At 38.5% G+C, this 122,862-nt stretch overlaps 3 protein-coding genes, 2 long non-coding RNA genes and 1 pseudogene across 7 annotated transcripts; 3 read left to right on the top strand and 3 right to left on the bottom strand.

Annotated features, from left to right (window-relative positions):
• Positions 1 to 7,400: 7,400 nt before the first annotated feature.
• Positions 7,401 to 8,663, bottom strand: LOC143887152 (uncharacterized). The gene is made up of 2 exons (XR_013254084.1): positions 8,068 to 8,663; positions 7,401 to 7,813 (listed from the first exon to the last, which is right to left on the bottom strand). It is a non-coding gene; the product is annotated as an uncharacterized LOC143887152 (long non-coding RNA).
• Positions 8,664 to 32,000: 23,337 nt separating this feature from the next.
• Positions 32,001 to 32,791, top strand: LOC143887151 (triose phosphate/phosphate translocator, non-green plastid, chloroplastic pseudogene; annotated as a pseudogene).
• Positions 32,792 to 53,564: 20,773 nt separating this feature from the next.
• Positions 53,565 to 84,603, bottom strand: LOC143887150 (magnesium transporter MRS2-I-like). 3 transcript variants are annotated; one of them, XR_013254082.1, is made up of 12 exons: positions 84,209 to 84,603; positions 84,081 to 84,110; positions 72,629 to 72,779; positions 72,302 to 72,423; positions 70,907 to 70,981; positions 58,500 to 58,733; positions 58,373 to 58,417; positions 57,569 to 57,613; positions 57,416 to 57,445; positions 54,370 to 54,489; positions 54,006 to 54,264; positions 53,565 to 53,902 (listed from the first exon to the last, which is right to left on the bottom strand). XR_013254082.1 is itself a non-coding variant. In XM_077391255.1 (11 exons), the coding sequence occupies exons 1-11, from the start codon at positions 84,431 to 84,433 to the stop codon at positions 54,178 to 54,180; spliced, it is 1,164 nt and encodes a 387-aa protein (XP_077247370.1). In that variant the 5' UTR covers positions 84,434 to 84,603; the 3' UTR covers positions 53,565 to 54,177. The 3 variants fall into 3 exon arrangements, 1 of the variants encoding a protein (XP_077247370.1); XR_013254083.1 differs by having other exon boundaries at positions 53,565 to 53,985; positions 54,094 to 54,264; XM_077391255.1 differs by having other exon boundaries at positions 53,565 to 54,264.
• A 7,315-nt stretch (positions 84,604 to 91,918) lies between these two features.
• LOC143888689 (protein FAR1-RELATED SEQUENCE 5-like) lies at positions 91,919 to 93,138 on the top strand. Its single transcript, XM_077393119.1, has 2 exons — positions 91,919 to 92,958; positions 93,123 to 93,138. Exons 1-2 carry the CDS (start codon positions 91,919 to 91,921, stop codon positions 93,136 to 93,138), a joined length of 1,056 nt encoding a protein of 351 aa, XP_077249234.1.
• Positions 93,139 to 93,233: 95 nt separating this feature from the next.
• On the top strand, positions 93,234 to 94,419 carry LOC143887149 (protein FAR1-RELATED SEQUENCE 5-like). The gene is made up of 2 exons (XM_077391253.1): positions 93,234 to 94,252; positions 94,344 to 94,419. The coding sequence occupies exons 1-2, from the start codon at positions 93,260 to 93,262 to the stop codon at positions 94,410 to 94,412; spliced, it is 1,062 nt and encodes a 353-aa protein (XP_077247368.1). The 5' UTR covers positions 93,234 to 93,259; the 3' UTR covers positions 94,413 to 94,419.
• A 2,223-nt stretch (positions 94,420 to 96,642) lies between these two features.
• LOC143887148 (uncharacterized) lies at positions 96,643 to 98,541 on the bottom strand. Its single transcript, XR_013254081.1, has 3 exons — positions 98,388 to 98,541; positions 97,062 to 97,225; positions 96,643 to 96,980 (listed from the first exon to the last, which is right to left on the bottom strand). It is a non-coding gene; the product is annotated as an uncharacterized LOC143887148 (long non-coding RNA).
• Between the last annotated feature and the right edge of the window lie 24,321 nt (positions 98,542 to 122,862).

Here is a 122,862-nt window from a genome sequence, read left to right as displayed (position 1 = left end):
ACAATCAATACGTCATTGGCACTAGGTGGGTGTATAGAAATAAACTTGATGAACATGGAAATATCTCAAGGAACAAAGCAAGACTTGTGGCTCATGGCTACAACTAAGAAGAAGGCATCGATTATGATGAAACCTTTGCTTCGATTGCTAGACTTGAAGCTATTAGAATGCTCCTTGCCTTTGCATGTCATAAAGGTTTTAAACTATATCAAATGGATGCTAAAAGTGCATTTTTTGAATGGTTATATAATGAAAGAAGTGTATGTTGAACAACCCCTGGTTTTGAAAACTTCAAATTTCCGGATCATGTTTACAAATTGGATAAAGCACTATATGGTTTAAAGCAAGCTCCTAGAGCTTGGTATGAAAGACTGACATCCTTTTTGTTAAACAATGGTTTTGAAACTGGAAAAGTTGATAAAACCAAGTTTATCAAAAGAAAGAAAAATGATATCTTGATAGTGCAAATTTATGTTGATGATACTATTTTTGGTGCTACAAATGAAAGCATGTGTGATGAATTTTCTCAATGTAAGAAAAATGAATTTGAAATGAGTATGATGGGTGAGCTCAAGTTCTTTCTTGGTCTTCAAATGCATCAATTGACTAATGGCATCTTCATTAACCAAGAAAAATATACTCATGAGCTTTTGAAAAGATTTGGCATGGACACATCACCTGTGAAGCCTACTCCTATGAGCACATCTTCAAAACTATCAAAAGAAGATAGCAGTTCCAAGGTGGATCAAAAGAAATATAGAGGTATGATTGGTAGTCTTTTATATTTAACTGCTAGTAGACCTGATATTAGTGTTTGCTTATGTGCACATTTTCAATCGGACCCAAGAGAGTCCCATTTATTTGCTGTTAAAAGAATTTTCAAATATTTGAGAGGTACTCCCTCTTTTGGTCTATGGTATGGTAAATATGACTCATTTGACTTAGAAGGCTACTCTGACGCCAACTTTGCCGGTTGTCGAGTAGATAGGAAAAGCACAAGTGGAACATGTCAGTTTCTTTGGAGATCACTTATCTCCTAGTTTAGTAAGAAACAAAACTTTGTTGCTCTATCTACTACTGAGGCCGAGTATATTGCGGCCGGTGCTTGTTGTGCTCAAATTCTTTGGATGAAAAATACTCTATTGGATTTTGGTCTGAACATGAATTGTGTACCTATTCATTGTGATAACACTAGTGCTATAAATCTCACCAAAAATCCCATTCAACATTCAAGAACCAAGCACATTGAGATTAGATATCATTTCTTAAGAGATCACTCTAAAAAAGGAGACATTTCAATTGAGTACATTCATACAAATGATCAATTAGCGGATATTTTCATAAAACCTCTTAATGAAGACCGTTTCTGTGATATCCGCAGTGGCTTAAATATTTGGAGTATGTCTCATGTATTAGAACTTGATAATTATCATTGAAATCAAATTGTTTGATACGTGGACAAGTCTCCTTGGCTGTTATGTGTGACAATTGTATGCTTTTTATGATTCACTAGCTTCACACACCTTTGGTTTGCATGGTGCATTCAAAATGTACAAGTATTCACTCAAAATTGGACGGTATAGATCAAATCTGCATAGTTTGATATTTCTGGGTGGACGGAAGCCCGCCGTCTCCCGGACGTCTGGGAGAAAGCACTGAAGTGCGGACGTTTGGGTTAAAAACCCATTTTCACTCTCATTTTCTATCTTTTTACTTTTTCTTCTCTCATTCCTCTTTTACTTCGTCCAAATCCATCCTTCTTCTGGCACCGATTCGTCCGGATTTTTTGCTTCATCCGGCGGACTTTTCTCTATGTCTCTTGCTATATATTTGTTGCATGATGCCTAAATCTCGCACCGCTCAAGGCGAAGGTTCCTCACGAGGGAGAAACAAGGAAAAACGTGTTCGCAACCAAACTCGATCACCTTCTCCTCCTCCGCCGCCAAGCTTACGAACGATTCTCTCTCGTTAGCGACTTCACTTCCCTCGGATGGTAAAGTATTCTCTCTTACAGTCCGTGGTGCATATATCCTACTTTCGTTTATGAATTTTATACAAATCTTAAGATTTCGCTTGAAATCTTGACTCTCACAACCAAAGTACGTCGTAAAAAGGTAACGCTTACCCTTGAGAAATTTGCAAGCGTACTTGAACTTTCCAATGATGGTGCTCAAATCTATTTTTGGCCAAATGACGACATTGATTCCATCGGTATCCCATCTCTCACAGTGTTCTCAGGCATTTGTAAAGCCTATGATCCATCCATTCAAGTCAAGACCCATGACCTTTCTGAGACCGCCCGTATCTATAATTTGATTATTTACAATAATAACACCCCTCGGGCTGGGTGTAAGGATGAGGTGCGCTCTTTCTCGGCATTTCTTACATTTGCTCTCCTTACCAATACCCTGTTAGGCTCGCCTATGTCATTTTTTGACATATGGCAAAGGTCCATACCAAAGCACATACTCATCTTCCCTATGGTCTGCTTCTAAACCGCCTGTTTCAATTTCTTGACATTCCTCTTGAGAATGTAAAGTCCTCTCCTGCCACCATAGACATTGACAAAACTACACTTTGTAGGATGTGCATTCCTCAATTTTTAGAGAACATTTCTGCGCATGGTGTTTCTGATGTTCTAGAGGACAGTGCAGATGAGGCGGACACTCCTGTTGCTCCCGCACCTTCTCAGCCATTCTCACACATTGGTGGTCCTGTTCCTCCTACTTTCACCGGCACAGCTCGCGACTTCGATATCCGCTACCCTAGTCTGCAGGGCTCCTTCGTTCATCACTATGATAGGCTCCAGCACTCTGTGGAGCGATTTCATTTGGAGAACAAGGCACAATATGATGCCATTACTGTCTCTATCGCGGACCTGTCACTGGATGTGACACATCTTCATGAGGAGTTCACTGTGTTCGAGGAACGCTTTCGTGTCGCGTCGCCGTCTTCACCACCACCAGAGGACTAGGACTTGGAGTCCTTTTTGCATGCCTGCTTAATGTTTTTCATTTTCATATTTCTGGCATGTATTATTCAGGTTTCACATGCTACTTTTACACTTTCCACACTGCACTTGATACTATTCTTGGGGCTTTACAGCTCAGTATTTTGGTTGCTATGGGTTTGTTGGATACCATAGCTTGAACTTGATCTGATGGTTGATATGCTCTGACATAGAGCTATCTTATGGTTTCTTCTTTTGTGGATGACTTACATTATATTTGGATGTTTACTGTGTGGATACCATGGATCTATTAGATGCTTATTTGGATGCACACTTAATTTGAACGCTTTTATCATTGCTAGTTTCACTATGAATTAAATGTGTTGCATAAATAATTCTTACATTAAAACTATGCATGGATGATCAGTACGTGTTCTGCGTAAATGTATAAACCATATTTTGTATTTCACTGTTTATTCGATGTTCCATTTTTGCTTATGTCAAAGGGGGAGAAGATATTGGTTGATTGCTTACACTTACATATTAAATAGAAGTCTCCCAAAAATTACTTACCTAACTGTTGCTAATATTCAGGGGGAGCTTCTCTTGAGGGGGAGAAAATACTTCATGCAATTTGTCTAGCTCTCACATCGCAATCAATCTGGGTTGTTGCCATCAATCAAAAGGGGGAGATTGTAAGCCGAATGGCTATCAATCACTCATGTTTTGATTGAACCCAAACCCATATTGATTGATTATGGCAAGTTACTTGTATATGAGTTGAACATGTTCTATCACAAGAATGCAAGCAAGACATCGAAGCAAGATATCGTGGTTATTTCAAGTAATCTATGGAACGACAGTGAACACAAATTGAAGATCCAAGACTGATTGATTGAAGCCAAAAAGAAGATTGAAGAATCAAGCAACCCAAAGAGTAGCCGCTCTCATGAAAGATTACGTTGTATGCTCTCTCTTGGTTGATTGTGTTTTGGCAATTAGGGAGTCCAAAAAATAACATTAGACATCTATAGGAATCACACTCCCTTTAGTCATTTCAAGTCCGTAGTAAATTTCTTCAGAAATCACAAGTTAAAGTATCCAGAGGAATTACGGACATCCGTTTGCACCTCAGAAAAATAACCGAGGAAAATGCGGTCGTCCGGAAAACTGGCGGACGTTGGTCTGAACTTTAAATTTTCAAATCTGGATAACAGAGGGATTTACGGACGTCCGGGATATTGGCGGACATCCGTCTGCACTTAAAATTTTCAAAGTAAATAACTGAGAAAACGGTGGCCGTCCGGGATATGGCGGACGTCCGTGGACGAACTTTGGCGCGCATCTAGAATTCAAACGGCCATATTTTGCGGACGTCCGGCACTTCGTCCGTGACGCATTTGAAAGCCAAAAATTAGAGTTTCCTTTGTGACTCTCTATTTAAACCCTTTTTGGAAAATCCTAAAATAACAACTCTTGTAATAAAAAATCCCTAGCTAACATCTTCCAAAGAAAACAACTTTCACCTACTCTAATATTCTACTTGAATGTGAGATTCCTTTTTATTGATTTGTCTAGTGTGCCATTACATTTAATCCTCCAAGAGAGATCTTTTTAGGGTTGTTGTTGTTGAGTGACAAGCAAGAGTGTTTATTGAGCTTCTACATTTGTATATGGATATTGAAGAGGCTTGAGAGCTTTTACTTCTTTCATCTACCATTATAAAGAGAAAGGGTTGTTACCCTTGGTGAGTTTAAAGACTCGGTGAGTTTAAAGACTCGGATTAGTAAGGAGCCTCGAAGGCGGGCGTTGTGTGGTCTTCGGATAGTGGACAACCATAGGTGCAATCTCAAGAAGAGTGGAGTAGGTCTCTTTTGTGGACCGAACCATAATAAATCTCCGTGTACTTGTGATGTGCCTTCTATTCCCTTTCTCATTGCCTTATTGCAATCACATTGGTAATATTCTAACCCCTTTACACTTGCCTAAATAATAGTTTTATAAATCATAAAGGAAAGAGTTTTAAAACTAGGGTTTGCTAAACTACAATTTTTATAAACCTAATTCACCCCCCTCTTAGGTTGCCTAGCTCATTTTCATGCTCCTTTATTTACGGCATTGATTGTTTGTTTCTCTACCTTTGCTTTTATTTTTAAATTTAGGATGATCTTCTTTTTCTTGCAATACAAGTTTTAGGTGTGTAATTTATTTTTATTTAATTTCTTTCTTTTAGGCTTCATGTTTTGGTTGTATTTTTATTTATTTCATTTTGGCTTTATTTTTATTTTTTATTTTATTTCCTAATTTGAGGTTTATTTTTACGTTTTTAATCTCTTTCTATTTTGGGCTTTAAGTTTTGGCTGTATTTTTATTAATTTTATTTTTGCTTTACATTTATATTGTTAATTCCTTCCTAATTTGGGCTTTATTTTTTAATTGTAAATTTCTTTCTATTTTGGGCTTTAAGATTTGGCTTTATTTTTATTGATTTCATTTTGGCTTATTTTTATTACTAATTTCTTCCTAATTTGGCTGTTATTTTTATGTTTCTGATTTCTTTCTATTTTGCCCACACCTATTTGCCGCTGCTACTATGGTAGTAGCAGGAATTTTTCTTGTCGCTCGACTTCTGCCTCTTTTCACAGTTATACCTTACATAATGAATCTCATTTCTTTGATCCTCAGGAACAGAAAAAGATTGCAATCAGTTTGATAATGATCAAGTGACATTCCTTTTTCGGCCCGAACGAAGGAATCCGTTAGATATGATGCAAAATGGATCTTGTTCTATCGTTGATTTGTATACTTGGTGGAATCTGGCATATCTTAACTAAAACCTTTGCATGGGCTCGCCGAGCATTTGTCTGGTCTGGAGAGGCTTACTTGTCTTATAGTTTAGAATTTCAATAGCTAAATGATGGTGTGCAATATCGGTCAGCCATAGACCCCCTGTTACAGGATCTAATCCTCCACGAAAAGTAAGAAATTCCGCGTATTTTGACCAATTCAAGGTGAAAATGGGTTTATTTTAGTTTGGCTTTATATTTATTGTTAATTGTCAATTTCTTCCTAAGTTGAGCAGTACCTTCTACTCAATTGTGTAATACTGATATAAACAAATATATCTTCCTTATGATTGTTTCTTCTTTCTTTCCTTTCTTTTAAAAAAATAAGTTATAAAGCCTTTTTTGGGCATGCAACTAGTATATAATAAAACTACAAGGAAAAGCATAAGGTGGAACAACCTCATCCTATCCAGTAAGCCACACTCGAGAAGTTTGATAGTATTTATCATACTTGGAGAAAGAAATAGTAAGTTAGACCTTTTGGTATTGGCATGAAATGCGAACAAGAATTTCTCTTTTTTTAATGATTAAATGGGAACGAGAAATGCAAGGATGTTATGTGAAGTGATAATAAAAACAATTTGAAAGTTCCCATTTGTGCAAGCTTCCCAAAGACCAAAAATTAGACCCAGATACATATGCACTTAATTACAGCCAACGAGCAAAAATTATAGCCAAGAAGGAGGTGTGTGCGATAAAAATTTTGACATTGAAATTTCAGAAAAACTTTTTTGCTTAGAAAAAAGCAGAATTGCCACTAGGGTCATTTTCTGATAATAACTTCATCAAGTAAATAGGTTTTGTGACTTTCCCTTTGATTTTAACAATACATTTAACACTATGAAAACATGAACAAACATGGAAATCATCAGACCAAACATGAAAGAGAAAAAGATAGGCCAAGTATTTCAGAGTTCAAAGCAAATGACAAGATTCTTGATTCCGATTTCAAGAAATTAATAAAAAAAATCATATTTGAAAACAGTTCTCGTGACTATATAAAGATCGATCAGAATTCAATGTTCCATGCCATCACCTTGGCATATGTTGAACATCCCACCCAAAATAGGGAAAATGATTGAGGTGTTTGATTAGCTTGTTGCAAAATATAAAAGCCCATGCTATGTATGATGCGTAAAAAAATCACATGAAAAATAATATATAATCGAACATGCAATCATGCATGAATTCAAGACCCGCTTTTGACAGCAAGGCGACAGCACCAGATATACGACTAATTTCAGAATCATCCAACTGTCCATGAGTGTAAAATAGTGGCCTCAGCCCTATGAAAACACATCAAAATTTTGGGTCTAAATGGTGGGACACGGCCTATGCATGGTTTAGTGGTGATGGTGGCCCCCATACCATCGAAACATGAGATGAAAAAAATAGCTACAATTGGATGATAGTCAATTGTGCATAGTGGCAATAGAGGACCATTACCTCATAACTCATTTTTCATAAAGTAGAAACCTTAAAAGCGAATGAGGCCATGAACAACTTGCTTTCATGGCTCATCCACTAACTTTAATTAATTCATGTGTTTCAGATAGAAGAAAAAATCCGCTTCATACATAGGCTAAGTGATCAAACAGTTAATGAAACACCAATCAAAGGCTTGATCATAGAGGAAAAGCAAGGTTACCTGAAGGTGCTTCAGGAAATGCGGGTTGATGTAACCTGAAAACAAAGGGAAACCAAGTGAAATGAATAACAAATAAATATACTACTTGTGAATAAATCCGATCATCAAGCTATGATAAATCTGTCGTCGTATTAAAATTACTTACCAAGAAGGACGGCCAAGCGATTACTCCACCTAAAGCTTCCCCAATCTCAGTGTAGAGATCCGTTTGTCTAATCAGAGGCTCTTTTGGCTCCAATGCAACCGTGATCTGAACCTCAGTGAATGACTGCCTAATGCAACCCCCTCGACTACATGTGTCGGATCGACGCTCAATCGAATACCACGGGCCACTTCAACCCCCTCATTTTAAATGCTCATTAAGGTAACCTTAGAAAAATCCAAATGATCATAAATTAAGAAAAGACAATTATTTATTAAGTCACAAACCAATACATGATTTATACTAAAATAAAACGACATTAATACCAAATCGCCATGGATATCTCTGTGGCTGCCTGAGGAGGTCGCATGTGATCGTGACTGAGTAGGATTGTCGGGTGGCTATCATACAACAAGATAGATACATATAAAGGTAATAGTGAACTAAAAGAACTATGTAACGGAAGAAATTAAAGTCACACATTGCTATTTTCGACACCTTGGAAATGTGCTAAGAGTGCCGTCAATTGGCGATCCATATGGGCCTGATTTTGTAACATTTGGGCCTTCTTCTCTCTCAAACTTCCCACCTCATTTGTGAGTTGCTCGTTGGCCCTTTGAAGTGATACAGCCCTCTCCTGCGACATCCCACCGCTGCGCGTAGAGCCAAATAGAGTAGTAGGGGTAGGTCCGGCACCCATCATGCGCACCCTGCCACGTCTCTCCTCGCCAAGGCTGTCATTTGGAGCAACCGTGGGGCTGATATCGGGATGCTGAGACTCAATCTCCTTTATCTGATCCTAAATAAACCAATATGAGAAACAATACAAATCTTTTTTACAGTTCTATAACATAAAAAAAATAAAATATCAATGTTATGAAACGTACTATAATATCTCTGCAAACATCATCATAAGGCTTCTCGTCTTTGGTGCTGTGAAGACGAATGAAAAGTTGGACTCGACTTATAGTATTACCACTATTCTATCTAGTCTGTTCTCAAATGAACAATATCATTGCTAGCTTGTCATAATCAAAAGAAAAGTAAATTAAAAAAATTCAACCACGACCCCACGTCCTCCTCCCAATATACTGGGATGGCCTTTGATCCACCGATGTGCTTGATGATTTCTTTAGAGCGATGGAGTTTCTCAAATTGAAAATATAGGAGACTTGAGAGAATATAATAGTATAATCAATAAGTACATGTTCCTTCCTAACCACACTAAAAATACAGAAGAAAAAAAAAACTGATTTAAAAAAATTAGAAAATTCCAATATACAGTGGGGAATATCAGTGAGTAAGAACTCAGGCATACATGTGAAAAACATTTAAACATATTGCAGAAACTAAAACATAGACCACTCATATGTAGATACTATTCATAAATAGGAATTAGAACTCAGACGAATATGTGAAAAACATCATATAGATTGTAGAAAATATATTAGTGACCATTCATAAATAGTGATCAGGGAAAACGAAGAACATGAAACTATAAACAAAGATCAATCTAGACATTAGAAAGACGAAAAAGATTGCCAAAAAAATCCTCAAGGGTTTAGGCAATAATACTCAAAATATTAGCACTAAGCTTTCACGAAATAGGCAGATTTATACTAGTATGTGCATGAAAAATATCACGAAAATAGGAGAAAGCTAGGGTTTCGGCCATGGTCGATGAGAAATATCAAGAACAAGAAATACATCACGGAATAGGAGAAAGCCGGTTCGCTTGTATTGAGAGACAGAGAGGAGAGAGACATTTTTTTGGCTGAAACCCTAGCTTTCTCGCAATGGATTCGATAGACAGTGATAGAGAAAAGGAGAAACAAATGGGGATTTTGCAGAGAAGACATGAGAGAGAGAGAGAGAGAGAGAGAGAGAGAGAGAGATTACCTTGTGATGGTGGAAATATCATCGAAGCTTTCAGCGGGTTAAAAGAATCACAAAATTAGGAAAAACCAGCACCGTATGGAAAGGATAGTCGCAAAATCAGTTGAAAACTCACCGGAATCGTCAAAAAAGTAGTTGGAGAGGGTGAGGGTTTCTGCAGTGCGCGCAGAAGAAAGAAAGTCTGTAGACGAGGGAAGAAACGGTTTTGCCCTAATAACTTATTTAACATACACCGACATTAGTAAAAGAATGCTGGTGATTATTACCTTTAAGGGCATTCGCACAAACGTCGGTGCTTTTCATCACTTGAAAAAAATCACTTATCGACGCTTTTTAATAAATCGTCGCTATTGTATTTATTTAGCGACACTCAATGAATATCGGTATAGACATACGGCGTATTTTTTAGTATTTTTTTGGGCGGGACAAGTTAGTGGCTTGGGAATATCACTCCACCGTCGTTCTACTTTAGAAACGTTGGTGTATATGTGAAAGTAGCAATGTTTTTTTTGAATGCCAGTAATGGAATGTCAGTGAAGGCCCGTTTTCTTGTAGTGTCCCTTAGTCAAGCCTTCCTTGGGAACGGGCTTCGACACCTTGTTAAGCCATTTGATTGGTGTGCCGAAGAGGTCCTTGGCTCCTTTCCTTGACTGTCATGGCATTGCTCTAAATTCACTGTATGCTAACACTCAAGAACATGTTTATGTTCCATTTCATTCAATAAGAACGATGCCATTAATTACTTCCTCTAACTTCATTGTATCATTACCATATAATGAAGTTGTCACCAGGTTCTCACACGAATCCGGAAGCGGAGTAAGTAGCAAAATGGTCATGTCTTCTTTCTTCATCTTTTCTTCAACCTTGTGGAGCTGATTCACAAGCCCATTGAACAAGATAACGTGCTCTAGAAGATCTCTAGCTTCATGCATCTTAAGTTGTACAATTGCCGCTTCAGATACAATTGATTGGCCAAGCTTTTTGACATGTAAATCTTTTCCAATTTCTCTCATAACTTAGGTACTACTTGTTCTTCCATAATGTTAAACATTGTGTTATCTACTAGACATATCAGAATTGTGCCGTCCAGCTGCTACTTAATGCCTTCTCACTTGATGTTTGTCATCTTGTCTGGCTTCCCATCCATTCCTTTCAATGTCTTAGCTGGAACTTGTTGAATAAGGATGTGTTAGATTGTATGCCCTAAAGCCAATTCTTGTTGTATTGAAACTTTCATTTAATAAAGATTCATTATTTCATGACATCTATTGGGCACTTATTACAGTGTACGATGTGCTTCTTGACACATGCTTGTCCTTAGGTAGCATCATAGGATAGGTCATGCATATAAAGATTATCTGGTGGGGAGATATGACCTTTCGCTTCTTTGCAAACCTATAACATTCCTAGTTGGGGTTGAGATTGGACATCTCGTACCTGTGCGTAACCAGCATTGAACCTGCCTCCATAGATACATTGGGGTGGACTATCTCAGGCACTAGGGTAGTTGACTCTAAGCAGGTGGAATGGGGGCGGTGATTGGATCACTCATTGAATGGATCATTCTACAAATTAGCCCGTGGACAAGGATTTGGATAAGGTTATTCTGTCAGACAGGACCCTTAGATATGTCCTAAAACCTGAGGGGTCGTTTTGATTTGTGGTCGCACCATGTGGCTTTGGTCGATCTAACCGTAGTCTCCAGTTTGGATTTCTTGAGCGTAGTATTGGGTCATCGGGAAAACCCATGGGATCAATAGTGATGCCTAACAAGGAATCCTCCACCTCTTTAGCAGAGGAATATCATTTACAGTTTCGACCTCAGCTAAGCCCTTTGAATAAAGGTTGACCAGCTATTTCGATAAAGTTTTTATTAAAAGGTTTCTTGAAAAGTAATGGTTGTTTTTAAAAGATGTTTGCAAATGCATTTGCGGGCTCGAACTGATAGATTGAAAGGTATACCATTGAGTGGGCCTAGGGGTAATTGATGTCCACCTCCCGTAGGACTCAACTCAGTAAATGTAATATTGGAACGTAGATATTGGATGCGATTAGGGTAATTTGATCTAATGGTCTTTTATAGGATAATGTCTTGGTGGGGGCCGTTGTGGGACCTTCTCGATCTCCACATTATGGAGATCTCCATGTGACTCTCGATGTCGCTGCTCTCTCAATATGGAACATGGTGATACCACTGGATTTGGGGTTAAAGGACCCAAAATCAAGTCGTACCAACGATTTCCCATCATAGATCAAAGATCTGATGGGGAATAAAGAATAGAGTCGCCATCTAGGATTAAGGCCTAGAACCCAATATGAAACTCTGTGCTAATTAAGGCATATCAACGTCTCAAAGTGAAGGGTCCGTGCCTGGTTATGAATAGGGAAGGTGTTAGGCACCCCACTTTCCCGATGAACTTGGTCTCTAATGCCAATCTTATTAGTTTAGGGAATTCTGGGTGAAAAAGGGTAAAATGGGAACAAGATAAGAACTATCTAATAGCAAGCAATGCTTAGAAAGCAGTAACCGAACACATGCTGATAAAGTGAATGCAAAGTAAACATACAATTAAGGAAAAGCTAATGCTAAGGAAACAATAATCAATCACGTGCTCAGAAGTAAACACACAAGCAAACATATCACTAAGCAGGATGATGCTAAGGAAACAGAAACCAATCACATTATCTGAAGTAAACACACAAATAGCATACAACTAAGCAAGAGACTATACTAAGCAGTAAACAATCAGAGTAGAAAAGTAAACATATAAGCATCTTGTAAGCACACAGGCAATCAATGAATCACAAGATATAGAAACTAAAGGAACTTAGGAAATCGGCGAGGTGTTAAAGAAACAAAAGAAAGAGAAAAAACATGATCCCGAAGGAACAATAGGCTCAGGAGGGTGTCATCGTCGCCTATTGTCTATAGGGCTGAATGAGTGGTGAGACTCATCACGCCATCACCCAAAACCGGCAAAACACACGGCTAAATGCGGAAAACCACTAGAAAACGGGGGAAATCGCAAGAAAACGCAGGAAACCACGAATGCGAGTAACCATGGGAAACGCGAGAAATCACAAAGAAACATGTGAAACTGCAGGAAAACCCGATGAAATTCGGAAATCGTGGGCTTCAGTGACCTGACGGTCACCATCCTTGCCCTTTTATATTTTTGTGTTTTTTAGTTTTTATGTTTTGTGTTTTTTATTTTTTTTATCCCTTTTGTTTGAAAAGGGGTTTTTGGCTCAGGAGGTTGATGTCCATTGTCGCCTAAACCCAACGGTTTTAGAAAACATTTTTTGTTGTTTTTGCGTTTTTAGTGTTTTATGAATTTTTTCTTTTTTATCCCTTTTTGTTTGAAAAGAGGTTTTTGGCTTAGGAGGTTTTCGTCCTACGTCACCTAAACCGAAAGAAGTGTTCCCAAAATCGATGGAATCCCGAAACTCAAAAAGGATCCTGACGAACGTGAAGAGAGTGATCTTGAAAGTGAAGGAAGTATTCATGGAACCACTAAACCCTGCAAGAAGTGATGATCTTGAGGAAGAGGGAACCCCTAAACCCCATAAGAAGTCCTAAGATAGGAAAAGAGACATGAAGGGCGAGGCGTGGCCCAAGAAACATTCCGTCATCGCCTTGACCCGACAGAGAATTCTCGAAAACCGATGTGAGTGTTAAACACCAATGACAACTCCAAACTCTAAAAAAACTCTCGCAAACAAGGAGAAGCTCAGAAACGCGATCCGGACGTCGTCACAATACCCGAGGGAGAAAAGGAGAAAAGGAGAAAAGGGGCTCTGAGTAGCCTCATCATAGCCCTTTACCTCCTCTTCCTAGGAAACCAAGCTTGAAATCAAAACTTCAATGAAATTAAATCCGAAAATCAAGCTCCTCCCTTAGGTTGTTTTGACACATGGCGAGAATTGAAAAATCATGGAGGAAATGAAACTAAACACTCGACTACAGATTTGCAATGTCTGAATAAACACATCAAGAAGCATGGGATGAAATCAAGACTAGAGCCAAGATCTAAACAACATAAGGGGGATAACTCAACTCAATCATTAAGTTGAGTGCAAATGGAGGATTTCACTACGAGGGCTACTCTTTTCAGAATAGACCAAGTCCAGTTTGATGACGCAGGCCAGAGCCCACATGGGATGGCTAAGATCAAAATGATCTCAACCAAGAGGAAAGGATAGTTCCGGGAATCCTCAACCGGAGGCAACGAACGTCACTTAATGTTGCTAATCGCGGAAGTCACTCGACGCGACCAAGCCATAAGCTTGATTCGTAGGAGGAATCACTCTACTCCAAAGCAAGGAAAGTTGCATAGAATATTTTTACAGCAATCAAAAGTCCCTTTCCCTCCATTCTCATTCATGCTTATAGAGATTACAGCAAAAGACTTGTAGTCCAAGACTCCATAAATGGATAGACACATTTCCTAGACACACACAAGTTACTAGTTAGTCAAAGCACTCTTTCAAGGCAATTAAAACAAACCACAACTTACTAAGAAAACTATAACTTTCCAAAAACTAAATATTAAAGACCAAAGACTAGTATTAAAGACCAAGACCAAAGACTAGTATTAAAGACAAAGGCCAAAATAATAAATGTGGCTGCATGTGACTTTATGCTCCTGCATCATTCTCCTTTGCTGGAGAAAAACTCGACATCGAGTTTGAAGTCAAGTCCTGCCAAAGTTGCTCATCCATCTTCTTTAATTCTTCAACTGAGACCCACGCATCCTCCGTGCTTAGTTTTCCCTTCCAATGAACTAAATATTGAGTATAAGTCCCACGGCGAGTAGTTATGGAACGTGTATCCAAAACATCAATTGTTTCACGTGAAGGATTCACAGGTGTAGCAGAAAAATCATCAAATTCCAGTGAAGTTCTGTCCAAATCACCATGATATGAATATAAATCACCCACATTAGAAACAGGACTGATTGATAACCCGTCTGGCAGCTCTATACGATAAGCATTTGGTCCCAATTTCTTGAGTATTCGACACGGCCCAAACTTCCTTTGCTTAAGCTTGTTATAAGTTCCAGCAGGAAATCTTTCTTTCCGAAGATAAACCATGACAAGATCACCTTCTTGAAACTCCTTATTTCTCCTATGAACAGTAGCACTTGATTTATAGAGTTGAGAAGAATGTTTTAAGTGCTCAGGAACCTGGTTGTGAATAGCTTTAATGTGGGCAGCAAATTCTTCAGCATCCATGCTCACTCGAGACTGATTTGGCAATGGCAATAAATCCAATACTTGATGAGGATTTCTACCATAAGTAACTTCAAATGGAGACTTCTTAGTAGATCGGTGAAGAGAACTGTTATAGGCAAATTCAGCTTGAGGGATGACAAATTCCCATCTCTTTGGATTCTCACCAACCAAACTTCGCAACAAATTACCAAGTTTTGGCCATCAGTTTGTGGATGGTAGGCACTAGAAAATTGCAATCGAGTTCCCAAAAGCTTCCAAAGTGTTCTCCAAAAATGACTCATAAACCGCACATCACGATCAGAAGTAATGGACCTTGGAACTCCATGTAAACGAACCACTTCACGGAAGAATAAAGTAGTTGTATGAGAGGCATCCATGGAGTGCTTGCATGGTATAAAGTGTGCCATCTTTGAGAATCGATCAACAATAACAAAAATGCAATCATTCCCATGCTGTGTCTTTGGTAAACCAAGGACAAAATCCATAGATATATCTTCCTAAGGTGCTTCTGGAGTAGGAAGAGGCTGATATAAACCTGTATGTTGAGAACTTCCCTTGGCTTTTTGACAAACAAAACACCTTTCCACAAACCGAGCAACATCACGCTTCAAGGTAGGCCAAAAGTAACGCTCCTTTACAAGTGCTTCTGTCTTATCCCTCCCAAAATGTCCACTGAGTCCACTACCATGCAACTCATTAATGACAAACAACCTTAGTGAACCTTCTGGTAGGCACAACTGGTTCCCTTTAGAAAGATAGCCATTAATGATCATGAAATCACTGTTGTTCCCTTCATTCAACCCCTGTAAAACTTTAGAAAAGAATGGATCTGCAACATAATGTTTTGGTAAGAGATCAAGCCCAACAATCTCATAAGATAAAGTGACCAATAAAGTGTGCTTTCGGCTCAGTGCATCAGCAACCTTGTTAGAAGAACCAGCTTTATGATTTAAAACAAAACTGAACCTTTGAAAGTAGGATACCCAGCCCGGGTGATGAGAATTCAGCTTCTTTTGTGCATTAAGAAACTGCAATGCTTCATGGTCAGAATAAAGAAAAAACTCCACTCCAATGAGGTAATGTTCCCAATGCTTCAAAGCTTGCACCACCGCATACAACTCCTTGTCATAAGTTGAATATTTTAGCTTGGCATCACTTAGGTTCTCACTAAAATAAGCAATCGGCCTTCTATCTTGCATTAGGACGGCACCTATGCCCACATTAGAAGCATCACATTCCACTTGAAATGTTTTTTTGAAATCTGGTAAGGCTAACACTGGAGCTTTAACAAGCTTTGATTTGAGAAGTTGGAAACTCTTTTCCGCTTCATCAGTCCAATGGAACTCCTTTCTTTTCAAAACATCCATCATGGGAGCGATAATAGTGCTGAAATTTTTGATGAACCAACGATAAAATGAAGCTAGGCCATGAAAGCTTCGCACATTAGTAAGACTTTTAGGTGTAGGCCAATCAAGAATTACTTGAACTTTCTCTTCATCCATTTGAATTCCTCCAGCAGTCACAACATAGCCTAAAAACACAATTTTGTCAACCATAAAACAACACTTTTTAAGGTTAATATACAGCTGGTTCTCATGAAGGACTTGAAACACATTCGCCAAGTGCTCTAAGTGTTGAATTTTGTCCTCACTGTACATCAAGATGTCGTCAAAATAGACAACAACAAATTTGCCCATAAACTTCTTCAAGACTTGTGTCATAAGCCTCATGAAAGTACTTGGGGCATTGGACAACCCAAATGGCATAACAAGCCATTCATAGAGGCCTTCTTTTGTTTTAAAGGCTGTTTTCCACTCTTCACCCATTCGGACCCGAATTTGATGGTAGCCACTACGTAGGTCAATTTTAGAAAAAACATTTGCACCGGCAACCATATCAAACATATCATCAAGGCGAGGGATTGGAAACCTATACTTCACAGTTATTTTATTCACTGCCCTACTGTCAATGCACATCCTCCAAGTTCTGTCTTTCTTAGGAGTTAAGAGAGACGGAACTGCACAAGGACTAAGTGACTCTCTAATAAGTCCCTTGTTAACCAATTCCTCAACTTCTCTTTGTAATTCAGCATGTTCTTTAGGAGACATTCTATAATAAGGCAAGTTAGGAAGTGTAGCACCTGGAATGAGGTCAATGTGGTGTTGAATATGACGGAGTGGAGGCAAACTAGCCGGTAGTTCTTCAGGAGCCAAGCCTTTAAACCTGTCCATCAACTTTGAAACTTCTTCTGGAATCACTTTAACATCGTCTTGGCTCTCCCTACAGCCACAAAAGCATAAGCAACATCTTCTTTCATAAAAGCATGCTCAAAATCTTTATAAGACAGCAAGCTTACTTTATTTTCAGATTGCACAGTGGTAGGAATATCTTTCAACGGATTCAACATATACTTTACTCCATGCTTAACAAGAGAGTAGGTGTTCTTCCTTCCATCATGTTGAGCATTCCGATCAAATTGCCACGGCCTCCCAAGAAGTAGATGACAAGCATCCATAGGAAGAACATCAAAGTAGATCTCATCTTCATACTTTCCGATTGAAAACTTGATTCTGCACCTTTGTGATATCATAATTTCACCTCCCTTCTTGAACCATGACACTTTGTACGGCTTGGGGTTACGTTCACATTTGAGCTTCAACCTATCAATCATAGTCTTTGACGCCATGTTTTCATAACTTCCGGAATCAATCATCAAAATACATTTCTTCCCATAAGACAAGCAATAAGTTCGAAAAATATTATGCTTTAGCCACTGGTCATCTTCTTGAACCGTCATCACCCGACAAATTACAAGACTTTCAGCATCACAATCTGGTTCACAATACTCCTCTTCTACTTCTCCATCGGGTTCCTCATCATAAATTGGTTCTTTCTCCTCTTCCAGAAATCCCTCTTCGGCAAGGTTCACTTCAGCCCTCTTCGTTGGACATTCATAAGATCGATGACCCAGTTCTCCACATCTAAAACATTTGTTTGAGGAAGAGACACCCTTACCACGATCCTTGTTTCCTCCCCCATCACGTGGGTTTGGACGTTCAAAAGTAGGTGCAGAATTCCTCTTTCCTTGCGCAACCGTCTTTTCTTTTAAAACTTTAGAATTTTCACCTCTTCTAAAGGAGCTCCACTTACTCTTATCTTCTGCTTTGAGTGCCATTTGATATACCTCTTCAAGAGATTGAATAGAGTGCAACATTAGTTCACCATGAAGACTAAATTTCAAACCACTTCTATAACGAGCAACAAGTTGGTCATCACTTTCATTCAAATTGATTCGACTCATTAACTTGTAGAACTGCTCTGTATAATGGGCTACCGATTGATCATTAAGCTGATGCAATTGATGAAACTTACTGTAAAGTGTTTGAAGGTAGTCCAGCGGAAGAAACTTCTCATCTAATTTCAATTTCATTTCTGCCCATGACCTAATCCTTGGAACACCTCGTCGATCTCAATTTCGTTGGTATTGTTGCCACCAAACAAGAGCATGTCCCTTCAATTTTGTAGCCATGAATTGCACCTTCCTCTCACCTGAGAGATCCTTCCACTCAAAGAATACTTCCAAAGAGGCGATCCAATCACAATACTCATCCGGATTGAGTTTTCCTTCAAAATTAGAAACATTAACTAGAAACATTAACTTGAATGCTTCTATCCGATCCTTCAAGAGCTCTAGCCAGGCGTTCCATATTCCATCGATCATTTTGTGGGGTTGCTGAAGTTTCAACGGAACTAGATGAGTCACCATCTTCATTCATTTTCATCCTTTCACGACCAAATGATGCACTCCTCCTACTTCGGGGAGAAGAGGGTGCCGGCGCTCTTTCTAAAAATCCATTCACCATTTGTCGAAGCTCTTGATTAGATTGATGGAGTTCGGCAAGTTCAGATCGCACATCATCATCATAAATTTCAGTAATAGGTCGTCTACGGGCTCGTCGTCCACGCCGCATTTTATAAGCTTGAAAAATGAAGGAAATTCGGATTTGCAGTCCCCTCCGTCGGCCTTTAGTAAAACGCTAATATCTCCTTGTAGAAAACTCCGATTTACGATCCGTTTGTTGCGTTGGAAAGTAGACTCGACGAAATTTCCGTTGGTATATGGCTTGCTTAGATCGGACACCGATAACCCCTTCAAAAATAGCGCGAAACAGACCCCAACTTTCTAGACTGCAAAATTCTGGATTGTGAACAAAGTGCGCTACAGGTTCTTGTAGCTTTGATACCACTTTGACGCAGGCCGGAGCCCACGTGAGATGGCTAAGATCAAAATGATCTCAACCAAGAGGAAAGGATAGTTCCGGGAATCCTCAACCAGAGGCAACGGATGCCACTCAACGTTGCTAATCGCGGAAGTCACTCGACGCGACCAAACCACAAGCTTGATTCGTAGGAGGAATCACTCTACTCCAAAGCAAGGAAAGTTGCATAGAATATTTTTACAGCAATCAAAAGTCCCTTTCCCTCCATTCTCATTCATGCTTACAGATATTGCAGCAAAAGACTTCTACTTGTAGTCCAAGACTCCATAAATGCATAGACACATTTCCTAGACCCACATAAGTTACTAGCTAGTCAAAGCACCCTTTCAAGGCAATTAAAACAAACCACAACTTACTAAGAAAACTACAACTTTCCAAAAACTAAATATTAAAGACCAAAGACTAGTATTAAAGACCAAGACCAAAGACTAGTATTAAAGACAAAGGCCAAAATAATAAATGTGGTTGCATGTGACTTTATGCTCCTGCATCATTTGACTTCTATACCTTTCTCACCTGCTTATTAGAATAAAGGAGACAGAACGCCGTGGTGAAATACTAAAGCCTAATGGTGCCAATGTCAGTAACCGCTAACCAATGTTTGCACAACAAAGTTTCAATAGTGGCTACTGTAAGCCCAATGGTTCCCACCTTGGCATTCCCATCTTCTTTTGATGATTCTAATACACAAGTGATTTTATATCCCTAATGTGTTTGTATGTCTAAGTTGTAGATCATGATTGTATTAAGACAAGATTGCTTGGATTAAGGCCAAGAAGCTCTCATTGGACCACAATACGAAGGCCAAAGACATCGGAGATCCAAGACGCATAAAGACTTGAAGCATCGCAATTGAAGATCGAAGTCGTTTTAGAATGTAAAGATCCAATCCTAGTTTAGGTGTTTAGAGGCATAAATAAAGTAATCTCACCTACCCTAAATGCTTAAGTGATTGTCCTTGTGGTGTTCCAACACTTTGGAACCCTCATAAACAATCCCAACTTGGTGTAGAGTTGGAAATTGAATAAGAAACAGAATTGAAAAACCAGCAGCATATAGGCTTCTCAGAACTCCGAGAATATTCTCGGAGCTCCGAGCTCGGAACTCCGAGATATTCCTCGGACCTACGAGATTTGGTCCAGTAACATTTTTCTTACCTTCTATTTCAATTCTTGGAACACCGAGAAAATCTCTCGGAACTCCGAGACCCCTATTACGGGAAGAAATTATAGCCGTTGGGGAATTTGCCAGATTTACCACTATGCCCCTCAAACGGTCATATTGGGTTTTTCTATATAAATGGGTATTCTAAACTTCCCAATCATCAATCCTAACACTCTAAAAACCTATTGAAATATCCTAAGAGTGAATCAAGCTTGTTTATGCCTCTCATCCTCTAGAATTAGGATTTGGATCATAGGCTCAAATTTGTACATCTTCTACAAACCTTGTAAACCCTTGTGAGGGATTTTTTGTTTGTTTCTTTCTTTATCAAGACGATTGTATTCGGGCGAGTGTTCGGAGAAGCGGAGCCCACTCTCCATGGTGAGGATTGCCACCAAGGTTAAAGGCAATTGGAATTGTAATCGGCACCGATCTTCTCCGAAGTTAAGAAGATCAAATAGTGAAGCCATCAACGGGTTTGGTTGGTGGAGTGGAGTAGGCCTCGCGTTGGAGGACCGAACCACTTTAAATCTCGGGTGCACTCTCTCTTATCTCTTGCTTTACATTTGCATTGCACTTAGGATTTAACTTGTGTGCTTAATTTTCATTTTTGATCTCTTTATCTTCAAATTTGGGTTAGAGTTTTCAAAAGATTAAAACTTGTTAGGAACCTAAATTTTCCCTCCTCATTCTTGCCGTTAGAATAAGTAATCGGGCCTACCCTTGGAATTTCAGCTACACCAATAAAACATGATCCTTTTCCCTTTTATCACTGAATGCGAAACAGTCACTACAAAGTTAGTTCCAAAGGAGGAAAACAGCAAAGTGATATTATTATCGAAACATGGTAATGTGAATATCAGTCGTCTGAAAGGAGAAAGAGTGGCATTAATATCATCAGATAAGGATATTAGCATGCATATTACCCTATTTTGATAATTACATTTCTCTCATTTTGTCTCTCACCGGAAGAAAAATTACTTCAATTGCTTCGAGGACATCCTTGGAAGGGGCGACTTGAACTGAAGAATGACTTCCATTTTACATATGATTTCACAGCACATGGAAAACAACTCAAAATATAGGACACTAAACCTTGGCCACGAAATGAGAAAAGGGAAGCTAGCTTTATAAGACCACTTCAAATTGTTGTTAAAAAGCTAGTCAAGTTGTGGCCAAAAATATAAAAAGAAGGGTACTGATATGGCACCATAATCTCTAATACATGCACAAACTTGATTCGTCTGCCACTGTCCATCAAAATCACCATGGATTTTTACAAACACTGACCTATATTAGAATTTGATCCATCCCTCAAAGGGAAATATCTTCAACATGTATCATGATAATGGCAAATAAACATAGAATGAGTGAACTGGACCCAAGAAGCATAAAAAATAAACCAAAGACAAATGGATTTACTGATTTCAATGCAGAAACAAAGCCACAGGAAATTAATCAAACACCTTGAGAAGAAATTCAGGCTTCAAATATTATGGGGAGCTGCATTAATTGGAAAGTAAATGGAACTTATCTTCCCAATTAATTGAAAAATCACCCTAGCAAGACAAAATCCATGGCAACCCAAGGGCATCATCAACAGACAAGTCAGAAACCCAGAAAAAATAGAACTAGAACTGTAGGATTGTTATTTCTTCATCTAAAGGAAATTGAAAATTAATATTAATTTGATAAACAACGTGGTGCTAAGGAAGATGAAGAGTAAATAACACATCAAAGACCAAATCCATACACAATCACTAACAGAGAATAAGGAAAATGGATTAAAAAAAATAAGTGGAAGAAGCATTACCTTCTTCGCTGATCTAACTCCTCTTTTGATTGAAGAAATGTCTAACATAATAGCTCTAATCGTGAGATATCACTAGATCTTTCAAATGGAGTATTCGGAATTTCTTTAAGCGGTGTCCAAATGGAAGACGAGAGTGCTCTTTCCCTAAGCTCTGATCTCCATCTGCTTTGTCTTTCTCTTCTCTTGATTTTTCTCCCCCCTCCAAATGCCCTAAGTCATGATATATAGAGAAAAAGGAGGGTGCTGATATCAACATCCTCATGCTTTGGTCACCACACCCCCAACTGCTTCTTACCCATGAATTGTCTTTAAAAAAACAGTCCTATTCCGCTAATTCACTCCCCTTCTGCTTAAAAATTGATGTCAGCACCACTGTTTTGTTAATTGCACTGATTCAACTTGTCTTTGCTTTTTTGACGAATTGGTCGATTGGTACTTACCCTCCTTTGCCTCGATAATGTACCCTCCCTGTTTGCAAACCATCATTACTTCTCCTTGCTTGATAACCCCGCAAACTCAACTTGTCTTTTCCTCGGGATCTTGTCAATTTTCTCTGAACATTATTTGCATGGGTGTTCCCAAATTAGCAACAACCCCTCGGGAACTTTGTACTTTTTAACGGATATAGTGCACTGCTGAAAATCTAAGCTCTCTTCGCATTTGGGTTTGATTCCCCAGGAGTTTTCTAGGATTCGGATTGCTTCAAGGCATGGGTTTTCGGGAACTCTTTTCGATTTCGGGGATTTAATCAATTTCAGGATTTTTTATTTGATTTTGAGAGTTTAAGGCTAGGTCAAAATGGGGTGTCTACAGCCGCTTACCTAATACGATCATAGCTGGACTACATTGCATGAGATCACAGTGGGACCAATTGTGGGGCCTTGTAGGATCAGCCATTGGATCCCTGCATCGATCCCACTCACAAATCCCTAGATGCTTATGGATTGTTGGATAATCCGGGTTCTGGATTCAATCTTATGTGTAATAAGGATTGGATCCACTGTATGTGATACAAGGAGGAAACACACCATACATAGGGTGTGTACACTTTACTTAGAAGAGAGATATATCATATTATGATGTGTACGAGTCTTAATTGACATGTGCTCAATTATAACTCAAATCCTATTGGATTAGAGTTATGAGAGATCCTATTGGTTGGTTTGATCTCATTTCTTGCTAGTAGAAATTTGGAAAAGGAGAGGAGAGTTTGAATTTGAGAAGGTTACTAAATTGTGGGAATCTTATATGTTGGAAACTCTTCTACGAAGAAAAATTATTTTACATTATATGTTGTTTTGGAAACAGTTGAAATAAAGTTTTGTTTTAAAAGACTCAATAGGACTCCTAAGAGGAAACAAATTCTCTTATGGGAATTCTATTAAAGGATGGGATGAATGTTCATTTTACACACTACAAACTCTTTGGAAACTTTTGGAAAAAACGTCCAAGCCTTCCCTCTTCTCAAATTTGTTTTCCCTTTCTCTCTTCTTCCCTTTCTAGTTTAAACTTGAAGCCTTGAGGATTTTGTGTTTGGTATTGGATCCCAAAGTTTCATTTCTTCTTCCTCCTTGATCCATGAGACAAAGATGATCCACTACTTCAATTTCCGGAGAAGCTCGGGTTTGAGAAATGTCATGCACCTAGCAGGGAGGAGATCAGGCAGTGATTATCATCTCCGATAATCTGTGGTAAAGTTCTCTCTAGTTGTGACTTTCAATTCATCACCAATATGAATCTAGAAACTAGGATCTTGGTTCGGTTGGTGAGAAAGATTTTTATTTATTTTTCACGCAATCAAGCTTCTGTCGCGCATTCGGATTCCACCACCGACTTTCACGATGTCCTTCACCTTCAACTGCAATAGGGTGAATTGCACTTTCCGCCAAACCTATCGATGTTGAATTGGGTAAAACTCAACTTTATCGTCATCTCGGATTACCCTCGATGCGAAGCTCCGCCTTGAGCGCAAATTTCTCGAACAGTCTTTTTACTCTCCTACTGTCATCTTAACAACAATCTAATCACAACACCCATGATCACTCCACCCGGCCTCAACAATCATTCCAACCTTAGCTCTGATGCCAATTGTTGAGAAAATCTGCTCTACAAATCCAATCAAGCTGTGCACAAATAAATGTAAAAGTATAAGTAAACACAAATCACAAGATGAACACTGAGATTTTACGTGGTTTGGTCAAGATGCCTACGTCAACGGACGAGAACATGATCTTTCGCTATGAGAAAACAAGATACAATGATTACAACATGACTAACCTGCAAATCCATAAACCACAACCCTTTTCCTTTTCCTCTCAACCAAGACCATACACAAGAGAGACACAAGAAGAAACCAAGAGAAACCCCGAGATGAAAAACTATCTCTCTCTCTCTCTCTCTCTCCTCATGCCCCAGGAGAAAACACTCTCTTGCGTATGCAGCCATCCACCCCCGTTTTCTATCACTGAAAAACAAAAGAGTTTTATATGCCAGGTTTCCCAAAAACAAAACCATAAATGACTATCTTTTATTCCTACAAAATAACAACTCCTAGATAACCTAAGTATACCATGCAATTAAAACATTGGGGAAGAAGGCAATTTCCCAACATGTATGGAGAAAAGAATAACATCAACGATTAAAAGGCAAACAAAACTATAAAAACATGTATGGATATGAAACTATATAGATTCTAGGATAGAAAACAAATATATTATTAATCTAATTAGTTTATAACAAAGATAAGATTGTTCTAAAACTATATAGATTCTAAGATAGAAAATGAAGAAACACAAATCTAAACACTTACCTCTCTTTGCCATCGATCAAGCTCTTGATCGTATATCTGCGGTTGGATCTTCCACTATCTCTCTGCCGATCAGATCTTCTTATAGGATTTGATGACCTAGAATAGGTGGATGGTAGTGGGGACCAATTCCCTATTTATAAATAAGACTTAAATCTAGCTTAAGTAAACCACCTCATCTTTATGTGATTAGGAAACACTAAACCATTTATATCAAATTAATTAATCAAGATGCACCGACTATCTAATTAACCTTATAATCATAAACTGATTATTGGTATCTTTGATAATTTCACTTTTATTCATCTTCTTCAATCTACACCATTAATCAGTCCATAATATATAACCTAAGATTACGTTGTCTCTCTCTCTCTCTCTCTCTCTTTCTCGGACAGTTAGAAAATAAATTTTAATGAAGATGTGGATGGCAAAAAAAAGCTATCGGAAATATCATCTATATATGTTGTAGGTTTTTACCCATGTATTATGCTTGTCCCATGTCTTCTTCTGTAATTTGGTTTTTCTTCCATTGAATATTATTTCCATAGAACGTTTTACTGTAATGACCCAGATTTGGGGCAAATTTTTAGACATAATTTTTTTTCCCAAATCCCAAAATCCGAATCGCTACCCCATAAAGGGAAACAAACTGACACACTACAAGAGGAATAAGATAACTCACCATATTAATTCCATAATACTAAAAAATTCTAAGACTACAATTGTTGAAAATAAAAGAATCACATACTATTACGGGAAGTGAAGGAATCATCTTTCCCAATACTAACTCAAACTCTACGAAGACTCTTCTCCACCCATGATGTTTGTTTATGTGTATTTCTGCGCGACAGAAGCTCCATCGCCATCACCTAGAGGACCTGTGGGTGGTAACTGAGTCAGCAACAAGCTAAACAAGATCCCCTAGTGGCTCGCATAATAAGAGCCACTAAATGAGGTTTGCATTATAAAATCATTTCTTATGATTAAAGGGTTAGTATAGGCACAACAACTATTCATTAAAATAAAGGTGGAAATAGAACTGGAAGTAGAAATATAAATAGAAACTGAAAGTGCAAAGATGAATGCATGCAAAAGAAGAATGCATGCGACCAAGGTTTTAAATTACGGTTTCGGGGTATATTTCGGTCCCCACCGAAACCGAAATTTCAGCCGAAATATTGAAATTTAGGTCGAAATTTGGTTAAAAGCCTCGAAATTTCGAAAATTTGGGCCAAAATTTCGGTAATTTCAGCCGAAATTTGGTAAAGGAATAAAAAAATAATATTTTTCCTTAAATTTCAGTGAAATTACCGAAATTTCTAAAAATTTCGACCGAAATAATGTACGTTTCGACGATTTCGGATTTCGGTCGTTTCGATTTCGATCTCGACGATTTCGGATTTCGGTCGATTTCGGATTTCAAACAAAATTTAAAACCTTGCATGAGACTACCCCATGACCATACGGCATTTCAAACTCCCTTTCATTCATTTTCTTTTTCCTTCAATCCTCATTTCATGGCATTTATATGCCGGTCGTTGATCTTGACCATCTAGGGCCCCACCCATATTTGGGTGCAGCCTAGGTAGGGTTTTCTCGATCATCCTGTCTAACAGGTCCACCTGAATGCATTGCCAACCTAATGGCGTACGCTCTCCTCAGGGTGGCTTTTGGCATCTCACTCAAGGTTGGCTCTATGCCTCCCTCTTACAATTTACAATGATATGCATGCATGAATTTATACCCACCTCTCCCCTCTCTGTCATGAGGGATTTTTCCTTTTTACTTTCACCTGCATGATTAGTACTTCACATTGCCACCACATTATCTCAACAATTTATCAAAATAGAACTTGCTATTAATTTAACCGTTCAAAAGAAACAAGTCGGATGCAAAGTGACTAATCATACGAGATAAGATTATAATCGCAAAACCATTTTTGAAGCCATTATGGTACAAGTCACTACACTTGCCTTGGTGTTTTTGAACGCTGAAAAAGATGAAAATCTCTGAGTATGAAGCACTAGGGATCAACCTGAAATAATTATATAACCATGGTGTTACTAAGCTACCTAAATGCCGTTGTCCCATCTAAGTTATTTGGAAAAGTTATTTCCTACAAGTTTCTATTCTACACACACCAAACGCATATTTCCTGGTTGATTACAAACACCTTCTCACACTATCCAAGACAACTGCCAGATCTGATTTAAAAAGAAAATCACAGTCGTGACTTTATCTACGTCTAAAAAGTTAGTTTTTTTTTCCAAGAAAACAACTTGGCCATTCCAATTATGTTACACTCATGGACTGATTTTTATAAAACAATTGTTTAGTGACTGAATTTTCAAATGTATGCGCTGATTTTTCTACAAAGATACTTTACATATCATCAAAATTACATATAAAGGGCTGCTTTCCAAAAAATGTATTCATTGGTGATCAAAAGATTACATTCATGGGCTATTTTGGTATAAAATCCTAGCTTACAATGCACTCTTTTCACATACAAATGGATTTCGCAAGAAAATATCACCATAGTTCATATAGTTCACATGCATAATGTTGTTTTTATGAAAAAAAATTAGTCTTTTGTATATAAATCACAATATAACCAAATTTGATTTGAAAAATAGATTTTTGCCATGAAAAACATCACACGTATATGCTGATTTTGTGAAAATAAGCCATCTAGGGCCAATAGATTACATACATATTCTTGTTTTGATAGATACAACTATCTCGCAATTTGGTAACATGCACATGATGAAATCTTGGAAATACAGTCCTTAAAACATGCATATTACACACATACAAGATCTGATTTAAAAAATATATTTCCTAGGTTGTAGAACTCATACATATATAAATTTTTAAGAAAAACAATCACTTATGGCCTATAAATCCTACACAAAAATCTGATTTTTTTACAAAAATACTCCTTTAAGAACTAATAATCACACATATGGATAGTTTTACACAAAAGAAACATCATACATACATATTCCATAACATGACCACACTTAGTTTTTGCAAAACACACTGATGCAGCCCACACCCATGAGGTTGACAAGTTTGAAGCCCAGATGAACCATCCTATTGGTTAACACTTGTGAATGAAGTTTTTGATCATAGAAATGTCCCGGAAGAGCGTCGTGTTGGCATCATTGCCATGCGATTCCGAGGCAAGGCCATAGCTTGATGGAGACGTGAGAAGCAAACCCACCACTCCTCCGGTAAGGATCCTATCACTCGATGGAGAAAGATGGAGGACAAGATCTGCAAGTACTTCCTTCCCAAAGGTTATAAGAGGGATTTGTACCAACGGTACCAAAATTTGAGGCAAGGTACGCGATCGGTGGAACAATACACCAATGAATTCAATGAGTTGGTAATTCACAACAATATTCAAGATCCGGAGGAGATGCTCATGAACAAGTATTTGGGAGGCCTTCAACTTCATATCCAAGATACCCTTGATGTTCTTGACATCTGGGATTTGGGAGATGCACACCAAAGAGCTCTCAAGGTGGAGCATTCGCGCTCTCGAAAGCAACAAGCCACATCCTTCACAAATCGAGCAGTTCAAGGTTCGGTTGGCACCACCAAAGCTGGAAACACAAGTGCACACACCAATAGCATCAACAAAGCCTCTGCCCCGCCCAAGGGTTCTAATCAACCCCCTCCTACCGGTCAAAGCTCTACAACCGGTATGCGTTGTTATTCATGTGGTGAGATAGGACATCGTGCTAGCAATTGTCGGAAGCGACAACCGGGTAAAGCATTACTTGTGGAAAATGAATCTGATGATCCGGGTGAGGAAGAAACTGATATTGACCCAAAGGATGATGAGAGTAACTTGGAGGATGAGCAAGTGCTTAATGCCGATACCGGTGAGTTCCTTATGATGCGGAAAATTTTTCTAACTCCAAAACAAGAAGTTGGAAATCGTTGGTTGTGCAACAACATTTTCCACTCGGCATGCACCGTTTCTGGAAAGGTATGTCGATTAATCATTGATTCCGGATGTTGTGAAAATGTAATTTCTGAGACGGCGGCAAGCAAGCTGAAATTGGAGTTGAAAGAACATCCAACCCCTTACAAGATGTCTTGGTTAAAGCGAGGTATGGAGGTAACCGTTTCCAAACGTTGTCTTGTGAATCTTTCTATTGCTTCCATCTACTTTGACAAGATATGGTGTGATGTTATACCTATGGATTGTAGTCATATCATCCTTGGCCGTCCATGGCAATTTGAGAAGAAAACAATCCATGACGGGTATCGCAACATTTACTCTTTTGACTATGGAGGAAAGAAGATTACTTTAGCACCTAGTAAAGAACCAATTCAAACTCCTTTGGTTGAAAACTCCCCATCCTCTAATTTTCTTGTGATGAAAGATATAAAGAGTGCTATGGAAGGGGTTAATGTTATATACATCTTACTTAACAAGTCCGATATTGAAGATGTGGTTGCACCAATCATTCCGAACCAAGTCAAGCCTCTTTTGGAAGAATTTAAAGATATATTTCCATTAGACCTTCCCTCTGGCCTTCCCCCCATGAGAGACATTCAGCACCAAATTGACTTGCTGCCTGGTGCATCTTTACCCAACCTAGCTCACTATCGAATGAGTCCAGTGGAGCATGAAGAACTACAACGGCAAATCATGGAACTATTGAACAAAGGTTTCATAAGGGAGAGCCTCAGCCCATGTGCCATTCCAGCCTTTTGGTGCCGAAGAAAAATGGCACTTGGAGAATGTGTGTTGATAGTAGAGCCATCAACAAAATCACCATCAAATACCGCTTTCCGATCCCTCGTCTTGATGATCTCTTGGACCAACTTTCCGGTGCCACCATCTTCTCAAAGTTAGACTTAAAGAGTGGATATCATCAAATCCGAATCAAGCCCGGAGATGAATGGAAGACGGCGTTCAAGACCAAAGATGGACTATTTGAGTGGCTAGTCATGCCATTTGGATTGTCTAATGCACCTTCCACCTTCATGAGGTTCATGACACAGGTTCTAAATCCGTATCTTGGACGTTTTGTGGTTGTTTATTTTGATGATATTTTGATTTTTAGTAAGACTACTAATGAGCACTTGCAGCACCTTTAAGATGTGTTACGCTTGCTAAGGCAAGCACGCTTATTTGCAGCCCCTGAAAAGTGTTACTTCATGGTGCCACAAATCCTATTCCTTGGATTTAACATTTCAAGAGAAGGGATTTCAGTTGATGATGCCAAGATCAAGGTGATCCAAGAATGGCCAACCCCAATAAACGTGCATGAAGTTCGAAGTTTCCATGGCCTAGCTTCCTTCTACCGACGATTCATTGCACACTTCAGTTCTATTGCTGCCCCACTCACTTCTTGTATGAAGAAAGGTGTTTTTGAGTGGACCATTGAAGTCCAAAGAAGCTTTGAACAACTCAAGGAAAAGTTATGTACAGCCCTGGTCCTTGCGCTTCCCAACTTCGATCTCATTTTTGAGGTTCATTGTGATGCATCCGGAACCGGCATAGGAGGAGTTCTAAGTCAAGGAGGACGTCCCATTGCATTCTTCAGTGAGAAGTTGAATGGTGCTAAACTCAAATATAGTACCTATGATTTGGAGTTTTATGCCTTGTTTCGCACACTTGAGCATTGGAGGCAATACCTAATCCATAGAGAATTTATTTTGTACACTGACCATGAAGCATTGAAGTACATTTCAGGTCAACAAAAGCTAAATTCTCGGCGTGCAAAATTGGCGGAATATCTTCAAGATTTCACCTTCAACATCAAGCACAAGGCGGGTGTACAAAATCAGGTTGCCGATGCTCTTAGCCGAAAGAAAATCTTGCTCAATACCATGCGCACTATTGTGCTCGGCTTTGACTCATTCCAACAGCTATACATGGAGGATGAATACTTCTCCAAACTCATATCATATGCTCAAGATGAGAAGCTTGCTGATTTCACCTTATGTGATGGTTTTCTCTTCAAAGGAAATCGCTTATGTGTACCGGATTGCTCTCTTCGGCAAAAGGTGATTGGTGAGATACATAATGAAGGTCATTTCGGTCGTGACAAAACTCTCCAGCTTGTTTCAGCAAAGTACTTTTGGCCACATCAGAAACGGAATGTACATCGTTATGTTATGAGATGCCGAAATTGCCAAATTGGTAAGGGACAAACTACAAATGCCGGTCTCTATTTGCCTTTGCCTATACCACATGTACCATGGGAGGATATATCCATGGATTTTGTCCTTGGATTGCCACGGACACACCGAGGAATGGATTCCATATTTGTGGTTGTTGATAGATTTTCCAAAATGGCACATTTCATACCTTGCCGAAAGACTATGGATGCCTCACGCATTGCTAGCTTATTTTTCAAAGAAATCTTCAGAATGCATGGAGTACCAAATACCATCACTTCAGACCGAGACACGAAGTTCCTTAGTCACTTTTGGCGTCAATTATGGAAGAGTATTGGGACTACACTGCAGTATAGCACTGTGTTCCACCCTCAAACTGATGGGCAAACCGAAGTTGTAAACCGATCATTGGGAAATTTGTTGAGAAACTTGATTGATGACAATCCCCGCTCTTGGGAAGACCGCCTATCACTTGGAGAATTTGCTTACAACAGTTCGATGAACCGTTCTACAGGTTGCAGCCCTTTCTTGGTTATCTATGGGCGACAACCCAAGTCAGCACTAGATCTTGCACCTATTCCATTTGCTGAAAAGCCCATTGCCCAAGTTGAAGATTTTGTATCTCAAATGAAGCTTATACATGAAGATGTTCATCGTAAGCTGGAAAGTAAATCTAAGACCTATAAAAAGGCTGTTGATAAGAGGCGTCGTGAAGTCATATTTGAACCCGAAGATTTTGTTTGGACTTACTTGCCACTAGAACGTCACCCCGTTGGAAGCTACAACAAGCTTAGTGATAGAAAGCTTGGTCCACTTCAAAGCCCTAAGCAAGATTTACAGAAAACTAGTTCTTTGTCTTTTGAAAACCCTAACCCTAAGTCTTTGAAGCATTTTCTTCATAGAAGCTCTAAATCTTTGTCCAATGATTCGTCATTGAGCCTACCTTTGCTCAGAGAGTCCGAATCAGAGTCTCTCTCTCTCTCTCTCTCTCTCTCTCTCTCTCTCTCTCTCTCTCTCTCTCTCTCTCTCTTTCTCTCTCTCTATCTCTCTCTCTCTCTCTGTCCTTTGCGAAAATGCAGAGCGGCGCATTTGCTCTCGCTCCTTCGAACTCTCTCCTAAAAGCTCGAAAGCCTCCAAATCGGAACTCTAACCCTAGATTCAACCCAATCTCTCACACCAATCCATGGAATTTTCACTTCTTCATGCTCTAGATCCTCATCTTCGTCTGTTTTTCCCGGCAAGATTTCAGTTCCTTCTCTCCTTTCCGATCGAAGTTTGAACAATTTTAGGGTTAGGGCAACCTCGGTGCCGGAAAGCTCTGATGAGAGCTCCGCTACATCGAGTGACTTTACTCAGACGTTGATTCTTGGATCTCTGTTCATACTTTGTTTGTTGTTAGGACAGTGCTGGTTCTTTTTATGTGGACGACAAATTTGTACAAGAGGCCCAAACTTACTACTTCACAGCTTTTAGCAATCCTACCTCTGGCTATTGTGCACATTGGGAAACCTTTTCACTAATATGAGTCTTGGAAAAGTTGTTGTTTCCTTCACGCATACAAAATGGAGCCCTTTTTCTCAGTTGTCCTCTCTGCAATGTTTCTTGGGGAGTTTCCCACTCTCTGAGTTGTTTCTTCCCTTGTGCCAATTGTTGGTGGAGTGGCATTGGCATCACTTACGGAGGCCTCTTTTAATTAGGCTGGATTCTGGAGTGCAATGGCTTCAAATGTGACTAACCAGTCTCGTAATCTTTATATATGGAAGGCTTCAAGATCACTCCAACATACCTTCAGTCGGCTGGCCTCAATGTAAATGAGGTATATACGAGGTATCTCTTGGCTGGGCTTTGTTTTCATGCTTATTAGCAAACGTATGGGCATGAATAGCAGTCTCCCATTGCCGTCCTGGAAAGTAGTTTTGCCTCAAATACTCTTGTACTTCATCCTGGAGGATTTTGTGTTTTATTGGGGGCATAGGATTTTACACACAAAATGGTTGTACAAACATGTCCACAGTGTTCATCACGAATATGCTGCCTCATTTGGACTAACTTCTAAATATGCTTATCCTGCTGAGATATTATTCCCGGGCTTTACTACGATTGTTGGTCCTGCTATTACTGGGCCTCATCTGTTGACTCTATGGTTATGGATGGTATTAAGAGTCTTAGAGACAGTAGAGGCACATTGTGGGTACCATTTCCCTTGGAGCCTGTCGAACTTGTTTCCTTTATATGGAGGTGTTGATTTTCACGACTATCATCACCGGGTGCTTTACACCAAATCTGGATCGTTTGAACAATGAAGTAGAGTTACAGACTCTCTCCAAAGGGTTTTCAATCAATGTCACCAGATCTGGTGATATCTTGGTGTTGAACGGAATTCCGGTCATCTTTCTAGACATGTATTAAGGAGAATTGCTCGTCGTTCATGGCCTTCGCCAGATGCTAACAACACAGGTATATCTAAACCAGTCTGATGATTCTTTCTCTGGTATTCATGGATATGACAAGGACAAGTTCTCGGATTATGCTGAATTAGGACATTAATTGTCTTGATCTCTCCTAAATATTTATGAGTGGTAGCATTATTTTGGTTGATTCCTTTCATGTGAAAAGGTGATTTCTACCCTATTCCGAAATTATTTTGTATATTCTCACAGAATAGTCCTTCTTTAGTAAATATTGTGGTAAATCAAGAACTCCTTTTTTCCTATGAGCTATGCCTGTGAGGAGTTCACAAATAAAATGTTATTTAGTTGATTGATTATCTTTGATATGAGCGTGTAATGTTTCATCTTGAAGTATTTTTGCTAGATCATTATTCAAGATGATATAACACAGTCATACATGTTATATCACTTCTTTAACTGATATTTCATGGCAATCATATACTGAAAATGGCTGCTTGCTAGTGTTGAGATTATCTGATTAAGAAATGCCCTCAATTAAATTCATTTGATTTGGATGAGTATAAAGAATTAAGCTTATGTCAATTTTTAGTTATGGGTATAGCTCTCATAGCATGTATACATACATTTAAAAAAAAAGAATATCTTCTAACTCAGGAAATATTTTGAACGTATTGAATTGCGAGATCATGTTTATATTGTTTTGTGAGTTGAAGCTACATACATGTATCTGTTCTTTATTTTAGTTTGAATGTGCATAGTATTAATAGTATTGGAGTTTGGGATTCTTTCCTAAAATTATTGGAATATGCTATGAAAAGAATGCTTGTGTGACACTCATTAATGCAGTTTAACTAAACCTCAGAAAGGCTTAAATCTGACTGGAGATAGAAATTTTCCATTTAACTGACATATTGCAGAGAATTTTCAATATTTACCAAACCTTTTTCATACTAAGTTTTTCATACTAAGTTTATGCGAGTCCATCTGAATTCTTCGAGTTTGTTTTCTAATTGCAAGGGCGATGAAGGCGTTAGCCCAAGCCCATCTTTAGAGAGACTTACCTAGTCGTGGTAGTATTCCCTTCTTTCTTCTTTTCTCTCTATAGACTTGCATAGTCTTTAGAAACCCTTAGAATTTGTCTTTTCATTGCAAGGGCAATGAAAGAGACAACTTGAGCCCACCCTTTAAGGAGACAAGCTATGTCTAAGCAGATGGCCAATACCCTTGAGGGAGACAAGCTATGTCTCAATAGAAAGTCATATTCTTTAAGAGACAGGCTTTGTCTCATTAGTGAGTCGCACGTAGGAGTCTTGCTTAGCCTCATCATTAGAAACCCATTCATTGAAAGGGCGATGAAAGAGTCATCTAGAGCCCTCTTTTAGGAGACAAGTTGTGTCTCAGAAAAATCAAACCTCTTTTAGGAGACAAGCTGTGTCTCAGAAAAATCAAACCCCTTTTGGAGACAGGCTTTGTCTCATTGGCCTTACTTATCCTTTTAGGAGACATGTCATGTCTCATTAGAGCCCTTCTCAGAGTCATTAGCATAGGAGTCTGTCCTTTGGTGTTAGGAGTCAGTCTTTCAGTTTCAGGAGTCAGTCTTATCATCATAGGGGTTAGGATTCTATCCAACCTCTCATCAAATCATGTGTTTTTCTATCCGCTCATGTAAGGTATAGGATGTTGTCCAACCCTTGCAGAGTAGTGTTTCTGTTTTTTTTCCCGCAAAGCATAGGATGCTGTCCAACCTTTGCGGGATATCAGGAGTCTGTCCTCCCCTTATGATGATAGGATTTTGTCCTCTTGTGTTAAAAACAACAAAAAACATTTCAAAAACACTTGAACATTCAAAAAACATCGGAAAAACCAAAAATCTCAAAAATCTTGAGTCCTTAGGAGAGTAGTTAGGAATTCTATTCTGAACTACGTTGGCTTGATCCCTTTTCAACAGGGTACGTAGTGCACCTTGGGATCCACATCCCAAGTCCAGCCAAACCTTTAAAAATAAACATTTCAAACTTTCAAAAAAATATAAAATTCTTCAAAACCTTTTCAAAAAGATCTTCCTCTAGAGTTAGGAGTCTGTCTTAGCTGTTTGGGATGTTTTAGAGTTAGGAGTCTGTCCTGATTTGTATTGATATGGTGTGTCCTGTCGTGTGAGTGTTCCGAGAGTTAGGAGGCCTCGAGTCGATCAGTTAGACATTTAGTCGAATTGATGGCTAGACTAGGAAGCATATAGTCGGCCCATGGTTTTCATTAGGTTGCACAGCCTAGTTACATAGGATGTAGGGCCCACCTGCATTAGTTTAAGGCTAACCAACTTGCATTAGTTAGGGCATATAGAGAGTCCTAAAAATTACAATTCACTTGAATTTAAGCAATCATACAAAAAAACTTTAAAAATCAGTCGAGTCTAGAGGATCGAGTCTAGGATAGCGGTTCTAGATGGTTAGGCATCGTAGTTTAGAATAGGTCATCGAACTACATTGACTCCGATTCTTCCCGAGGCCGGGATACGTAGAGCAGGTGGGATGGATGGCCATCTTGGTCCGAGTCAAGTCGCATTAGAGTTTTAGGATTCATCTTGTCCGGTCATATATAGAGTTGATTTGTGTCGTATGTTTTGCTGTGTTTTCTTACTTTCATGTACAGATCCTGTACCTTTAGCTGTAGCATGCATGTGTTTGCACACCAGAACTCAGACACCAATTAGGTATGACACTCATGACCTAGCTATTCTTAGGCGACACTTCTTTCATTTATTTTGTGTGTTTATTATTCATCTCCGAGACATGCATGATTAGATAGACGCCTTCTCGGAAATATTCGTTCTCATTTCATATGACTTTCGCCCAAAACTCTTCAAAATCAATAAGTAAATGGCATAAGAGACCAGGTGTTTGCACTTGGGCGGATGAGGTGCTCTTCGGACCTTCCAAATTCGTAACCAGGCACGAACCTTATTTTATATCTCTGGTTATCCGTTGCAACAGAGCATAGTATGGGATCCTTGGCCCACTTCCTTGGATGACGACTCTTCTTTGTTTAAGGTACACCTCGAATCTGGGCTAGTCCCCGAATCGAGAAGTATCTCACCTTTTATTGCCACTCATGCTGTGAGGGGCACTTCTTTCGAGAGTTCCTTGGTAGAGCTCTCCATTCACGTGGATGATCCTGAGACTCTTCGCGTGGGGGCTCGTCCCCCGCCTCTCTCGGATCGGGGTCCACACCCCCCTTCTTCTAGAGCGAGTTTTTGAGTCATTTGTCCTTATTAGAGTCTTTGACTCATTGGTTCTTTTGGTGGAGTTATTAGAGAGTCTTTGACTCATTCATCCTTTTTAGTGGTATTATCAGAGAGTCTTTGACTCACTCGTCTTTTAGTTAGTGTTATTAGAGAGTCTTTGACTCATTTCGTCCTTTATGTGGTATTATTAAACAGTCTTTGACTCATTCGTCCTCTTAGTAGTGTTACTAGATAGTCTTGGACTTATTTGTTCACCTCCTTAGTGTTGTTGACGCTCTTCTTTATTGGAGACTAGCATAGCCTTATTAGAGTTTTGTTTGCTTGGGATCTTAGATCGTTTTTAGTGTTCTTGGGATATAAGCTTGCCTGGTTTAGGGGTTTCCCCTATTAGCCCTAGGGTTTGGCCTTAGGATTTTGCTTTGTGTATTCTTTTAGGTCTTTGACCAAAAGGGTGAAAATATTTTTAAAATAAAAAAAACATTGGAAATCATTTGAAAACTCAAAAAGACTAAAAATTTAAAACATCAAATATATTTTGAAAGCATCAAAAGCATTAAATCATTTGAAAAGTGTTGTGTTTTAGTGGCAGTTGTGAGAGTTCGATTTTGAACTACGTTGGCTTGATCCTCTCCCATGTGGTACGTAGTACAGCTTGAGATCTTTATCCTAAGTCCAGCCAAACTTTGTAAATAGACATTGTAAATCTTTCAAAAATCATTCAAACATACTTTAAAAGCCTTATTTTTTTCAAAAGATCTTCCTCTAGAGTTAGGACTTTGTTCTAGGTAGAGAGTTTTTTTTTAAGAGTTAAGGATTTGTCCTTGATGTATTGTTTGTTTGTTGTGTGCTTGTTTTAGAGTTAGGGGTTTGTCCTAAAGTTATAGGAGCGCCTCCGTCTGGTCAGTTGGCGATCCACATCGCCTACTGATGACTAGAATAGGATGCGTTAGTCCGCCCTTTGTTTTTCTTAGGAAATACAGCCTAATTATACATAGATTGTAGGAACCACCTGCATTAGCTTAGGGCTAACCTGCATTTAGTTAGGGCATATAGGGTGTCCTAAAATCCACAATCCATTAGAATTTAAATAATCCCACAAGAAGCTTTAATAACTACTCTGGTCTTTTAGATCCAGTCTAGGATAGAGGTCTAAATGTCTTAGGCATCATAGTTTAGAATAAGTGAGAAGAACTACGTGACTATGATTCTTGGGGAGGCGGGGATACGTAGGCTTCTTTGGATGAACATCAGACCATCCAAGGAGTCGGGTTTAATAATTAGAGTCTTAGGATTTGTTGTGTTGCGTCGTGTTTGGTATCGAGTCATATTGTATGTTTTGTTATGTTTTCTTACTTTCATGTACGGACCTTATACCTTTAGCTGTAGTATGCATGTGCTTGTCCACCAGAACTTAGACACTAGTTAGGTATGTCACTCATAACCTAGCTGTGATTAGGCGGCACTTCTTCAATTTATTTGGTACATGTTTATTATTTTATCCCCGGGTTATGCAAATTTAGGTAGACGTCCACTCGGGGATATTTGTTCCCATTTCACTTGATTCTCGCCCAAAACTCTTCGAGGTTAATAATAAATGGCATAAGAGACCAAGTGCTTGCACTCGAACGAATTAGGGGTGCTCTTTGAACCTTCTTCATTCGTAATCAGGCATGAGCCCATATATATTTCTAGTTATCCCTTGAACAGAGGATTTATTTTTGGGGTTCCATAGCCTATCCATGGATGGCACTCTGAGTTTATTTTAGGTACGTCTTGGTTTCGAACCTTGGCTCCGGATCAAGACGTATCTCATTCATTTATCGCCACTCGTGCTATGCTATGAGGGTGTCATCTGTTTCAAGAGTTCCTTGGTAGAGCTCTCCTTCATGTGGAGATCGAGAGGATGTAGGGACTCGTTTCCTCCTCCTCGGATCGGGGTCCACAATATTTTCATTATTATGGAATCAGTTGTTGAACTTGAACTGTTTTAAGAGGGTATTATTTTTTTATCAAATCTGGCCAAATTCAGGACTGGCTGTGCGGGAATTTTTGAAGCACAAAACTATCCATATTTGGGACTATTTGTGTGACCTATTTGGAGCACAAAACTGTCCATATTTGAGACTATCTGGGTGCCCTATTTTAGAGCACAAAACTATCCAAATTTGGGACAGTTTATGTGCCCTGTTTTCGAGCACAAAACTGTCCAGATTTGGGACAGTTTGTGTGCCCTATTTCCGACCACACAATTGTCCAGATTTGGGACTGTTTGTGTGCCCTAATTTTGAGCACAAATCCGTCCAAATTTGGTAATGATTGATGTGTGTTATTTTCGTATACCACATAATCAGTTAAGAGAACAGTTTTGAATGTATTCTTGTAAGAAAAATGACCAATTTAAGTAATTGTTTTCATATTACTATCACATACGAAAATAATAAATATAAATATACATATAATCATTGGATGACAAAAGCACATGTCACATAATATCCAATGTCGAGATTTTTATGCAACAATCTATAAATCAAATGTATTTAGGCCATCTACATACACTTATTTGCCATGTTATTAACAATACTACATGATAGAATCATTACTCAATTTCGAAAAAATTAGTTTATCTTCTAAATATTTCATCTTCATTTACAAAAGAAAAATAAAAGAAATAAGAAACATAAAACATATAAAACCAACACTTAGTGAAACCGAATAGCGAAACCAACATATAGAAAATAGAAAATAATGGCTGGAAAAGAATAAAAACGAATAAGAGCAAATCATACCTGAGAAATTATAAAGAAAATCGTAGCATCTTTGTCCAAGTTCTGGGTCCTTAAGTGATATCAAGTGTGAGGCTACTTTATTTTACCACTGTACCAAGTAAGCAATTCCAGCCAAATTACAATGGTATTCCTTAAAAAACGAATGTTCTGGTGAATACAAATACAACTGGTACAACTTCTAAATTGTTTTGTTGACGCAATTTAATGAAGATGGTTGCAAGATAATAGACTTTAATTAAAAGAAATATCAACAAAAAAACATGATCTGTGAGGCAATGATCCACGTCTTTTTTGATACCAGAATGAAAAGAAATATCAAGCTATAGAAACTAAACTTTCAAATAACATTTTCATTATTGATATCTATAATCAACTGCAAGTGGTGCATATGTGCAAGATCTTGGACATTTCATTTTGGTGGCTCCCATTGAAAATAAGCATAGGCCAAATAATTACACATGTTGGACAATCCTTATTCTCCTTATTCTACAGTGGACAATATATGGTGTATTCTTGACAATTTAAACAATCAGAAAGAGATAGGTTTCTTGGCTGCAAACCATCTTGGAAAACCACAGTTTATAGATAATATGCCATTATATGGTGCATTACTATCTAAGAAGTGAAGAGTAACTTACTACAAAATCGGTCTTGCCCAAGTAAGCTTGCTTCCCTAGAAAATAATCACCGACAAATTACAACCCCCAAAATTTTTGAGGTTGAGATCAAAATTTTGACCTCATGATTGTGACTGTTATAAAACTAAATAAGTTAAATAAAGAAAGGAAAAATTAAATTACTTGAGAGTGAATTCATTAGGAGTTCTGTAATCATTGATGGATTTCTTTGTTGTGGGGGTGACGATGACAAAAGATTGAAGGTGGTGTCAAGGTTGTATCCATATCTTAACACCTGACCATGGAAGTCCAACTCCTTGCTCGGATCAAGAGTTTGAACACATCTCCCCTCTAAGGCGTATTTCTTTAGCTTTTCAAAAACATGAGCTGCATCATACTAATAAGGGATTCAGTGATAAATCAACTCCTAAATATCTTAAATCGACCCCCCATGTGTCTTTCTCTCTCCTCTTTCTCTCTCTAACCCAGAGGAGAGAGAAAGACACATCGGTAGTCGATTTTAGATATATGGGGGTCGATTTATCACTCCCCTTTTGTTAATTAGTAACAGCCAAGGTTTTAAATTTCGACCGAAATCCGAAATTTCGGGTTTCGGTTGAGAGCGAAATCGAAATTGCCTACCCTCTAAATGGTACTTTATTTTGATCGAAATTTTGAACTTTCGTTAGAAATTTCACCTATCCCGAAATTTCCTACGAAATTTAAGGGATTTCACCCAAAAATCTCGTTTCTTCATGATTATTTAATATTCTCCCGAAATTTTAGCCGAAATTACCGAAATTTAGCTGAAATTACCGAAATTTTGGTCGAAATTCTTTGCTCTATAAAATAGGCATTAGAAAGATCTCGTTAGATTTCGCCGAAATTTTGGCTGAAATTTTGGTTTCGGTGAGGACCGAAACGCATTCCAAAACCAAAATTTAAAACCTTAGTAATAGCATATGAAAACGTCAGGATATAATGTGGAATTGAATGGAAACTAATGGGGAATTATAAAAATGGAAACATATGAATTTAATGGAAAACGGCAAAGAAAGAGGTTCCTTTTTTATAGAATAATATCGTATCATATAGTTGTGCCAAAGAAGTGAGAATATTATGCATATATGGAGATACGCGTGATTTCTTCTAATTAGAAGGGTAGCTCCTAAATTAGTAGGTTATCTCCTAATTAGTAGGTGTTTGTGATAAAAAGTAACCGCAAGTGCACGGATCGTGTAAATACAGATCGAACTCAGGGAAGAGAAATCTAGTTGTCAATCCTATTCTTGTACCGATTAGAATACTAGCTATGATATAATGTTGCCTGGCAAAATCTTAGGATTTCCGTGGACTTGACCTCGGAGCCAACACTATATATAAGCGTATATTCTATTCAATCTAAGAATCGAATTCAACTAAGATCTTTTTGATTTAAAATCCTAATTTAGGCAAAGTGTACCAAATTTTAAGAGAATTGATTAATTATCTAAAATCTAAAGTCTAATTAGAAAAGCTAAACTAAACTAATTTGCAAAAGAAAATTGATTAGAAAGGGATTTGATTCATATTGGAAAACTACTTGGGGCAAGAATCCACCATGGGTTGTGGGTTAGATTGTTGATTAAATTGAAAATATTGCTTTGGCTTGTTATATAACAAATAAACATGGTCTATGGAGGATAAGATGCAAAGATGTCATTCTCCATGAGAGTTCATCGATTATATAATCAAGTTGTATCTTATATATATATATATATATATATATATATATATATATATATATATATATATATATATATAATTTACCCATCAACAATCAATCATACGAAAGGGAAAAGCCGATGGCATGATTGATTGGGACCTAGCAAATATATAACATATATATATATACTTACGTACAACGTACGTTATATTTGCAAAAAAAAAATAGTTTTTAATCAATATCCTTCCCCTTTCACCATGGGTTCATCTAAATCCCAAGCAAGGGAGTTTAGTTACTCATGGAGAAAGGAAAAGACACTAAAAAGATAATACAAACCATGGCCATAAAAGTAAAAAGACGAAAAAAATAACTCCATTCCTTCTTAATATAATCAAAAGTACATCACTTTTAAACTTGAAATAAACAAATAAGATAAAAGGAACTTAGTCTTTTATCCTTCGAACAAGGGTTGAATCTTTGATCGCCTTCCTTCTATGCCTTGGTGTCGCCATGGATTGAAGGTTGAACGGTCGAATGAACCTTGATTGATAGAGGGAAAAAGTAATGTAAAAGAGATAGAATATGTAAGAGAGGAGGGAGAGTCTCTAGAGACAAAGGGAGAGAGAGCCCTAAGATAGTGATGAACCAATGTATATAAAGGAGATGGCTACTCATAATGGTATGAAAAAGGCTGCTCATATAACATCCTTGTCCAAATTAAACTTACCAAATCGGAAGAGAGAAAGTCACATCGTATGATGAATCTTGCTAAACATGGCCTTGCCGCTACATATAAGAAGTCCACCCATTTTAGTGACATGCTTTTCTTATTGTTGTATCTTCCCAAAAGAAAATCAACTTCACCTCCGTCTTGTATTATGAGAGAGAGAGAGGGTTACCAATATCATATGAAAATCTAAAAATAGGTGACCAACTCATTAAAGTGGAAGAAAGAAAGGTTTCCAAAGTAGATGGCTATATATAAAAGCAAGAATCCACATGAGCTTGCATGCCTTACATGGCTACTGACTTCCCAAAAAAAATGCTTTCCAATTAAAATACACAAACCTCTTGTATTCTTCGACGTGTGTTTTATTGCTAATTTTTCCAAGTGGGTCCCACGTACTTGCATATATTATCAACAAAGTAAATTAGAAATTATTGCTTTTCTCCAAACTAAAACGTGGGAAAAATTGCTGGACGTTTTTGGCAATTGCTAAAATCAATGGTGTTCGGTTCTTCTTAGGAGTGAATTGCCAAAACAGTGTAAGAGGAATAGCCCAATTAAAGTAACTTGCTTTTATAAGATGAGAAAGAGAGAAAAAAAATATCCCTACCAAAATTATCCAAACCCTTGATCCAAAGCAAAGTCAGCCCCATATGCCTCTTTCCTCTTTTCTAATATTTGCACAATATGCCGTAGCACTAGTGGGCCCAAAATGACCGAATCCCAAAATATGAGGGAGTTTATGCAATACGGAATGATCCAACTGTTCATTTTAGTGGGTCCCACTTGTATAAATAAGGAAATGATATATTCAGCCCTTTTGCTTTTCTTTCCAATGCCACACTTAGCAGTGGTTTCTAAATAAGAATAACATGCTATTTATAAAAGGCCTTACCTTTTTGGATAATCGGTTAATGCATGGCAATTTGCATGGCTTTCCAATAAAAATACGTAACATCATCCCCAAAAGAAAACTACTGTTTTGGATTCTTGATCTCACTTGTTCAAAGAATAGCAAGTGGCTACTTTAGTGTGCATGTATTTGCAATACATGCAATGGAAAATGCTAATGCATACATGCTGCACATGTCATCCTTCCCATCTATAATCAACCGACCATCCTTATAGGTTGTGTGTAAAACCAAAGTAAAATGGGTGGGGCCCTCATTTGTTGTACACAAGTGGATCCCACCACTAATCGAAACCTATAGGAAATTAATTAATATTGATGGACCCCATTCAATTGAGCCGAAACTGTATTTTGGGCTGATCCAAATCATCCAATTTGCTGCAAAATAATCCGTTTCCTCTAACCCATTCATACAAACTGAGCCTAGCCGTCCATTTAATACCCCATTGCAAATTGGTCTGTCCCTTCTAATCCACTCTCACAAGCTAATCTGAACCAACCCTCTTGTGGTCTTATTGCAATTTGATTTTGCCCATTGAATCAATTCCATGGAATAATCCAATCCATTCAACTTAATGAGCTACAAGTTGATGCAAACCACTCATTTGATGGGCTACAAACATAAATTAATAGAGCCCCTAACCCATTGTCGTATGATAATCTAAACCGTTCATATGATGGGGCCATGATGGTGATCAAGTGAGCCCTCTAAATCATGTACATAGCTGATCCGAGCCATCCACTTTATAACACACACAATTGGCCCATTGGTGTGAACATCTAAGAGAGGTAAATGTGTGAATAGCGATTTTCTTTGAAATTTCATCTCTTTAGCTCCATTTTCTGTGAAAATCCATAAATGTCCATGAAACACCAAAAACAACACAAATATTAGTAGCACCGCTTTAAATGAGAAAAATGCATGATTTTCCTACCTATAATTCACACATAAATGTGCTCATCAGTAGGGTATTCTTGGTTATCCTCTAAACCGATTAGTATTCCAAACATAAATTATGAGGCAAATTCCATTTAGCTGGTGAAAATTCAATTTCGTATTGGGGGCCAAACCCAAAATAATAAGGGAAAAATAATTGCATTAAATTCATTTTTGTACAAGTAGGAAACCCAAATTAAAATGCAAAATCATTTTCGTGGAGGAAAAACTTTTCTAGAGAAAACTTGTCTTGGAAAAAGAAAAGAAAAGTAGGGCAACGGAAGAGGGAAAATGAAATATAGCAAAAAATGAAATACAGCAGAAAATGAAATACAAGTAGGGCAACCCAAGAGGGGGGGTAAATTGGTCAATTTAAAATTTTTGTCCTAATTAAGTATATTGTTAAAACTAATTTTAACAATTAGTAATTATAAGTTTAATTTGGATGTTTAAAACATTACAAGTTTAAATCTAACCCTTGTTAATTAAGCATAAACATAAAGAGGGATAGAAGTTACCAATCACCAAATGTAGAGGGCAACAAGAGAAGAAGAGGCACACCATAAGGAATATAAGATTTATAGTGGTTTGGTCTATCAACAAGACCTACTCCACTCTTTCAAGTTTGTCTCCTTGGGTACTCCACTAATAGTGAGATTCCACACCTCGAATCTCTGAGCCGTACAAACCCTTCTCCATCTCCGAGGGAACAAACCCTCTTTGCACAATGCTTCCAAGGGGACACACGCTCTTTGCTCCGGATTCACCTTTCTTACCGGGCCGAATCGAAGACCCTCAATACAATCAGCTTCTCCTTTCTAAAGGGCTGAAGCGCAAAACCCCTCCTCACACTCTTGATTCTCCTTTCTTATCGGGCCGAATCAAAGACCCTCTTTTACAATGAAGAACTAAAAAGAAAAACTCTCAAAGCCTCTTGATAGGCTGATTTTACAATGATTGAAGCTCACAAAAACTCTCCAAGAAAATAAGCAAGTGAAGCCCTATGGAGATCCTCTTGATAAATGCAAATGCACAAATTAAAGCATAGAAGAGGAAAACTAAAAACCTTTGATATGAAAGTTTAAGGCTCAAATAGATTTGAAATGATTTGCCAAAATGTTGTTTAGTTGGTCATGGATAGGGTATAAATAGTCCATACAAAGATATGACCATTTGGGGGCAAAACTGTAAATAACGGGCTTAGAAAAATCTATCCGTTTGAGCCTCAACGGCCACTTTTCGATACCGGCATGGTCGACAGAGGTGTTGCGGTCGCCCGCCCTATCTGGCGCTCTCTTTTTTATTTTGAAATTTCTTACCGCCGCAGTCGACCGAGCCTATCGTGGTCACCCGCCGAGAGCTTTCTGGACTTTTTATTTTTGTCCAGATCCCTATCAGCAGTCGTTGGCCCGCTAAATTTCGGTAGGTCCTGGATTTTCAACCACCTTACTGCGGTCGCCCGGGAGACCCCTGTCGACCGGCCCTATTTGATAATTCAATTTTAAATATAAAAATTTTAGGGACTTGGGCCATGGTCTTTGGGCTTTTGTCCAAGGTTTTCAAAGATATTTTTGGGAGTGTAGATGGTTTCCAGGGATGTTAAATTTGTTTATGAAAACCATTTTGAAAACCTTTGAAAGTGCAAATACATTTAAAACAAGAGGACTCCATTACAATCTAAAAAGTATATAACCTTGAGTCTTCTTGGATTGCTTGGCTCCTCAGCACTTTCTTAGACATCTTCAACTTGAGAGTGAACTCTTCGACTTTCTTTGAGTCATGTGACTTCCTCCATTCTTGAACATGTTGAGTGGTCAATGAGGTGGTCACCAATGCTGGTTCATCTCCAAGCTTCTATTGGCACTTGCAAGGCGTGCTTGTGGGATCTTTGACATGAGCTCCTAACTTGAACATCTTCCAAGGATGATGTCTTCATTGTGTGTACAAGCTCTTTGGTTCATTTGCATGTTGATCCGCAAGCCATGTGTTGTGTAATGGCAATATGACATGTAAAGTTCCTGTCTAAAGCACAACACTACAAAACAACACATTAGTCCATAAAGACTAATTAATTTGAGTTTGCTAGCATCAAAACAAGAAGGTAAAGGTGAATGATTGAACCCATGGGAACCCTTGGGCTTACAGACAAAATATGCTTAGCATATAATATATATATATATATATTATTATTATTATTATTATATACACACACACATATATACACACACACATCAAATGACTACTTTTGATGTTGATTGTGTGCATACAAGATGATCTGTTCTAATACTAGCTATGTATGCATTTTCATGAAAAAAAATGACCAGTTTTGGTGGTTAGGATGCATAAATTTCCATGTATACAAAGTAATCAATTTTTAATACTAATTTATGTGTGTATGTGTTATCAGTTCATATACGTATGTATGTAAATCTCGAATAATGGATGAATTTATGTAGGTATATAGTAGGTGTATAAATCTGAGATTTCAAAACAAAATATGTACATATACGATATGTATCTAAATCTGGGTTTCTAAATCAGTATACATACCTCTATAATATGTATATAAATCCAAAATTTTAAATCAGCATACATGCGTATATATTATGTGTATATTTTAAGTCCCAAAACGGGACTGCACTGCGTTGTAAACTTGTGGGTATTTTGGGTCCCATCACGGGACAAGATTAAGATTTGTTGTGTGCATATGTGTTTTTACCTCCTCCCAAAAATGGGATAGCACTTGAGTCGTTTGGTGTGATCTTAACACCTAAATTTGAACAGTAGTTAGGTGTTCTAAGTGTGTATTTATTTCCCCCAAAACAGCGCAGCCCTAGTAATTATGTGTCTGTACAGCAACCGATGTCTTTTGTGTGTGTTTGGTACCCTAAAACAAGGCAGCACCTAGTGTCTCTGTGGGTGTTATTTTGTGCCCCCAAAATGGGGCTGCTTTATGTAAGAAAGTGTGAATGTTTAAAGAACTTAAACCTAAATAAATTGACATTGTTACACTCTATTACTTGGCTTTAGGACTATTGCACTCCACCTTCTAGCAGAGGGCGGTTCTTTCTACCCAATTCATAAGATTAGAGACAGGTGACAGTTAAACCTAAACTTTGTTAGCAGTCTCATATGTCATGCATATTTCACACAGTTTATTTACTTTTCTTGTCACTCTTATTCTTATTATCTAATTTATCCTCTTGAATTTTATTCCCGTTTATTCCATACGATCGTTCTATTCACTAGACTATGTTACCGCTTCACTCTTTTATTGATCCCTATACTTGTTTGGGTAGTTGAATGACTCTGTTAGATCGTTGTATCTAATGTTGCTATATATATCTCAAGTTTCGTGACACTAGATGACACAGGATGTAATGGGAAGCAAGATGACCAAGAGCTGAGTCAACGGAATGGCTTTGTAGTTTCGGCAGGAGGCCCGCCTTAGTCTTATTATTCATGCTAATCTCTCTTGCTAAATTCTTTAATAGTGTTGGAGTTCTTAATTATAACTAGTGTACACAGATTAAAGTTTGATTGATTTTAATCAATGGCATTTAAGTTATTTTATACTTTCTAGCTTTAAAAAAATTGTTTGGTATATTTCAATTTGGACTTATATCGCTTCTTTTGTGGGAGTGATTCGGATTTTTGGATTTGAAAAAAAAAATGTTCACAAGTCCGGGTCGTTAGACTTCGGACTTATTATTTATAGTAATTGTGAATCTGACAGTCTGAAAGGCTCCAATCGAAGATCAATGGTTGAAGATCTAAACCATTGATCTTCGATCGGGGGATCTACGACCAAGATTTAGATAAAATTATTAACTTTCCCGATCCTTGGTGAGGCCGGGTGTTACATCTATATATGATGTAGGTTTACCAATGCATTATGCTTGTCCCATCTCTTTCTTCTGTACTTTCATTTTTTTTCCATGGAATATTATTTCCATAGAATGTTTTACACTTCATGCATACCATGAGTCGGCTACTATTTTACACCTCATGTTTTAACGTGCTCTTTACACCTCATGTTCTGTCTTTTTAAAGAACAAAAAAAAATAAAAAAACAAAACCTGTTCTTTCTTTCTTTTTTTTCTTACATGGGTGGTTTGATCTGATGAAATACCCCAAAAGAAGGGATTTTGTCATGGATCCACAAATGGGTTTTGATTATCTGAGACGTGCGTACGTGGGTTTTGCTTGATTTGGACAAAGGATTTGTGGATTGATCTGAGAGAGGCAAGTTTCGAAGAAATAGTATGGACCGAGGAGGTTTTTTATGTAAAACGATGGGCACAAGTCTTATGTCTTAACGTGCGCCGTCACCTAACGTGCGCCGTGGGTTACTCCGCCTGCAATCTGAACACGGAATCGGATTTGGACGATGCCATGTGTTATGGGTTGGGTATGGGAATTGGGATTAAAATGTGACCCTGGCGCATGTTAGCGGTATGGATGTTGTATAAACAGCGTGAGAAAGAACAAAGTTCCGCTAATAAAAATCATGTTAGAACTTAGAAGTGAAAAGAATATGTTCAAATGGGGGTGAAAAGGAAAGAAAACAAAATAAGAGAGAACGGATGGTGTTGATCTTAAAATGATTGGACACTTCAGTGATAAATCGACTCCCAAATATCTTAAATCGACTCCCCATGTGTCTTTCTCTCTCCTCTAGGTTAGAGAGAGAAAGACAGATGGAGAGTCAATTTAAGATATTAGGGAGTCGATTTATCACTCCCCTTTATTGAAATGTGTCCAAATATGTGAATGCCCCTATGAGATTTGGACAAGTGTCCATGTAAGTGTCCATATTGTTTTGAGGATATTGGTGAGACACACTAATGGGATTTGTAAATTCACTTCTCATTTCCATAGTTATAAAATATATTGAATGTGTGTCCACATGAATTATGTGCAAATGTTTTTTTTAAAGTGCTGAACTTGAATCCCTTTGGGCCTGGATGTTGTGGATTAAGAAGTTTGATAAGTGATATGAAAGAAATGATGCTTTAAGGCGCATTACTAATTTTAAGGCGCACTTATAATGTCGCTTTCCTTGAGATAATATTCGACCCCACTACTTGTATAATTAATGTACGTCCGGAATCCGGATCAACACCTTTGCATTTTAGGGCAAGTCGGTGAGATATTGGTTTTTTCTGCAAAAAAATAGGTAACCAGAGAGAAAGGAATGAAATGGGTCAAAAAGAGAGTTTATAAATCTATAGAGAGGGAGAAAAAGGCTTTAGAAATACCAAAATATGATTCTCGTAATGGAATCTCGGATTCATTCACAAATAGCATATCTCTGGTCTATTCATAGAAATTCTAGTGTCTTTTCTAGTTGAAAAGTATCATTTCGAAGCGTCAGATCGTAATCGATCGGCTCTTTAGTGATGGTTGGCTTGTGTAAAACCCGATCTGTCGCGTAAAGGTTATTTGACAATTAGATCGTAATCGATCACCAACATGTGGCCTAAATCGCACCCGATCAACATTTTATCGTTGGTATGTGACGAGTCGTGATTTGGCAAACCCAGACCTCACCTGATCGAGCATCGACCATTACCACATGATCCTACACTTTATATCACACCGAATCAAGAACTAGCCATTAGAGAACACCCGAGTGCGATCATGCGGTCTAGATCGCACCGGCTCGGGATCAATCATCATCTGTTCTCTCCAATCAAACAAGCACATGATCAACACCTCATATTCAGTCTAGAAAATTCGAGCACTCCAATAGGTCTTTGTGAGGATGTGAAGTTCAATGTAGAGTCTTGGTTGAGAAGCAAGGGATGGGTTGCGGGTTTTGAGTTAATCCAGTGTAATTCTAATAGCTCTGTTTATTTTTCTCATAGTAGAAGATTGTGTGATTGCTCGTGGACATAGACATCTTGGCAAAGCCACGTAAATCTCGATATTCATCTTGTAGTTTGCTTCTTGTTTTTATTTGTCATTTATTTGCGCATGATTGGAACGGATTTGGCCTGCGAATTTTCTCAACTCTAACTTATAAATGTTTACTTTAGCTATTAAACATCTTATAAATGAATTCTTTATAGATATTAAGTAACTTATAAATGTTTCTATGAAAACAATAAGGGATTTGCTAAGGAGTTTTCGCAGAAAGACATTTGGCAGTTGCTTGTTGCATGACAGCTGCCACACAGGCTCACTTTTCAGCAGATTCTGTCTCATTCATTTGATTCATATGAAGCGGATGCTCTCTCATACAAGAGCTAACCCCGAAATGCCTTCCTGCCAGAGTCCCTATATAGGAAATCCCAAATAATAAGTACCTTATTGATGTAAAATTCTTTGTAACTATTAGAGACATATTTTAAGTGAATATAGTCATAAAAGTGGTTATTTTTTGCACGAATAACGTTAGCACATTTTGAGTACGTATTGTAAACGCATTATAGCCACCGCAAAGGCATTTCCAGGCAATTTGGATACGTGGATTTTGTAGTCCAGAATTGTAAAATCATAGAACTTACATGCACCTGTATTTCGTAAGCTAAAACCTGAATTTTACAATCCCGAAAATGTACAATACAAGTTTTAGCTTATAAATCCAGATTTTTAGCTTATAAAATCCAAGTTTCATCTTGTAGAATCCTGGACTTTACAATCCTAGATTATAAAATCCTGGTATCCAAATGGACTGTCTGAGTACTTGTCGATGTTGGGGTTGAGTATGTATGTAGATACTAATTAAAATGACGATTAGGAGTTAAAAGCAAAGGAATTTAAGTCATAACGGGGCTGTTGGCCAAGAGATAGAAATACTTGGATAAGCTATTCGTGGTACTGACTATCGTAATCCATTTTGAGTATTTCATATTTAATTGGGACTCACTGTACTTTCTGAAAAATATTAGACTTCACTCGCGCACACACACCATATAAAAGGCATCATCGCCATTGTAAAGGCATGTTATGGAGGCTGGTGTTATGTATATAAATGCTAATTAAAATAATCTTAACTCAGATTAGGGCTTCCTAATAAAGCCTATAAATCATCATTTTATGGCTAAACAAACCCTAAACGTTTTGTTTAAGCCCAAGAGAAAGAAATTGGAGAAAGAGAAGGAGAAGAGCAAGGAGATCACGAATTCGGAGTCGAAACTGCGAATCAAGGTAAGATCTATGAACTATGAAAATTTTGGATAGTTAGAAATCCTAAAACAAGGGTTTGAAAAGAGAAAAGAAATAAGAACTTTGATTAATATGAATTAAAAATAAGAATCTTTGGGTTGATCTTGAGTTTTTCTTGGAATCGATGTTGATTTACGATTCCAAAGAACTCAAAATCAATATATATGAATTGAACCCCAAACGAAAGAGTTATGGCCGTTTTAGTGCAAAAAGGGGAAAAATCGCGTTATGGAGAAATTTGGGTGCGCGCGTGGGGCGGACGTCCGGAAAATGGCGGACGTCCGTGAGTACCACGTTTGGCGAGAGTAGATCTTCGGACGTCCGTATTCCCGGACGTCCGTAATTATCGGACGACCGGCGCGGCACGGCAATTTTTCCAAAACTTCGAAAATTCATAACTTATTCGTTTCTCTTCCGTTTTTTACGCTCTGGTACTCTACGGGCATGCCGAAAATGTCATCTTTCTGTTAAAAATAGTTTCAATAAGTTTTGAAAACTTTTCAAGAATGTTATCACCAAATTACAAGAAATAGCTATAGAATGGGTTACCTTTTTGGACCCTTATTTGTTACTTATGTTCTGTTCAGATCAAGATATTGTATCATAGTCCGAATTAAGAAAGGAATCGAACTTATTTGAGGTACGTAATAACGTACTACTTTGGGTATTATAAACCCTTCTCATTTGAATCAGTATTGACTTTGGAAAACCTGTATTGATACTTTGAAGTTCTGAATTAGCTTTGAGTCCATCATGCTATTTTGTTTCACCTACTGTTACTCTTCTGAACCTTTAAAATAACTGTTCTGAAATACTGCTATGAGCACCTGTTCTGAACTCTGAACCTGTGAACTATTAGTTTGAACTTTGAATATTCTGAACCATTTGAATATGACCTTGAACATTTTCAACACTTCTGTGGAGGCTTGAATACATATGGGGGTAAAATATTTGGCAACTCTGAACCCACCGTGGGGGTAGTACACTAGAACTTCTGGCTCGTCAGTGGGATAAAACGCTAGCCCTTTCAACTTGTATCTGAACTTCAGGAACTGATTCCGAACACTGTGGACTGTCAGTGTATTAGCAATAACATCTCTTATGAACCATGCCAATGACTCTGAAGTGTATTTGAACTCTGAACCTTCTGTACATTAACTCTGAAATTTTCGACTTTGATCCGAACTAAGATTTGGAATTTAGAACCATATTTGACATTCACTTATAATTGTTTACATCTAATGAATCAGTTAAGACCTTTGAACTCAGTTTTGACTTTGACTATCTGACCCTATTGAATCCTGACATGTTAGATTGTGGTTAGAATAGTGCTTTATTACGTACTGAGCTTTTCAGCTGACTATGGTTATATATTATTTTTAGGTTTTGATCCTCGTGAAGTTAACGGGGAGCAGGACGCTTAGTTCTGGAATTTGAGTTTGGCTCAGAGACTAGTTTAGTTATTTCAGTTATTAGGAAGTGAGTACTTGAATAGTATGTAAAGACTTTATTAATTCATTTTGCTTTGATCAAGGGAGAGCTGAGATTGATCTTACTCTAATGGGTCCGCATTAATCATTACTTTGATATTTTAGTTATGAAATGCCAGGTTATTTTCTGTTATTGCTTTGTAGCCTTGTACATTTGTGAGATTCGTCTTGCAGGTATATGGCGCTGTCATGTCCTACGCCGAGAGTGGGGTTTGGGGCGTGACAATAACAATGATTAGGAGTTAAAAACAAAGGAGTTTAAGTAGTACTGGGACTGTTCGTCGAGAGATAAAAATACTTGGATGAGCTATTCCTGAGAGTGACTATCCTACTTAAATAAGTAATCTGATTCTGCACTGTTAAACAAGTTTGTTCTGGTAATATTTTATCAGATAACTAAGGTCAACGTGATCAAAGGATAAATAAAATAAACCTCGGCTTACTAGTCCCACACTAAAATTGTGATACATGGATGCAACATAAGTATAATAATAATAGATAAATGGAGATAATCTATTCAACCTTTTTAATTAGGGACAACCCACTTTAGGGAAAAAGAGTAATCATAAATAAATTAGAGAGGGCTGTCCCAAGTAAAAAAAGGGGCGAATATATCATTAAACCCTTCCATACATTTGAATTTAACCACTAACAGTGCTCTACGGGCAGTTTTCACAATACAGTCACAGGATATACCGAGTAGCTGAATTACAAATGTTACAGATATAGGAGAATCAAGCGTTCAATCTGACCTGACTTTGAGTATTGACATTGAATAGGACAGAAAGAATCACGAATCCGCATCGACAAAATAAGACTTTTTTTTATGGACAAAAAAAATAAGAATGATAGTATAGCAACATAGAAACATTCCACTTCATAGAAATGTTGGAATTCGGCACCTGAAATCGAATAAATTTTGGTTGTCGGCCATCGAACCACGGTGTGCTCAATGGCTTGAAGCAATGACTGCCTAACCTGTTCTCCAATCAGAAATGTCCAAAAAGCAAGAGAGAAAGGAGATGAAATCTTACAGGAGCCGGGAAGAAGCCAGAAATTGTCTGAAAAAATATGGGATTACCATGGTGAGAAGCTACTTTTGCGCCAACTCCAAATGATGGCAAGGAAATAAGGAAAAAGGCGTTATTGGCCTGAATAGCTTCTCTAACCTTGATATGGAGTCTCAGCATCCTTATTTATCTCGTGTATGCGGAGTCGATTTTCTAACTCAAAGTATGTAACCGTATTGGATATCAAGAGCCGACAAGACCCTTGTAGCGGGCATAAGAAATGATTAACACGTAAATGGAAGCGCAAATTAATCCAGTGATGATAACCACCTGCTCAACAATAAACCAGAAAAATGCTATGATAATATTCGAAAAAAAAACACGTGCTTGATCAAATGTAGATAGACTAACTAGACAAAGAAGATATGTACGTACCCATTTGAACACGTATGCATGGTCATTATTCCAACTATATGGGATGTTCATGCCCATTATCGAAGTAACCATACCATAAATAGCGAGGCAAATAGTTCCAGTAGTCAGGAAGAGGTCTAACTGCCACAAATAGAAGAAACAGAATCATGAACATATATAAGAATGTTAGAATATGGAAGCTAGGGTAGAGAAATGAAGAAGAAGAGGAGTGAAGGATGGAGAGTCTACACTGGGAGCTCCTCATTGATATGTTGTATATATAGGCCCATATAGGGCAAGTGATGTATAATGACAACAATACCCTCTAACATACAACTAATGACTAAACTGCCCTAATACATGTTATTCAACACTCCACCTCAAGCTGGAGTGTATATACTATTGAACTCCAGCTTGCTACATAGGAGACTACAACAACCAACTACAAATAAAAAAAGTACAACAAGCTTATACACAGATCTAGCTTGGTATAACACTCCTCAAGCTGGTATGATGAATACATAATGAAAAGCATAATAAAAAATAGTAACGGCCATAGTTAATAGCATCGAGATCAACGGCCATCAAAAGAAGCAGCTCCCCTGAAGTAGCACAACAATGAGAGCGATCAAACAGGGCATCTCCCTGAATGAGAGCACATCGAACATATCAGCATATCACAAGCAATGGAGGTGCCATGGCAGGAACAGTAGGGTCCAACGAGCAAAAAAAAGGGCACACCAAAGGTGCGCACAACGAATATCGGCAAAGCAGCACAACGCCAAGAGAAGATAACCACTGATTGGGAAACCATCGTCGAAGGTGAAACCGTCGCCTGGAGAGAAGAATGGAAAAGAGGATCACTAACCAACGATGGAGAAACCATCGTCTGGTGACAAGGTCAACGGGATGAACATCGTCGCCTGAAGATAAAAAGAAGATAGGAAGAGGATAACCAACCAAGGATGGGAAAACCATCGTGTGGTGACAAGGTCGACAGCACAAACATTGTCGCCTGAAAATATGAAGAAAAGAAAGGAGAAGATAACCAACCAATGATGGGGACACCATCGTCTAGAGCCAAGGTCGACTACATGAACATCGTCGCCTGAAAATAGAGCCGACCAACGATGGGGATGCCATCGTCTGGAAAAGAGAGGTCGACGTAAAAAGATCATCGCCTGTAAGAGCCAACCAACGATGGGAATGAAAACCATCGCCCGGAAAAGAGAGGATAAAACATAAAGCAGAAAAGAGAGGATAAGGCATAAAGCCGGACAAGACTAAGAGAAGATATGAAATAGAAGACACATGACGAAGGAGATGAAGAACATAATCACCAACAATACTCCCCCTCGGGAAAGACTACATGAGCCTGGATATAACAAGGCAAGGAGGACAATATCAAGACAACACGAAGAGATAAAGAAACACTTCCACAAGAAGACGATACTAAGACAACACTCCCCCAAAGAAAAGACAACAAAGATGACAACACTCCCTCAAGAAAAGATAACTAAGAAGATAAAATCAAGAAAAAAAAGTAACTCTCCCCCTAAAGAAAAGACACAAAGAACTACATGAGAACACTCCCCCTCAAGTTGAAGGTCTAATACCTTCAACTTGCAACGAAACGAAGACAACTAAGGCACCATACCTCTCTCGGACATTCCATCTAACACTTGGTGTGCGCCTTGAAGAAGAAGACAAAGGAACGAAGACAAATTAGGCACTGCACCTCTCTTAGTCATTTTATCAAACACTTTGTGTGCACCTTTGAAGAACAACATAAAAGACATAAGAAGACATAGAAGACAACATTTGACAATGTAAAGGAAGAGATGACATCAACACAAAAGACATACAAAACAATAGAAAGAAATAAATGACAATACTAGACAACACTCCCCCTTAAGTTGAAGCCAAAGGCCTTCAACTTAAAGCAAAAAGATGTCCAAGGGACCAAATCTCGTTTGGACATTTCACCGAACACTTGGTGGGCACCTTGAAGAACAACACAAAATACATAAAAGACAATGAATCTAGAGGAGAAAGGACAAAGATTAGGATGAAGAGGGTGGGGTAAGAGACACAAAACATGAAAGAAATGAAGGATTTAAAACATAAAGAGGGGTGAAAGAAACTAGAAAGAACCCAACAAGGATATGCACTAAGAAAAGAATGAGATTTTGAGATGAAGAACCAAAAATAAAGGAAAGACATATTTTCGAGAGATTTGGGGGAGAGATTTTAGGATATTTCTTTTTTTTCTTTGTGATTTACGACAACTCAAAAAACAAGAAAAATGAAAAAAGAGAGATATGTATGTGTGTGTGTGTGTGTGTGTGTGAGAGAGAGAGAGAGAGAGAGAGAGAGAGAGAGAGAGAGAGAGAGAGAGAGAGAGAGAGAGAGAGAGTTGCGAGAAAGAGAGAGAATACAGAGAGAGATTAGGGAGATTTGAGGAAAGATCTTCGGAAAAAAAAAAGAGGAAACAACACCTTGCGCATAAAGACAAAGAGAGATACAAAAGAGAGAGAGAGAGAGAGAGAGAGAGAGATGACATGATGAAGTAGGATACTCTTCTTTCCTTCCATCCTAAAGGATCTTTGCTCTGACTCCATGTTAGAATATGAAAGCTAGGGTAGAGAGAGGAAGAAGAAGAGGAGTGAAGGATGGAGAGTCACCACTAGGGAGCTCCCCATGGATATGTTGTATATATAGGCCCATATAGGGCAAGTGATGTACAATGACAACAAAACCCTCTAACACAAAACTAATGACTAAACCACCCTAATACATGTTATTCAACAAAGAAGAATCTGAGTTTCATCTTTAACAAATTTGCCATTAAGAAAAAAAATGTGGAATCTAGTATGAAATTCCAAAGTCTGCCCTTGGCTGAGAAGTGAAATAAATTCGGTATAATAAGTGAGACAACAAAAAAAATAAAGTTTTTTCAACTGTGAATTCCAATTAGCAAATTACAAAAAACAGTAAAATTAATGATAAAACTGCTGCCTATCATCGAATGCATAGGTCCATTAATTATCAGGTCCTTTAACATCACCTGAATCAGTTGATTTCGATGATTGTCAAGCTGCAATGAAAAGCAAAGGAGCCAATATTAGAGAAAAATGGTTATGCTTAATCTAAATGATTATCTCCAGGTAATTAAAGTGAGTAGGGGCATAAAGCTAGTTCTTCATGCAAAAACATTCACCTGGATATTAATGTAATCGTCCGTGTCATCAATATACTCACGCAGCTGGAAACAATTTTTAAGTTACGGGTCAAAACTTAAAAATTGAGGGCAACTAGTAACATAAATATTAAAAAGGAAAACAATTTGAAGACTTCCATAGCTCTATAGAAATATGGAGTATATACAGCTCAAAACCCATCTGAAATGAAATAGCAAGTCTACCATTTGGGCAACCATTTTGATGGGCCCCATCCTACTTTCACATAATCAAGTCTGCCATCAAGGCAACCATTTTGATGGGCCCTATCCTACTTTCTAATAAATAATCATAAAGAGGCATCATCCAATGTGTGCAGTTTTTAAATCTTTACCACGGGACAATTTTAACCCTCTAATTGGTGATGTTTTCTATTGAATGAGAACCATGCCTTTTCATTTCTTTGAAAGTTTAAGGGTTAGAATCATTTACTCGGGAGATTTTGAGACATGATGCATTCATAGTGGGCCCAGCAGATAAAGGGTTGGATCATCAAACAAGTGGGCCCCAACTGTACTTCTGCATGCTCATATTTTCCCTTAGAGAAAATATTCATGGATACTAAATAATAGCTCTTATGGCATATCTATTATATGACGTAGACAGTATTACGACAGTAGAAAGAACCAAAAGGATTGGTAAGCAATACATCTCTAGAATTTTTTTTCTACAAAAATAAAAGGCAGCTATATACATGGAAGAAAACACAATTTTTAAATGATTTTCTCATAGAAAAATAGTAGATGATCACTACGAATGGGGAACATAACTTCAACAATGCATACCGTCGTTAATTTGGTCAATGTACCATCAATTTGTATAAAGTATGCCTGCAAAGTTAGACAACATTTCAGCTTATATTTTGATATTCATAGAATAAGATTTATGAAAAGTGGGTTTACTAATAGAAACCTCGAGTAACATTTCAAGTTCCTCAATATCGTGCTCATGTCCGTGAACTGTTGCCAGTGCCACACTAGCCTTGCTTGCTTTAGAAATCCTCGAGCCTATAGTTGGAGAGTCAGGAAACGAATTGAGTAGACCTGAGCCACTAATGTGTGAAGATACTCCAACCAATTTTCTTGACAAATAAAGGTCCGCCATATCATCATCGTCGTCTAGAAGTTGCTCCAGCTCATCCCTTACCTGCAAAGCACTATACATTTGTTAATAAAAAAAAAGTCTTAAACATACAAGGAAACACCAATATGAACAACCATCCATATTATAGTTATTGAAAAGGTAAAACAGAAACTAGGGTGGATCATGGATGGAAGCAATACTTGGCTTGAAAATATAATAATATCTTTTGAATGGCAATGATTTATTAGAAAAGGGGCAAATCCGAGTGACCGAGATGGTCAGAGAACAAGCCAAACAAAAGAAGAAGAAAAGCAAAAAAAAAAAAAAGAAGAAGAAAAGAAAAGAAAAGAAAGAAAGAAAGAAAGAAAAAACACATCTAGGCGGAAGAAAATCAAAACTTTCTAACACAAATCTAGCAACCCCGACTGGGGCCAGCTAATTGGCCACACAATTAGCTGAACAGAAAACAGGTGCTGCTAGATGGAATCAAGGCAATCAAGCAAAAGAGAGAAGAAGAGATGGAAGAGAATAGATAGTTTACGGTGAAACCAAGAGAAAATGAGCTCTGTTGCTATTTATAATGAGTAGCTTGTTTGTTCTGACTAAAATACTACTTATGAAGGGAAATAAAGATATAAAAGAAATAAGCCATCCAAATATAACTAAATATACATTGACACAATATAATACATTACAACACTCCCCATCAAGCAGGGCCATACATATTGGACATGGCTAGCATGACACTATTATCATGAAGAAAGGCAGCTCCAATAGCAATGGTGAAGATATCTGCCAGTTGATGCGATGAAGGAACATATGGAAGAGATAAAGATTTATCAATGATCTTCTCTCAAATAAAGTGAACCACAACATCAAAACGTTTTGTCAACCCATGAAGAACTGCATCATAAGCAATGTGAATAGACGCTTGGTTATCACAATGAAGGGGCATTGGACCCTTTGTGGACCCTCGGTGCCACAACCCAGCTCAGATAACAAGAAGCAAAGCAGGAGAAACTCACATGCACAATGCGATGGTCCCTTGTATTCAGTGTCTGCACTAAAAGGTGAAAAAGTTGATTGTTTCTTGCTATTCCAAAGAACGAACAAGGCCATTTCTGTCCACCGCCCTTCTCGAGGAACCCGGGCGGCACCTCAAATTTTATTAATAGGAAATAAAATTACAAGAGGACATAGAACCTTGCCTCTAACCCATCCAATAAAAGTACAATAATAAAACCTCCTCCCCCAAAATAAACATAAAAAACATTATTTATTACGAATATAAGGAATACACAATTGATCGCATCTAAGGGTGTCAATTTTGGCTCGGGCTCGGAAGCTCGCTCGAGCTCGGCTCAAATCCTTAACGAGCCGAGCCGAGCCGAGCCGGCTGGCCAGGCTCGTTAAGCTTAACAAGCCAAGCTAGAGCTAGGCCAGGCTCAGCTCATTAAGGCTTGTTAAGGATTTAATATATTTAAGTATATATATATATATATATATATATATAGAGGAAACTGTTGGTGAGCTAGCTTTCCCAATCACATGGGGGCCCACTTTGTTAGGATGATCCAAAGCATTCATTTGAAAGTCCCTTACATAGATGGGGGGTGTACCAAAAATCAGCTCCATAGGATCATCCTAACCCCTCCATTTGTCTCCCACAAATGGAGGGGTTAGGATGATCCTATGGAGCTGATTTTTGGTACACCCCTATCTATGATAAGGCCTTGCAAATGAATGGTTTGGATCACTCCTCAAAATGTGGGACCCATGTGATTGGGCAAGCTAGCTCACCATAAGGTTTGTGAGCTTAAGCTCACCAACAGTTTCCTCATATATATATATATATATATATATATATATATATATATATATATATATATATATATATGTGTGTGTGTGTGTGTGTGTGTATTGTATATTAATATATACACTAAAAGGGTTGTCCAGGGAGTGAAAGGGGGAAGCAAAATATGTCACTTCTTTTTTGGAACCCCATTTGTTACTTGGACCACCCCCCGTGGTGTAAAAAGAGTAGTCAAATTACACTAGATGGGGTTCTCCAGGGAAGAAGAGGGGTGTGAGTATATCAGTGCCCTTAATATAACCCGAGCTCGGTAAGGCTCGCGAGCCTCGCCGAGCCAAGCCGAGCTCGAGCCTGATTCAAGCCCGAGCCGAGCTCTTGAGCTTAACGAGCCGAGCTGGGCCAAGCTCAGCTCAGCTCGGCTTGTTTACACCCCTAATCGCATCTAGCAACTCCTCTAGAATTCCTTGGAAGGCTAGCCTAGTTCCTAAAAAACTAAATTAGTGCTGGTGTCACAAGCATAGTTTGCCAAGCTATGTGCAACTAGGTTACCTTCCCTGCAAGTGAGAGCGATAACAAATTCCATATAGGATAATATTTTCCTTATTTCTTTTAAAATATAATGAATGCGCCATGGAGATCTGTCTTTGCGATTAATGTTATTTACAAGGACAAAGTTGTCAGATTCAATCCACATTCTTTTAATACCAAGCATCGCGCTATACCGAAGACCATCTCTCATAGCTCTAGCTTCATCCAACATATTAGTATTCTCATCATAAAAGTGAGAAAAAGCAAGCCATTCAAAAAAACAAAAAGCAAAAATTACCGTACTTTTATTATCTCTGATTACACCTCCTCCTCTGGCTATACCAGGGTTACCTCTAGCCGCCATCGACAATTAGCTTCAGGATGTTGTCAGTCGGTCTTCTCCAGTAAACCAAAGAAGATTTTTCCCATATGGGATCTTAATTTTTCTATCGATTTGCTCCAAGGATGATCTTTTCATGAAATTGTAATTAGGTGTAGTTTTAGCATTATCTAAGTCACAATATGATTCTATGTTTAATCTGATTAGTACATCTTTCTAGCTAAATTTCTCATATTATGATTGATGGGGCAATTTCAACCATATTATTAAATGAAAAATTGATGGGGCATGGGCAATTTCAGTGAAGAAGAACAAAGATAAGGCATGAGTGGGCATCAAACCTAGGGCTTTCTTATATAAGAGAAAGAGAGACTCAAGGGATCAATTTCGTTTTCTATTGAGATTAGAATGGTTTAACCTGGTTCTCTTACTCCTCTACTTGATCTTCTTCCTGGATCCATAGTTTCTTGTAATGTTATCTTGTTTCTACAACTTTGTATTAAATAAACTCCAACAAGGAAATACACAATGAAATATCGTTCAAGAAAAAAAATACTAAACATTGAGATCATCAAGACTTAAGAGTGGAGGTTGTCAAGTTGAGACCATCACAGCTAGCAAATGGGCAGATCATAGCAAAGATATTTTGAAAGCTAAGTAGAAGACAAATTGTGTTCTTTAAAGAATATTACATTTACTTGCTTCAATAAGAGCATCATTTTAAAAATTCAGTCACTTCGATTCGGTCGAAAGATTTCAGCTTTGATAGTCACTGACACATAATATATCCACATGGATTAATGTCAATCGATTTCATCAATCGAAACGTGTCATTTAGGTCTTTGCTTCGGTTGAAATTACTGAAAAAGTACAAATTGGGTGTAAATAAGGCAAAGTTTTTGTCGACAGAAACCCACACGAAGAAAGGGAGAGATTCGAAGAAGATTTTCTTAAAAACCGACAGAAAAGTAATAAGAGAATACAACTAAAAGTGTCAGGTGACAAATCTTGCCTGAAATTTGTCGGATTCAAAAAAGTAAAAAACTTTTATAAAATCTTGTCGTTGTTCATCTTCACTGCAAGAATTACCTGCTTATTGCGAGTCACCGAATTTGATCATCCACGAGTTTGGAGTGATCGTTGCCGTCTATCATGCCCGTGGTTGGTGGCCTTTCGTTGCTCTCACCATAAGGGTTCTTTTCTTTTATTTCCATTACTAGAATAACCCATCAGGTTTCAAATATACGAAAATCTTGTTAAATTAACTATCATGCTTCTAGTTTTAGAGTATTGCGTTTGCAATTTAAATATACGTGGGACTCGTAGATGGTATAATCAAATATTATTTATGACTTATTTTTTAAATAGCTATTATTATGCCTTCTTCCTAGTTAAATATAGCTATGTTCTTTAAAATGTTATTTATATGTATTGTTTAGTATCTCATGGTACATCTGTATACATGGTTTTAATCGAAACAGACATAAAATGACCGAAATATTTCAATTTCCATCCCCACCGAAACAAAAACGGCAAAACCAAAATGCCAAGTCATAAATCAAAATTATGTGTAATAGTAGTATACTATATGCGTATGATTTACATAATTATATTTATATGAATTGCATGTGAAATGTGGTGCATATCCATGTTTTGAAAATCGAAAAATGAAACATAAATCGTAATAGGGGTCAAATCATATCGGATCATAAATCGTATCATATACCGTAAGATTCATTCTGATTTATGTGTGTGTTTGTGTATATATATATATTTAAAAAATATAAAAACTCATAAAGTAATAGACACAAGATCATATCAATTCTCAAAGCCTCAAACATCAAATGAAAAATATACATTATAAAAAATGGTAAGTCATCGATGTTGTCCTCATTATAGTTGTCTCCCTCCTCGTTGCAAGTTATGTCCTCAAGCACATGCATTTTGCTCGACTGGTTCAAGCTGCTTTGATTTGTTCGAACTCCTTATCCTTCTCTGTCTTATTCCTTCTAACGCGAAGGGTTTTTGAAGGCTTCTTCTAATACAAAAGTAAAATGAGTTCTTCCAAAAGAATGTTCTATTTTCTTTTACATAAAACTTAATTAGGATACATCGCACGAATAGTATGATTTACGATCGAATCGTAAGATTCAATAAAAATCATAAGATCATACATACTAAGATTCAATCATGAGATTCAAATCAAAATCCATAAGATTTGATTGAATCATAAGTCATAAGATTTTCAAAACAATGGTGCATGAATTAATAAAAATCATAAGATCATACAGATTAAGATTCAATCATGAGATTTAAATCAAAATCCATAAGATTTGATTGAATCGGAAATCATAAAATTTTTAAAACGATGGTGCATGAATTATATATGAATATTAATGTGAATGACATGTGAAATTTGGTATGTACTAAATTATCAGACATGCGCAATGGTACATGTCAGTAGGTGTTCGATGTTTTTAAAGCAATGTGGATGGTTGTCATGCGTATGTGATGGTTTCTAAGTATGTATTTATCCTTATTATAGCATTTCCTGAAGTTTCATCTTTAAATTCTATCTGTTAAGAGAGATTTGGTGAGTTGGAGATAGCTCCCCCTCACTTTTGTATTTATATAAAGAGAAAGAGGTACAAAGACTAAAAGGCCCTTAGGCATATTACACACACTTTACAAACTTCTAACACTCCCCTCAAGCTCGAATGTATATATTTTACATTCCTAGCTTGTTACAAATATCACTTAGTTTAGCCTTGCTTAGGAGCTTGGTGAAAGCATCAACTAGCTGATCTGCTGACCGAGTGAAAGTAGTGCGTATCTCTCCCTGGTGGATTCTATGTCGTACGAAATGGCAGTCCACCTCTATGTGCTTAGTACGCTCATGAAAGACCGGATTATGAGAATAGTTGCCTTGTTGTCATAGTACAACTGAGCTGGCGATGATGACGAGAATCCAATCTCAGATAGATGTGAACGCAACCAGATAAGCTCACTGCTAGTATGTGGCATGGCTTGGTATTCGGCTTCATGGCTCGACTTGGCTACACCATTTTGCTTCTTACTCCGCCAGGATACTAAGTTACCTCACACAAAGGTGCAATAGCTGGTCATGGAGCGTCTATCAGCTGGAGAACCTACAGTCAGCATCACAGAAACCTTCTAACTTCTAATGCCCATGTATTTTGAAAAACATTCCTTTTCGTGGAGCACTTTTCAAATATCGAAGAATTTGAATCACAGCTGCCAACTGCCCAGTGGGATGTATGAGGGGCTCTCATGAACTCGCTAACAACCCACACTGCATAAGAAATATATGTGCGAGTGACTGTGAGGTATATGAGCTTCCCAACAAACCTTTGATATATATCAGGGTCACGTAGCAAGTCACCCTCTTCTGGGTGGAGCTTTGTATTTGGGTCCATGGGAGTAGCAACTGGTTTCATACCCAGCGCCCTGTCTAATCTAGTGGGTCTGATACATACTTCTGCTGCGTAAGGGAGAGACTAATAGCCGAGTACGCTAGCCCAATCCCCAAGAAATATCGAAGACGTCCAAGGTCTTTTGTGGAGAATTCTTTTTGCAGAAAGACCTTCAACCTTTGTATACCAAATGTGCCACTCCCTGAGATGACAATGTCATCAACATAGACTACGAGAAGGACATGGCCAGCATCGGTCTGTTGACTAAACACTGAGTGATCAACAACTCATTGCTTCATGCCATATTGCATGATAGCATCACTGAACTTCCGAAACCAAGCTCGAGAAGATTGTTTGAGACCATATAATTATTTTCGAAGCCAGCACACTGACGAGGGCATCTCCCTCTGAGAAACATACCCAGGTGGTTGCTCCATATACACCTCCTCGGCCAAGTCGCCATGTAAGAAGACATTTTTGACATCCAACTGGTATAACGGCCACCCATTGTTGACGGCGAGAGAGATAAGCACACGAATAGAGGGGATCTTAGCAACAGGAGAAAACTTCTCGGTGTAGTTAACCCCGAATGTCTGAGTATACCCTTTGGCAACCAGGCCCACGCCTTAAGGTGCTTAACTGTCCCATCCGAAAAATATTTGATGACATAGACCCATCGACAGCCCACAGACTGAACATCAGTAGGAAGAGCAATTATATCCCAAGTATGGTTAGCCTTAAGAGCAGCCATCTCATTGTCCATAGCAGCACGCCAGCCGGGGTGAGTAAGAGCCTCCTGCACAGACTTAGACAAGGAAATAGACGACAAAGTGGATACAAAGCTACGAAACGATGGATGAGATGATCATAAGAAACATAAGATGAAATAGGATAAGCAGTAGTGTTGGTATTTTAATACAAAAGTTGCCCTTGTTAGTATTTTCAAAGTTGTTTTCTTTACAAAAAGAAGCCACTTTGGTTTTGGAAAATGAGTTTGCTCACTTCCTTCACAAAAGCGAATAGTCCCGTTTTGGAAAGTGGAGAAAAGCTTCATGTGTTTATATAGCTTTTCACTTCTTTAGCTTTGTGAATGAGAAGAGGAGAAAGGGAGCCTACGCGCATAAGCCACCAAGTGGACCCGGTGGGCTATACCACACACGTGCGCCGCCCGGCCCGGCTTGGCTCTGCCGGCCACGCGTGTGAGTCAAGATTTTTTTCTTCCCCCTAAATTTTAATTTTTGTCCATCAAAACATTACCTTTACCTTTGTCTTTCTTCAAAAAGAACGCCGACGTTATTAGGTAAGCCGGCGTACCTGGATGAGCCTGCTTACTGGAACGTTGAATAACTGGGTAAATAACGCCGCCATTATTTTATGAATAACTGTACCGTTCCTGAACGTTGTGGTTGTTGGCATGCGACCTTTCACATCTGTAACGTCTTTTGAACGGCTCTTTTCTTAAAAGGGCATCTTTACTACATTAAAGGGTGTGTTGAACGGACATAATTTGGTTTATAGAAGAGAAGGTGCTCTGTGTTTTCTTTAACGACAGAACAAAACGAAAAACCATTACAGAAGTTTACTGTTTCTTCTTGTTTATATAAATGGACTTTTCTTTCTTCCTCTTTTTATTTTACGTATTTTGTTGGGCAATTGGAGTGTTTGGGTGGTTCGAATCTCTTTGATCGTGCAGTTCTTGGAGATTGACGGTGCGCTGGGCTGTTGTATCCTGGGGGTGATTGTGGCCAGTAATTTGCTGCATCAGAATTAGTTTTTGCAGAGGCGCAAATTCACCTTAAAGAGAGCGACATAGTCAGTGCCTCATCTCGCCACATCGGAAAAGGCTTCACTAACATTGTTTGTTTATTTCTTCTGTTCCTCAACAGAAGTCTGGTAAGCCATATTATACCCTAAATCCTCAACATGTAATGCGTGACCGAGTGTTTGAGGCAATAGGAGCATCTACATGATCATTAGAAGTAGGAGGAGATACCTGAGATGTGGTAGCCGGGATCTCAGGAGGAGAAGACGTGGCCTCGGGAGAAGTCGGAGGAGTATCAGGCCTGTGTCGCCACCAATAGACCTGTAAAGGAGCAGAGGGAGGAACCATTGTCACTTGCAAGCACAAGGAAGAGGAGCCTATATGTCAGGGAAAGAGGCCGAGTCTCAGTGGCAATAGCAAAGAAGGAAAGAGACTCAAATGAGGTAACATTGGCAGAAACAAAGAGCCAACGAAACCGAGGGCTGTAACACTTATAGCCTTTCTGGGTATGAGAGTAACCCATAAAGATACATCGCTTCGCTCTAGGGTCTAATTTATCGAGACCCGGTACAAGGTTGTGAACAAAGCAAACACAACCAAAGACACGTGGGGTAAGGGGAAAAGAGCCTCCCTGAGGATACAACACAGAGTAGGGGATTGATTACCTTAAACAGAAGAGGGAAGACGGTTAGCCAAGAAACAGGAAGTAAGAAAGGCATCACTCCAATTTGCTTTAGGGACCTGCATCTAAAAGAGGAGCGTGCAGGTCATATCGAGGAGATACCTCAAAAAGCTACACCATTTTGTTGGGAGGTGTAGGCACATGAGGATTGATGGATGATGCCATGGGTAGCTAAGAACTCTTAAAAACCAAGTGAGGTAGAAAAGTTCTCCCTGCCATTGTCAGTACGCAAGCATTTAAGAGGAAAATCATATTGAGTTGTAATTTCAACATAAAATGTACGAAAAGCATTAAAGACTCCAGAATGATCCTTAAGTAAAAACAACCATGTCAGACAATAGAAATCATCCACAAAAACTATAAAGTATCTATATCCCAAAAGTGACTTGGTCCTCGAGGGACCCCATACATCAGAATGAACGAACTCAAAATGTCTTGAGACACGACTAACAATGCGAGAGGGAAATGACACACGATGGTGCTTCCCGAATTCACACTACTCGCACTGAAAGGGCTGAAGAGGGGAGGAGACAATTGAGGACTGCTGGAGCCGCTGAAGAGACAGATGACTAAGCCAACAATGCCGCTGATAGCCATCTACTGAAGTATGAAAATGGTAGGCGACGACGGAGCCAATTGTCTTCCCAGTTGAGAGATCCTGAAAGAGATAATAAAAAGACAGAGCAGCTAAGAGATTTAGGAAGCTAACTAACAGAAAGCAAATTAAACGGAGACTTAGGAACACAAAGTACAGATGATAAAGCAAGTCCAAAATGAGGGAAAGAGTACCAACACCAGAGATGGGAGCCATGGTCCCATCGGCAAGGGTAACTGACTGAGAAATAGAATGAAATGGCTTAAATGAGCTAAGGGACGAAGAGTTACAGGTGAAATGGTTGGAGGCTCCGAAATCAATAATCCAGGGGCTAGAAAGCAAGCGAACTACCAGGCTGGACAAAGCCCGCAGTAGGGGGCGACTGCTTAGACGAAGGCGCTGAAACTCCTCATAGTTAGCTCTGGATATCTGGAAAGTATCATCATCAGGCGGCACATGGGTTGTAGAAGAGGATGATGAGGAATGAGCAGAACCAGTAGTAGTAGCAGAGATGTGCGCAGAGCAAGACTCACAGAGCTCTGGGTGTAAAGTGAAGCAAGTATCAATATGATTTCCCTTACGCTGACAATGAGTGCAAAATGGATGACCACGGCCACCAGTACCCCGACCACTGCCAAAATCTCGGCCACCTCCGTAATCTCGAGACCAAGACCACATCCAAAAGAACTACTGCCCTGGCCAGAACAAGCACCACCATCAAATACGGCAAGGGTAGAGCCCTCAACAGGAAGAGCACTAGGAGAACCACCTAGGAGACACTGCTGAGCTCGTGAGTAAATCTTCGTGAGAGAGGGAAGAGACCCAGAGCCAATAAGCTACTGTCGAAAAGGCAGAAAGTCCAGGCCCAAGGACTCCAAGAAATGAACAGCACAGAGCTAATCCCGCTACCGAGCGAGAACAGTCAGATTAGATGTGAGAGGCATGAAAGCGTCCAGCTATGGGGGAGAGGTGTATCACCGCGCTCGAGGCGTATCCACTCGGAATAGGTGGCGCAAATACGGGTGAGGTTATCAACCCTAGAATAGAGAAGTACAGTGTGATCCCAGATGGCCTTGGCCGACGTTAGGCTCGCCATCGGACTAGCTACATGGGGAACCGTACTCTACTACAAGAGAGTGCGGATCAAGGCATCGTTGTGTTGCCACTTGTGATAGGTCAGGTCCGTTGAGGAAGGAGGGGTCATGCTCAATGAGAGACACCCTACCTCTAGCGAGGAGGTAGGTCTAAACAGCCATGCGCCAGAAGAGATAATTGGAGCCATCGAGTTTCTCTGAAGTCATTTGAGGAAATGACTGCTCGACAGAAGGAGAGTAGGTAGACGTGATGTAGCTAGAAGATGGTGCCGGTGGGGGAGCGGTGACATTGTCAGCCAAAGAGAGGCTGGTAGGAGGATCCAGAATGACTGTAGGATCCATAGAAAGAAAGAGAGGCTCTCAACTACACCGGAAGCAATAAATGAACGAAAGTCAAAGAGAGAGAGCTCAAAGAGCAGACTCCACAATGATATCGTGGCCTAGATGAATAGGCAGAGCGTGAAGAGCCATATCAACACATATCAAAGGATGTGTCCAAAAAAGGAAAAGAAGGCTAGGGCATCAAGGAGAACTAAATCGGAGCCGCGGAAGGAAGAGAAAATATCACAAGGAAGATTTAGACCATCAGGGTAGTGTGAGGAAGAGGTAAATGAAACAAAGAAGAGTGGATAAGATTAGGGGCTAGGGAAGGGAGGGAAGGTGTGCATTGCAACAAGAGGGAGGTGGAGGTGAGTGGAGGATCAAAAGGAGGGGCAGGATGGGTTTGCGGTTGGAGTGGAGAGAAGGGAGGGGCGGCGGGTGGTTGAGAGGAGGAGGCGAGGGGTGGGGAAGAGAAAGGGAGAAGGAGGTGAGTTCGGGGTGGAGCAGAAAAGGGGTAGAGAGGGTCGCGGGGTTAGGGAGGCTGGGTGGGAGGGAAGGGGGTGGTGGGTGAGTGAGAGAGCATGGGGGGAGGTGTGGCGAGGGGCGGCGAGGGTAGGGAGGTGCACGGGTCGGGGGGAGGTATGGCGAGTGGCTGTGGGTGAGTGGGAGAGGGTGGCAGGTGGGCTGATAAAGGGTTAGGGTTAGGGTGGGTTTAAGCCAAGGGTGGAGGTGGAGAGAAAAAGGAAGAAGATGAAGGGAGTGGAGAGGCTCTAATGGTGGTCCCTAGGGCACCACAACCCTAGGGCTCTGATACCTTGTTGAGAGAGAGGGAGAAAGGAAATGGTGAGTTGGAGATAGCTCCCCCCTCACTTATGTATCTTATTAAGAGAAAGAGGTAAAAAGACTAAAATGCCCTTAGGCATATTACACACATATTACACACTTCTAACACTATCATTTTGCATATGTTTCCATGATTTTATAGGATTTCCACCGAAATTTTCAACCAAAATTGAAATTTTACTGTTTCTATGGTGACTGAAGCCGAAAATGAAACCAGAATTTAAAACCTTGTCAGTATACATACCGTAGATTTCGAGAAATCGGGTTTTGTCTCTATTCCTCCAGAAAGCACCGTAACAGCTATGAGATAGCTCCCCTCTCACCTAATACTCTCTTTTAAGGATTGAAAGTCGCACAATCGGCTATAGGGCAGAACTTCAGATCTACGAATAGTCGCGGGCAAGAACCTTTAACAAAAAGGTAGCTAGCTTCCACCTTACTTAAAATGTGCCTGTATCTGGGTATCTTAGCTTCTAATTTATCAAATAATAAAACAAATACATACAAAAATACATAAAAGACACATCTACATAGAATATGGACACACACATACACAGATCAATGAGATAATGCTAAGATGATTGTTGATTATACAACACCAAGAATAGAGATTTTGATTTTCATTGATATTTAGAGAAGTTGGGAATTTTCCCATGTTATTTTATGGGACACCACTCAGAAAACTATAAAGAATAGTTTTTTGAAGACACCAGAGATCAAGCCCAAAAAGTCCATAGTTTCAACATGTTAGCACAAAATGAATATGAAACTAAAAATCAAAACAAAACGGAACAGATCTTAGTTGTTAAAAGGCAAAGCTATACCTTTTGAACACGAGCAGTCAACTTTGTCATTGCAGTCTTTAACTTACGCACCCGATCCAAGTTATGACTATTGATCTACACATTGTGATAGTTATTGGCAAATCATTTGTATGATACCACAAAAAAAAAGGAATTTTAGCACAGAAATTTAAAAAACAATACGGAACAGGTATGTAGAGATGGACACTAATAGAAAAGCATAAAAATATCCTGTTCAAATAGCATAAACTAATCAATAGTATAAAATGAATGTAGATAACATCCATAACCAATTAATCTCCAATAAATATACATATGAAAAAAAACATAATCTCCAATAATCATATGATTTAAAAGAAAGCAATTGAATTTCTATCATCATTATGTGAACCGTGAATAGATACACAATGAATAAACCAGAACAGATGAGGACAACATTACATAACCTAAGAAGATTGTATGGAATCACATACTGTATAATGAACACTGCGAAGGGAATCAAGTAGCTGTTAGTATTTTGGAGTCCAACGTACCTAAGGTACGCTTCGTGCCTCTCCCAGTGGTTTGTTAATCCACTTTGAAAGAAAAGGTATAAAGATCCACTCAAAGTGGACATGATGTAATCAGGAAAGGCTAGCACAGTAAGAATAAGAGTCTGTTAGTGTTTTGAGATCATCAAACTGGAATTCACCATGTGTAGCTATTACAACATGCTCATTCCATTACTCATCTGTGGCTTCCATTGTAAACTCAAGAACGATCTCACGAGTTTATGAAAATTTCATTATTGTATAAGCTAGTGAAAATATGGAGTTGGGGAAAAAAGAAATTATCCAATACATGCTAGACAAAAAAAATGCACTCAATAGGTGTGGGGGTGGGAAGGGAGTGTGGCTAGGTAGTGCATCAAAGTTGGAGATGGGTCATTTACACGCCAGATTTTGCACTTCATTGACTCAACACAACTCAACTCAACTAAGCCTTTGTCCCAAACTAGTTGGGGTCGTCTAATGAATCCTTTAGAAAATTTTCAAGAAGAAAGTGAAAGAATCTACCTGGCTCAAATTGACTAAGTCAAATCCTGACACTAGTTGGATTCGTCTACATGGATCATTTTCTTCCTTTCTCTCCTATCCAAGTTCATGTTCTCTATTATGTTCCTAGCCTCAAGTCTTTCCTCATTGTTTCTACCCAAGTTGTTTTAGGTCTGCCCCTACTGCTTTTTACTCCATCAACAAAATTTAAAATTTTAACATATGCATACTATCTCCCAGCCAGGGTAAAAAAGAGATACTTATCTAAAACGCATGTATAGAACATGAAAAATAATTATCCAATAAGTTAATCACTAGTCAACATCATCATTCAACTATATCAACAAAATAGATTAAAATGACAAAAAAAATATCAACTTACCTTGGAGGTCAGCTCATCTAAAGCTGGGTAAGTAGCAGTCTCCAGTTCCGTTGTGCGCGCATCAAGAAAACTGCAAATGGCTTCTAAAGCCACCTCCAGTGCACGAAATTCAAATGGAGACTCTACATTGCATGACTCAGCACTATCAGGGCGTCAAACAATAGCACATCTACTTGAAATTACGCACAATTGGTTCTAACATCTAAATTAAGAAAAAGAGATTATCATCGTAAGAAACAAGGGTATGCTTTCCAAAAAAAATTATAAAACTAATTCGAATATCAAAAAGAACTGACACAACAGAGGAATGCTCAAAGGCATCCTTACCATCTTCTCTTGCTTCAACATCAGGTTCCTCGCTCGAGTGCTCCCTCCCATTTCTTAGTGCTTGGGGAATAGTATATGCAAACGGCAAACGCCTCCGGAGTTCCTCAACGATGGGAATTACATTATCCTCTAGGGGATCTCGAAGCAATACCTAATCCCCAAAAAAATGTAAATCAATAAAACTGGAAACAATAGCTAGAAGAATCTTAATTTTAGATTAACAATAGCAGAAGAATCTTAATTTTAGATTAATTTTACATTATCCTTTAGCTGTATTCAATCTTAATTCATTTATTTTTGTTTTCTTATTTTGTATTCTTTTTTCCAATTTTGACAATCAGAAATAACAATACCAGAAGAATTAGTAATATCTCCCCAAAATAGCTGTCCTCCGCTCATCTAAGCAACTTTTAAACAATTTACTACTGCAATCGAAGTTTAGTTCTAAAAGAACAAAGGGAGGCTTGCTCCAGACAACATTTTCTCTTTGCAGCACTAAACATTTCTAACTGACTCCAATCTAATCATGAATATATCATTAATGAGGATTCCATTTAAATAGTACAATATATACATTCTTTCTGATACTTAAAAAAATGATGGATATGATCATCCCCATCAGGTTGTTATGGGTACCAAAGAAGACTCTAAAAGTCGGTTCCCTAGATTGTAGAAGGAAAGATGATTTCTTCAAAGACATCCTTCTCCTATTGACTGTACACCTGCACTACCACACTTCACTAAGTCACTAGCATAGGAAAAAATTGATCAGACCCATATAAACATTGAATAGGATAAAATAGAGAGCCAAACCTGACGGGACTACAAACAATGAATAAATAAAGGTGAAGGCTTCCCAGGGAATCATATAGAATTTTCAAGAAGTCATCTGGCATATCCCGGTAACTCAAGTTAGTTTCGAGTTAGGAGTTTGCCATTAATAACTAGTAATAAAAACACTATCGTCACAGGTGAATCCCAAGAAGACAAACCGGCGGAGGACTGAAACAAAACTCTTAAAAATTCAGAATAAAATGATTTCACACAGAAACAAACACTTAGTATCAAATTCCCAGATCACGTAATCTTCACTACTGTTGAGAAATGGATTGCAAGATGAGGAGAAGAAGAAGAAGAAGAAGAAGAAGAGTGAGGGAGAAGATGGTGAGATTCTCCACTAAAGGGAGTTCACATGTAATATGACGTATATATAGAGCCCAAAGTACCAGTGTAAAAACAACAATACCATCAACACTATATGTAATAACCAAAATACTCTTCAACACTCTCCCTCAAGCTGGAATGTATATACTATAGAACTCCAGCTTGTTACAAAGAAAACTACAACAAACAACTATAATACTTATATAACAAAAACAAGAAGGGAAGGATTTACAAATGGAAAAGAATATACTCACGGGGATCTTTTTGGGATGGATTTACAAATGGTAGTTACAAAAAAAGGGTAGGATTTAAGAACTCACAAGAAGGGAAGGATTAGGGATTAGGGATTTAGGGATTTAGAGTTCGGGTTGAGCTAGGGTTAAGGAGTTAGGGTTTAGGGTAAGGGTTTCCCGGATTTAGGGTTAAGGTTCTTAGATTTAGGGTTTAGGGTTTGGAAAAGACAGAGAATCAAAGGTTGTGGTGGAAGTAGGGGTGGTAGCGAAAGGTGAAGGTGGTGGCCGAAGTTGGAAATAGTGGCAGAAGGTGGTGGAGGCTATCGGAGGTGTCGCCGGTGGTGGAGGTCGCCGCCGGAGATGGAGATGGTGATGAGGGACTCTTCCTTTCTTTTCTCCCTTTAGGATCTTAGCTCTGATACCATATTGAGAAATGGATTGGGAAGAGAAGGATAAGAAAAAGAAGAGTGACGAAGAAGATGGTGAGATTCTCCACTAAAGACAGCTCACATGTAATAAGATGTATATATAGAGCCCAAAGTAGGGTTACATGCGTAAAGACAACAATACCCTCAACACTATACGTAATGACTAAAATACTCTTCAACAACTACAATTAGGGCCCGTTTGGATGCCGAGAAGATTTTGATTTGGAATTCTCACATTTGCAGCCCTTTTTCCGTTGACATTTGGATCCCGATCAAATCCTTGAATTTCCAATTCTGGGACTGGCAGTGAAAAGAAATCAGATTTCCAAATAAGCTGTGGAAATAAGAAATTGGAAATCCATAGATCTCGCAGTTTCCTTCACCCTCTTGGCTCCTCAACTTCTCCCCTGCAGCAGGAATTACCCCTTCCCTTTCTATCTCCCTCAACATGTGATGGCAGATCTATTCATTTTGTACTCAAAACTCAATTCCAAATCCAAATACAAAATCTGAGGTATCTAAACGGGCCCTTAATGGAAACTAAAACTCCCTACAGCATTGTTAATAGTGATTCTAATTCCACCGAAGCTCCTAAAGAAATATCTTCTCTTAGAATAAGAATCAAACAACACTAGAGTTAAAAACTTTATAATGATAGGAGATAAGGGCTTTAAGGTTCAATCAATGCCTTCCTAAACAAATTAGAGAAACACATATCTTTCATAATTTTCAATCTTATTTTCCATTATTGAGGAAGAGAATGAAAGAAAGGGATTGTGAGTTAGGGAGACTCCCCGTCACTTATGTATTTATATATAATGAGAAATGTACAAAAGACGGATATGCCCATAGGCATATGCATACACTAACACTCACCCTCAAGCTGGAATATATATGTCAAACATTCCTAGCTTACTACAATTATCACTCAATTTAGCTTTGTTTAATGGCTTGGTAAACATATCTGTTAATTGGTCCACCGATCTAGTGAACACGTACTGTGCATATTTCTCCTCTTTTAATCTGGTGCCGGATGAAGTGGCAATCAACCTCGATATGTTTAGTTCTCTCATGAAAGACTGGATTTGTGGTAGTGTGAATTGCTGCCTTGTTGTCGCAATATAACTGAGAAGGAGATGATGGGGAGAAACCGATTTCTGACAAGAGAGAGCGTAACCAAATGAACTCTCCACTTGTGTGTGTCATAGCTCTATACTCCACCTCTGCACTAGATTTGGAGATAACGTTTTGTTTCTTACTCCGCCATGACACAAGGTTACCTCCTACAAATGTGCAGTATCTGTGTACCCTTCTATCTTCTGATGTCCATGTTTCTTGAATAGCAACCCTCTACCTGGAGTACTTTTTAAATATCGAAGAATCTGAAGAACTGCTGCCTAGTGTGAAGTACGAGGTGAACTCATATGTTGGCTGATAGCACCACCAACAAAAGAGATATATGGGCGTGTGACTGTAAGGTAGATAAGTTTATCAACCAGCCTCCTGTATCTGCCTGGATCATCTAACAACTCTCCCTCTTCAGGTAGTAACTTCACATTTGCATCCATGGGAACTGAGGCAGGTTTCACTCCAAGACAACCTGTCTCCTCAAGCAAGTCTAAGACATATTTCCTCTGTGAGAGAGAAATCTCCTTTGTCGAATATGCAACTTCAATACCCAAGAAGTATCTAAGATGACCTAAATCCTTGGTAGAAAACTCATTTTGCAAGAATGTCTTCAATTTTTGGATCCCAACTGTATCACTGCCAGTGATGATGATGTCATCGACATAGACTATCAAGAGTACACACCCAACTGTAGACTGACAGTTTAAGACAGAATGATCAACTACACAGTGCTTCAAACCAAAGCGCATAATGGCATCACTGAACCTTCCAAACCATGCTCTAGGAGACTACTTGAGACCGTAAATGGCTTTCTTTAATCGACACACAAAGGACGACATCTCCCCCTGAGAAACATACCCAGAAGGTTGCTCCATGTATACTTCCTCTGTGAGCTCACCATGAAGAAACATATTTTTGGCATCCAACTAATGTAAAGGTCAGCCCTGATTGACACCAAGGGAAAGTAGAACATGCACTGAAGGAATCTTCGCCACTAGAGAAAATATCTCGCCATAGTCTACTCCAAATGTCTGAGTGTACCCTTTGGCAACCAAGGGCGCCTTAAGGCCCTCAACAGAGCCATCAAGCAAATATTTCACAGTATAGACCCAACGACACCCAACTGGCGTGCACCAGAAGGCAGTGGAACTAAATCCCAAGTCTGATTTGCCTGAAGGGCATCCATCTCAAGGTCCATAGCAGCGTGCCACCCCTGGTGATCAAGTGCTGCAGCCAAGGACTCTGGCAAAGAAACAGAAGATAGAAAGGACACAAAACTGCGAAAAGCAGGCGTGAGAGCATCATATGAAACAAGAGACGAAATAATATAAGATAACACCACAGAGGGCTGCACTCGAGCGGGATCCTCAATCACTGGGGTCTCCATAAGTAAATAATCGAAGAGAGAAAATCAACTGACGAAAAGAAATGAGGTTTCGGTGAAGATCAGAGAAATCAAGAATGAAGATCGTGGCTCCAGAGAGAGAGAGAGAGAGATGATAAATAGGGCATGAGAAAAACCCGTGATGACATGAAGAATAGAATGGTTATAGAGATATGAGATCGGAGCTGCGAAGAGAAAAATAAAGAGGAGAATCTTGTTAGAGATTTAAGCCATTTGAGAAGAGAGGTAGATTAGGGTTGTCAAAAAATTAATAATCTCGGGCAAAAATATAGCGTAGGATGTCCAAGATGGAGAAAAGAGTAAGGGAGAGGGGAACGGAGGTTTAGAGATAGAATTGGGGGATTGACGAGGGGTATGAAGGGTGTTGGGGGTATGGAGGGGGGTGCGAGGGTACTGGAGAGGGTGGTGGTGGTGGGGGCGTGAGTATGGAAGGGGGGGGAGGGGGGGTACTGGAGAGGTACGGGAGGGGGCGGGGCCATGGAGGAGGGGGGAGGCGGTACTAGAGGGGGGCGGGAGATGGGGTTGGGGCGGGTGATGGGTTAAGGTTAGAATAGGAGGGAAGAAGAAGAAGAAGGGGAAAGAAAATGAGTTAGGGTTAGGGGTTGGGTAAAGGTTAAGGAGGGGGAAGAAGGAGAATGGAATGGAAGAGGAGAGGGGTTTCAATGGGGTCCCTAGGGATTCAAAATCCTAAAGCTCTGATACCATGTTGAGGAAGAGAATGAAAGAAAGGGATTGTGAGTTAGGGAGACTCCCCCCCACTTATGTATTTATATATAATGAGAAATGTACAAAAGACGGATATGCCCATAGGCATATACATACACTAACATCCATCAAAACTAGAATTTTATATAGAGATAGACTGTAAATACAGATATTGGCTTAAGTAGCTTGATCGAAACAATTTGACCAGGAAGGAAATACGATTCCCAACAGACCAACCTAGATTGCATCCTTTCCACTATCTGATCCCAATCATGATCAAAGGGCAACCACCTTTAAAAGAAGATCAGGTTATCAAAAAATAAGAAGCCTCTTTTGTCTGGGTTTTATTTGTAAGTTTTGGGCAATTATTGCTGGAGAAAATCCGAGAAATACTTCTTAACACGGATCGAACACAATCTGCAACAAAATAGCAAAAGAACGATGCAGAGAAACACAATCACACAAGAAACACAAGATTTTACGTGGTTCGGCATTGCCTACGTCCACCGGGGGAAGATTTTCACTATTTCAATCTAGGGTTACCGTCAGGGTCCTATAGAATACAAGACATCTGCACAACAATTGCCTTCTTTGTTTGTTGGTCATTGGATATACCATCGATACTAGGTGTATTTTTTTATCTTTTCTTTTTTATTTCTTGCTTTCTCCTGTTTTAGCTTTTGTTTTTGAATTTCTGGCTTTCCAATTTGGAACAAAAAAAAAAAAAAATTGAGAATTCTGGCAGCCTATAACAGCAGCTAACCTATCATGTATATCTTTATCAAAATTGATTCCAATAACCGAGGATCTTCTTCCATTGATTCCATGGACTAATAGTCTTTCAACAAAGGCAATTAAGAGAAGAATATTTCTCGCCTGATCATGAGGCCAAGGCTAGCACAACGGCATCCTCTATGTAATATAGTTATGATACAACAAATCCACACCAAGAGGAATAACATGTTCCAGCCCATACAAAAAATGTACCCTATCATTTTCAACAGCAAAAGTAAAGTGAAAGGGCCAAAAGCAAATAGTTGAGACATACCAATATTTCCATTTTCTTCAATTCATGAGGTGATGACAAAAATAGAATTCGTCCACGGTCAACATCACACCCAACAAGCTCAGTGGCCTTTTTTAAATGGTAGCTGAGGGGTCTTATTAAGGCTAACAACAACTTTTCAACTTCTTCATGGAAGAAAAAATATCAACAAATCATTATCTTCAAATGTTGGATATGAAAAATCCATGTCGATCCACAGACAAAAAATCTTTCTCAGATTAATTTTGATTCCATCTTAGAAAGTCTCTCAAACTCAAAAGAGAGAAATTTTCCTCTTTTATATTCAAAAGCATCCATGTCACAATTAATCTTGCATTTATTGGGACAATAAATTGCCAATTTTTGTTATCTCGATAACGAAGCTCCATTTTCAAGGTCTCAACTTTTTAAATAAGCTAATCCCAATGCTACCCTCAAAAGGTTCAAATTACCACCAACTAAACACAGATAGTATGAAGTTAGCATGGGTTAGTCTTAGTTGCTCAAATCTAATAGAGTTGAACTTTTCAAATCTATAATAATGTCAAGCAAAATAGCTGACTGATCCAAAATAGGGAAAGGAGGTTCCGGAAAGAGTTTAAGAATTGCTCCAATCTGAATATAAATAAATGAATTAACCTACATAGACAGAGACTGATTTAGCACCAGACCCTGTGAATATCCCTCCCTGTAAAGGAAGGTTGACAAAAATGCTCACTAGAAATAAATTCAGAAAGTTCTCAACAAGCTAACGAATAAAATGTAAGAGAATGACTTCTCCTTAAGACATAAAACAATGTTAATGACTAGCAACACGGCAAGGACCAGAAAAGGAGGATCTAAAAACCAGTAATTAAATCTAGAGAAAACTCTTTTGGCCTTTGCACCTGGGGAAGCTAAATGTCGTCAGCCATGAAAACATATCATATCAAAGTTTAAGCAGAAATGGCATACCAATGCAATACACAATCCGTTCAGGATCCTACATGGTTCAAACACACCAGAGAAACCTCTCGATGGAAGGTTGTTGGGTGTTGCTTTATCCCAAACATACTTACATACTTACTTACATCACTGCAAACCACTTCAATTTTGATATCTTAAATAATAATACGGCGTTTGGAAGAGAGACTTGATTAATCTCGTGTCCGGGGAGATAACCTCAAGAACAACAGAAGTACAGGGGAAGAAGAAGATTATTTTTCATTCATTGTCTTGAAAAATGGCAATTACATTCTTAATAAAAGATCTCTTCTACAGCACTTTCCTACTAAAAAGAGTCCTAATAAATCTAAATAAGCTAATAGCCAATAAGAGCAAAGATTCCTACTAAATCGGTAAATATAAGATAATTAGCAAATACTAACTAATAGAAACTATCTAAAAATATCCACTCAATCAATCCCGATCGTATCAATTCCCTTCTCCTTCAAAATGACCTTGTCCTCAAGGTCTAAAATTTGCAAATTGTTAGTGAAAGTCATGCCATTGTTCTCATGTGGCATCATCCCTTGCGTAGATTTTTGCAGAACCATGCTCATCTAATGAGAATCCATTGTTTGAACATCTCCTGACGCGCAACCCCGTAAAACAAATTTTTTGCCATTACGAGAAAACTCCATAGGTAAATTTGCAAAATCCCATGTTATTGGGCGTAACGTTGTCAACCATTGTACCCCTAGAACCATGTTGTAGCCGCCTAATGGCAATAAACTCGCCTCAACACAAAAATTATTTCCACGCATCATCTACTGAAATTCACTACAAATCTCTGTACTAAAAAGTCGAGTACCATCCACAACAGTTACCGGCAAGGGATTTGTTTTCTGCGTGACACAACCGGATCGCTTCGCCATTCGTGGGTCCAGGAAGTTATGTGTGCTCCCGGAATCCACAAGGATCATAATCAGCATTTTTTTTACAAACCCTTTAATACGCATAGTTGGGAATGACGGTGAGCCTGTGAGTGCGAACACAGATATCTGTAAATCCGCAGGTGGAACTTCTTCAGGAGAAAGACCAGTATCTTCCATCTCTGCCTCAACCTCGTTGTTATCACAACCATCTAATAGAAACAGTTGGGGTCACTTACAACGGTGTCCGGGTACAAACTTCTCATCACAGTTGTAGCAGAGGACTTTTTCTCGGTGTTCCATCATTTGTTTTTCGGTGAGGCGTTTGATGGGAGGAAGACCATTGTTACCATCAAATTGAGGTTTCGAACCTGGTGGTGAAGGCAATAAAGGAGGTTTAGGAGGGGGTCGCGGACGACGATTAATAGCATCAATCGATTCCTCCTCTAACCCGGCCAACTCAATAGCTTGATCAAGAGTTATAGGCTTGAGCTTTTGTACACCTGGTCGAATCTCATCTTTAAGTCCCGCAAGGAACGTACTTATAAAAAATTGATCAGGAAGATCTTCAGTTTTACTGGAAAAATTTTCAAAACGCTCGCGATATGCTCCCACCGTCCCAATTGTCGAAGCATTATAATATCCGCAATGGGATCTTTGTTCACGCTTAGCCCAAAACGCTGACCAATAGCCTTTCTGAAAACCGGCCAAGAAACAATTCCATGAGTGTGCTCAAACCATTGAAGCCATTGAACAGCTTTTCCTTCTAAGTGAATCGAGGCTAGAGCCACCCTTTGCTCCGTATCAATTCCATTAACCCCCAAAAAAATGTCACAACTATAAACCCAACCCTCTGGATCATCACCTGCAAATTTAGGAAAATCGATATTTGCATAACGGGGTTGGAATGTACCCGAAGGAGGGGCTGAGATTTGTGGAACAATGATCTCACTCTGATCGACAATATTACCTTCAGTTTCCAAATGAGCGGGCACATTACCAGTGGTTGTCGCTCCCAAGCGTAGTAAAATTTATGTAAACTGACTTGTAGTCGAAGCCTCTATTCGAGCAATAACATCCTGCAACTTTGTGAGCTCTTCCGAATGATGAAAAGACAGATTCTTGCAATTTAGAAATTGCGGCAGAATGGAATTTCAATTCCGCCTCAATTTGTTTAAGTCTGGTTCCATCTGCCATGATTATTTTATATGCAGCCGAAGATCTTCGGCTCTGATATCGCTTAATACGGCGCTTGGAAGAGAGACTTGATTAATCTCGCGTCCGAGAAGATAACCTCAAGAACAACAGAAGTATAGGGGAAGAAGAAGATTATTTTTCATTCATTGTCTTGGAAAACGGCAATTACGTTCTTAATAAAAGATCTCTTCTACAGCACTTTCCTACTAAAAAGAATCCTAATAAAGCTAAATAAGCTAATAGCCAATAAGAGCAAAGACTCTTACTAAATCGGTAAATATAAGATAATTAGCAAATAGTAACTAATAGAAACTATCTAAAAATATCCACTCAATCAATCCGGATCGTATCAAACAAGCATTACATCTAGTTTGACATATCTTATCAAATCTCTAACACCTTTTTGTAGACAAGGCCATTTAAACATCTAACATTCCGAAATAGACCTTGGGGTCTTTCTTCTTACCAGGAAAAAACACTATAGTTCGTCCACACTAAAATAGGGTTTCTCTAGTAGCTAACCAAGAAGACAAATTGGCAAATTGTATACTACAATTAGGCCACGTTTGGATACCAGCAAGATTTAGATTTGGATTTAGTTGATATTTTGAACCAGATCAGATCCTTAGAATTTCCAAATCAGTTACAACAGTGCAAAAAATTTCCGATTTTCAAATCTTTTCTGCGAGACATTATTTGGAAATCAACGTTTGTGACAACTTCTGTCACTATCGCTGCTCCTCGACGTTGCTCCAGCAGCAGCGAGACATCCCTCCCTCCCTCACTCTCTCTCTTTCTCTCTCTTAAAACTCAAATCCAAATCAAAATACAAATGCATGAGGTATCCAAACGGGCCCTCAAGTTTTTCTGATATAGTAGAATATAAATTCCCATTGATGTGGAGGTCTACCTGATGGATTTGGCCTTCCAAAGTGTGTATTGAAGTAAGAAAAATGGGCAACAATGGCCGGGGCTGTCTAAGTAAGAAAAGGGGAGTAAGAGTAATATATCATTTCCCATATTTTATTATGGGGAAATGATATCAGCACAAACATATTTTGCTATTTTCCTAACCAATCTTGTCTTTTAGTCCTAAAAGAGCTGTCAAAAGGTTATTTCATTTCCCAAAAAGCTCTCACAAGCTAATTAAAGAAAAAGACAGCTGGGTTTGTGGAAATATCAAAATAAGGTTGCGATGATAACACTACTCTTTACTATGAGTTCAGAAATTAATTAATAAATACTGGGTTTACATAGAAATGAAATTTCAATAAAATAAGTTGGAGATTGTAATTATGAGAACAAATTTTGGGAGGTAAGTCCCCATGCATGAATTTTCTCATTCAAGACTGAATTTCCTAAAGGGCGGTTTGGATGCATCGAAATTATTTATTGGAAAAACTTTTCCATAGAAAATGAATTTTTCAGCACTTGGAAAACTCATTTTTCATGGAAAGAAATTCCAAAATAAAAAAATTACCCTGTTTTCAAGAAAAATGACTAACCTCTTAGACATTCCAATTTTTCCCATGGAAAATAACATTTTTTCCATGAAAAATAACCTACTAGACATTCATAAATTACTCTTCTCGAGTAAATTTAGCCCATAAAAGAAAATGGGGATTGCAGAAGCTACTCATGTTCTCTATACAAAGCTGGAAATATTGGCTGCTAATGTTGGCATAACTATGTTTTGATACTTACACTAATTCATCCTGCCTTTTATTATTTAAATATCACTCAAACGATATTACAATTCCCAAAAAGCTCTCGTAAGCATCGTTTCAAATTTCGGTTTTGGAATGTGTTTAGTCCTTACCGAAACCGAAATTTTGGCCAAAATCCGACCAAATGATTTGAACTAATAATTTATTCCGCACCAAATTTCACCGATATTTCGGTAATTTCGGTCGAAATTTCGAGTAAATATTAAATAATTTAAAAAATAGAGATTTTTGGTGAATTTCCTTAAATTTCTCGAAAAAAGGTTCTAAATTTCGGACGAAATAAAATGGGGATAGCAGGAGCTACTCTTTTTCTGGAAATATTGGCTGCTAATGTTGGCACTACTATGTTTTGATAATCACAGTAACTCATCTTGTCTTTTATTATTTAAATATCTGTCAAACGGTATTACAATTCCCAAAAAGCCCTCATAAGCCAATTAAAAAGAAAAGACAAGCTGAATTTGTGTACTTATTAAAACATCGTAGTGCAAATATCAGTAGCCAGAAATATTAAAACTAAGAAAAAAAAAAGGTAATAACAATAATAAAATCTTGTCTTATGCATACCTCCTCTGCAGTAATTATCGCCTTGATATGCTGCTCGCAAAGGACAAACACAAACCCCGCCAAAAATCAAAAACCGAATTTGAAAACAAGAAATCAGCAAAAACAAGATACAGAAAACGAAAATTCACCTCTAAATTAAGAATAATTGCTCTCTCTCGACCAAGAATCGCTGAAGGATATGATAACAAAGGATCAATAATTCGTAGATCTCTCGCATGAATCTCAACTCTATTCATAATCGTGTACTTATCAATATCCAAGATCGTGCCCTCACCAGTACAATCTAGTAAAATCCAACTTGTCTTTTTCTTCATAGATGGTTGAAGATCCGAGATGAATCCGTCTCCAGCCATTTTAAAACTAGCTCTGTTTTGATCCGATTACATGATGGGTAGAAGAAAAAGACTGTTTTATGAAGAGATTTGAGAAATTTGAGTGGAGATTTGTGAAGCAGGAGTTGGAGTAATTTAGACGGTGGATTGAGAAAGTGAAACCCTAACCCTAGAGGGTTGAGAAGAGAAGAAGGAGATTACCATTGAAGGGTTTTGAAAGGTTTCAGATGTATGATAATGAGAGGGAAAGAGAGAGGGACTGAGGGAGGGAGTACTTAATTAAATTAATGGGAGAGAAGAAGGTCAGAGATAATAAAGCAAATAAGAGGGCGTGGGGTTTGAAATTTTGAAGAGTAAAATATAATTTTTTTTTCTATAAAAAAAAGTAATATATTTTGGGGGATTTGCTAGGGATCATAGCAGAAGTCTCTTGTGCACATGGTTTTAAATTTCGACCCAAATCCGAAATTTAATGAAATTCACCCAAAAATCTCGATTTTGTTCTTTTATTTAGGGGGCGTTTGGATACGAGGATTTTATAATCCAGATTTTTAGTTTGAAAACAGTGTAAAAGAGGGTTCATGATCAAGCTGATGTATTGCTGTCATGACAGTGGTTCTTGGATTTTAAGTAAGAAATCCGGGTTTTAGAAATCTCTCCCGCATCCTAGGATTTCTAAAACTTGGAAACATGGGACGATCTGCTACTCTCTTGTTGACGGAAAGAAGAGCGAGAAGTCAGAAAACGATGGCTGGTCCGTTTCTTCTCTTTCTTTTAACTAAAATTTTGAAGAAATCCCGGATTCTAAAATCCACGTATCCAAACGGCTCCTTGATATTTTCTCGAAATTTGGTATGAGATAAAATACTATTATTGGCTCCGATTTCATCGGATTTCGGCCGAAATTTTGGTTTTGGTGAAGGACGGTCCCTTGCAATTTAGATGTGTTAAAATATGCCTTTTGATTTTACGGTCCCTTCAAATTTCAACAAATTGATTTTCGCGGACCAGCTGTTGTATGAGAGGGCAGCCACAGAGGCTCACTTTTCAACAGATTTTGTCTTATTCATAAAATTCATCTGAGTTGGATGCTCTCTCATGCACCAACTGGCCCGCGGTGTCCCTAGCGAATCCCGTACTACTAAGAAGAGTAATATTCATTTTTGTTAAGAGTGGGCACCATCAGCCTAATCACGGGCCTACCTAAAACATGACAAGTGGGACACACCCTGCTTGATCATGTGGTCCACACTCTCTCATTTGAAAATCAACAATTATAAACCCTCCATGGTGACCCTACTTTTCAATTTAATATAAATTACATGAGTTTTAACGGTGTTGCATCGAAAGTGCATGGTGGCTCAAGTAATCGGATGATAAAAAAAAAGGGCGGCCCACTGCACGATGCTCCCGCCATTGCGAGGCTCACGTAATTGTATGATCTAAACTATTAATTTAAGGATATAAAATGACAAACTTAAAGTCAACTACGAGGTTCCTCGTAGTTGACTTTTAATCTTGAAAAGGATGGACTGGGAAATTCCTTTTGCAAAAATGCATGCTCTCATATATGAAATTTTTTTTGTTTTTTTAGTGGTAATAACTTTTTCAGTTACTACACTTTGCAACAATAATATAATTAATATTATATTAACACTAGTTATTCCTTAATTGGGTGATTAATTAAATTGAGGGACTTCAAAATAAGATAACATGAAATCAAATAATCTGAGTGTCACAAGGGGTTCACACGAATAGAAATTTTTGTCATCTCGGCATAAGCTCTTCTCCACTTGATACTAAGAAAAAAACCCAATTCCGTCGTAGATATTAATTCAGTCAATCCAGCAGTAGTTTTTCCTACATTCAACGCAGTAGTTTTCCCTACATTCAACACTAGATTTTAATTTAACGTACCTCGAGTTTTACTAAAGAGCTCAGGGCTCATTGACAAGCCTTGTAATGAATTTCATCATTAGGAAGAAATATATTGAGAAGGAAAGGAGGAATAGACAGGAGAAGAGCAAAAAGGTAAAGAAGAAAATGTTAGTGATTTTCAAAATGAAAGTGTTTTTTGAAAATAAAAAGGTTTCATTTTGGGAAAATGGGAGTTTTGAAAGAGGGGAAGGAAAAGGCTTTTGAGAAGTACTTTTTAGCGCACTTGTGATCCGAGCAGCAGATTGGTGACCGGTCACGATCTAATGGTTATTGGGAGGACGAGGGTTTTTTAATAAGCCAAGAGTCACTTCATAAGTGATCTGAACCATTGAAATGCGATATGGTGCGATTTAACGGTGAAATAAGCCCCCCATGGTGATAAGGTGCCATGAAAGGGTGTGTTTCTACATGAAAAGTCACCAAAAGGTTTATAAATAGACCATAAATTCACCATTTGTGTAGAAATTCAAGATTCCATTGTGGAAATCATTTTCTAGTGATTCCAAAAGCTTTCTTCTCCCTCTTTGAGTTTTCTAAATACTCTTCTATATTCCCTTTTACTCGATTTATCTCTAGTTATCTGTTTTTCCTGAAAAACTGAAACTAGTATCTCAAAGACTTGCAAAATCCAAGGGTATTTCGGGTTTGTTTCCGCTTAGTGCAAAGCGTCAACAAACAATTGGTGTAGAAAATACCGGACTTCATTGTATCTTGGAGGCGAATTCGTGGTCCCCTTTGCATGCTATTGGTGGGGGGAATATCGTCTTAAGGAAAGCGAAATCTCAGCACTCCTTGAAGCATTATTTTCTTCCATATCTCCACCAAGTTTCATCTCCAACACAATTTCTCCAACAGAAAACAAATCCTAAGTTTCTTTTCATTTTTTTTAAATGTATAAGATATAATTTTTTTCAATTTTGATGAAGTTTTAATGAAAATGTTAATAATATGGTTGAAGAGAAAAAAATAATTTAAAAGGAATTTTTTTAATGTGTTCCTAAGATAGGAATTGAGAAGGGGGGGTGGATTTGCTATGCAATTTTGCAGAAAGCCATTTCACATCGCACGTCTGAGGAGAGCCACCTCAGATAAATTAAATGAATAAGACAAAATATGGGATGGGTGCTATGTGGAGAGAGAGAGAGAGAGAGAGAGAGAGAGAGAGAGATTCTATGAATATACTTAGGCGTGGACTTTCATTCTACCCCAAACTAGTAATTCGATTTTAATAAATTCCCTAAAATGTAGGTGGACCTTTTATTATAGAGTATAGTTAGGGAAGCGATGAGGTTACTCACTTCTTTTATAAATTGTCGAATGATGTCTTAATCACCAAAAGCTAGTGAGAAATGTCATTATTAAAACAAGGAAATGTAGAAATCACTTTCCCATATATTGACTTGCAGATGAATTTTAAAAATCAGATAACACTTGTCATTATTTAAGTTAGAATTGCTGAATTTGTGGCATTGCAACCATATTTCACGTATACATTTTGATGCTTTAAATGGAATGTTTGAAAACGATGAAAAGAAAGTTACTAATTTATTTTCCATCAAAATATTTTAATAAAATGTTTGCCTAGTCAAACAAACAACTATCGCATGGTCTCCTTTTAAGTTATTTTCTGTTTCTTTTGAGGTAGAATGGACAGTTCCAAATTTAAATTTTGAGAAGGCAAGATTTTTCAAAATAAAATTTTACCCTATAATTATTTGCAGGTGTTTCTTGTTGGTGGGTATGTAGTAATAGAAGAGTTGCTTTAAGGTGCGTGTTACGCCCGGAATCGGTAACAGATAAGGCAGTGACGTAAGAGCTGATCTGGCGAACCCTGGTAGCTGGGTTGATAAAGAGGCGATGACCTGCACGATAGCACACAAGGTCAGAAGGCCAACCCGGAGTCCTTGCTCCGGACGGGCACTTCGACACTCAAGTCAGTGAAACTGAACTGCCAAAGTGATGAATAGTGATTTTTTGGGATTCGAGTCCCTTACCTTGTCTTTATGAGGGCTATTTATAGCAGGACTTTCAGTGTAAGTTTGCTTGTCTTTTTGGGACAGGTGTCAACCCATGGTTCGGTGAGGCAAACAGATGATTTCCTCTTGGTTTGGCGCAATGACAAGAATACCCTTTAGGAGATGAGGGCTTTTTGGGGTCTATCCTGGCGTCACGTGTCGCATGACGATTGGGGTTGTTTTGCATACCCCATCAGTGCGTAATCGCTATAATTAAAACAAATTCCGTGCCCACCGGTTGTGTGCAAAGGGAATCTGCGAATTGCCTTCAAGATACAATGAAAACTTGTAGGAAGATTCTACAAATGTTTGTGTTTTGCACAAGCGGAATCAAACCCGAAATGCCTTTTAAGAACTTCAAGCATTAGAGATATCACTAAATACTATTTCTGCAAAAAACAGTATTTAGAGCATTGCTTTGTATGAAATACAAATTAGAAAATAAAGAGAATAGAGGATTTCAAGAGAGAAAGAAAGATACAGCTGTTACACTTGAAAAGACAGATCTCTGCTCTTTTTATAGAGCACTTGATGTCTTTTCATTGTGAAAAAACATCCCTTCAAGACAACCATTGGAATGGTTTAAATAACGGCCGTTTGAACACAACTCCTCGCGATTCAAACGTTTTGTATCATCCATAAAGTGTCACTTCTGTTTAAAATCATCCATGACTATTGGGAAGAAAAAGGACACGAAAATGTTCGAATTTGCAAGTGAAAAGTTCTGTCATGATTTGTCCCAATGGATCGATTTCCGCACAACCGCGGTCGACCTGATAGGCCTGGTCGCCCTCCTATGAGCTAATGGAATTTTTATTTTTTCCTGATCCAAAGAATCGCGGTCGACCGAGCTCGATCGGACATACCTTTTGGAAAACGATTAATTTTCCAGTAGCCATTCTGCGGTCGACCGAACATCCGCGGTCAACCGGCCCTGTTTGAAAATTGTTTTCTTTTAAAATAATGTATTAAAATCTATTTCCAAAATTATAATTTTACCAATAGCATTTTGAAAATCTCTAACATTTCTTTGACGTAAATTTGTAATAGTGTTTCATTGGACACAAATTTTACCTCAGTAAATGTGTGAAATTTAACAACCGTCCATTTTATATGAAATATATCCTAAAATTAATGATTTGCGGGAGTTTCTTTGCGGGTCTTCCTCGTGTGCTTCTCCTTGTTATATATCAAATAAGATTATTTTAGATTAAGCTTATCCGATCCCAACTGTTCCTCTCGAAGTGGGATTCATTTTTTTTTTTTGGAATGGTGAGATTCATTAGAAAGCATACGACTACTGAGAGAGTCAAAGTAGCAAAGAGTACGAGGGAAAGAGAGAGAAAACACAACCAAGACTACAAATCTCACGGTGGAAGAAAATAAAAAATCTCTAGTGCCTATCAAGACACCCCCAGCCGAGCAAGCCAATCCACCTCTCAATTGGCCGGTCCACCTGAAACTTGATCAGTGGGGCCCACCCTACTTGATCATGCGGCCAACAGGCTTCCATTGGATTGTCTTAATTAGGCCAATTGAACAAATTGGGCAGCTTAAAAATAACATAAAATTAATGTAACCAATTAGCTTGAAAGTGCTACAGGATGTTCATATGGACAATAAGATATTTCACCTCAATATAATCCCCACCTACTATTGCGTGGTTCCTATGATACACTTGGATCTTATCGACATAATCGAATTACATTATTTATATGTAGATAATAATTTACACAATTCAACAATAATTTTTCCTACATTCAACACTAAATTTCAATTTAATACTCTTGGATGAAGTAGACCTCAGGGTTCATTGAATACTCTGGTAATGAATTTTATCAATAGGAAGAAGTCAGATGAGAAGGAAAGGAGAAATAGATAGGAAAAGAGCAAAAAAAAAAGAAAAAGGAGAAAGCAAATCCTAAGTGGAGAGTTGCTTCCTAAGTTTTAAAAAAATTGTACGTTTTAAATGGAGTTATTTTTTTAATTTTTTTTTCAAATTGTGATGCAGTTTTACAAAATGGGTTTTGCAAAAGTGTGCCCTAAGGGCATCCATTAAGGTGCTTTGGGAACTTAATTTTGCAATCATTTTCACATATTTTCAAACTTTTGCTCTTGTTTTGATAAAGACGTTATAAAACATGTGTAAAATTAAGTTCCCAAAGCACAAACGTTGGGAACTTAATTTTGCAATCATTTTACACATGTTTTCAAACTTTTACTCTTGTTTTGATAAAGACGTCAGAAAACTTGTGTAAAATTAAGTTTCCAAAGCACCTTAACAAGTGTGTTAGCAAAACCCTTACAAAAAAATGTCAATAACTTGTTCCTAGAGAAAATCGATTTTTAAGGTTCGTTTCTTTCGACGTAAAAATGGGTATAAAATTTGTTTTATAATCATGTTTACAAAATAAAACAAAATTTACGTCCATTTTTACATCAAAAGAAACGGAGCCTATAAGCAAAATAGCAGTTGTAGTGGATGTGAGTGCACTCGTGTATGTGTGTGTGTGTGTATATATATATATATATATATATATATATATATATATATATATATATATATATATATATATATATAGAGGAAAGTGTTTCTAGTGGGTAGTGTAGGAAAGCTTATCTACTCCACCGTTATTAATAACCGTCCGATTATAAGTGTTCCGATCGAAACCGTTGAAGATATAAAGATATAACATGAGAAGGTGGGTTTTGTAAACAACAGAAACACGGTGGATTTTGGGTTTGGGTTTTCGACCGAACGACCGACTCTTCTCCCTCGCTGGATTTTGGTCTTCTCCCTCGCTGGATTTTGGGATTCCGATCGACGACCGACGCACGCCTCCCTCTCTCCCTCGAGGTAAGCTTCGGATCACCACTTTTTTTTTTCTTTTTAACCCATTTCTGTTGGGTTATTGTTGTTTTTTGGGTTTTTTCTGTTGAAACCCACATAAAACCCACCAGAAACAAACCCTCGGTTTTTTGAAACCCATTTCCAAAAAAACCGAGGGTTTCTGTTGCCTTTCAAATGGGATTCATTTGGGTTTTTTGGGTTGAAACCCATTTCTGTTGGGTTTAAGCTTTGGTGATCCAATAGAAACCCATTTCTGTTGCTTTGGCCGGCAGAAACCCACATAAAACTCAATACAAACCCTCGGTTTTTTTAAACCCATTTCCAAAAAAAACGAGGGTTTCTGTTGGGTTTGAAATGGGTTTCTATTGGGTTTTTTATTTTGAAACCCATTTCAAAAAAAACCGATTTTCCAATTTGGGTTTCTGTTGGGTTTTTTTTTTTCAAACCAATTTTAAAAAAAAACCGAGGGTTTCAACTGGGGTTTTTTATTTTTATTTTGAAACCAATTTAAAAAAAAACCGATTTTCCAAGGTTTTTTTTTTTTTTTTTTGAAACCCATTTCAAAAAAAACCCTTTTAAATAAAATAATTGAATTTTCTCTTTTCCAAGCCAGATGTTCTGTCCAAATTTCTATATTGTTTGTATGAGTCTTAAATCATTGTTGTATTTGTTATTAAAAGGTGCTGAAGTTGTATGTATGTGATGGATAGTAATGTGTCGCAAATTTGTGGGCATTTGATTGATGAAGTCGACTGTAATGGTTTAGTTGTGGTTGATGACAATGAAGTTGATGGCAATCAATTAGATATGTTGAATGAGGGGGAAATTCCGAATGAGGGTGTTGTAGGTTATGTTGATAACGAGGAGGGGTGTAGTGGTGTCGTTACTACGCCTAATAAGGATGATGGAGGGACAAGTGTAGCTAATGAACCCTTTCTTAATCAGCAGTTTGAAACCCCAGAAGCTGCGTACGAGTTCTATAATGTTTATGGTTTGGCTGCAGGGTTTGGTGTACGGAAAGACAAGACCAATAAGTCAAAGAAAAATTTAGAAGTGATAACGAGGAGATTTGTTTGTCAGAGAGAGGGTTTCAAAAATACTAAAGACAAGAGACAGATAGGAAAAGCAGTGAAGTTACGCCGCCCTGTAAGAGAGGGCTGTGAGGCACAGTTGGAGATTAAAAAGAGAAAAGATAAGTGGGTTGTGACTAGTTTTGAACCCAAACATTGTCATGATCTTACCTCTCCTACCAGAAGAGGAATGCATCGTTCACATAATAAATTCGTGAAGAATATGGTTTGTAAGAATTTGATGGAGAAGCTCAGTGACCATGGGGTTAAGCCTTGTAACATTGCTAGGGTGTGTACTTCGGCATCTGGTGGTGGCAGTGGCGTCACAGCAAATCAGGTGGTGTCCCATTTGAGGGTACGTAGGCGTAACAATATGGGGCAAGAAGCATTCCTAATAGCTCGACAGTTCCATGAGAAACAAGCTGAAGATCCAAATTTTTATTTTGCGATGGAGATGGATGACATTGGGAACTTGAGATCTATGTTTTGGGCAGATTCAAGGGCGAGGAATGCTTACCTCACCTTCGCTGACGTAATTGTATTCGATGTCACATACAAGACGAATAGGTTTCTGATGCCATTCGCACCATTCACTGGAGTTAACCACCACAGGCAGTCTACTCTATTCGGATGCGCGTTGCTAGCAGATGAGAAAGAGGACACATTTACATGGTTATTTCAACAATGGTTGAAATGTATGTTTGGGGTAGCTCCGGGTTGTATAATTACAGATATGGATGTGGCGATGAGAAATGCTATTAGAAATGTTTTTCCGAAAACCCGTCATAGGTTTTGCTCGTGGCACATTCATAGGCATCTGATTGAGCATTGTGCAGGCATGCGAGATTCTGAATCTGACTTCTGTAAGGATTATAATAGGTGGTTTTATAAGAGAGAAATACCTGATTGTGAGAAAGAATGGGAAAAATTCGTGGATAAATATGGGATTGCTGAAAACAATTGGCTTGCGAAAATGTGGGAGCTACGAAGTCATTGGGTGCCAGCGTATTTTAGAGAGACTTTCACTGCTGGCATGACTTCTAGTTCGCGTAGCGAAAGCATAAATTCATTCTTTGATGGATATGTTAATCAGAGCACTACTCTACCAGAATTTGTGAAACAATATGCTAAGGCGCTTGCTGATCGTCGTAAAAAAGAATCTGAAGAAGATTTCAGGACTAAATCTTCAAATGCTGTTTTGATTTCAAGGAACAAACTGGAAGCACAAGGTGGGAAATGTTATACGAGGACAATGTTTAACATTTTCCAATCGGAGTTTAAGGATAGCAACGACTGTTGGTATGACTTATTGGGTGAGAATGGCAATGTCACAGAATACAGTGTTGGATTGAGTGATGAGGAGCCTTGGAAATGGTGCAAAGTTGTCTATGAAGAATCTGATGAAGGTGTAAAGGCCACATGTGCGTGTGCGAAGTTTGAGACCGTAGGGATTTTATGCAAACATATCATTCGCATAATGTCCCTGAAGCGTTTAAGTTGCATTCCGGAGCGATATATCCTAAATAGGTGGACAATTGGGGCAAGATTTCATGTAGATGGTAGGGTGGCCATAGGCGAAGATGATAATGATGAAGTAACTCCAGTTGAGAAATGGTACATACTATCAAAGTGTCAGAGAGTAGTAGAAGTACTTGAGAGCAGAAAAACTGTTTACAAGAAGATGGATGAGACTTTAGATGCGTGGCTGGAGGAATGTGAACAGGAGAAGAGAGAGAAGCAAAATGCGTTGTCAAGTAGTGGCAGCAAAGTGCAATCTAATTTTATAACTGAATCCCTTGATATATCTATTCGCGACCCCCTAGTTGTGAAAACCAAGGGTCGGCCGAAAGCTGCATCACGGTTTAAGTCTCTGTTGGAGGTCTCCCAATCCGAATTAAAGAAACGGACATGTAAAAAATGTGGAGGAAAAGGCCACTATTCAACAACCTGTAACAAAAAGAAAAAGGTTTGGACTTCTGCTTACTTATGTATTAATTTATAAATCACATGAGTTAACATATATCACTTATTTGTTCTTACTGTGTGTGTGCCAATAGGTGACCACACCAAATTTTGAAGGCGAAGAAGGGGACCAACAACACGAAGAGGAGCGTATGGAAGATTGAAATAGGTTAGTGTATTTTCACATTGATCAGGGAGCCCATTTTATATCCCGTCATTTCTGATAATGAAAAACTTGTCTAGATATATATTCCAAAATATAGAACCAAGTACATGACCTTCTAGTGGAGTGCATCTGTCATTTCTAAAATGGCTAGGATACAGTAGTGACTTGAACAAAGTTATTTTTCTTCATTTTTTTTTCTGATCTTTTCCTCTGTCATGCAAACTTGTATTTTTCAGGTTTATATATGGCATAGAGGCACAGGAGAGCTCTTAGAGGTATTGCCTGGACATTCTGGTGCTGTTAACTGTTAACCATCTCGTGTTATCCTTGTGAACATGCCATGTATTTCTGTTGTGTTTCTTAGGAAAGTATAATAACAGGACATCATTGTTTTTTTCTTTGCAAGGCATTTGCTGATGAAATTGGGATCCCATTCTTGGAGACAAGTGCGAAAAATGCTACTAATGTAGAACAGGCCTTCTAGTGGAGTGCATCTGTTTCTCATATGTTTTCATCTTCTCCTTGTAGGATGGCAAGCCAACCAACCATGAACAATGCCAGGCCCCCGACGGTGCAGTTCCATGGTAAACCAGTTGCCCAAAAGACCAGCTGTTGCTCTTCCTAAGAAATGTTTTCCTGTTTGATCTGCCCATGGCATATAAAACTAGCTTCGTTTCTTATTGAAAGACACACTCACTCTTGTGATTTATTTGTTTCTATTCTGATGTTTTGTTCGTTTGGGGAGGTTGAATATCACTATAGTTTTAGTCCTTTTATCCCTAGTTTTTTATTTTATTTTGCGAACCGTTCCGGAGTCCAAAACTGATTATTGGACTCAATGTCCAAAACAGAACCTGTGATACTGAAAGGTCTTGCCAAACCATGCATCAAAGTCCCTTAATATATGATTCTTAGTAGGCGGCCAATGGTACAAAAAATCAATCCAATTGACATGTGTCCAACCCCTTTTTCTTTTTTTTTGATGGGCAAGCTGGGGTAGGTTTCCAACCTTCATTCTCTTCAAGTAACATCCTAAAAAGTCCATATCACAAGAAAAAAGTTTATATATGGAATCTGTCATTTCTAATTTGGCTAGGATACAGTAGTGACTTGAGTTCCAATGCTCATTGTGGATATATCTATGAGTGATTTAACAGGGACATGATATTTACCCACCGTTCTTTACCCCACGAATGTTCAGTTTTGTTCTCCAGTTTTGTTTTCAAATGGTGGACTTTTGTATTAGCCCCACTAATAGATCATTTATTAAGTGGTCGATTATCTTTTAGCCATTAGGCTCACAAAGGCACTGCTAATATATAACTAATTAGGACATTTGTAGGCTCCACAGACCATATCATAATTGAGCCACTAGCTAAATGGCCAAGGCTTTGTGGGAGATTTTATAAGTGGTGTCGTTTTTTTCAAGTGTCAGTCATCTAAATGGAATAAATACTTCTACAAGAAAAAAAATTCTCTTTTTAAATTTGTTGAACCTAACAGTTAGAACAGTTTTTAAGAAAGTAATGGAAAGGATGTTCACACACCAAATGCAGTAAGGTGTTATGCTTTTGGTCCCAGAACATTCAAGCTGACTTTATTGCCATAATCATTGGAGCTAGAGGAGGTTTGCAGCCAAGTAAGTGTGCATCCACATCGAGGAATAAAAGAACAAAATGATATATACACTCCATGCCCTTCTCTCCATATTTATGTTCTTGTGGAGGGCCACCTTAGAATTAGCCACAGTTGTTCAGTTATCATAAAAGGAAGAAAAGTTGTTAGATTTTGGGGCCCTGAGAATCTTTGAAGCTTTGATCACATGAACTTGCCATTTTTTATCATTCCTTTAATTTTTTTTTCAGTGCCTTACAAATGCAGTTGTGTGACGTGGATCCAATTGGGCACCCTTGCATATGGGTTCTCACAAGGGCACCCTTGATGATGGTGAAACACGAGGAAACTCAAATATTTTAGAACTTTGAAATCCAGGGCAGATTTGTGAGATTGAGTTCTTGGATTTTTCTGAGATGGCTTGGGATTTAGCAAGGGGATGCTTATTAACGAGGTGGCTGCTCTCTCATGCAACAGCCGCCCCACGAAATTTTTGGCAACAAAACATCATTACATCACAAAACAGACAAAAATTCACATGATTAAAGCCTGAATCCTTATACAAGTGACAAAAATACTAACTGACAAAATTCTACTCTCACTTAGTACTTCGAAGGAAAAAGAAAAAAAAGAAGAAAACCCCTACTACTACACAAACTTTATACATGGAATTTTCATTCTTTAGCATCATAACATCATTCTTAAGTTCGTTGTTGCGGTCTTTAAGCAGGGAATTTTCAGTCTTCAGCATCATAACATCATTCTTAATTTCGTTGATGCGGTCTTTAACCATGGAATCTTCATTCTTCAGCATCGTTACATCATTCTCAAGAACGCTGATGCGGTCTTCCATCGTTCTGCCTTCGCGTCTATGGTGAAAACTCGACTCCCAGCCTGCCTCGTTCCCATCAAACGGAAGGTCAGCCCAGACGAAATATTTACACGTGTGGCCCTGCATGTTATTGACGCTGTTTAGAATTTCAACTTACCAAAAAAGTTATCAAAACAATGAATATCTCATCTGTAACTCAACTAGGTATCCAGCACATTTGAAGTATGGCCGGCCTTGGTTATTATTTATGTTGCTCCGTGTAATTTTTCGAACTGCTGGCTTATTACAAAAACAATTTATGGCTGTTGGTTGTACGCCATGTGAGATGCCACTAGTGTTGCTTGAAGATGCCATGGTTGATGCGTCTGTAATTAAACAAAAAAGATTCCAGAGAGTAAAATAATAATTTAAGCATAAAGCAACAGAACACCAATAAAAAAAAAGAGGATTCACAGAGAGTAAATCCATTTAAAAAAGAAGGAAGCAAGGATAAATGTTCCTATCATTGATCCATTAATGGACAGCATCCACAATGAAATTAACGTGTTGTTATTGCTTAGAGAAAAGAGACGATCTAAGAATGGAGATAACTTCAACAGTAGCAATTCACAATTACTAGCAATAATGGAGATACCTGCGATTATTTGCTATCTCAGAGGCAATAATGGAGATACCTGCGATTTACACTCTAAACAGAAATTTCAGCAGAGGACACTCAATTGAATTGAAAAAACTTATATGGTTCTAGATGGGTTTCAAAACAACAGAAACCCAACAGAATTGGCTTTCAAAAAAAAAACCCAATTTCAAAGGCAATAGGAAATGGGTTTCAAAATAAAAATAAAAAACCCCAGTTGAAACCCTCGGTTTTTTTTTAAATTGGTTTGAAAAAAAAAAACCAACATGAACCCAAATTGGAAAAGTGGTGATCTAGATGGGTTTCAAAACAACAGAAACCCAACAGAAATGGTTTTGAAAAAATAAAACCCAACAGAAACCCAAATTGGAAAATCGGTTTTTTTTGAAATGGGTTTCAAAATAAAAATAAAAAACCCCAGTTGAAACCCTCGGTTTTTTTTTAAAATTGGTTTGAAAAAAAAAAACCCAACAGAAACCCAAATTGGAAAATCGGTTTTTTTTTAAATGGGTTTCAAAATAAAAAACCCAATAGAAACCCATTTCAAACCCAACAGAAACCCTCGTTTTTTTTGGAAATGGGTTTAAAAAAACCGAGGGTTTGTATTGAGTTTTATGTGGGTTTCTGCCGGCCAAAGCAACAGAAATGGGTTTCTATTGGATCACCAAAGCTTAAACCCAACAGAAATGGGTTTCAACCCAAAAAACCCAAATGAATCCCATTTGAAAGGCAACAGAAACCCTCGGTTTTTTTGGAAATGGGTTTCAAAAAACCGAGGGTTTGTTTCTGGTGGGTTTTATGTGGGTTTCAACAGAAAAAACCCAAAAAACAACAATAACCCAACAGAAATGGGTTAAAAAGAAAAAAAAAAGTGGTGATCCGAAGCTTACCTCGAGGGAGAGAGGGAGGCGTGCGTCGGTCGTCGATCGGAATCCCAAAATCCAGCGAGGGAGAAGACCAAAATCCAGCGAGGGAGAAGAGTCGGTCGTTCGGTCGAAAACCCAAACCCAAAATCCACCGTGTTTCTGTTGTTTACAAAACCCACCTTCTCATGTTATATCTTTATATCTTCAACGGTTTCGATCGGAACACTTATAATCGGACGGTTATTAATAACGGTGGAGTAGATAAGCTTTCCTACACTACCCACTAGAAACACTTTCCTCATATATATATATATATATATATATATATATATATAGAGAGAGAGAGAGAGAGAGAGAGAGAGAGAGAGAGGTTTCTACACACTAGTGTAGATAAGTTATCTACACACACACAATACACGCGTTTGGGTGATCCAAAGCATTCATTTGATGGGCCCTCACGTGGATGTGAGTGAACGGGTGTATTGTCTATATATATATAGAGAGAGAAAAGTGTTTCTAGTCCGGCCGACTAGAGATCATTTTCTAGTCCGCCACCCAAAAACACATGGGTCTCACATATTTGGGTGATCTAAAGCATTCATTTGATAGGCCTCATCATAGATAGGATGTCCACAAAAATTCAGCTTCATAGGATCTTCTTAACCCTTCGATTTGTGGAGTTAAAAAATGGACAGATTTGTGGCGGTTTATAGCCGTCCATTTTAAGCTCCACAAATCATAGGGTTGGAATGATCCTATGAAGCTAATTTCTTTCGGTTTATAGCCGTCCATTTTAAGCTCCACAAATCATAGGGTTGGGATGATCCTATGAAGCTAATTTCTTATGGACACCGTCTCTATGTCAGGGCCCATCAAATGAATGCTTTGCATCACCCAAATATGTGGGACCCATGTGTTTTTGGGTGGCGGACTAGAGAATGATCTTTAGTCGGCCGGACTAGAAACACTTTCCTCATATATATATATATATATATATATAGAGAGAGAGAGAGAGAGAGAGAGAGAGAGAGAGAGAGAGAGAGAGAGAGAGAGAGAGAGGTGTTATGAATGTATTAGGGGGTAGGATGATCATTTTACCTTCTGATGACCCACCAATTGCAAATTAGATTAATAAATTCCGTAAAAAGTATGAGGGGTTTTCTTTGTATATAGTTAGGGAAGTGAGTTTATTAAGTTTTGTCCTAATCACTAAAAATCCAGAGAGAAGTGTCATTACTAAAACAAGGACTGTAGATATCACTTCCCCGTGTTTGACTTTTGTTTTTAAAACGGTGCCTCTCATATTTGACTTGACAACGGTGCTACCCTCGTCATTACTTATTTTAGAATTGGTGACATTGAAACCGCCCTTAAACATATAGAAATATGAGTTTAAGGGCACGTTTGGCAACATTGAAAATGGTATTAATTTTTTAATAAAATTTTTGAGCAGGAGACAAAAAACCAATGTGGCATGGTCATTTTTAAAGTATTCTTACAGGAAATTTTCTACCTAAAATAAAATATTACCCAAAGAGATTTGATTTTCAAAGAGATTTTTTTAAATGCAGCCAAACATTATCTCCGCCTTAAATTCAGGGTCTAAGCTCGGGCCCGAGCTAAGTTCTGCTTTAAGTAACTTCAAGTTCTTGGATGCGTGAAACTCAAATCTTATTGTGGAAATGTTTATTGAAACACATCTAAATATCTTCTATTGTGTCATCTTGAAAAATGTTTAATAGTATCGTAATGAAATAGTAAGAAATTTTCATGCCACTTAGACAAAACCCCATATGTCAACTAAAAGCAAAGTCAACATGATTTAATATTCCGAAAGAATTTAGTATGGAGATGATATATGAAACTACATCACAATGCATGCGGGTGTCAATAAAAATCAAGAAGACACCTTATTCACTTGCTAATTTATGATTATCTTAAAGAGGTGTCGGCCAAATTACAGATTATTGTGAAGGGGTGTCAACCGATAGTTCGGATTCGTTTTCAATTGGGTTAGGATTGAGGGAGGGAAGAAGGATAAAACTTTTTTTTTTTGATAGGTAAGCTGGGGTTTAACGGGGGACCCCTACCGATTTATTAGATAAAGAAAAAGATAGAACAATAAGATCACAAACCAACCCTAACTCGGAACAAGTGAGAAGGGGGGAACCAAGGCTCTACAAATAAGAGCGACAAGCACTAAGCCTAAGAGAACAAAATGATCAATACTTCTGAATTACATAATCATCTAATTTTGAGGGGGTGAGATGAGCTCTTTGTGAGCGCTTTGGCCAGGTTCTCCTGGGAACTTCCTGCCATTTTGATTGTCCAAGTTCTGGGGTCTCCTCTTCACCGTTATCCTCATGTTCGGCTTGAATCAGGTGGGACTTCATTGAGTTCTTCCGCCTAGGATACTTTCTTTTTTGGAGAGACTCCAGGGCTTTTTATGCTTGTTTGAAGTGAGGGAGTCTCTTCAGGTTCTTTTGATCCAAAGTCGTCTTCACACTCTTCGTCTTCCGTCTTTTCGTCTTCACTCTCTTCGTCTTAACTAGGGTATTCGTTAAAGCTTTTGGGTTGAACCTCTTCTTCTTCATGCTCTTCTAGCAAGTTGAAACTATTGTGGGTCGGAATAGACTAGTCATCAAAACCAAAAACAGGTCAAAACCATACAACAGTGTACTCTTTAAGTACTAATTTTGACAGCACTGTGCTCCGTGTCAACATCAGCGGGAAAAAATATTTTTGGAAGAACCTACATTAAATCTGGGGCAGTGATAAATTGATCCCCAAATATCTTAAATCGACTCCCTAAGTGTCTTTCTCTCTCCTCTGGGTTAGAGAAAGAAAGAGGAGAGAGATAGACACATGGGGGGTCGATTTAAGATATGTGGGGTCGATTTATCACTCCCCTAAATCTGTTCTGATTTACACAGGAGACAACATGAATGAAAAAACATGTCTGTTTTTTGTTTAATGCAGAGAAGTTCCACCCGATTGGACGGCTACTGTATTAACAAGGTGCGTTAATGTGGTTTAGATTGTCCAATGGATGACGGAGATCAGACTACCTAGTGTGTTAAAGTGGTTTAGATCAACCAGACACGGTTTTTGGGATGCCCACGGGATTAATGTGGTTTAGATGAACAGCCCCACTCCTGATTAGTGTATTTATGACCAAGGTTTTAAATTTCGGTCCTCACCAAAACCGAAATTTTAGCCGAAATCTTGAAATTTTGGCTGAATTTTGATAAAAGCAATCGAAATGTCGTTTTTTGGGCCGTTCAATAAATTCGGCTGAAATTTTGTAAAGGATTAAATAATTAATATTTTATCATAAATTTAGCCGAAATTTCCAAAATTTCGACGGAAATTTGGTAGATTTCGGCAATTTCTGTTTCGAAACGTTTCGGTTTTGGTCCTCACTGAAATTCAAAAGCTGAAATTTAAAACCTTGTTTATGACTACTACCTTTTTACACTACAAGGGGTACGGCCTGAGGAAGAAAAATGTCTTGATTATATCATTTCCCTAAATAATATAAAAATAAGGAAGTGATATGTTCACTCCTCTATTTTTACTTGGGACAGCTCCCTATAGCTATAAATCATTGTCATAAATACACTGGAGTGGGTTGTCCCAAGGAAAAAAGGGACGAATATATCATTTCCCTAAAAATAATGTGGGTTCACTTTATTGGGCCCACAAAATGAAGGGTTTAGATATAAGTTGGGCCTCTATGTTGGGCCCACAAATGAATAGTTTAGATCAATCAACATTATGGGAGCCACTATTTTTGCTGCATTTGCATGCATGGTTTTTCACTCATTTAAATTTCAAATTTTGAATTTTCCCACTCATTTTTAATCGTGAATTTGAATTTTGAATTCTCCAACTTTTATAAAAGGGTCAATTACCAATGGGGGACAAACATTAGGCAAAATTATCAATAGGACCCATGCTTTTCAAAAATTATCAACGAGGGACAAAAGAGGTCTTGTCAGTAAAAGCTGGACGAAAATGCCCTTTGGCATTTACAAGACGTTTTGACCTTGTTTTTTCCTTCTTCCCACTTTTTTTACTTTTCCATCATTACCTTTTTGATTTTTTACCCTACTAGTCATCTTCCTCCTTGTTCAACCACCATTGTTGCTGGTAGATCTTGAAAACTTGAATGTTGAGTTCTTACCATCTATCTCTCTGTATCTAGGTTTTGTCTTCTTTTTTCTTTTTTTTTCATTCCTCTGTTTTTAATTTATCTTGTTTAGGGTTTAAGCGGTTTGTATTTTAGGGTGTGTTCTGGAGATAATGCATGGATGACTTCACTCACTTTTTTGGAAGACAAGTGGTTGTGTATAAGAAAAAATGATGTAATACATGAAAGGATGGCAACACATTTTTTGATTTACATAATGTTTTTTTTGTAATACACAAATTGGGATGTAATACATGAAGCACATTTAATGAAAACAACATCCATTTCTTTTGTTATTTCTATCATAAGCAAAATTATAATACCATTAGAAGAGTTGCTACAGGCAGGGGGTTTTGTAGCAGAAGGGCTTTATCAACTCTCTGGAAGGGGGTTAGTAACTCTCAAAATTAGGGTTACCAATTTTCGAATGGGCTTATCAAGTGCTTGAAAATTGGCCGAGAGTACTGGAGTTTTGGAAGGGGGTTTTCAAGTCTCTAGGGCTGGGGTTATCTAGTATAAAAAATGGGGTTACCAATTTCCGAATGGGGTGATCAAGTCTCTAAAAATTGGCCAAGGGTACTGGAGTTTTGGAAGGGGGTTTTCAAGTCTCTAGGATTGGGGTTATCTAGTGTCAAAAATGGGGTTACCAATTTCCGAATGGGCTTATCAAGTGCTTGAAAATTGGCCGAGGGTATTGGAGTTTTGGAAGGGGGTTTTCAAGTCTCTGGGATTGGGGTTATTAAGTATCAAAATGGGGTTACCAATTTCCGAATGGGCTTATCAAGTCCTTGAAAATTGGCCAAGGGTACTAGAGTTTTGGAAGGGGGTTTTCAAGTATTTGGGATTGGGGTTATCTAATATCAAAATGGGGTTACCAATTTACGAATGAGCTTATCAAGTCCCTCAAAATTGGCCTGAGGGTACTGGAGTTTTGGAAGGGGGTTTTCAAGTCTCTGGGGTTGGGGTTATCTAGTATCAAAATAGGGTTGCCCAATTCCGAATGAGCTTATCGAGTCCCTTATGAACATGGTTTTACTTCTTCTTTTTTTCACTCGTTCATTTTCACCATTTTTTTCTTTCTACCCTACGATTCATCTTCCTCATCCTCCATTGAAAGGGAGAAGTAGAAATGCAAAACCCTAAAACAAATGAAAAACCAAACCTGGATATAGAGAGATAGATGGGAATGAACTCATGTTTCAAGTTTCGAGTTTTCCCGCCTCTAATGGTGGCTAAATGATGAAGAAGATGACTGGTAAGGTAAAAAAACAAAGTTGAAAATGAAAAAGTAAAAAAAAGAGGGAAAGAAGAGAGAAGAGGAAAAAGTGGAAAGGCATAACGTGTTGCTTAAGAAAAGGGCATTTTCATCCAGCTTTTAATGACAAGACCTCTTTTGTCCCTCGTTGATAATTTCTGAAAAGCATGGGTCATGTTGATAATTCCGCCTAATCTTTGTCTCCCATTGGTAATTGTTCCTTTATAAAATGATGATGTGAAATGCTCACTTAAACAACCATTTTTATTATCAGATAGAAGAAATACATTGAGGTGGTACGTAGGTGAGGAAAGCATGGCCCTGAGCTTTGACTGCGGTTTGTTGGAGAGGATCAGTGGGTTGCATGCCATGGAAGCGGTGAACCTAGAGAGGTTAGGCCTGAGAGCTCTTCCTGCTCTTTCTTCCATCTGTGTTGATTGAAAATTACTATGATATGCGATTCATTTTTCTTATCCTGATGGGCTCGTCTTCCGTTTCGAAATGTAGTAGCTCTACTCGATTCACAAGGAATTGTGTACGATGCTTACACTTTCTGGCAATGGTCCCTCAGTCAAGCCTTCCTTGGGGATGGGGCTTCAACACCCTATTAAGCCATTTGGTAGGTGTACCGAAGAGGTCCTTGGCTCCTTTCGTTGACCGTCATGACATTGCTCTAACTTCACTATATCCTTACTATCAAAAACATTTTTTTTCCATCTCATTCAATAAGAACGACGTTGTTGCTTCCTCTAACTTCATTGAATCCTAACCATATAATAAAGTTGTAATCCATGTTGTCATACGAATCTGAAAGTGGAGTAAGAAGCAAAATGGTCCGGTCATCTTTCTTCTTCTTTTCTTCAATCTTGTAGAGCTGATTCACATGCCCATTGAACACGATCACTTGCTCTAGAAGATCTGTAGCTTCATGCATCTTAAGTTGTACAACTGCCACTTTAGATACAGTCGATTAGCCAAGCCTTTTGATATAGAAATCTTTTCCAACTTCTCTCATAACTTAGATACTTCTTCTTCCACAGTGTTGAAGATTGCGTTATCTGCCAGACATATTGGAATTGTGCCGACCTCATTCAACTTAATGTCTTCTCACTCGAACTTCATCATCTTCTCTGGCTACCCATTCTTTCCTTTCAATGTCTTAGCTAGGCCCTGTTGAATAGGTGTGTTAGAGTGTATGCCCTAAAATCCACTTCTTGTTCTATTGAAACTTTCATTTAATAAGGATTTCATTATTTCATGACATCTATTGGGTACTTATTAGGGTGTGTGCTATGCTTCTTGACACACGCTTGTCCTCAGGTAGCATCATAGGATAGGTCATTCACGTAGAGATTATGTGGAGGGGAGATATGACCTTTTGATTCTTTGCAAATCTAGAATGTTCCTGGTTGGGGTTGAGATTGGACATCTTGTACCTATACTCAACCAGCATTGAACCTACGTCCATAGACGAATTGGGGTGTCCTATCTCAATCACTAGGGTGGTTTACTCTGAGCAGGTGGAATGGGTGTGATGATTGGATCATGCACTGAATGGATCATTTTACAGATTGGCCCGTGGACAAGGATTTGGATAAGGTTATTCTGTTGGACAGGACCCTTGATATGTCGTTATACCTGAGGGGTTGTTTTGATTTGTGGATGGTGGCTTTGGTCTATCTAACCATAGTCCCCAATCTGGGATTTCTTGAGGTTAGCATTGGGTCAGTGGGTAAACCCATGGGATTAATAGTGATGGTTAACAAGGAATCCTCCACCTCTTTCGTGGAGGAATATCATTTAAGTTTTGAGCTCAGCTAAGCCCTTTGAATAAATGTTGGCAAGCCGGTTTGATAAAGTTGCTTATCAAAGGTTTCTTGAAAAGCAATGGTTGCTTTCAAAAGCTGTTTGAAAATGCATTTGCGGGCTCAAGTTGATAGATTGAAAGGTATACTATTGAGTGGGCCTAGGAGGTAATTGATGTCCACCCCCCGTAGGACTCAACTCAGTAAATGTAGGATTCGAGGCATGATGTATATAATGGATGTGATTAGGGTAATTTGATCTAATGGTCTTCTTTAGGGTAATGTCCTGGTGGGGACCGCTTACCTAATGCAGTCATAGTTGGTCTACATTGCGTGAGATCGCAGTGGAGCCCATTTGTGGGGCCCTGTAGGATCAGCCATTGGATCCCTACATTGATCCCACTCATAACACGCTAGACCCTTGTGGATTGTTGGATAATCAGGGTTCCGAATTTAATCGTATGTGAGGTATGGATTGGATTCACTGTATGTGATGCAAGGAGGAGACGCACCATACATAGGGTATGCACACTTTAATCGTAAGAGCGATATACCATACTATGATGTGTACATGTCTTAATTGACAAGTGCTCAATTATAGCTTAAATCCTATTGGATGAGAGTTATGAGAGATCATATTGGGTGATTTGATCTCATTTCCTATTGATGGAAATTTGGAATAGAAGATGAGAGTTTGAATTTGAGAAGGTTACTAAATTGTGGGAAGCCTATATGAATTTGGAAACTCTTCTACAAAAAAAAATTATTTTTCATTATATGTTGTTTTGGAAACATGTTAAAACAAAGAGTTTTATTTTAAAAAAATTTTCAGACTCAATAGGACTCCCAAGAGGAAACGAATTCTCTTGTGAGAATTCTATAAAAGGATGGGATGACTGTTCATTTTACACACTACACACTCTTTGGAAACTTTTGGAAAAAAATCCAAGCCTTCCTCTTCTCAAATTCGTTTTCCCTCTCTCTCTTCTTCCCTTTCTAGTTCTAACTAGAAGCCTTGAGGATTTTATGTTTGGTATTGGATCCCAAAGTTCCATTTCTTCTTCTTCCTTCATCCGTGTGACGAAAATGAGCCACTACTTCGACTTTGGAGAAGCTCGAGTTTGGGAAATGCCGAGCACCAAGCGGGGAGGAGATCACACAATGATTATCAACTCCGATAATATGTGGTAAACTTCTCTCTACTTATGAATTTCAATTCATCACTAATATGAATCTAATAACTAGGATCTTGGTTCGATTGGTGGAAAAGATATTTTTTATTTTTCACGCAACCAAGCATCCGTCATGCATTCAAATGCCGCCACCGACTTTCAGGATGTCTGTCACCTTCATCTGCAATAGGGTGAAACTACACTTCTCGTCAAACCTGTCGATGTTGAATTGGGTAAAACTCAACTTTACCATCATCTCACATTACCCTCAATGCGAATCTCCGCCTCGAACGGGAATTTCTCAGACAATCTTTCAACCCTCTAACGATCACTGTAACCGCGAACCAATCGCAACACCCATGATCACTCCACTTGCCCTCAACAATTGCCCCAACCTTAGCTCGAATGCCACTTGTTGAGAAAATCCGGTTGGCAAATCCAATCAAGTCGTGCACAAATAAATGTAAAAGTATAAGTAAACACAAATCAGAAGATGAACACTGAGATTTGCGTGATTTGGCCAAGATGTCTACGTTCACAGGCGAGAACACTATCTTCCACTACAAGAAAACAAGATGCAATGATTACAACATGATTAACCCTCAAATCCGTAAACCACAACTCTTTTCCTTGTCCTCAAAGCCAAGACCGTACACAAGAGAGATACTACAAGAAATTGGGCCATTAGTGGCGATATTTTTAGTGGCTACCTGCATTTTGCCACTAATAACAAGTTTTTAGTGACGACAAATAAAAGTCGCCACTAAAATTAAAATATTAGTGGCGACTTCATATCTTGTCGCTAATTAAAAAGTTTTTGCCACAAAAGCGTATAAGTTAGTGGCGACTTTATATCTCGTCACTAATCCAACGTAATTGCCTAAGTATAATGACAACATTTGTCTTGTCACTAAACATCTCGCTACTTTATCTGTTGGCAGCGAAATTTTTTCACGGGAAATGTTGGCGGGAATAATATTAGTGGCAACTTCTGAAAAGTCGCCACTATAATGGTCTTTCCTCAAAAATATAAGTCGCCACTAAAAATTAGATTTTAGTGACAATAGTTTTAGTCGCCACACAAGATTTAATTGAGTGGCGACCTGGTATTTGCCACTAATAACTAGTTTGTAGTGACGACAAATAAAAATCGCCACTAAAATTAAAACATTAGTGGCGACTTCCTATCTTGTCGCTAGGGTAGAAATTTTTTCATGGGAAATGTTGGCGTGTTAGTATCAGTGACTACCTTTCATAAGTCGCCACTAAAATGGTCTAATGGAAAATCTTTTCTTTAGTGGCGAAATATAGGTTGCCACTAATAGTTAGATTTCACTGACAAGACTTTTTAGTCGCCACTAAAGATTTAATTTAGTGACCACTTTATACAACATCACTAATCCTATGCAATGGCACACAATTTTGACTAAATAATATGATAGGCCCCACCGTGGATATCACACAGTCCCAAAATCACAGAAGTTGAAAAATTCTAGCCATCATCAAATTGCCTATGAATGGACGGTTAAGAAAAGAATCACCAATTGATTACATTTAATAATGTCAATGGGGTAGTGTGTTCAATTACAAGAGAATGACTATGACCTTAACGTCTCATACCGAGGTATGTGTGTACAGCTAACCGTTAGTCTTGTAGACCCTCATTAGGCGACTAATATGGTCTTGATTCCATTCCAAATGGACTACCTATAACGAAAAAAGGAAGAAAAGGTAGAAGATCTATTAGGACAAAATGATCTTCATTTGCAAACTTAGTGTATATTTGTAGATTAGCAGACTAACTAGATCTTAGATAGACCTAGCAAACGGGTGAGCTGGGCCAGGTTTCACCCAACCCATACGGATCCGGCTAAAAATTGACCTTGAATTTTACGTGTCACAATTTGGTGCACCCAGCCCACCGGTCCGGGCTTTACAATCCATTTTGAAAAAAATACATGGTGGATTCATCATAGAAGGGGGTGAATTTATCACTGCCCTTTGTAAAATCATGTTAAGGTGTTTAAAATGATGGTCAATGTTTGTTAAAAAAGTCAATACATGATCAATATAAACTATAGGAAAACTAGTATAATGGTTGAAAATATCATTCATGAGTTTTGAAATTCATGGGGTGCATCGTTAAACCAAATAGCCTAGCAGTCTATTCATATGGCCACACTAGAAGAAAACTACCTATTAGCAGTGGACATCTAGCGATTGTCTTGAAAACTGCTCCTAAATATGGATCATTAGATGCGGTCAAATATAAAAAATAGGGAAATGATGAGATTTCATATGGTGTAAGCCCTGATAGTCCCTTGTTTTTCAAAAAGTACTGTACGGACCACACCATAGGACGATCCAACTGTCCATGTGATGGGCCATAACATAATAGGTTGTTCCCAAAAAATCATTTCCATAGGATGATGCAGTTTATGCAAAGATCGGAGGGTTGGGATCATCCTATAGAAATGATTTTTGGCCACAACCTATTTACATTATGTCCCATCACATGGACGGTTCGGATCATCTGATGGTGTGGTCCGTACAGTACTTATTGAAAAGGCTTACACCGTATAAAAACTTGAAAATGATAAATGCCCCCCATTCCATTGCTTGGGACACCCAGCTATAGTATATCTATGACTGCAAAGGTGATGATGTACCTCGAGTTTTTCCGCATGCACCATGAGAAAACGCTCTCTTGCTTAAGCTGTCCACCCCCTTTTTGGTCATTAAAAAACAAAAGAGTTTGATTCCTACAAAATAACAACTCCTTAATGGCCTAAGTATACCAGGCGATTAAAACCTTGAGAAACAAGGCAACTTTGCCAACATGTGTGGAGAAAAGAATAACATTGACGATTAAAAGGCCCCCAAAAAAAAAAACTATAAAAACATGTAGGGAGATGAAAACTATATAGATTCTTTAAAGAAAATTATGTTTACTTGCTTCAGTAAGAGATTTTTTTTTTAATTTCAGTCGAAATGTTTCGATTTCGGTTGAAAGATTTCAGTTTCGACAACCACTGACACATAATCCATTTGGATTAATTTCAATCCAAGATTTCATCAAATTTTGATCGAAACGTGTCATTTAGGTCTTTGTTTTGGTTGAAATTACTGAAATAGTGCAAATTGGCTGTAAATAAGGCAACATTTCTGTCGAAGAAAACATGTCTTTTAGGTATGAAATCCACATGACAAAACCCACTCGAAGAAAAGAGAGATTCCAAATTTTCCCCAAAAAAAAAACAATCGGAAGGTATTAAGAAAATAAATCTAAGTGTCAAGTGACGAATCTTACTTGGAACTTGTTGGCCAAAAAGGTAAAAATCTTTTATAACATCCAGTCATTATTCATCTTCACCGCAAGACTTATCGTGAGCCACTGAATTTGATCGTCCACGAGTTTGGAGCGATCGTTGTCGTCCATCATTGTCCATGGTTGGCGGCCTTTCGTTGCTCCTACGACGAGGGTTCTTAGCTTTTATTTCCATTAGTACAATAACACATCATGTTTCAAATATATGACAATCTCGTTAAATTAACTATCATGCTTCTAGCTTCATAGTGTTGCGTTTGCAATTTAAATATATGTGGGCATGGTAGATGGTATAATAACTCAACTCAACTCAACAAAGCCTTTGTATCAAACTAGTTGGGGTCGGCTATATGAATCCTTTAGAAAAAATTAATGAAGAAGGTAAAAGGAATCTACCCGGCTCTAATCCTGGTTCTAATTGGGTTCTTCTACATGGATCATTTTCTTCCATTCTATCCTAACCAAGGTTATGTTCTCTATTATGTTCCTAGCTATCAAGTCTTTCCTCACTGTTTCTACCCAAGTTGTTTTCGGTCTGCCCCTACCTCTTTGTACTCCATCAATTTGGCACGAGTCGCCTCTTCTCACCGGAGCATCCAAAGGCCTACGTTGGATATGTCCAAACCATCTTAAGCAGTGCTCTCTCATCTTCTCCTAGATTGGAGCCACCCCCACCTTTTTATGAATGCCTTCATTTTTAATTCTATCTAGCCTTGTGTGGCCACACATCCATTTAAGCATTCTCATCCCCGCTACACTTATCTTATGCACATGCTGCTTCTTGGTGGCCTGTGGACCCCGATCCGAGAGAGGCGGGGGACGGGCCCCACACGAGTCTCAGGATCATCCACGTGAATGGAGAGCTCTACTAAGGAACTCTCGAAAGAAGTGCCCCTCACAACATGAGTGGCGATACAAAGGGAGATACCTCTCGACTCGGGGACTAGCCCATATTCGAGTCGTACCTTAAACAAAGAAGAGTCGCCATCCAAGGAAGTGGGCCATGGATCCCATACTGTGCTCTGTTGCCACGGATAACCAGAGATATAAAAAGAAGGTTCGTGCCTGGTTACGAACTTGGAAGGTCCGAAGAGTACCTCATCCGCCCAAGTGCAAACACCTGGTCTCTTATGCCATTTAATTATTGATTTTGAAGAGTTTTGGGCTAAAGTCATATGAAATGGGAACGAATATCTCCGAGAAGACGTCTATCTAATCATGCATGTCTCGAAGATGATTAATAAGCACACAAAAAAGAAATGAAATAAGTTTCACCTGAGAATAACTTGGTTATGAATGTCATACCTAATTGGTGTCTAAATTCTGGTGTGCAAACACAAGCATGCTACAGGTAAAGGTATAGGATCTGTACATGAAAGTAAGAAAACACAGACAAACACAAATCAACTCTATACATGATTGGACAAGATGAATCCTAAAACTCTAATGCAGGACTTGACTCGGACCAAGATGGCCGTCCATCCCAGCTGCTATACGTATCCCGGCCTCGGGAAGAATCGGAGTCAACGTAGTTCGATGACCTATTCTAAACTACGATGCCTAACCATCTAGAAGCGCTATCCTAGACTCGATCCACTAGACTCGACCGATTTTTAAAGTTTTTGCATGATTTACTTAAGTTGAAGTGAATTGTAATTTTTATAACTCTCTATATGCCTTAACTAATGCAAGTTGATTAGCCTTAAGCTAATGCAGGTGGGCCTACATCCTATGTGTAACTAGGTTGTGCATCCTAAAGAAAACCATGGGCTGACTATATGCTTCCTAGTCTAGCTATCGGTTCGACTGAATGTCTAACCGATCAACTCGAGGCCTCCTAACTCTAGGGACACTCACACAACAGGACACACCATATCAACAAAAATAGGACAGACTCTTAACTCTAAGACACCCCAAATATCTAGGACAGACTCCTAACTCTAGAGGAAGATCTTTTTGAAAAGGTTTTGAAGAAGTTTTGTATTTTTGGAAGGTTTGAAATGTTTATTTTTAAAGGTTTGGCTGGACTTGGGATATAGATCCCAAGCTGCACTACGTATCCCGTGGAAAGAGATCAAGCCAACGTAGTTCGGAAAAGATTCTCCTAACTACTTTGAATGACTCAAGATTTTTGAGATTTTTGGTTTTTGAAATGTTTTTTTTTGAATTTTCAAGTGTTTTTGAATTTTTGAAACAAGAGGACAAAATCCTATCATCATATGGGTAGGATAGACTCCTGATATCCCGTAAAGGTTGGACAGCATCCTATGCTTTGCGGAGGAATTGGACAGAATCACGACTCTGCAAGGGTTGGACAACATCCTATACCTTGCAGGAGTGGATAAAATGACTTGACTTGATGAAAGGGTGGATAAAATCCTAGCTCCCTATGATGATAGGACTAACTCTTGAACTGAAGGACTGACTCCTATGCTAAAGGACTGACTCCTACATTAGTGACTCTAAGAGGGATGCTAATGAGACAAGGCATGTCTCCTAAAAGAAAATGAGATAAAGAAGGGTGTTAATGAGACTGAGCAAGTCTCCTGGAAGAGAGAACACTATGACCAAAGAGACAATGCTTGTCTCCAGAAGGTTTAACTTTTCTGCTGAGACATAGCTTGTCTCCCTAAAGATGTGACTTTCTATGAGACAAAGCATGTCTCTTTAAAGGGTGTGACATTTTTTTACACAAGACATAGCTTGTCTCCTAAAAGGGTTTGATTTTTCTGCTGAGACACAGCTTGTCTCCTTAAAAGGGTGGGCACTAGATAACTCTTTCATTACCCTTGCAATGATAGAGGGAAACCTAATGTACAAGGGATACACATCTAAAAGACTAGGCAAGTCTTCTAAACAAAAGAGGGGAGTGCTACTTAGACTGAGATAGTCCCCTAATGATGGGCTTGAGCTAACGCCTTCATCACCCTTGCAATGATAAGGCTACTGATGTTCAGGGGTACCTAAAAGGCTAAGAAGGTTTACTAAATGAAAAATGAGGGTGCCACTAAGACTAAGTGAATCCTTTAAGGATGGGCTTGGGCTAACGTCTTCATTGCCCCACCTTGGGTATGTCTGAATGTAGGAATTGAGCTGCTAAAAAAAATTCTTGGAACTAAAGTATTGGTGCTTTATACTATGAATTAAGTATTTTTAGACGAATACAAAATCACTATTACAAAATGTAGAGACTGTGACCAACAACTAGGTAATAATGGGTAGCTACTATATGCGATAATGGACAGCAATCATGTGCAACTGTAGACAGCAGTTCTATGCTTGTGAACAGAACCAATGGGCAGCAGTTATATGCAATAATGGACAGCAAGCTAAGCTCTATGTGCTCAAAGCTATACAACAGGGCATACATTGACATTTAAAATGCACAATGCATTCAGCTTTTGCGCAATACAACTAAAATGAGACAAGAACACAATGAGACAAACATTTGATAATTAGAATGTACAACATAATTTACATTACATCAATACATTACACTTTAGGTCTACACAGTGTGCATACTGTCACACATGAACGACAATATAGTTATTTATTCCTAAAAAAATGAAAGTTGCTGTCATTCCCCAAAAGTAACTGAAGATAACCACTTCAAAAATTCAATCATGTTGTCCAATGTGATAAGAATATTCACTGACAATGCATATGCATGAAGATCTCTTGTCTAGAATTATTCCCATTACCTTTGTGCTAATGTAATTTCCTTGAAGAATTGGTGTATATTGTTAATTCAAAATAAATAAAATAAAAATAAATAAATTAAGGAAATACAAGTGTGCAAGTCATAAGGAAAATACAAAATATTGACCATATTCTAGATCTTTCACCCTACAAGGTTCGCTATGAACTATCTTTAAAACATGTAAATAACTACAATTACAACAATTAACATAAAAAGAAAATAACATATCCAAGGTGACAAGATCCCAAGAATCATTGAACATATATGATATATAGTGTTGGCTGTAAAGAAGAGTACTGAACTTTGTATAACTGGTGGTGCAAACTGTGAAGAGTAAAATGAATTTGTGCAACTTGCAACGCAACAGGTGAAGTGAACAAATGACTTTGGGATAGTGAATATCAATTTATCTTTTGGGGCCCACAATTGAGATCTTGAAATCAATCATTACAGAAAGAAAAGGGTCCAAGCCCTTGTCCACACAGTGCCTAAAAAAAATCAGTGTCAATATAAAACTCAAATTAGGAGTAGGGTTCTGTCTCTATCTCTTCTATGCAATAAGGTATTTGCATCAAAATATCCATCAAAGATTAAGGTTTTAGTCCACAACTAGTCGCCAAACTAGCTCCAATTTGGGCTTGGGGATAAACAATTTAAACAGACAATGTAAAAATTCAGGGACCTGTTTCATTCATGAAGCCAATGCGAGGCTCGGGTAAATAGTGTACCAAGCAAAGGAAATACTAAATCATGATGCTTACATCTTGACTAATTGGGTCATTCTAGAATGAAAGTTGGTAATCTAACTCTTCTGTTTATGTCCAGGCCGGTCTCTTGTAATGTTAACAACAACCATAGATACAATGGAAGGGATCAACAAGGGATCAACCTAAGTAGAACACGAATCAAACTTATTAATCCCTCATTGACTGACACTTAAGTAACAAGCTCTTCTAAATACCTACAACAAATATCATGGATGACATAAAGCACATGGAAGTCTTGTAAAGCAGCCACCATTAATCAATGTATCAACTCAAACTTTGACAAGTTTTAAAAGGTGAGCTAATGTACTGACATTATACACTAAAACAAGGATAAGAAAGCATGAATGATCAAAGAAAAAAACTTAACATGAAAAATTTATACTGAAAATGACAATCATGCAAAGGATTGAATATGAGAGCTTAAACTATATGCAGAATAATCACATAAAGAATAGAACATGAGGGTGTACACTATGGACAGGACAATTTCATGATGAAATGAACATGATAACCTATTACAAGATATACCTTTAAAAAAAATATATCTAGTTATATCTTATTTCAGAAATAGAGTTTAAAAGTACATTTTTAAAATCATTGAAAATGTAGTGTGATTACAAAACAAAACAAGACTACAAAATCTGCAAATCTATTAACGACATTTTCCCCAAAAAAAAAATCAAAATGATTCACGTGAACATGACAGAACAAAAATTTCTACTCTTTTATTCATTCAATCAATAAATCAACAGACACATTATTATAATTTCAGCAAAATTTCAAGTAGATCTTATCAACTAGGATAAATCATGGAAATCGTGATAATCATTTAGGCATATAAGTAAGTGTATCTTTAAAACTACCAGAGAATCATGAATCATCTTATACAATAGAGTACGAGAATCATCTTAACACAAAATTCAAGCAAATATTATCAATTAAAATACCTGAGCTGATCTTGAGAAGAACTTTTAGCTGTAAAGGAGGAATCCACCTTACTCACATTTAGGAACATTTGCGTCATGTCGTGTCCTAGGTTTTAGGGAGTCCTAGAGTTAGGAGTCCAGCCTCATCACGGGCGTTTGCTATGGATAGCAACCGTGCCATAGATCTAGTTACACAAGTCACATCACTTTTCTCATAGGACAAGCTTAGTTACCTAGGATGTAGGTTCACCTGCATTAGTCAAAGGGATGTCTTGCACTTAGATAGGACCATATAGCATCTTAGATGAAGTCCTAGGATAATAAAATCTTCAACTTGAATTAAATAATTTCTCTTAAAACTGTTGAAACAGTCAATCCAATCTAGATCGGTGTCCTAGATGAGTTAGGCATAAGTAGCTTAGTTCAGGTGCACCGAACTACGTCGACTCTGATCCCAGTGAGGCTTGGGTACGTAGGTAGCTTGGATGTCTGATGGCATACCAATCACGAGTCGGCTCCATAATAAATTTTGGGGTTTTGTATATTAATTTTCTTGTAAATTCTTAATTAAATCATTTAGGACCTTCCATAAAATTAGAATTTTAGGAGAACTTTAACTTAGATTGAATTCAAACAAATTAAGAAATCAAGATACACATTTAGGATCTACATTGAAATTAGATCATAGGATGCATGTCACGTAGTTAGCACACTGACATAGAGTTAAATGAGCCATTTAAAAGAAATTCAAAAGAGTTAACTTTTGGAATTGAAGACCGATTATCGGACAGGAATGGTGCATGTGGTGGATAACTCCCCATACCTTTCATTCTTGTAACCAGGTAACGAGTCTAGATTTCTGGTTAATTATGGGTCCTAGATCCCACATCTAGGTGGCGACTCTGTCACTCTCTTTTGTGTGGAATTCGGATTGCCTTAGTGATCCCAAGTTCATATAAAAGATGAATTAAAATCAATAATAAAAGAGCACACGCCAATCGCGTGGGTACGAGAGACCAAGAGAGAGCGTGGCGGCTCGCGCCCCACCCCTCTCGCGGGATCGGGTCCCACAGTTTGGCGACTCTGCTGGGGACCACCTAACTTTATTCAAATTTCAAAAAGATAATTCATTTGAATTTAATTTAACTGGCTCATAAAAACTCTATCTCTCATATACTTGTTAGATTAGTTTGTCTTGTTTTATTTTCTCATCACATAATACTCAAACTTAATCTAACAAAATCTGAAGGTATCATAGATTGCGCGAACTTATTGCACACACCTACATCACTTGAATCTAAACCTTTGCATCTCACATGCACACATGTCCTATTTTAGGAACCCGGAGTGTTATCTAGCATGGTTGGCTGGGATTTCATCACCTGGTGCCTCTGTGCTAGAGAAGCATTCTACCCCTAGCCTAGCACCTTATGGTGCGTAAACGGATATCTTGTTCACGTACTGATACGCCGGACACTGGTACAGTATATCGAACATGGATTCGCGCTAAGGGAACTCTTGGCCTTACCCCTAGATTAACCCACACATGCATGTAGTATACGAACACATGTGCATCACGTGTGTGAGCCTAGTTTAGGATATCCTGCCCATTTGTGTCTAGAATAGGCCGTAGTCCATCTTCCAATGGCTACGATCGGTCCTAAGTACACAAACAAAGTCATGCGTAAAGATCCTCTCTCCACTCCGCTAGATTAGGATTAGGGTTTGATGCCTTCAGGTAACACTGTTAAAATGTGCGAAGATTAAAAACTTTCCCTTTGGGGTTAGGATATAAATCCCATCATTTCCAAAGATCTCATAGGATTAGTCATTCATGATCTATCCGTTGAAAGCAATCTTATGCTATCTCATCTAATCTTTTGATCGTACGTCTGTCAATCTTCTATAATGTGATTTGATCATGTATTCATACTTTCTTTGTACTGGCAGGAACTTATCCCCATCTCGTGTTCATATAACCCTGATCATTCTTGTATCCCTCCTTTTGGCTTACAGGCACTATGTCTATTCGTACAATTCTTGATTGGATCCGTGGTACATTAAGAGAATCCCATATCTACGCCATAAGTGAACAAGAGAAAAATCTCTTCGGCTACACAGCAACCATTAAGCTCGATTGGGGATTACTCTATGCCGCATCAGAGTGTTGGGATCCCGATCATCATGTCGTCTGTTTTGGCAACCAAGAAATGTGTCCCACCTTTGAAGAATGGTGTGCCTTATTAGAATATCCCGTGGATGGCCCTCTGGTGAAACCATCTTGTATGTCAGATTATCGTCCTTTGTTCCTTCGCTTGATGAATAATCCAGATGAATCCATGAACTCTTTCATGAAAGGCCAAGAAGTGTCTATGCAACAACTGATTGACATTTACCCTCCTGTGGGACACATTGGTGCTGTTGATATTCAAAAAGCCCGACGTCGTGCTTTGAGATTCTGCTCATTTGCTAGGTTCCTCACTGTCCAGCCTTCTCGCTTTGCGTCGGCTGTTCTTTTGGACCTCGTTGATCAAATGGATCATGGTGCCAATCCAGTTCCTACTATACTTGCAGAAACCTTCAATGGTTTGGATGATATGGCTTGTCTTCGTGCCAGCTCAGGTCCAGGCTCTTATGTTCGCTATTTCGTTGGGTCCTTTTCAGGATGTCCTGCTTTACTTCAGGTGTGGTTATGCCACAAGCTAAAAATCGCAGCTCCTGTGCATTTCGATCATACGTTATACACCTTCAGTGAATGGCGTCATGATGTTTCTTTCGATCACAAAAACGATTGGGTTGAATGGTTAAATTCTCGCCAAGAAGATCAGATTTATTGGCAAATCCCTGGAATCCAAGAAGCCGTCTTCAACACTGGAGAAGCTAACTACGTTCGCCTTCTTGGTCTCAAAAAGACTTCCTTTTATGTTCCTGCCAGGATTCTGCGTCAGTATGGAAGGGAGCAATCTATTGTGCCTCCCCTTCGTCATTTTTATCCGCCTGAGGATCTCAAGCCCAAGATTGTCAAAGCCGTTTCATCCGCTTGGGATGTCAGAATCATCAAACCTTTAAAGGAGTCAACTGAGGAAAATTGTCATCCAAAGAAGAAGTCTAGAAAGAATGCTTAGTTCCATGTTTAATCTTATCCGTTTATCTTTGAAAGATTGAACCATGTACTCAAACTTTAATGATTGATCAATAAAGTTCATCTTTCTCTCTCATTATCTTGGTCTATGCGTACACCATTGTCTACTTCTTTCTGATTTTAAAATATGTCTTTCAAATATTTCAGGGCAGTAAACACCATAGCTAACCCTACTACTCCTTGGATTCGGATCTCTTCACGATTGGAGAGGAAATCTGTATCCCCGCCACCTTCTCTGAGAACCCCAGCATCTCCTTCTTTCCCGTCCTCATCCTCGCCAATGGCAGAAAACCAGGACGGTCTTCCACCCGCTACTATTACCGATACTCTTACCTTGATTCTCCGGTAGCTTCAAGAACTCAAAGAAGAGAACCGAGTTATCAAGGCTCAGCTTTCTGAAAGGTTGGGACCGTCGTTGTCCAAAGATAAAGGGCCCATGCACCATACAGCTACTTCAGCCACACCTGCCCAGCCAGTGTTCATCCCTATCCCTAACAAAACTGAAGAAGATTTGGAAAAAGAGCAGTACAGCGAGGATCGCAGTAGGCCTTCTCAGTCCATGGTTGATAAAACTGTTATGGAGAAATTAGAAGCTCTTACCAGGAAGGTACAAGACATCCAGTTTCAAGACCAGGGTGGTTTCAATCCAATTGACCTTACACTGTTTCCCGAAATCTGCCTTCCTGCTAATTTTCAAATGCCAGATTTCGACAAATATGATGGTGTGGGTTGTCCAATCACACATTTGCAAATGTTCACCATCATGTGTCAGCCTCAAGGCTTATCTCCTGAGCAAATGGCTAAATTGTTCCCAGTTTCCCTAACCAAGGTTGCTAGGAGATGGTTCATGGTCCTAGACAAGACTCGTTATAGGACATGGAAGGATATCGGTGAGCAATTCATCAGGCAATTCAAATATGATGATGGGACAGAAATTACTAGAAAGGATTTGGAAAGGACCAAGCAAGATTCGAGGGAATCTTTTCTAATTTTTGTGAAGAGATGGAGAAGACTAGCAGCTCAGATGATGGAGCGCCCGTCTGAGGAAGAGCAAGTTCAAGTAATCATGAAAAACATTTCCCCCCAACTCCAGTATCACATGTCATTGCAATATTATCCAGATTTCAAGCACTTCATTGTGGCAGACACCCAGATAGAGGAGGCTATGGCTCAAGGTGTATTCAACCGTAGCAACCCAAACCCCAGAGATTTCAAAAAGTCCCCGCCAGCCCAAGTCAGTAGTATCTCTCGTTTTAGTGCTCAGTCCTCTAAATCCCAAGAACCTCTAGTAATGGACTATGCTCAACCCACGACCGCACCTCGGCAACAAACCCGGGTAGAATTTACCCCTCTTCCCATTCCATCTTTAGAGGTGCTTAAGCAGTGTCTTGTTTCAGGTCGCATAACCCTACCTGCCATCCGTCCTCCCCCCAATCCTCTACCTGCAAATTGGCGAGCCGACCTACACTGTGAGTATCACAGAGGTCCTGGTCATCTTACTGACAACTGCATTGCTTTGAAATTTAGAATCCAGAAACTCATTGATGAGAAAGTCATTGCATTCCAACCAAGACCTAATGTTACCCAAAATCCGCTACCTGGTCATGCTAACCCTCCTGCTGCCGTTAATGCCATAACCATAGGAGATTCTGAGTTTGACCCTCTCACCCTCATATGTGCCTTAGAACCCACTTCCGAGCCTCAAATCATCTTCTGTGATGAATCATACCTAAGAGAGTCTGTACCTCCCTTGGTGATCACCTATGAGCCACAAGTCCCTCAAGTCATTACTTATGATGAGCCAGAATTGGATGAAGTTAGACATGTGACAAGGGGCAGAAGAATTTTCAAACCTACTAAATTGAAAGTCGAAAATCCAGGGGCATTAGCTCGAGGAGAAGAGCCGCAATATGTGAAAGACCCAGATGATGAAGTTGTGCAACAATTGAAAAAAACTCAGGCCGTTATATCTGTTTGGGGATTGTTGATAGCATCAAAGAAACACAGAGAAGCCGTGTTGAAAGAATTGAATACCACACAGGTATCCTCAGAAATATCTCCGGAGCAACTGGCTGAAGTTGTTGCTCTGACCCAGGCCACCAGAGTCATTAGTTTCTCAGATCAGGAGCTGCCTCCTCAAGGTCGGAATCATGCTAGAGCTCTTCATGTCACAATTGTCTGTGAAGGCAAGAAAGTACCATCTGTGTTGGTAGATAATGGATCCGCATTGAATGTGTGTCCGTTGAGAACTGCCGTTACTTTGGGTTTCGGTCCCACTGATTTTGCCGAATCAACCCTTGGAATCCTCGCATATGACAACACCCGCAGAAATGTGGTCGGGGTCCTCACCACCAAGATTGTTATAGGCGGTCAAGAATTTGAGGTTGAGTTTCAGGTTATTGATATCAAGGCCTCGTTTAATATGCTTCTGGGACATTCCTGGTTGCATAAGGAAGGTGCTGTTGCTTCAACCCTCCACCAAAAATTGAAGTTCATCAAAGATGGGAAGTTGTTCACTGTCAGAGGTGATGAAGAGCCAGAAATAGGATAGATAACAGGAGAAACTCTGATCCTTCCAGTTGCAAAAGCAGAGGACTACAACTTGAATGGTTTCGCATTCGACGTTGCTGCTATTTCCTATGAAGTGGCCTCTCGGGAGGAGTTGTGTTTACCTTTTGCCATCAGTCCTGTGGTTGCCAAGATGATGAGAAAAATGAATTACTTTCCTGGTATGAATTTGGGCCGTGATCCAAGCAAGGCGTCTCACTGGCGCCCAATCAAAGCAAACCAGGGAATTTTCGGTCTTGGATATGTACCTACTGAGGAGGAGGAAGAAGCCATGGAAGAATTGTTGAAATTGAAGGAAGAAATCCGCCGCACCGGAAGGGTACTCCCAATGGCTCCATATTCCTTATCGATGAATGGTCACTTTTTCAAAGAAGGCGAGACTTCTTCGTACTATGGGTTTTCTGAACTATGGTATGACTCAGTGACAGGGATCACGATACCTGGTTTTGAAATATTTAGTGGCCTTGCTCTCCAAGAAACAGAACCGCCGGTATATTATGTTGAGAAGACTGTTGAGGACTGGTTAGTCTACCTTGAGCAAGATGTGTTGGGGTCCTTGTTTGAAGAAGATGTGCCTGATGTTGCTTGGCAAGAGTTGCCAGTTTTAGACCATTCTGAAGAGCAAGAAGAGACAGACTGTGAAGATGTGCTAGTAGCAGTTATTCAGAGCAATGATACCTTTACTGAACCTCAGAGTCAGATTGCACCTGCAACAGAAAATCTTTCAAACTGGAGTTTTAGTGTTTTTCCTACTTATTTTATCAAGTCAAGTCCCGTCAAGTCGATTGAATCCGAGTCAGTGCCTAGTCCAGGCGAGTCATTTTCTGATTTTATTTACTATGTGAATCCTGAGCCTGTTCAGGATGAGTCCAATGATAATGATGTAATTTCTTTCAATTCAATGAAATCTGATTCTCAGTATGTCTCTGTGTATGCTTCTGACTTTAATAATGATAACACTCCCTCCTCAGACGAGGAAGAAGGGATCGACGAAACTCCCCTTGAATTGCAGCATATGCTCAAACAAGAGGAGGAGCGCCGAGCCCAGCCTCTTAAAGATGAAATCGAAATTATAAACATCGGAACAGAAGATTTAATACAGGAAATACGAATTGGAAATACTCTATCTCCTGAAGAGCGTGATGAATTAATAAACCTACTTAAGGAATATAAAAACGTTTTTGCCTGGTCCTACAAAGATATGCCCGGGTTGAGTGAAGACATTGTTCAGCACAAGCTACCTTTGTTACCAGGAATTAAACCTAAAAAGCAGAAGCTAAGGAGAATGAAGCTCGAATGGGTCTTGAAAGTAGAGGAAGATGTCACTAAACAGTTGAATGCTGGGTTTCTGCAAGTAGTGGAATATCCAGAATGGCTCGCAAATATAGTACCTGTACCAAAGAAAGATGGAAAGGTGAGGATGTGTGTAGATTTCAGGGATTTGAACAAGGCAAGTCCAAAAGATGATTTCCCTCTACCACATATCGATATCCTGGTAGACAATACGGCCGGGCATGAATTACTATCTTTCATGGATGGTTTCTCGGGCTACAATCAAATTAAGATGGCACCCGAGGACATGGCTAAAACCTCGTTCATTACACAATGGGGGACATATTGCTATCGGGTAATGCCATTTGGCCT

The sequence above is a fragment of the Tasmannia lanceolata genome, unplaced genomic scaffold (assembly GCF_043159265.1).
Source record: "Tasmannia lanceolata isolate RefF3 unplaced genomic scaffold, GAP_Taslan_0.1 ptg000012l, whole genome shotgun sequence".
Classification (NCBI taxonomy): domain Eukaryota; kingdom Viridiplantae; phylum Streptophyta; class Magnoliopsida; order Canellales; family Winteraceae; genus Tasmannia; species Tasmannia lanceolata.
The sequence above is the reverse complement of the archived record's forward strand: the minus strand, read 5'-3'. Positions and strand labels throughout refer to the sequence as shown.

Excerpts from the sequence above, each read along its gene's own strand:
- LOC143887150 (XM_077391255.1), bottom strand. The coding sequence starts at position 84,433 with ATGGCTGGAGACGGATTCATCTCGGATCTTCAACCATCTATGAAGAAA. Across the intron at positions 84,111-84,208 it reads CAATTATTCTTAATTTAGAG|CATATCAAGGCGATAATTAC; the intron begins GTGAATTTTCGT and ends CTTTGCGAGCAG. Across the intron at positions 54,265-54,369 it reads ATGCATACGTGTTCAAATGG|GTGGTTATCATCACTGGATT; the intron begins GTACGTACATAT and ends ATTGTTGAGCAG.
- LOC143888689 (XM_077393119.1), top strand. The coding sequence starts at position 91,919 with ATGGATAGTAATGTGTCGCAAATTTGTGGGCATTTGATTGATGAAGTC.
- LOC143887149 (XM_077391253.1), top strand. The coding sequence starts at position 93,260 with ATGTGGGAGCTACGAAGTCATTGGGTGCCAGCGTATTTTAGAGAGACT. Across the intron at positions 94,253-94,343 it reads CCTGTAACAAAAAGAAAAAG|GTGACCACACCAAATTTTGA; the intron begins GTTTGGACTTCT and ends GTGTGCCAATAG.